General features: G+C 44.4%; 2 protein-coding genes across 5 annotated transcripts; one reads left to right on the forward strand and one right to left on the reverse strand.

Annotated features, from left to right (window-relative positions):
- The first annotated feature begins 31,676 nt into the window (after positions 1 to 31,676).
- On the forward strand, positions 31,677 to 104,633 carry SGK1 (serum/glucocorticoid regulated kinase 1). Of its 4 annotated transcripts, XM_077925971.1 has the most exons (14): positions 31,677 to 31,797; positions 63,455 to 63,670; positions 79,987 to 80,062; positions 98,220 to 98,295; positions 99,094 to 99,169; positions 99,525 to 99,629; positions 100,033 to 100,116; positions 100,233 to 100,364; positions 100,740 to 100,852; positions 101,246 to 101,369; positions 101,778 to 101,873; positions 102,355 to 102,510; positions 102,631 to 102,720; positions 103,244 to 104,633. In XM_077925971.1, exons 1-14 carry the CDS (start codon positions 31,729 to 31,731, stop codon positions 103,409 to 103,411), a joined length of 1,581 nt encoding a protein of 526 aa, XP_077782097.1. In that variant the 5' UTR covers positions 31,677 to 31,728; the 3' UTR covers positions 103,412 to 104,633. The 4 variants fall into 4 exon arrangements, with proteins under 4 accessions (XP_077782097.1, XP_028579312.2, XP_028579313.2 ...); XM_028723479.2 differs by lacking the exons at positions 31,677 to 31,797; positions 63,455 to 63,670; positions 79,987 to 80,062 and adding an exon at positions 91,771 to 92,100; XM_028723480.2 differs by lacking the exons at positions 31,677 to 31,797; positions 63,455 to 63,670; positions 79,987 to 80,062 and adding an exon at positions 95,634 to 95,807.
- A 6,488-nt stretch (positions 104,634 to 111,121) lies between these two features.
- LOC144327169 (general transcription factor II-I repeat domain-containing protein 2B-like) lies at positions 111,122 to 112,435 on the reverse strand. The gene has a single exon (XM_077925336.1). It carries the CDS (start codon positions 112,433 to 112,435, stop codon positions 111,122 to 111,124), a length of 1,314 nt encoding a protein of 437 aa, XP_077781462.1.
- Positions 112,436 to 117,037: the final 4,602 nt, after the last annotated feature.

Below are 117,037 nucleotides of genomic sequence, written 5' to 3' on the forward strand. Positions count from 1 at the left end.
TTGCTTGAGGGTAATTATCTGAGAGAGGAGTTAGAGTTGGATGCAGAAAAATAATGGATGGATAGTCGCCATGTGGTAGGAAATCAGCCGATACTGAGAGATACTCCTTACAATTGAGTATCTCTCTCTCTCTTCTGCTGCTCTCTCTCTCGCACTGATTTCTGGAACATCTTGTGAGGTTTTTTCTTAGCCTAACCACACCTAAGAGCTGCATACTTTTCACACCTTAACACATGCAGGTCTAAGATTGCCAATCAGCCAGATAAAACATAAATGTAGGCCTATCCAACATGTTCCACTTTCACTCAGATTAATCTGAATCAAACAAAGATCAACTCAGTTACATATCACACTATTCATGAAAGTTGCTCACACTCTGCCTTTTTAGCTAGTGTGGAAAAGAGTTTCATTTTACAGTTTATTGTCAGTGACTGCTCCCCTCTTAGGTGGAAAGTGGTTCACATATTTTATAAATTAATGTTAAAGGTTAGTCAAGCACCAAGGATGCCTTTCTTTGTGCACACATCAAATTCTTAGCAGGAATTTAAAAGTAGGTTTAAAAGCCATAAATACAGGTTGAAATTGTGTACCTTCTTTGTTGTTGTTTAGTCATGCCCGACTCTTTGTGACCCCATGGACCAGAGCACGCCAGGCCCTCCTGTCTTCCACTGCCTCCCACAGTTTGGTCAAACTCATGTTTGTAGCTTCAAGAACATTGTCCAACCATCTTGTCCTTTGTCGTCCCCATCTCCTTGTGCTCTACATCTTTCCCAACATCAGGGTCTTTTCCAGGGAGTCTTCTCTTCTCCTGAGGTGGCCAAAGTACTGGAGCCTCAGCTTCAGGATCTGTCCTTCCAGTGAGCACTCAGGGCTGATTTCCTTCAGAATGGATAAGTTTGATCTTCTTGCAGTCCATAGGACTCCAGCACCATAATTCAAAAGCATCAGTTCTTTGGCGATCAGCCTTCTTTATGGTCCAGCTCTCACTTCCATACATCACTACTGGGAAAACCATGGCTTTAACTATACGGACCTTTGTTGGCAAGGTGATGTCTCTGCTTAGGTTTGTCATCGCCTTTCTTCCAAGAAGCAGGCGTCTTTTACCTAGGGCTAAGCCTCACTGAACACAAATGGACATACTTCTAAGTACATATGTACAGGGTTACGATGTTCAGTAAAAAGAGTAAGAGATGCTTCATACAAAGGTGGTGTGAGAAGAAACTGAGTGAAAGGCAAAAAAGTAGATTGGAATGGCATATACTGTACAGTTGAAAGACACAACTGGATGGCTTAAGAGAGCCTGCCAGTTTTAATTATAAGCAAATACCAACATTATAAATAACATTATAAAAAATCATGTCTGACCACAGAAGTTTTGCCTTGGGAAATTCGTTTGTGGCCTAAAAGTTGCTGCTGTCGATTGGCCATCTCATATATTGAAAAGAAGCTTTGAAAACTGCACAATATCTAATTTCATTTGTATTATTGACCTGTGTTCCAAAATCTCATTACATTACAAAACTGAAAAAAAGCTGCGTACAGGTTTTAACAGAGACTTATTTGCTTTTAAGGATTATTTATAACCAAATAATTAAGAAATGCATGGATTTGAACAATAGGCATGATCCTCTTCATAAATCTGATACAAGAAAAGAATGTCCATGAAGAATATTTCATACATAATCACCAAAAAGCAGTTATTTAAAACTGACAGGGAATTTGGAGAAGGAAAAAATAAAGAAAGGGAACACTCTGGCATAGCCTACACCCCAGCTGCCAAGTTAGGAATGCCCTGCTATTAATTTGCGACCTGGCATTTACAAAATAACTTTATAGTTCTTGCTTTGTAATATTGGCATGACAAATAATTGCTGCATATGTCTGTACAGTTCCTTTTCCAACTGTGTGACAGGAAAGCAGTCTTGATGTTGTTAATTAAGGGATCCTTGTTATAAAACAGTGTGCATTACAAATAACAATAAGGACGCATCTTCCACACATGAAAAAGTGTGTTATGAACCCATAAAGAATAATGAATAGAATTTTGCACTCTCAGATTCCCACCTGCTCTTTTTTTTTTTTTTAAAGTTTCTAGCCCTCATGCCCACAGAAAAAGCTTTTAAAATATGTGGGTCATCTGCCTGTCCACGTGACCTCTGTACATGGGATGAGGGGCAAGCGCCATCTTGTTCTTTGCCTCAGGTAGCAAAACAGTTGGAAATGAGGAGGGGAGGCACTCCCTGAAGGCCAATTCACTCATTCCTGATGCAAGAGATGCAGCACATTTACACACAGTACATGCCAGGCATAGGCAAACTCCGGCCCTCCAGATGTTTGGGACTACAATTTCCATCATCCCTGACCACTGGTTCTGTTGGCTAGGGATGATGGGAATTGTAGTCCCAAACATCTGGAGGGCCGGAGTTTGCCTATGCCTGGTATATGCCATAATGTGTGAGGCAAAACTGCACATTTTAACCACATATTTGTAGCTGTAGGTGTTTGCATATGGCCTTATCCCCTTCTTTTCTACCTCCTCTTAAGTAACAGTGAGTCCAACAACTGGGAAGGTAGTGCAGCAGCTCTATCCCACCTAGCAAGCCTCTTCTGGGTCAGGCACTTCATGAACACAAGATGAATACATGGCATGCCCACCCAAGTAATATACACAGTATATATTAGTCCACCTAATATACATAGTAGCTTTAAAATGTATGGAGTGCTATGGGCACCATGTAGAGACTGGGGGAAGTGGGAAGGTTGAGGAAAGGAATGGAGGAATTTGTGTAAAGTTCAACAGGCCTCGGGGACAAGCAGATCAAGTGAAGTGCCTCTTAGGAAGGCCTTGAGGAGCATCACTTCAACATTGCTCCTGGAGGTAGACTTGAATTACTAAGAGGCCAAGGTAGCAGGGAAAATACCTTTCACGTGGCGTCCCACAAACAGTATCTTTGAATGCACAGATGCTGCTCATCAAGTATTGAAAGCAAAACAGTCCTATAGATGCTGTTGCCAGAGGCAGTGTGTGTGTATGTGACGGCTACCCTGCTGAGTCAGTATAGGAAAAGAGTGAAACCCCAATTCTAGTTAATGGTCTGTGTCTCTCATTTCATTTCAAAGTAATGAGAACTCTGCGAGCTGGACAGCTCTCCCCTAATGTGCTGTTGGAAGGACTTTGCTGTAGCGCTGCTAGCCATTCCAGATCACTGGTGCATCACTTGTGGTATGTAGTTAGAAGAAGCAGAAAAAGCGAAAGACATTCTGTGATAGGTTTTATAGTTATGGCTGTTACAAGTGTGTACCTGGACATATAAGGTGACACAGTAAGAGGCACTCAAAATACAAATGCTGTTACTTGCTTAAGTTTACTTACTACGATGGCTGTCAATAACAGACACGTTAATTGCTTAATCTATGGATTTTACAGAGCCTTCCTATACCTCAATTATGCAGGGGGCAGGCAGATAAACCGCCACAATATTGGTGCATAATCCAGTATATCCTTTAACAGGGGTGGGGAACTTTAAGCTCGGGGCCTGAAAATAGTTCTCCATGCATGCCTCTTTATTTCATCCTTGGTTCAATGTTATTTGCTTTATTTAGGACGTTTAATTAACAGGCATAAAATTATTCGCATTTCAAGTAGTGGACATGAAACTATCCACAGAAAAGGGGACAATGAAACCATCCAATTTTTATCCATAGATGTGGAAGAACTTTTTTATAACAAGTGAGCATTGACACTGACCCTTTAATACTGAAAACATGGGGAACTCCATCAAGGGGGCTTGATCTCACCACTCATCAGCTGCTAATGGGCATGGCTTGTGAGTAATGACCATGTGGGTGAAATTGCAACCCCTGCTGGGCCAAATCAAGCCTCTGATCCAGAGGTTCCCAAACCTTGCACTACACAAACTTCAGATATAAAGCCTTCTGAGTAGCAGAAGCTTAATGGTCTCGCATTGGAACTCGTGGTTGAAACAACTAATTAAATTTATCAGTTGTGGCAAAATAAGAGCTAATATCTTCAGCACTTAGCAAGACTAATTTTAATCAGAGAACCTTTATGTAACTGGCTCTTAGGTATTTACCATGGGAGTCACAGGGGAAGAGTCTAAAGGTGATAATTGAAAGGGATTCTGTGGAAAGATATTACATTATTCCCCAGTGTTTGAGCTCTGTTAGACAAACTGTCTCTTTTGAACTGCCATGGAAGTGGGGATTTGGCAAACTGTCTTGATTAATACATGCAAGGGTTTTGGTGTTTTTTTGGTCAATGTAGATATTTCTGTTTTCTAAACATTTTAAATCAAAGTACTATTGTTCAATCTTTTTTCATAGTTTTAAAGTAATAAATCAAAATAAATATTTGGAGCAAGTGAATACAGTACGAGATGTCGTTTCATGGTGCATATAATGTAGAAGGTTTCTGGGTAAATTTTAGAGGCCAGAAAAAGAAAATTAGTCTTGCAAACATAAGGGGCGGAATTCAGCTAATGAGTCCTGTTAGCAGAAGCCTTCTGCAATGGGGCTTTTCCTTCCCTCCTCCCCCTTTATACCCCCTCTCCAAATTGCCTCCAGTGTGAGTTAACAGAACTCCCGGAACAGATCCTTCTTTCTGGCAAGCCCAAATGCTTGCTGTGACAGAACAAAAGCCTTAGTGCAACATTGAATTCCTCTGAAAGATCTTAGCTTTCTTTCACAATTTAGATAATTTTTGGCTCCACCAGTGGTAATTCTGAAGCTACTGGTGGTAACCATTGCATATAGCTCTTAGCAAAATAAATAGGTAAAAATCCAGATCCTAAATCCTTTTACATAGAAATAAACATAATGCTTTCAGGGTCATGGTATACAGTGCTCTGTAAGAATCTGTGGATCAGCTGGCCGTTGACTGCCTGGTGGTGATCAACCAATCTGTGCAATCTGCACCAGATTATGGATCAATTGGGTATCAGTCTACACCAGTGCAATAACTAGGGCATTCAAATTCCAGTGTAAGGTTGTTGTGTCACTGTATTCTGCACAAGCTCTTGAACAATGTCAGCATAGGTTCTACCCACCCACATCTCACTTCCTGCAGTCCACACACCAAGCTCTCTTCCTGCTTCCTGCTATGTGCCATAGCAGTAACTGATGGTGCAGGCATAGCCTAACTACTAGTTATTGTTGATATGACTCAATGTCACAGACTAACTGTGTTTGGCTTTCTCCCAGTCTAGTACTTGTGATCATGTACAATGCAAGCATCATCTTGTAGCAGTTCAAGAGTTGTTATTCATCCCAAACCATTCTGATAGTCAAGGCTATAGCCAATAGTTATGCTATTACGTTTTAATGCTGTTTTGCTAAAGTTTTATGCTGATTCTGTGTGCTTTTATGCTGTAGGTACAGACAGTGCTGGGTACTGTAATTGTAATTGTAGTGTATTTGTTTATTTCATTGGTTTTTGTAGAAATGTGCAAAGAAATAGAATAAAGAGCTCACTACAAAGTTGCACTGTCAAACTCAAGGGGACTTACTTCTGAGTACACATGCACAGGGTTGAACTATATTTTGAAGTAGTGACTTTTCATTGGTATTGTTTATTGCCCCACAGTAGTTACAACTATAGGTTGGGGAAACTGCAGTTTTGATCAGCAATCACAATTGGGCACCAGCCACTTTAGATTATATATATAGGAGAGCCAGTGTGGTGTGGTGGTTAAGAGCGGTAGACTCGTAATCTGGTGAACTGGGTTCGCGTCTCCACTCCTCCACATGCAGCTGCTGGGTGACCTTGGGCCAGTCACACTTCTCTGAAGTCTCTCAGCCCCACTCACCTCACAGAGTGTTTGTTGTGGGGGAGGAAAGGAAAGAAGAATGTTAGCCACTTTGAGACTCCTTCGGGTAGTGATAAAGTGGGTTATCAATTCCAAACTCCTCCTCTTCTTCTATATAGTTGAACATGAATTTTTTGTTCTTATAGCTGAACTATTTTGATTTGGCTAGAATCCCTAAGTCCAGAGGCAAGGATAAGCTAGCAGGAGCAATTCAAGATGAGATTACAGATGCTTCCAAAGGAGCTTTGTAGCAATTGTGTATTATCTCGTTCTAATGTACAAATTCTAAAAATTCTATTTCAGTTATTGTCTCTGGATTTGGGAGCATTACTGCTTGCTGAGGTCTCCAGGGAAGAACAGGCGATAAACTTCAAGAATTAAAAAGAAAGAAGCCCAGCTTTTGTCCTCACCAACTTTGGCGAGGAAAGTGGAATAAACGGAAAAGTGAATTTGGCTGCATTTGCACAGCATACCAAGCTAAGCCATGGCTTAGTGTGAATGCGCAAATGTGCTGACTTTCAAGGAGGAGATTGAAGCCATTTTGCTCCTCCATGGGTTTTTTAAGACAGCATAGCATAGCAGCTAAACCAAGGTTTGCCTTAATGTCTCATCCACCCATCCATGATATGTGAACCGTTCCACTGCCTTTTACATGCACACACAATCTAGACTGCCTGAGCAGGGAAGAAGGAAGTAGCCAAAAAGGTGAGCTCAGGGCAAAAGAGGCAGCCAAAAGAGTAGGGTAAAAGAGGAGATGCAGTTCAATAGCACGTGCTTTGCATGCAAAAGATGGAAGGTTCAGTTCTTGGTATCTGCAGATAAGGCTGGGAAAGACTGTTAAGTATAATTGTTTAATTGGCACTGAAATGGAGAGTGCCTGTATATATTGCTGAAAAGGCTTAACAGGGAAATTCCGCTGGAGTATACTTAGAACTCTCCGAGCTCCTTAATGGGTTGATAATAAACTGTTGTTCTTTAGTAGCTAACATGTGAGTGATTAACCTTGCATCACATGAGAGCTATTAAATTGCAAATTTGCCATCTTGGAAAGGTGGTGGCCGAGTCTTTTGTTCTCAGCCTCTGTGGGAGTAAAGATGTGCACCAGGCAAAATGGAGGCTGTAAGGTGAGAAACCTTTGCTTGCAGGTCTGTTTGGAATAACCTTTTATTTCTAAGAAGGTGAACCTGTCCTGGACTTGTACACAGTATCGTATGGAATTATTTGGATGTATCTTTGATGTTTTTGTTCCGTTTTGAAGAAAGTTCCGCAAGTAAAGTTTTCAACAATCTAATGGGTCTGGACAGTGTTTCATTCCAAAAGGAGTCAGTTTTAATGCATCCGGTTGTTTCAAGCTGCACAGTATGAATATCTGCAATAAGGACTGGTACTTGAAACACTGAAAATCTGCTGCCCCTCAGCATCAATGGTAGTAATATAGATGGGCTAATGGTTTGACAGGCTGTGTGGGTTACTGATTATGTGTTTGCACTTTCAGTTTTATGCCTCCAAACCCTATTTCATTGTTTCCCATCCACAGTAGTAGATGGTGCTGGCTGGGACGTATTTGTGTCATGTGTTGTCCTTACCCCTCAGTTGGACATCCCAGTCTACCATAAATTATGGAAACCTGAGTTCTGCTGTGAGCGTACATGTCTTTTTCCAGAAGTGTAGGTGCACAGTGAACCACCAAGACCTGCCAGTTTCAGTTTATTGCCAGTTTTATGAGAGAGCAAGAGGACAGGGGATGTTGAAGTTAATGGCAGTGGGGCAAATAATGCAGAAAAGCAATGTTACGTGCTACTGACCCAACCAGGCAGTACAGCTGCACCAGTCAGTTCACACTGTAAAGGGCTGCAATGCAACTGTAGTAAATGTTTTCAGCATTTTTGGAGAAGGAGAGGAGGATGGCAGAAACACAGCAATTAAACTGTTCAGAAGGAACATAATGGGGAAACAAGCGCTAGAGTGGAGGTCATCTGTTAAAACTGCTCTGGCTAAACCATCAGAAAATAAAAGAAGGAACTTATTTTTATCATGCAGCACATTGCCTCTATAATCCCCACAATGTGTTCTCTAAATAGAACACGTTTCAAGAAAGAAAGAAAAACCCATCTGGTTAATATGCTTGTCCAATATTCTACAGACATTGAATATATAAAGCTGGGCGGTCTGGTGAGCCAGTGTCTGAATATGTCATTAGTGCAAACTTGCTTTAAGTGCTTGGGGGTGCTTAGCTCAAACGTCTATATGCAATCCCATTCTTATGTAATGCATAGACGTTCTGCTGACATATGATACCACTTTACCCAAGCTCACCCTCCCCTGCCTGTCTCTGCGCTGATCAAATGATTCTCACAGTCTCAACACTTCTGTTCATGTGTTCCAAGCAATCTTCCATGGGAACAACAGCTTTTTACAGTAAGCCCCGAGTATATGTGTTAATAATCAGGCTGGCTACATCCATCTGGACATGCTGTAAGCCACAGCTGGCAAAGCAAAATTCACAGCGTGCGTGCTCCATCTTGCTTTTGCATTGACGTGTCCCAACATCTACGGTGTTTTTCATAAGCAGTTCACTGCTTCCTGCTGGAATAGTCATGAATCCATTATTGCAGCTACTGCAGGAGTGGGAACATGAAATGGAACACATTTACATTCTGCTCTTATAACGTAAAGGAACTAAATATAGAACAATTTATTGATTATTCTTTCTTCTGCCACAACTTGTACAGCAGTGAGTGTTGATTGTCTGACTGTCTGTCCATCAACCGTCCCCTCTTGAACTGCTTTGCAGAGAGATATATGGGGGGTGGAAGGCATGGAGAGAGGTGAAAGCAATAGGATGCATTTGGCAAACCTGCAACCTGCCATGTGAGAGAGATACATCCATCTCAAAACCAACTTTTCCTAGGAATTTAATAGAAAATAACCAAGTTTTTCCTTTCCTTATGGAGCCAGCTAGGAATACCTTGGTAGCATCAGTAGCTTTTATGCTAAGGCTGTGTACATACCATAGATTTAAAGCAGATTATTTCCCCTCAAGAATCCTGGGAATTGTAGTTTGATAAGCATGCTAGAAATTTCACTTCTCTGAGGGGTAAACTATAGCCCCAGGATTTTGCAGGGGAAGTAATGTGCTTAAAATGTGTTTTAGATTTACATTGTGTGCACAGACTAACACCCACACTCATCTCATAGTGAGGCTGCAATCCTAAACACATAGGTCTACACAATGAGTAAAGCTGCAGTCCTAACGCCATCTAACTAGGAGTAAGCCCTGCTGAATTCAGTAGGACTTACTTCTGAGTAGACATGGTTAGTACTGCACTGTAAATGTCATTGAGCACAGTGAGAAAACATGCATAAGATTGGACTGCCAGTTGAAGCAGGAGAGCACACATTGTTCAAAGAACTAAAAACTCAGAGAAAAGCAGAGGTTTGTGAGACACCAGGCGTTGTAGTAAGGGAAGGGATAGTCTCACATGGGCTCTCCATGGTCCTTTAAAAAGTGTGTCACATAAGTACACCTGTGTGGTACTAGAGAGGATGATTTTTGATTTTTTATGTCTATAACACTTTCTAAAATGGTAAAGGCAAGTGTGGTGTTTGATTTATTAAGGGTTTTTTTAAAAAATAAAATATTTTCATCATGCAGGGTGGCTTACAATAACTTTAAAGAGATGACAAAACCTGTCTAAAATTTAGTGTTTATTATAGAACTTTACAGTGGTACCTCTGGTTACAAACGCTTCAGGTTACGAGCTCCGCTAACCTGGAAGTAGCTGCTCCTGATTGCGAACTTTGCCCCAGGATGTGAACGGAAATCGCACGCCAGAGGTCCCATTAGCAAAAGCGCGCCTCAGGATAAGAATGGTTTCAGCTTAAGAATGGACCTCCAGAACGAATTACGTTCATAACCAGAGGTGCCACTGTACTGTGCTTTGGGATTGGGTGACAATCTTGCATTTTGCTTTTCGGTGCACCTGTTGAAAAATTAGGAGATCCAGGTAAGGTCAGGGAACTCCTCTTTCATATTTCTCTATTTCTCAACACATTTGCTTATTTTCTTTGGTGCTGCCTCTAGACCTTCATGTGACAAATGGCTTGCCAGGGGAGAAGGCATGTCATTCCAGCTTCAGAGAACATACCGTATGCATATCTCAGCAGGCTAACTCCAGTCTGGCACAACCACCCTCCTTTTTCTGATGACTGTAGGGATTCCTCACGCAGGTGTTAGTAGCTGGGTCCCAAGGAGGTCATTTCCCCCATCATGCTGTGCTAGTCTCACTTGGCTTGCAGCTATGTCAGGTATTCCAGATATCTGCTTGTCTTTGGTGCTGAAAGAAATGTGAGACAACAAGGGTACATGTAATTCTGCCCTCTCATTTTCTTGGTAGACATGACTATTTGTAAATCACAGAAAACGCCGAGAATATTCCACAGATTGACTGTTTTTAGACCAAGCAAAACACAGCTGATTTTTTTTTCTTGTTTTTTTTTAAAAAAGAAAAATGTTAATTTTGAGGAGTGGTTTTGATAGCCAAATTTAAAACTTGAATAGCATATATATATATATCACGAGTCAGATGGTATAAATCATCCAGCTGTTGATTCACATCAAAAGCTTTTGAGGACAAGAAATAATTTGTTGGTTCTATGTTCATAAAATTAAGGTTCCATTAGGTCTCTCAAGTATTCAGACTACCACATTAGGAGACCACTGTTAGATTGAAATAAGGAACTTGTCTCCAATTATTGCTTCCAGCTATGTAGCAGTTGTGTCCCCCATTGTCATAAGAAGTCTTTACTTAATATAGTTCAGTGATTATCCAACATAAAAGGAGTGTTACACAGTACTCCTCTGTAGAACTTACATCTGTATGGTATTAATAAACAAACTGATCAGTCTGTGAGACTGCACCATTATAAGCAGATCCTTTTTAAGCCTTGGAGATTAAAAAATATATTGGAAACAAATGAACAAAAAAACAACAACAGTGCTACATGATTGCATTTATCTTATATTATTTATGCATCATGCCACTCAACCTGAACTAATGCTGAAACAAAATAAAGAAAACACTTCTAAGATTACACTAATTTTATGCATATGAAATTGTCAGATGTCAACAAAGGCATTAGCAAACTTTCCAGGTGCATGTCAAATCAAGCTGGACAAAATCTGAACTAGAGGACTATGAAATGCCTTCCTATGAAACTCACATCTTTGAAATTCAAAAACTGCAAAACTCAAAATGTGTTTCATTATGGCAGGGAACCTTATGGTTGCGGGTGTTAAAGAGACTGAATAAACCAAGGGCACCAAGACCATATAGTAAGGTGATGTGTAACTGGAGGTAAGCAAGAAGGAATGAGCTGCAGGCTGCCTGCCTCACACTATGAAACCTTTTATGGGCTTTCCCCCCTCAATTCAGAGCTTTTGTGAAAATGTGTCTCTCTTTTTTAAAAGAAAATTAAATGGTAGCACTTGCAATGAGTTGGTTGTAGAAGCTCTTGTGAATGGACTTTTCCTTGGTACACCCTGAAACTCTTAAGCTGTGTACACACACCATACATTTAAAGCGCGTGCACACACACACACACACACACACACACACACATCAAAGAATCCTGGGAACTATAGTTTACCCTTCACAGAGCTACAATTCCTGGTGACCTTAACTATAGCTCCTATGATTCTTAGGGAGGGAAAGGAATGTGCTTTAAATGTATGGTGTGAACACAGCCTTACTTGGATACAGCAATGACACCTCCACAATCATGAGGGGTAGAAATATTTTAATGCACAAAGATTCATACCAAGCACCAGAGTTTTCCCCAGTGCCATATCTGCATTCATGGAATCTCAGATGACAAATTGCCTATTCACAACACCCTTCTTGTTTTCCATGGATTTTGAACTCTACCCACCCAAGATAATGACTGTGCTATTGTTTACACTGACACGATAAAAACCAGAGAGGAGTAAAGTCCCGAATAGTTCTTGAGTTCCTTTTCCTTGCTTTCAGCTTACTTCTGCATCATGTAAGCACATCGGAAAGAAAATCCAGGGATGAGGTGATCTTGGAATAAAGGTCAGTGTTACCCCAAATGTTTTCCAAAGAGTCAAAGCCATGTATAGAGAAGTAATCATAACTGGAAAAACAATATTGGAATGCTAAACCCTACTCCCTTTTCACTGATTCCCATTCCAAATTGTACCCCTATTCCCGAATGCTTCTTCTGCCCACAATAATCAAATGCATGCTTCTCTTGTGCAGTGGTACCTCAGGTTACAAGCACCTTTGGTTACAGACACTTCAGGTTACAGACTCTGCTAACCCGGAAGTAGTACCTCTGGTTAAGAACTTTACCTCAGGATGAGAACAGAAATTGTGCGGCAGCGCGGCGGCGGGAGGCCCCATTAGCTAAAGTGGTACCTCAGGTTAAGAATGGTTTCATCTTAAGAACGGACCTCCGGAACGAATTAAGTTCGTAACCAGAGGTACTACTGTAGTTTCTTCTCCTGTCCTCCTACTCTTCCTTGGAAACAGAGCAATGTTGTAACAGTCCTTCAGGAAAGTCTACTTTGTAAGCCAGCCAGTTGTGAAAATCGAGAAGGGCATGGCTTCAGTTAAGCAGAGGCTAGGCTGTGGGTGCTGTTTATTCTGATTTGTTTGTGACAGAGGGTGGTGAGTAGATGACCTTGCATCAAACCCAAGTATTACCCTACACTTTCTATTCTCCCACCACTTTCTGTATCACAAAATGTCTGATATTTTGGGGAAGTGGGGTTTGTGGTGCAAGAGCTCCCGATAAATTATAATTTCACCACCTGAATATGCTGGCATGTGACTGAATCTCACCTGAAGATAGGGACAGTCTGGAAATCCCCTTTCTGTGCAGAGTTCTACCAGTCAAATTCTCTTACCCTGCCTAAAGGCCTCTGCAGTGGCTGGAGTTTGTTTTCCATACGATGTGGTTCAATTCCTCCCGAGCCCGCTGTCAGTTTTCATATAGCACAATGGCAGTGAATCATCTGCAGTGTGTTTGAAATGCAAATTCTAACCTGGCATTGCTGTGACTTGCTCAGTGAATCACCCTGTCTTATAATTACCCAATGCAAATTTGAATGCAGGGCAATGAGTTCTTCTCTTAGGACCAAGGCAGCAGTTCAATCAGGGATGCACAGATGTAAATGAGGTCTAAATTTAGTTAAAGGTCCCAGGGGTAGCCCTTGTGCTGCTTCCGCTGGATTTATACCCTGCATCTTTCCACTCCTTTGTGTTTAATTACACACACACACACACACACACACACATTCTGCCTTTTGGAAACCAATTTGCCTTAAAAAAAATTGGTGCCAAAGAAGGATAGAACTTTTTTTATGTATGCAACAACAGCAGCAAGAATACTGATTGCAAAGTATTGGAAGACACAAGATTTACCCACACTGGAAGAGTGGCAGACGAAGGTGATCGAATATATGGAATTGGCAGAAATGACTGGCAGAATCCAAGACCAGGGAGAAGAGTTGGTGGATGAAGATTGGAAGAAATTTAAAGACTATTTGCAGAAATACTGTAAAATTAATGAATGTTAAAATGATGTTTGATTGAAAATAAGTGGTATTGGCTACAAGATTAATAAGAACATGTAAATACGGATGGATGATGGATGATGGATGAAAATATACAGTTATAATAAGTTAAGAGATAGAGTAAAGATAAATGAAAGAGGGTAAGGATTTGCTGAAATGTTTTGTAAACGGGAATACAAAAAGGGGAGGTGTGAGGAGGTCAAGGAAACAAGTAAATGAACCCAAAGATATTGAAAAATGGATATTTTTTCTTTGTAAACTTCTTTTTTCAGCTACCTGTTTTTTGTATTTTGTATTTATTTTATTCTTTTTCCTATGTATGTTTTTTAGTTTGTTAATTGTTGTTATAATCTTAGTTTGTTAATTGTTGTTATAATTTTCTTTACAGTATTTTGTAAACTCATGCTTTCTTTTTGTAAAACTTGAATAAATATCTTTTTTTTAAAAAAATGACAACAATTTCAAAGCAACCATTATTTTTAAAAGAACATCAGCCCGGCCTGCCTACTTCTGCTTCCAGCTCCACCCACCACTGGCATGTGGTCCTCAAAAGATGGCACAGAACATAGGTGGCCCTTGAGATGACAAGGGGTCCCCACTCCTGACATGGCAGGTTATCTTCCAATACATGAGTAAAGTTAACCCGCAAAAGAAATCCATAGCAAAAATATACCAAATGAAAACATACCCACTGGGTGAAAACCAACAAAATACAATACACTATGAACTTAAGTGTCCCTTTGATACCTAAATCATGGGCAGTGGTCACCTCAAAATGCTCTTGACATTTTCATGAGCTGTGATCTGTTTTCTCTTGAATTTCAGGAAATGTTTATCCTTGCATTTCAGAGAGATAAAAACAAGGTTCCTGTTCACTTGGACTTCACATTCAACTTAGTGCTTTCTCTCATGATCCCAAAGAACCTCAGAGGTGTTCTGGATGCCTTTTGCAAAGTAATAATCATTGCACTTCACACGCCTCTCTAATCAGAATGAAGGAATCATCCTCTTGAAAGGTTCCCCCAGGGTACTTGTATGATGAAGATATGTCTGCATGCACACACATATCCATACCCCTGCTTTATTTTTAGATTGTGTTTATAGTGGAAGGTTCAAAAACCTAGAGGCTGAGGGCTTGAAAAAAGCACTGTATGTCCAAGCTATCACGTGCAAGGTCCACAGAGGTTGAAAAATGAGCAGTCAGGATCAATCAAATGCACACAGGTGAACTAGATAGCATTAGGGAATGATCGCAGTATGACAATGCATTCTAGATGCTTTACTTTCTGCTGTTAGCAAAACGCAAAACATATTTAGGCTGGAGAATTACCAGTCTGCTTTGCTACTTCATTTCTTCCAATTGGGCAGTTTCAAATACTTTCGTAACGTTCAGTGCTTGTCAGATGGAAATGTGGCAAGGCTTGTTTTCTATTATGTGAAAGAGCATCTTCATAATGGACCACTGAAGAAGCGCTAGTTATGTTCATAAATCAAACCTAGTCACGTCCGTAGGGGTCCTGGAGCTCTGCATTTGAAATGTATGGGACAGAGGACTGAGAGTTTACTACTCATAAATCGTAGAGCAGCAGATGGCATAGCTGTGGGCTAGAGATGTTAATTCAGAAGCAGGGATTTTAACTGTTCCACATTCATTTTATTCATTGTGGCTCACCATGCCTGGATTAATACCAGAGCCATAAAGAATTGTAGGATTGCAAAGGTATAGAGTTCAGCTATGCCTCAGATGGCCAAAGTTTGCATTCTGAGGAATTGCTCCATTTCCAAAGTGGTGGTCCGAAGACTAGAAGTCAATTTTCCCCTTTAAGGTTTGGCTTAGTCTACACTATAGTTGCACTAAAAGGTAAAGGTAAAGGACCCCTGACAGTTAAGTCCAGTCACAAATGACTCTGGGGTTGCAGCACACATCTCGCTTTACAGGCCAAAGGAGCTGACATTTGTCCACAGACAGTTTTTCTGGGTCATGTGGTCAGCATGACTAAGCCACTTCTGGCAAAACCAGAGCAGTGCACGGAAACGCCATTTACCTTCCCGCCGGAACGGTACCTATCTACTTGCACTTTGATGTGTTTTCGAACTGCTAGGTTGGCAGGAGCAGGCACTGAGCAACGGGAGCTCACTCCGTTGCGGGGATTCGAACCTCCAACCTTCCGATCGGCAAGCCAAGGCTCGGTGGTTTACACCAAAATGCTGCAATAAAGGCTTACTGGGTAAGAGAACTGCGAATTTGAGCATTGTGAGCTCATATTCCAAGAGAGAGTCAGAAGAACAAATGCACTTCCCCAAAAATCCTCTCAAGAGGCAGGTTGGTAATGTGCTTACCAGTGTGAGCACAAGGTAACAATTTAACATGAAATGTTCATGCTGACTATGTCTCATTGCTGAGGCATTCTTATAGACCAGTTGACCATCCATATAATTGCTAGAGAACAATTCCTGTGAGAGGAGCACCTTTACCAAAACATCCCTAATGGAGTAATCAATATAAACCATGGAGGAATCAGTGGACTGGAAGAAATCATTGTATTCTCCCCAGTGCCCTAAGGCACAACTCTCCAAATGCAGAGGTAGTAATCTCTGAATGCCAGATGGCAAGAAGAAGAATGGACTGTTGCTTTCATGTGGTGCTGATTTGCTTCCAAGAGGCAACTGGTTAGTCACTATTTGATACAGAACGTTGGACTGGTTCAGGGGTGGCCATGCTGCTCACCAGATGTTGTTGGACACCAGCTACCATCAGCACCAGCCAATATGGCAAATGGTCAGGGAAGATGGGAGTTGTAAGCCAGCAACATCTGGAAATGCTTGATTTTGTTTGTTTGTAGTGGTGCATTTACTAGTTGCAAAATGCTGGAAGAATTCTAAAGATCTAGCAAAGGAAGCATGGTGTAAGGAAGTATGAAAATTGACAGTATTGACAGCAATAATTACCTATAAGTATAAAAAGAGATAGTCTTTATACCTTGATTATTTCAACTTGCATTATACAGTCACCCCTTACAGTGCCATATCTTAAATATGACCCTGCAATTGACTCAATGAGGAAGCTCAGTCAAGCCTTGGAGACTAATGGAGCAGAAATGCCTTAAGCAACAGACAAGCCTATCGATTCCCTCATGCATCTTTATAATGATTGTCTGTCATAAGTTATCAATATAATGAGCCCCTAAATGCCTTTCCTTTGACTTTAATGTCACAGGTCACCAAGGGTTACAGATGACCTTTCACAAAGGAGATGTCACGAAAGATTGGTAAATTGCTGCATGCAAGGCTTCTTGTTTTCCCTAAAAGGGTTTAGATTTGTCACTATTCCAGTCTGAATATGCAGGTCAGGAAAATGAGCTATCCCCTTTTAGGGAAATATAAAGACCCAACTTCAATTTACACTGTCCCCCTGGATTCCGTTCAGTGTCAGATCCTAATCGAAAGGACCCTCTTGAGTCTTTGGAAGCAGAATGGCAGGAAGGAGCTGTCTGACCCCAGGTCTATAATGAAGTAAAAATCCATGCCTATACATGACATTTCCCTTCCTGTTCTATTAAGTTAGCTCACTAATTAAAATATGGTACCTTCCTTTTCAGCATGTGTAAGTCAATTCCCAAACATCACTCAAAATATAGCAACAATCAAAATCTACTTGGAGAGCAGCCGATCAGAAGAAGAATAGCAGAACCAACAGTCAGCACAATTGAACCCCAGTTGAGACAATAAAACTGTGCCAGAGTTTTCTCAGAAGAGAAAGGAATTCTTCACTTAAAATAAAAAGACTTCAGAGGCCCTAAAAGCACAAGCACACAACTGTGCTGTTCATAATTTCCACCTACCAGACACACCACTATATTTGAAAGGGAAGGCATTATTACAGCTATTATAAATCTCATTTTGTATAACCTGAGAGGTGAATAAATTGTGCAACCCTGGAAGCCTTTTCTGTAAATGACAAAAGCATGTGGCAGTACCCCTTTTCGGCCCAGTGCTGCCAGCTGCATCATGCATGTGCTATAATCCATTTTGTCTACTAGCCCTGCCTATTTCTACTGGAAACAGGGAATGAATGTGTCCGAAGACACCCGGTGCGTCTTTTACAGCCATGTAGCCATAGATATCGCTTTATTGCTCAATGAATATTTATCAATATTGCAGTTAGTTATATCCCACTTTGGAGGATACAAATCCTTCCATGGCAGCTTAAAAGTAACATTAAAATACTTGTTGGTGCTACTGCTGTTTTTTAAAATAAATAAATAAATAAATATCAACATATAAAAAGACTTGATGGTGGGTAGAGTGGCCATGTGACCTACTTTACAGAGGATAGTCCTCTGTTCCATGGGCTATCTGGTCCAAAGAGAAAGAATCATAAGAAAGGTGAGCAGCGGCCTTGAAGTTGCTCATCAGCAGTTAATTCCTAGGCAGCAGACTGAGCAGGCACACAGGCCACCGAGCTAGAGTCTTCCCCACAATGGTGAGATGTATTTCTACATTTTGATGCCAATTTGTGTCCTCTTTTTTGGTGGTGCCACAGAACATTGGTGTCATAAGAGCTTGTTGTGGCTGGAGGGCAGGTATAGAGAGCAGATAGTACAGCTAGTGCAGTGCCTGAAATAACAGTAGTACAGTGGTACCTCTGGTTACATACTTAATTCGTTCCGGAGGTCCATTCCTAACCTGAAACTGTTCTTAACCTGAACTGTTCTTAACCTTAACTTTAGCTAACGGGGCCTCCCACTGCTGCCATGCCGACGGAGCACGATTTCTGTTCTCATCCTGAAGCAAAGTTCTTAACGTGAGGTACTATTTCTGGGTTAGCGGAGTCTGTAACCTGAAGCGTATGTAACCTGAAGCATATGTAACCTGAGGTACAGTAGTAGTAGTAGTAGTAGTAGTAGTAGTAGTAATACCCCACCCATCTGGCTGGGCCACCCCAGCCACTTTAGGTGGCTTATAACACATATAAAAACATAATAAAATGTCAGACAATAAAAAATTCCCAATACAGGGCTGCCTTCTAAAGATGTCTTCGAAAAGTTGTGTAGTTCTTTAGCTCCTTCGCATCTGATGGGAGGGCATTCCACAGGGTGGGCGCCACTGCTGAGAAGGTCCTCTGCCTTTTCCCCTATAACTTCTCTTTTCGTAGTGTGGGAACTGCCAGAAGACCCTTAGAGGTGGACCTCAGTGTCCCTGCCTCCATTGCTCTTCTTGGGCCCTTCCCACAGGACAGTTTTATTAGATGGTCCTGTGTGAGAGGGCCTGTGAAATTTGCTGGCATATTGAGGTGCTACACTCAATATGCCAGCAAATTTGGAAAACTCAGCAGTGGCCAGAGGATTGGAGAAGATCAGTCTACATCCCAATCCCCAAGAAGGGCAGTGTCAAAGAATGCTCTAACTACCACACAATTGCACTCATTTCACACGCTAGCAAGGTTATGCTTAAAATTCTACAAGGCAGGCTTAAGCAGTATGTGGACCGAGAACTCCCAGAAGTACAAGCTGGATTTCGAAGGGGCAGAGGAACCAGAGACCAAATTGCAAACATGCGCTGGATTATGGAGAAAGCTAGAGAGTTCCAGAAAGACATCTACTTCTGCTTCATTGACTATGCAAAATCCTTTGACTGTGTCGACCACAGCAAACTATGGCAAGTTCTTAAAGAAATGGGAGTGCCTGATCACCTCATCTGTCTCCTGAGAAATCTCTATGTGGGACAAGAAGCTACAGTTAGAACTGGATATGGAACAACTGATTGGTTCAAAATTGGGAAAGGAGTACGGCAAGGCTGTATATTGTCTCCCTGCTTATTTAACTTATATGCAGAATTCATCATGCGAAAGGCTGGGCTGGATGAATCCCAAGCCAGAATTAAGATCGCCAGAAGAAATATCAACAACCTCAGATATGCAGATGATACAACCTTGATGGCAGAAAGTGAAGAGGAATTAAAGAACCTTTTTATGAGGGTGAAAGAGGAGAGCACAAAATATGGTCTGAAGCTCAACATCAAAAAAACGAAGATCAGGGCCATGCTGGAGGAGACTCTTGAGAGTCCCATGGACTGCAAGAAGATCAAACGCATCCATTCTTAAGGAATGGATAGCCCTGAGTGCTCACTGGAAGGACAGATCGTGAAGCTGAGGCTCCAATACTTTGGCCACCTCATGAGAAGAGAAGACTCCCTGGAAAAGACCCTGATGTTGGGAAAGATTGAGGGCACAAGGAGAAGGGGACGACAGAGGACAAGATGGTTGGACAGTGTTCTCGAAGCCACAAACATGAGTCTGACCAAACTGCGGGAGGCAGTGGAAGACAGGAGTGCCTGGTGTGCTCTGGTCCATGGGGTCACGAAGAGTCGGACACGACTAAACGACTAAACAACAACAAACAAGGTGTGAGAGGGAGCAGGCGCTAAGGTGTTCTGTCACTAGGATCCTTCCTGTTATTGGAACAAAATGGCTATCTACCTAGTAGAGAGCTTTGCACTAATGAGAGCTATCTATGAATAAGCGCAGGTGGAAATATTGTAGGAAGAAGGTTATCGCCATGGTAACTACTTAAAACTACTTGAAATGCCCATGCATTATCTCATGCATGAAAGTGAGTTGTCTGGGGGCACAGCAAATGACATTTTAATAAGCACCAGTATAAGTGCGTCCACTGAGTATAATACCGTTTTCAGATATGGCTTGTATTGCATTGCATTGCAATACAGGATGTACTAACAGATCAAACAGGATTTCCCAATTGTAACTTCTAGTTGGCCAGATTTGAAACTTCAAGATCAGCAACCTATTCCTACTTTTACACTAATACTCTGCAGATGTAGTGGACCATCAACTCATTATCTGTGACCCAGATGTTAAAAATAAAGAGGAACATTACTTTTGTGGAAACCAACTGATATTTTTCCAAGAGACAATCATACAATTTTTTAAAGGCCCACAAACCTTGCAATAAAAGATTTGGATAGTCTAAGGTATTTTCTCTCTTATTTATGATATATATTCCTCTCCCAAATCAACTCCTTTCAACTTTCACCAGACAACACCTCAAGTGTTGTCTGGTGAAATGTCAGCAGTTCATACTATTGCCAAATTAGAGGTCTTATAGCATTATCATTACAATCAAACAGTGTATAAATGTTGTGAAATGAATGAATGAACGAATGAACGAACGAACGAACGAATGAATGAATGAATGAATGAATGAATGTTTTCTTGCAAACAGGGAATGCATGCAAGGAACATTTTGCGTCTGAGATATTATGATAGTTGTATTTTCAGAAAAGGAAGAAAACAACAAGAAAATTATGTTTATTCTGTGCTCTAATGTTCCATATTCTGGTGATTGGCTATCTGAAGAAAGTGCTGTGAAGGCAAGATTGATGGCAGACAGATCAATGGTGTCCCTGTGCAGTTCGCTGTGATTTTCTTCTGATTCTCCTGCATCCTATATATCTCTTCATTTCCCCAGTTTTGCTCCCCGTGCGGAACCTGTCCAACTTTTGCTGACATCACTACCTTAGGCCTCACTTTCCTTGTCCTGCTTCCGGTCTATCCAAACTTGCAGTGGCTCTTGCACACTCAGACATACATTATTACACCCCTAGCTCCAGTCTGCCCATTTGAGGAAGCCCTGTGTTTATCTGATCTCATTCCAAAAATGCTGCACTGGGAGAAAGCAATCATAGACCTTTTTTTCAACTCAGATCTCACACTCTAAAGCCTTAAATTATATTCCTTGCCATTGTGGGGACCATCCCATTTCACAGAAGCTGCTTTCACCTTGCTTAACTCTGTCAGGAAAGGTAGCATTTTAAAATGACTCACTGTGACTAAAGACAAACAATAATTTGAAAGAAAGATGAAAGTAGTTTGAGTGAGACATCTCTCCCCCCTCTCAAATTCCTTTTGTCCCACAACCTGTTTGCCAGAAGTGAAACTATGCACAGCACCAACAGTGAGTCTCTTTAAACCTTTCAGGTTTTTTTGAAACGCTATTGTCATTCTCCAGACTTACACATTTCAAGATTCAGAACCAGTCCACACGGACTCATTTCTGTGAAAGTGAAAGACATCCGATGGTGGTAGAGAGACTTCAATAAAAGAACATTGGCTTGAAAGGGAAAACAATGGAAAAGTGCATGGCCCAGAAATGCAAATTTTAAAACTATCGAAATTTGATGTATCCCATGGCATTTCACAAGGATTTGGCAAATGTGGAGAAAGCATTTAAAACATGAAATGTCTATTTATCTTTTGCTCTTCTGCCTTCATCTGTTGTACATGAGAGCATTTCCACTCTCCGTTTTTGTACTGTGGGAGTCACACAGTACAAACACCAGTTCTGCAAAGGTTTGCAAAGGCTCTGTGGGGAAACATTTGGTAATTAAAATGGAAAGATATACAGCACCAAAGATGTGCACAGTATGAATACACAGCAGAAGCCTCTGATAGGAAAGTCATTTTTTTTCTGCTGGAACAATTATGCCACAATCAAAGCTTTGCTACAAATGAAATTGCAATTCCCTAATTGCAAATCTGAAACAATTAGTGACTTTCACTTTACTGCAGGAAAAATGGACTTTAGCATAAATGCTAAGGCAGGAAAACGGAGCAGCTCATTGAGAACGAAATAACATTGTCAAGTCTCACATAGCCATTTCACCCCCCCCCCCTAAGAAATGTGACCTGAGCCATTCAGATTAGAGAAGCTGGTTGTCAGCCAGGAATATAGCTCAGTTCTTATAGGTGAACATCATCCATTGTTGTGTATAGCGGGGGTGCGGGGGTGGGAAGACTCTGGACTGTTTCTTCCTTAGCCAATAATGGGAACCTCACATGTACAAAGCGCTTGGGAAGACAATCTATTAAACATAGTCCATTTCTCCTTTTGGAACTCAACAATTTATGCTTGCCAAGCCAGGTTTTCAGCAAAGGATGCCCAGGGTTTGCACATAAGCCATCACCAATGAATGAAGCATTGCCAGCATCATCTCATCTCACCTTGTCTTTCAAAGCAGTCACTACAGGCATTTGTTCTCTTCAACAGACTCTTCAAGTGCTATTGCCTGATAGGAGGGAAGTTTGCATGGTCTCCCACCCCAGATCATCCTTCGCATGTGAGTGAAACATCTTTATGCTGGAATTTGAGAGGACCCCCCAGTAAAGCAAGGACAACAATGTTGTTTTCCAGCCCTTCATATCACAGATAGTTCCTAAGAGTTGTGTGTGATAATAAAGGGTCAAATGATTTCTTCTGGGTAGGCCAATCCTCTCAATATGCATAAAAGATACTTTATGATGAGCATACAGTATTCCCATAAACTATGTGATCTAGCCATATTTTACTGTGCCTGTGCATCGTGGGTGGGAAACATTGCGTGTGAATAAATCTGGGATTTATTCAATGCATTTGCCTCCATCTGGAATCACTATTCCATTTGTATTATGTTCCAGAAGATGCCAGCTAGCTGATCACCATCACTTACTCAATTGTATTCACACCTCTTCAGTTGTGAATCTTTGTTACCAGTCTGTGTTATTCTTGCAATTTTGCTTCTCTTCCTCTGAGACAAATGTTTCTTAAAGCATTTTTGCCCACTTTGGAATAATTTATGAGTAGTTCCCTCCCCCCCCCCCCGATTCCCTGCATGTTCTTATTTAAATGATAATTGGAGAATGCTTGCAGTGTTGATGACACTGAAAAACCATTTTTTAAAAAACCAATAAATTTTTAATCTGTGCGAATATGCCTCTAATTTGGGGAAAACCCAAACTATCTCCCACATGGATATTTACTGAAGTTCCAGTTACTGATGTGAAATTTTTGTGAAAATTCATTTATGAGTGTCTCAGTTCCCATAGATAAAGTCTCACCACTGGGTTTACAAACCCAGAACTAATTTATTATTCTTTCGTCTATCTCTTGCCCTCCTCATAGACTGTCCCCTTTCTGTCTTCACTGCCTCCCATTCCTCAGACTGTAAGCCTTTTCTGGTGTGTATTACTTGTATTTTCTCTATCCATATTTGTTCCCACTCCTCTAGCAGTGCGCTGGGACATTTCTCCAATGCTCTTTTGCCCCGCCTTTTATGCAGCACAAAGTTATAGGTATAGAAATACTGACACCATACTTAAATCAAATTGTCCCTAATATATTTTTGAATCGTTGTTCATTTGTTGTTCAGTTGACAAGTTCTGAGTCACTTTGGACACAATTTTGTGGGGAAATGGCATAGAAGTTAACACATGATGAAGAAGATGTCCAAAGGAGGGCATCGACCAAGATGATGAAAATCATGGAAACCAAGTCTCATAAAAGGATTGGCTGAAAGAGCTAAGTATGTTTACCCTGGAGAAGAGAAGATTAAGGAGAGGCATGATAGTAGTCTTCAAATACCTGAATGGCTGCAATGTAGATGATGGTATTGTTCTCTGTTGCTCCAGAGAGCAGGGTTAGACCCAATGGGTGGCAACGGCAGGAAAGCAAATTTTAGCTAAACATGAGAAACTTCCTAACAGTGGGGCCTTTTTGACAGTGGAGCAGAATGCATTGGAAAGTAGTCGGTTCTCCTCTCTTGGATGTGTTTCAGCAAAGGGTAGACACGCATCTGTTAGAGATGCTCTAGCTGAATCTTGCACTGTAGACCCAGTATTCAGCAAGGGCTAATAATAAAATAATAATAATAATAATAATAATAATAATAATAATAATAATAAATTTTATTTATATCCCACCCACCCCAGCCGAAGCCGGGCTCAGAGCGGCTAAGAACAGTAAAATGATAAAACATTTTAAAATCATTTCATTATAAAATTAATTCAAATCAGATTAATGGCAACCATTGGGCTAGAGTTCTGTGAGGATTGCCAAAGGAGGGAGTCAGGCTGTGCCCTGGCCAAAGGCCTGGTGGAACAGCTCTGTCTTGCAGGCCCTGCGGAAAGATGTCAAGTCCCGCAGGTACATTCAAAGCACATTCTTTCTCTCAAAGAATTATGGGCACCGTAGTTCAGCCCCCACAGGGTTATGGTTCCCACCAACCCTTAACAAACAGGGGAAATGTGCTTCAAATGTCCTTTAAGGGAACAGCGTATACCCTCACAACTCCATAATTCTATAGAGGTACTGTCATCTGTTCGTCATCTGTTTGAGGGTTAAGCTCCGGCTCTGAAAACAGATGCTGAGGTTAAGCCCTGGAGAGCACAGCCATAAATTAAGCCTGGAGATATATTTGTCCCTTTCAGCATGAGATGTTCAACAATGTTAGATCACCCCCCCCCCAGCTTCTCTGACCCTGCTACCTGTAACCAGACTATAAATGGATTTGGTTTGATTTCCTAGCTCTCATGTGGAAGACGATTAGCATCTAGATCAGTAACTATTATCCTGCCATAACAATAAAATGCTGCCTTATAATGCTGCCTTGCTTCCTATCTCCTCAGTTACAGCCACCTGTTCTTTGGGGGGTTTTTTTATACCCACCTGTGATTTGTTATCCACAATGAAAATCTCATTGATGCTCAACTGCGCAACACAGACTGATGGTGTACTCACAGTAGTAAACAAATGCAGTTGAACTGTGGAAGGCTGAACTGAGAGAGAACTCATTTAACATCAGAATTGATAGCCCACAACCTGTATAAGGTAGGATCTAGTAATCTAATAGAACTGCTGTTGAATGAAGTTCCTTGTGTGAATGGATCTCAGAAACAAAAAGAAAAAGAGTTCAGGAGAGTGGGAGGGGGGGGGGAGATTAATAAACTTTCTGAATAAATATCCCCTCCTGCTTTTACGTTTATCCCCGGCTGATCAGTCTAGATAGAGCAAAGAAATGTAATTAGCAGCCTGAGATAATAATGACCTTTCATTACCTTGCCTCTCTAAGCAAGGCCATAGAGGATGTATTCAGACATAATTAGAACAGCACAGCCCCCTGAGTTCCAGAGAAGCTTAATCTAGTCTTCTTCCTAGGATGCACTTGGCATTCTGCGCTTCAACATAAAATCCACATTTGGTGCCCATATAGAAGCCAAACTCATGCAATTGGTACGGCAGCTACAGATCGTGGGGGCGGCTCGATTCAAATCATTTATCCCAAGAGCAGCATTTGAGCAGATGGTAAAAAATAGTATGGCAACCAGAATGGTGGCAACCTCCAATGTCAGAGCCAAATTGCTGGGGATGTCATGCAGGGAGAGCGTTGTTGCTCTCTGAATCTGCTTGTGGGCTTCCCGTAGGTGGCTGGCTGGCTGGCTGGCTACTGTGAGAACAGGATGCTCGACTACATGGGCCTTTGGACTGAAGATGCAGGACTTTTCTTATGTTTTTCATTGATATAATGCAAACTAAAACAAAGGGGGTTATAGGTTCAAAGGGTGCAAAAAGGATAGGCACATAGGAGCTGGACTTAGTGCTGGCTCCAGGCTTGGAGGAAACTTTAGGCAATATGGCCTCTGGGCCACTCCTCCTCCTTGCTGATGTCCCCTCTGCCCCTTTGCTTGTCCTCTCCCTTTGTACTGTATCCACACAGCCAGGAGAAGGCAAGCAGAGGTTATTCCCCCCTCCTTCTTGCTCCTCTCCCTGTTCACTTGCTTAGAGGAGGTGCACAGCGACAGCAACGAGGAGGAACTGCGAGGCTGAAGAGCACCAGCAGTTGACAGCAGGCCTCCTGCTGGGGTGAGAGCAAAGGAAGGTGCCATAGATGTCAGCCTCTGTTGCTAGCCATGGCCAGACCTCCTAGCTCCTTGCAGTCCCCTTGTAGCTTCTGGGAATCCAACAAGTTGCTTACAGCATGAGAGTCTCTTCTCCCACGTATTGCATGATGCAGACCTGATTTCTACTAAAACTGGGACAGTTGAAGAATCGGACGTCTTCAGGTGTGGAGAGATAGGATCAATGGCTCCCTACATCATCTTGCCATGTTGTGCAAGGGCTTTGTCCTTTCCCCCTTTCGTAAGTAAGGAACAAAGCTCTGCTGGAGCTCTTGCACAACATGGCAAGGTGATCTCTGACCCCACTTCACACGGCAGGAAGGCTGCAGTCAAAACAGCGCCATTGGCGCTTCCGTTTGCTGCCCCCCCCTTTCCAGACATAAAGAAGCAGGTGCTGGCAATCACAGTGAGGTGACTCTTGGCATTCATTGGCATCTTCCTGAGTTTGGGGGTGGAGAGCATGCACAAACATTATCTGAGATTGTTGGCCTTCCTGTATAAATGGCAACATGCAACAAGTCTCAACATTTACTGCAATGTACACATCTGCTCAATGTTCAGCGTGGGTGAATGAGTGGGTGCGTCAATGCAGATCGCTACGTTGCACACACGCTGCACAATTTTAGATCAAGATGAAGCTCTGGAGAGAAGCCCTAGATCCCCTCTGGGCAAAGTTCATGTTTCATCATCACTACAGAAGCAGGAAAAACCAGAGTCCTGAGGCTGCTCCACAACAACCCAGATTTTGCACATGGCAGCCCTTTCCTCTGCTAACCCCTCCAGACACAAAGCAGCCTCCAAGGCTTACAACTCTGGAAATTCCCTCCTGTTCCCCTTCCTCTTTGCTGAGAGTGCTGGAGGAGTTGTCATTTCAAAATGGCACCACACCTCTGTTTACTTCTGCCTGCCAACTTGATATGTTAAGTGACGCTTTCCAGAAATTTGTCAACATTGAAAGGGATGGGTGTTAAGAAGACACGCTTGCAAAATCACGGGAACGGCAGGGAACACCAGCAGGGAATGGCACAGTTTAATGGTCATGCTTCTAAGCTCTTTCATGCAAGCGCGTGTGCACGCGCGCGCACACACACACTCTGCAATGAAGACCCAAAAACAATATTATGGGTATATTATGTTTTTGTGTATACATATATATTATGTATATTGTGATAAGGCAATCACAAAAGGGGGTATGTGCAAGCATGGGGACTGACTTGCCACCCCAGTCCTGACACAGTGCCATCCAAGTACCTATCATAGCTATCCAGCCATAAAGGCCAGCTGAGGGCAATGAGTTTTCAGCCTCCATTGACTCTAGCTGCTGTTCAATAAAGTCTTCCCCATCCCACAACCTCTTGAGCTGGCTGGCAAAAAAAGAGGTTGGGGGGGTGAGCATGCCTTCACCCTGCAGGTGACTTGAGGTGCTCACCAAACTTAGCCAGTGGAGGCTGGTCCACCAGGGTGAATGCCACCTGCTCCTGCCTACTTTTTTTTATTTACAAGCAGCCCAAGTGATGGCACCACCCATTAACTTCCTCCTTGCTAGTGTCAGTATTGCTCTTATAGAATTTAGCAGGCAGGAGGATTGGGATGAAACTTTTGTCTGTCATTGGCTCTGGCTCCAGATGCACTTGCTGTCGGTCTCTCTGCCTTCTGCCCTGCAAGACCCAATGGGCACCAGGCACCACCGGTGATGTCCTTTGCCAAGAACGCACAGGTGCTGTTGTAAGAATATTCTTACTGCTCCTCCATTGTAGAATTTCCAGGTGGGCAGAATGAGAGAGTGAATGGGGGAGGCTTTGGTGGAGACTTATGAACATTTTCTGATGATCTGCTTAGATATGTACAGGTTGAGCAGGTATGAGGAAAGCACATGTGTCAGCAGTGCTCGTTCCAATGCAGCATCAGCAATCCTGGAAACCAAAACCAGCTTGCCAGCTAAACTGCATCTCTAAATTCTTCTGCTTTCAACTTCTTTGCATACATCACCATCAAAAATGGCTCCCATGCCTTTTTCTAACCCATGCTACAGAATGTGAAAAAACTGTGTTTCCCCACAATTTCTCAACTCTTTAATATTTAGGAGTCCCAATGATTGACCGTTCACAGTCATTACAATTTTCCCTTTTGTACTTGCTTTGTTTTTTCTTTTGAAAATAGGGTTCCCCGCTTGCACAGGTTGGAAGCACTTTCTGCTAAGCCACTATTGGATACAATTTCTATATTTATTATATTCAAAATAGGCCCAGCAGGATATAAATTGATCCCCCTATACACATTGCAACAAAAACTTCCCTATAGTGTGCAAACTACACTGGGAGGGAGGAGAGCTTATTTTCAGATATTTTCAGATAAATTATTACCCTCTCTATATATGTGCATTTGTATCCTACATTTCTTCCAAGGAGATCAAGTTGACTTAGTTTCTCCTCCTGCTGCCAGTTTTATCCTCATAACAATCCTGTGAGGTAGGTTGGACTGAGGAATGGTGACCATGATGTCTTCTTGGCAGAAGCCCTATTCAAGCATTTCCGTACATGTAATGCTCTCTCCCCACTCCCCCATGTATTTCCAATTTCATGAAGGGAAAAGAGCAGGAGTTAGCCCCACCCTTCTGTGGTGTCACCATCAAGGGCTTTATTGCTCTCTATGTTGGGGACTGAACTTCTCCAATGAAACACAAGAGTTTATAATGTTGTTTTATGCCAAGTCAGAAAGTGGCTTTCCAAGATTTCAGGCAGGTGACATTCCTCAACTACCTGGAGATGTTGGAGATTGAACTATGGACCTTCTGAACACAAAGTGAGTGCTCTGCCACTGAGCTACAGCCCTTCCTCACTGAACTATGGTCTTCCTTCCTTGAGTCTGTCTCAGCTCCCCACATGATTTAGAACTCTGAAGCATTAGGAGGAACATCTGAATAGGACAATTGGGTGATTTCACATGTATCTCTTGTTTGTTTTTTAAACAAAATATAGTGGAGCTTCTGTTGATGAAGTGATATTCTTCAGGTATCTGAAGAAGTGTGCATGCACACGAAAGCTCATACCAAGAACTAACTTAGTTGGTCTTTAAGGTGCTACTGCAAGGAATTTTTTTTGTTTTGACTATGGCAGACCAACACGGCTACCCATCTGTAACTGATAAAACCAGGTTTGGTTGGGTTTCAGAAATGGGGGGGGGGGGACAAAAGATCAAAGCAAGAGGAAGCAGGTCAACAGCCATGGTGAGAGGCATGAACAAGGGGCATGATCAATAGGGTGTTAAATGAGGTATTAATTTTCTCAGGAACAGAGTGTGAAGTGAAAATTTATACTCCAGGCATGGGTCAATAGCAATTTGTCTAGTCAACTGTCAAAAGCAACAATTGCCTGCAGAAGACCAAACAAGGAAGATTGTGCAAAGAGGAAGAAGACTGGGGTTTTCTTCATTTCCAAATAGTTCATGTCCTACATATAATTGACATGTGTGTTCAGGCAAGCTGCCAAAAAATTATTTGTAGACTTTGGTGGACTTCTTTGCAAGGTCAGCATTAGGACAGGTCCTGCAACAAAGAACAAAGCTACACTTACCATTCACTTTATTTCAATGTGAAAATCACTTGAATCACTGTACTGGTCTGGATATACCCTATTCAATGTGATGTGTGGAATTTTCCTAACCTTTCTGGTGACGCTTTCCCTCCAAGTCACTTCAGAATCGGTGTCTTCCAGTGGTGACATAGCTGGCTTGGCTGGCTAATAAAGTGTGGTAGTGTGTAACAAAATATAGGGAAGAAATAAAAAGTAAGAATAAGTTTAACATGCTTTTGTTGAAGAGGGGGATTGTTGTGGCATGTAGAGCAGATACTCATAAAACAGTAAGAAATGATAACCACCACATCCATGAAATATCACTAAAGATATGTGGTATACAATTAATATGCTAATAGGAGCACTGAATCTGTCCGGGAAACAAGCAGAAGGAGTAAATAAATTCTTCTAGAGAGGTACAGAATTATGTTAAGCTACAGGGGGGAAATAACTGCAAGTGGCAGATCAAAGCTTTGTCTGACTCAGAACACATTAGAGATCTCAAAAATAACTGAAATTTTAAAAATTTTTAAAAAACCCTGAAATTTTATGGGGGCAGGGGAGTAGTTAATTGTGCAGTTTGGTCTTAAGCACATATACTCAGAAATACATCCCACTGGCTTCAAACAGATGTGCTACTAAGTGTGCATGTTATTGCAGATTTGAGATAGGAGATATAAGCTGTGTGCACACCAAACCTTTAAAGCACATTTATAGAATTAACACACACACGAAATAATTATGGGAATTGTAGTTTACCCATCACACACCTACAGTTCCTAGAACTGTTAACCACAGTTCCCAAAATTATTTGCGAAATTATTTGATCATTGATCATTTCGTATATACTCTGCTTTGAGGTAGGGGTGGGTGGATGTTTACAATCAAGCGGTATATATATTTTTCTGAAATAAATAACATATTCCAGGACTGCCTTAATGTTGAAAAGGAACTTGCGGGCTTGTGAGAAGTTAAGCCCAGCAGAAACACATCAGAAACACATTAAGCATGTCTCTCCTGGTTCCTATCCCTGCAGAAAATGTGGAGGGGGCGGTGTATGATCATATTTTTCTTAGAGCATCCTATAGAAAAATATGATCATACCCCTAGTAGTTTGCTCCCCTGCATTTTATCTTGCCACCAAAAATCAAGCAGGCAAGAGCAAAACACCACCACTCTACCATCCTTTGAAAATTTAGATACGGTTTTGTTGTTGTTTCAAATTAATGTCGTCTATTGTGCTTACAAGGCTGGCATGTTCTCGTCGAAGATAGTCTCCTTCGCCTGTCTGTATTGAGGCGGCTCTGTTGTAATGCGAGAGCTGCCAGTATCATTTTCCCCTGGGGGAAACAGATTGCCTTGTGCTCCTTCTGTGCCCTGAGCTCTCTCTCTCCCCCCCCCCCCCCCGCCATCCTTTGCACTTATTTCTGCTCCGCTGCCGCTTCCTGTGCATCTCTCTCTCCCCCCACTCCACCCCGCTGCTGCTGTTGAACTGCATCTCCCTCTGGAACTTGCACAAACCATCTCTCTCCTCCCAAACAGCAGTGAATCACACCATCACCTGAAGAAGAGCAATCGCCTGCCTGCCTGCCTGCCTGCCTGTCTGCTTTTGCTTAGGAGGCTTTCAGGAACCACACCGCGTAAAGCGAAGCCAGGTCCACCATCCCCCCTCCCCTGCATCTCATCCCCAGCTGATTGGCTAACTGTCTCTGGATTCTATAGCGGCTCCTTTGATGTGCATGTATATGGAACGTTCTTTTTAAGCACAACTGGGGAGGGGGGAGAGCTAGTCAGCAACAGCTGCTGCCGAGGCTGCAGTAGCCAGTGCAGCAGAATGAATGTGTGAGAGGGGATAAGTCGCCTGAGCCCAGCCTGTGCTTCTCCTGCCCTGCTCTGTCTTCATTCACCGGCTCCAGGAGGGACGCTGAGCGAAACAGATGCGCTGCTAGCGAAAGGGAGTCCTGCCCTGGATCTATTGCTGTGTGTCCGCCTCCCTCGAGGAAAATGGTCAACAAAGACATGAATGGATTCCCAGTCAAGAAGTGTTCCGCTTTTCAGTTCTTTAAAAAGAGGGTAAGGATGCTCTCTGAGCACATGTTGGGTTTTGTTTTTTTTTAAATTGATGTGATCATTTACTGTGATGCCAAAAGAGAGAGAGACGCGGGAGCATTAGGAGCGTGTTTGTGTGTGTGTTTAAGAGCGACCCGCCAGTATGGATAGCATGCAAAACTATGGTCATTTTTATTAACAGTGGCGTAATTGTACCAATTTCAAACAGAAAGTGCATTTTGGGGCGATGATTGTGGCATTACGTAAATGCTGTTTGGTGAGGAATGTGTTGCTACTACTCACAGACCTCTGTCTAGCACCCAGAACAAGGCACTATCTGGAGGAAGATACCTAAAGAAAGAGGTGTGTGCATTAGCAATGAAGGACCAGAGGTATAGTGAGAGAGCCAAGGGGTTTTGATTCTTGTTTCAAAGGTTATTGACCACAATAGCTAAAAGGAACTTCCATGTATAGGAGCAGTATATCTCTGAATACCAAATGCTGGGGACTAACAACAGGAGAGAACTGTTGTGCTCTATCCAGGGGTATCTAGCTGTCCATTGATGGAAACAAAGCACTAGGCTAGATAAACCATTGAGCTAACCTAGAGGGACTTTTCTGATATTCTGAAGTTGTCTAATTAACTATTAACTCTCTTTGGCAAATCTGTTTGTTTTTTTCTCTTCCCTCTCAATTTCCCATCTTGGGGTGGTGGGGTGGTGGAAATGCTCTGTGACCTACTTTAATTCCTCTTTCTGTAAAATGGGGGCATATGCCCTGAAATGTAGAATTATAAAGGTGAGATCTGACAGGTGAAAATATAGGAAAGCATTATGCACATTAATATAATACAATAATATGTGGCTATAACGATGAGAACTGAGTGCCAGTAGGATCCCAGTTCTCCAGTTCTCCCACTCTGTGTCTCCCTCTCTCTTGTCCACTTCACCTGCTGGCTCCAGCCCATTCATTCACACCTAGCAAAGTGCTGCATTATATCACCTCCATTCATTGCTTTGTGCTGAGATGTTTGCAGGTTCAGCAAAACTATGGCACCGCCTATAATCTACCCAGTAACCCACAGCCGACCAAATAGCAATAAGAGCAGAGGCAGAGAAGAAGCATCAGGCAGGCACTTGCTGTGTAAGACAATGACAGCATCCCTAGCTCCACTAAAATACTTGGGTTCTTCTTAGCCTGCTTACTTGATTCAGTGTGTCCAAATAATTGCAATTAGTGTTTCATGAGATGAAAGGCTGCATATTGCAATGTATGTGGAAATCTCTGTGTGTATACATGCAGTTATGTTCCCATATAGTTCCTTAGTAGTTAACAGCACCCACCATCATTCAGGGATCCGATATTCCACCGAATTTTGCTAATACAGCAGGATCATTTTCCCCTTATGGTGGCAACACAGGAATTCTGAACAAACAAGACAAAAGCAAGTCTGTGTTTTTCAAGCCAACACAGGTGGATAAGCTTCTACCTAGTTCCTTCTTGTAAGGATTGCTTTTGTTTTTCTGAATGATTAGGGCTGGGGATTCTCTTTAATGAGGCGGAGTAGTAAAACAAGGCAGACAGTTCCGTTCATTCATTCACCCATTCCCATTCACCTCCCGCCTGCCTTATATGGAGGAAGCTGTCACTTCATTTAGCCCACCAGTCAAACTCGGAGAACCTCTGCTCAGACACCCGTGCCCAGCTCCTCTTCATTTCCATGGCATAAATTAGGACCTCTGAATGATGTCAAGAGCAACAGCCTCCATGCATCAGATAGAAAACTGAAGACATCTCCCCAGCAAGGAAGGACCATAACTCATTGCTAGAGCATCTGCATGCAGAAGGTCCCAGGTTCAGTTTCCAGCATATCCATGTAGGGCTGAAACAAACCCCAGCCTGAATCTCAAAGAGTCACTGCCAATGAGTTAGATGGACCAAAGGTCCAACTTAGAAGACAGCTTCCTATAAAGCTGGTATGGCAGTATTTGTCCTCACTGTGGCCATGAGCCCTGTTCAGGCGTTCATAATATGGCTTAACACACAAGGAGGGGAGAGCATCCATGAGCATGCCAGCTCTGCCCCATCTGCATTGCTCCCTGCACATTCAAGGATGGCTGTCTGCATTGGGGAAGCCTCCCAAGCTTCTGCACATTCTGTAATCTGGGTTTTCCAAGGTTCTTAAATTCATAGTAACCTTCTGTGGACTTGAATTGGTGGAGGGCGATGAGGATGGGGGTGGAGCTAATGCACTTGCACGTGCCCTGAGCTCCTCACATGTTCATTTAAGCCACATTGTGAACATAGACTAGGTTTGCAATCTGTCCCTAAGGATGCAATCTTAAATTCACTTACTTCTGGATTCATATACAGGATGGTGTTGTAAGTCCCATTAAGTTCAATGGTGTTTCAGGCCTATGATCTCTTACTCCCAGGTAAAAGATGATAGAATTGAAGCCCTGGTTGAGAGTAAAGTCCCACTGAAACTGGGCTTTACCTTTGAGTAACTGTGCATAGGACTGGGCTTCAGGATAGAGATTGCAGGCAGAAAACCTAATGCAAGTGGTATATTTTTGACAAATTGCTTTGAGACATTTTGATCCCTCACTATCCTGAGTTCTTCCTGTGATCCAAAGCTACTGTGAACTATTTGCCACAGAATCCCTGATGTTTTAGACCTTGAGTGACTATTTCTAATCAATATCTGATTGATGTCAACTTGGAAAGGTTATTCAGCTCTTGTGTTTTATTTGTACAACCGTACCTTGTGTTACATTCATTCTAAATTCATTGCAGAATTTTCTCCAAATAGAATTTAACCACCACCAAGGAATTTTTCTACCTTCAGCTTCTACCAAAAATCAGACAGGAAAATCACGTTATGATTATTTGCCTGCTATGCTTTCCCAATGTTGAACTCATTTATGTGTGTTCTACCTAAAAGTGTGTGTGAATAGGTAACCACAGGTAAGACTCACCAACAGACTCATGAAATCCAGAGCCCCTTTTGGATGTCCAGATTTCAAGGATCTGCTGAAAAAGACTTTACCCTACCCTTGATTATAGCATCTCAGGGGTTGGGGGATGATTTTCATTGGAAACATGACAGTGAGCGAAAGGGCAAAGTCCCACAGCTCACCCACCAAAGTCTCAATATTGGTCAGGAGGATGTTGTGGCTATTTACATTTTTTAAAAAGAAAGAAAAAATGGGCATGTTCAGTTTGGCCCTTAGCCATTGGCATAATACATAAGCCAACATATTTGGGAAATATGGAAAGAAATTTGATCTTTAAAGTTGCTGGAGATTTGGGTGTCATGCTGAATGAACTTGTATGAATTGAGCAGGTTGGACTGCCATCTGTCATGGATGCTTTAATTGAGATTCCTGCATTGCAGAGGGTTGGACTAGATGACCCTCGGGGTCCCTTCCAACTCTACAATTCTGTGATTCCAGGCAACATGAGAACCTTTCTAAATTTTCATAGAATCATAGAGTTGGAATAGACCACAAGGGCCATCGAGTCCAACCCCCTGCCAAGCATATGGTTGTCAAGCCTCTGCTTAAAGACCTCCAAAGAAGGAGACTCCACCATACTCCTTGGCAGCAAATTCCACTTTGTTGCCTGCTTCCTTGGTGATCTAAGCAGACCCACAACAATACAGTGGTACCTCGGGTTACATATGTGTCAGGGGCTCAGGGGCAGAGCCAAAGGGGAAAGAGGAGTTGGAGAGCGAAGGGGAAGGATCTGAGGGGAGCTTAGGAGGGTATGACAGTGACCCGAGAGATTCCATGAGTCTCTCCAGCGAATCAGAAGATTCTCAGAAAGAGGCGCCCAGGGTCAGGGCAAGGGGGGCCAGCGGTGAGTCCCCAAGCGGCAGCTGGAGATCAGGGCCAGCTTCCCTGCCAGAGCGTAGCGGGGGGGGGGGGGGGAAGAAGCCCACAGATCAGAACCAGCGTCTTCTCCAGCAGGGAGAGAGAGTGAGTCAGAACTGACCACGCCTCCGTCAGAGAGTGGAGGGGCGGAGCGGAGGTCAGCTCCAGCCAGCCCCCCCGAAGGAGGAAGCAGTGACAGGAGAAGTGTAGCCGTTAGGAGGAAAGTGGCCGGCTGGGCGCGCGCGCCAAGTTCAAATGTGCAGGCGCGCGGGTCAGCAGAAAATCCGGATTGGGAGCCAGGTCCCAAAGCCCGCCGGAGACAGGGGGAGGAGTCAGAGAAATCCGCCTCCGAAGAGTCCAGGAAAGGTGGGACCCCAGGGGGCAGGAGGACCCAGAGGAGAAAAGAGCAGAGGAAGAGGTGGAGCAAAGCTCGGGTGTTAAACTGGTGTAGGGGAGGGGAAGAGTCAGACGGAGCTTCGACGGTCTAGAGTTACAGACGTAGGGATGCGCGCCACGGATGTAAAACCAACAATGAACTTCAATAAAGACTTTTGTATATAAAGAGACACTGGCGTTGGTCCTCTGTGAGCTGGGACCTGAGGCACCCCTGACAATATGCTTCAGGTTACATATGCTTCAGGTTACAGACTCCGCTAACCCAGAAATAGTACCTTGGGTTAAGAACTTTGCTTCAGGATGAGAACAGAAATTGTGCTCTGGCGGCGCGGCAGTAGCGGGAAGCCCCATTAATTAAAGTGGTCTTCAGGTTAAGAATAGTTTCAGGTTAAGAATGGACCTCCGGAACGAATCAAGTACTTAACCGGAGGTACCACTGTACTCTGTAAAAGTGCCTGCCAATGAACTTTATAACCAGTGCTTTTTTCTTTAAAAAATAATGTTTAGAGGTACTCTCATTTTCCTACTCATATTGAAATACTGCCCCTCAATGAGGCCAAACTTAGATGTTTAGGGGTATGCGTACCCCTGCGCCCCCCCCCCCGAAAAAAGCACTGGCTATAATTAAGAAAATTTTATTTTGATGAACTGGATCCTGAAACCACACAAAAACCAAAAATCGTTATTTTGAGCCACAAAATCCCAAACTGGGAGTACTTTGCTTATGACTTGAGATTCTTCTGATGTTACATGCACTGCTGCAGTAGCCCACCAGTGTAGTCATTCTAATGCTGCCCATATAGGAGGCAGTAACCTGTTTTAAATGTTATAGTGATTGTATGAAACTTCACACTGTTAAGGATTATACCCAATGCTAGCCCTACTCAGAATTAACCCATTGAAATCAATGGCCATGATTTAACACCATTAATTCCCAGTGGGTCTGCTTAGAGTAGGACCTGGTTGGCTGCAGTCTAATGTTTATTACCAATACTCCTGAGGGAACACAGCCTGCCAATTCCTGACCGAAATCAAGCATTTAATTTTTCAGTCATAGAAGAAACGGACTAAGACAGCAAAAGTGTCCTCAGTAAGCAGACTGGAATTCTTGTTTCTTAAGGAGACAAACGTGTGCTTGTTCTTGTCTCTTGAAACCGTATTCATAAGAGAACAAAAGCAATAACACACAATTCATAATTTATATGCGCCCTGAAGCAATAACCTGGAATGCATTCCATATCTTTCCAGCATTGTGGGGTTGCCCTCTCTTTCAAGTGTGTGTCTTAAAACATGGTGCAAACAGAGGCATGAGGGGGGTTTCCTTTAGGAGTTACCTGTTTCAGCATGCAAATGGCCCCCCTTCTGAAGGTCTGGAAAATTATGCAATGCCAGGAAGTGGGTGTTTTAGACAAGCTATTTTTGTTTCTATTTTATTATAGTAAGGTAGGGATTTTCCTATAATTTCTTGCAGATATAATTTCTTAAGTTTTTGAGAAAAATCACACATGCGTTTAGAGCTTAGACTGGTAGTGTGTGTATCATTTCCTAGCTGTTTTCAGTAGAGGAGAAAATAATTACTATTTGATACAGAGTGGCATCATTCTGGTGCATCAGTAGCCTAATCTACAAAGACCAAGGAAATAACCTCTTAAACTGCTCCAGGCCGTGTGTGTTTCTCCTTGCTGAGGTATAATTCCCCCTTGGTTGGATTCACGCTGTCACACGCTGTCTCTTGACATTTCCGAACATTTTGGGGTCATCAGAATAGAAATATTTGAGTTTGCTAGATGGAGGTCAGAGGAGTGATGATTCATGCTTAGAAACTTTTAAGTGATAGTTATTAGAAACATTGGTCCCGCTCAACGAGAAATCAGATGTCATCCCCATTTAAATCTACATGCCTTCTTTGACATTACCGCAGCAATTGTGCCTGGGAGGAAAGCTTGATCTTACATTGCACGCCACCCCAATCACCAAGCAAGGATAGATTTCAAGGGTTCCAGGCACTTACCTAGAGATCTGTGGTGTCTTTATGATGTATGGTTTATTTACATATATATACCACCAGAGCCTATGATGGAGGGGTTCATAGCATTAACACCCAAGAGAGTCTTGCTTCTCCCATAGCCCAGCCTTGGGTTTCAGCAGACATCAGGCGTGGTTCTGTCTCCCAGAAGCCCAGCTTGCAGCTTGCCAACTTCTAGCTCACACACACAACTCCCAGTTCTGGCCTTTGTCTTTCTAATTACCAGTGAGCTGAGGATAGGAGCACCCTTCTTCCTCTTCTTCTTCTTCTTCTTTGATCACTCATAGCCAAGTAAGATTGCCTTCCATGAACATGGTCTTAACAGTGAGTCCATAAGTGACTGTGGAGGCCAATTCTGGATCCACACATCCTTCCACAGTAGGGACATAGGTTTCCAGGCAGGAGTTGATCACGGTGAGGGTTTGTCAAAGGTGCTTTCCTCTTAGCACATGTTTCCCTTTCATCCTGAGTTTGATTGTCTTCAAAGTCCATGACACCTTTGGTAAAGACTGTTCACCAATTGGAGCGCTCGCAGGCCAGTGTTTCCCAGTTGTCTTACACAATATATTTTTAGATTTGCTTTGAGAGATTCTTTAAACCTCTTTTGTTGATCACCAGCATTAAACTTTCCATTTTTAAGTTTGGAATAGAGTAGTTGCATCCAAACAACATGACCACACACAGCCAATTCTTTTGTTACCTTAATGACCCATACTTAGAGATACTTGTCTGGCTATTTCAACAATTTGAATCTTTGCTTAGATTTTAGCATTTGCTGGATCCCAGAATTAGAAGGGGGATCAGGCATACAGCCTACCCTGGGGAAAAACCACCGAAGGACAAGATTGTAAGTCCAGATACTGTTCCAAGGGCCGCCCTAATGTTGACATCCATGCTTGCTCCACCATCCTGCCCTCTGCACATTCAGTAGAAGGTATGAAGGGGCAGGCAATGCACATTCCATTTTTCTTCATATTAGTAATATAATTTTCAAAAACAAAACAAAACAGAGTACTTTGTAGACTGGACTGGCAATTAGGGTTGCCATATTTTTAAAGTTTTGCCCAAAGTTGTTGAGCTTTTTGGGCAAAATCACAAAAAGAAATGCCATTTTCGAGCTATTTTTATGGAAAAACAGCCAAAACGGCACTGCTGATGTGGGCTGCCATGCGTTCAGATTTTCCCAGACATTTTCCCGATATCCGCCTGGACACTGCTGCCGACAGCAGTATTCCGTATATGTCTGGGACAATCCAGATGTATGGCAACCCGGCTGGCGATAGCCTAAGAGGATCTGATCAGTAAACCATGGGGCGGGGAATATTGAAAAGCATTTTCTATGTCTCCTGGGATGTAGAGGTTACACATCTTCCTATGCCTGCATATTTATATATGCCGAAATTGCTGCCAGATGGCTTTAATAAGAGCTGTTTCAAAGTGCACCGTTTTATTCTCCCCACTCTCTCTTTGATGCTCATTCCCTTCAAAAAAAAAGTTTATTGCTCAGCTTCTTAAGAGAGATCATCTTCAGCTTTCATGAAATAACATGGTGTGACATCTGATCAAATGGGATGAAGGAAAGAGAGCAGGGAGAAAGAAACATTTTGCAAGCACCAAAATGTCCGTCTTACTAAGCACAGTGGCAGATAAAGCAGCAACCTCGGCTTTTCCCAATTTTATTAAGGGGAAGCTATTTGTCCGTTGAGAAAGGCCAAAAAGATAAATAAATGATGAATGGGAACAAGAATGTAACACTCTCCAAAAGGCAGCGAGAGAATCCAAGGAATGACTCTTCTTTGTTTATTTATACTCGGGTGGATTTAGGGTTCATTAATCAAAAGCCTGAGAAAAAGATTAAAGTCTTGTCAACTGGCTTATCCTAGGAAATGTTCAGTAATTAGCAACTTGGGCCAAGCTATGAAGACAAGTCAGCCCAAGACAAGATGGCGCCTGTCGCCTGCTCACTCCATGTTCAGAAGCTGACTGGACTGGCAACTGAATCAATGCTGGCAATAGGGCCGCGGCTTCCATCACACTGGAGAAAAGCAGGATTAGTTTAGGAGGCACAGAGAGGCTATGTGGCACACACAGCTCTGTCTTCCAACAGAGGATAATAGCTAGTAAGCTCAGGAAAAATGGCTGCTCCCCCCCCCCCAATCTTTGGGAAGGGCTGTAGCTCCACAGAAGAGCATCTATCTTGCATGTAGATGGTCCCAAATTCAATGCCCAGCATCTCTGGGAAGGGCTAGGTGGAGGAATTGTCCTTAAACTGTGGGGAGCTGCTGCCAGTCAATGCAGACATTACTGAGCCAGATGGAACAATGGTTTGTCTTGCTTTAAGGCACCTTCCTATGTTCCTAACTGCTTAGGAGTTAGGCTACCACCTCACTCACTCTGGCTAATGGTAGGGCTGGACTTGTAAGGACAAAAGAGACATTTCCTGCTTCATGCTTTCATCCATTTCTCAAAACATGTAAAAAGTGATATTCTGTGTTTTGGCAAATGCACTCACATCAGAATCAAGAGTGACCAGTTTCTGAAGTGAATATGCCCTGGACTTCAAGCCTACTTGGGCCATGCACTCCTATATATGTTCTTTGTCCTAATCCAACACAGGTAATGTTCATTGTGGTGAGGTGGTAGACTCCGCACGTGCTCAAAGGCACTTCCTTATTACAATTGCATCATCATAAAATACAAATGCACTGACTGGCAGGATCACACCTAGCCTGGCAGGGGCCAGCCAGACTGGACTGCCAAGGGCTGAGAAGCAAGACATGCAGGTGATGGCCATTCTCTCTCATTAGCTCCAGCATCTGGAATTCAGAGGTCTACTGCTACATGGAGGATCTGTTTAGCTTTCCTGGCTACTATTTGCTGATAGACACATCCTTCATTTGTCTAACCCATGGTTGGCTAACTTCTGGCCCACTCGATGTTGTCGAGTGCCAGCTCCCATTAACCTTGGCCAGCATGGCCAATGGTCAGGGACAATGGGGAAGGGGAGAGGGCAGCAATATCTATTAGGGTACTGATTGGCACATTTTAGGTCTGATCTCCTGCACTGAAAACAATTTATGTAATTAGCATGCAAGTGAGATGGGGTAAAATACTTTGCTTGCTCAAGGGGGGTAAGCTGCTGAGGAGGAGAGTGCATAATTATTTGCCTGTTTTCTAATTGCATATTAAGAGCTCTATAACAGTATTTAAGTCCCTTAAAAAGAAACATTTAGAGCTGACTGTATGTGGTTAAGTAGCATTTGTGGTATAATTCATGGGAAATATGCTTTATTCTCTGCTTCTTGCAACATTACTTTTGCAGAGCCAGGAATAGATCCAAGAAACCACTGCAAACTAGACTCTTTAGGATGATAATGGCTTTTCCCTCGGGAGACGGAAGGGGAAATCTTGAAAATGCCAGCTAGATCTGGGACAGTTGCCTATTTTTTAAAACTGTCTAATGCTTTTTTAAAAAAAAAGGTGGAGGCATTCTTTTTTCCCTTTCTTCAACTGTTAGTAAGTAGCATTTAAAACAGATTTCAACAAAATAAGACTCTGGTGGGCTGCAACCCAAATAAGAAGCAAATGTCTTTCCCGTCATACTTTTCTTCCCTTGATACTGGGCAACTGAATCACTGAAGTTTAATTGCATCTAGTAAAAAAAATACAGGTGCTCAGCTTCTCTTTGGAACAGACTTAGAATGTTTTTATCTCGTGCATTCAGCAGAGCAGACCCCCTCTGAGCATCCCATGTGCTAAGCAGATGGGGAAGAGGACAAGGTGAAATGAGAGAAATACTTCTGAGAAGATGACAATGCACAAAATTGGACATTTTCATGAAAGTTTTTTATTATTATTATAAAAAAGGCTGCTCCTAAGGCCATGCAATGGTTTGCTTGAGCAAATCAAAAGAAGGAAAGAGAATGTCCAGTGCTTCTCAGACTCTCAGGTGAAACCTCAGTTTGGTAGGGGCTAAGTAGGGTATATACAAGTTTATGAACTTTCATAATCCACGTGTAAATTTGAGAAGGATGAGCCCAACCAGCACCTTTTTTTAAAATTACTACTGCAACAGCAATCCAAGAAAATATCCTTGATCACGAAGTACATAAATTATTTGTGGCCACAAAGATATCTCTTGGTGCTCTCACAAACTAAAACCACGAGGGAGATGGTCTTGAAACATTTGTGAGGTAGCAATATAAGCATGAAAAGGACAAAGGCAATCAGGCAAAGGGAAAAGGGAAATTGTGAGGATGAAGAGATCTCCATATCTCCTCCATATCACTTCTCTGACTAAACATCAGGATGAACTTTCTGACAGTAAGAGCTGTTTGACAATGGAACAGACTCCCACGAGAGGTGGTGGGCTCTCCTTCTTTGGAGGTTTTTAAGCAGATGTTGGATGGCCATCTGTCATGAATGCTTTAGTTAAGATTCTTCCATTTCAGCAGGTTAGACTAGATGACCCTTGGTTCCTTCCAACTCTACAATTCTATGATTCTGTTATTCAACCCTTTGCCTCTGCTGGATCTCTTCTGCGGTGTGGTACCTCTGTATCCATATGTATCCGTGTGTAGTAGATGTGGTGCAGTACTGAGAGGAGAAAGGCAGAGAATAAAATCTATGGGATCTCCTTTCTAACATCATACATAGAGGAGACTTGAAGTGTCGGACATGCCAACTCTCCACATTTTTCAGTCCCTCTTCTGTAATGTCTATGACAGATCTGCTGCTTGATCCAGACCAGGATTCCAAAGTGCTCTGGGCTAATGATAAATTAGTCCACTTCAGGACTCACAGAAAATTCTGGAAGGGAAAGCACGAGTCTGCACGTTAAATATGAGCAAGGAAAGTACTCTAAAATAAACCAGTTCATCTAATAAGTATAGCCTTATTGCTGTCTCTGGCCTCTAAACACAACATCTGTAGATGCCTCTCACTCTGTTTTTGGAACATACAGCAAAAGTGTGAAAGGAGGCTTCATCCAGAAAAGAAGATCTGATTGGCATTAGATAGCTTTGGACATTTTAACATTACCTTGCTCTTCATACCATTCATGCCATTTGAATGACTGCAGACAAGAGGAATGATATGATATTCCCATCCCTCTCCTGTGCGTGTTGGATGTGCCTCTCTGAACATGTCTATATCTGTGCTCAGGGAAGGACAGGGAATTTGGAATGCAGTTCTTGGAAGCTGCTCATCTGCTGAGTATGATGACAGTTCTGCTATCATAACTCATCTCAACAGCCGTAACATCACTTACTGTAGGCTGCCCTCCTTAGACGATCCCAGCTGGCGCTAGACCAGTGCAAAGTCAGAAACTATGAGCACGTCTGGCGAGAAGAGAACAATACAGGAGTCTTGATCTCCTCGGTAGCTGATGCAGGAGGTTGCCAAATAGGCCATTGCATTGCTTTGGCAGACAAACCAGCTGCATAAGAGCTCCTGGGGAAATGAAATGAATGTCATAGTTTTGTCACACTGTGAAATCGACGAATGTCATCTGCAGGGAGTGAGTGTCAGTGCCTATTAAAACCATGATACTGAAACTGCACAGTTTCCTCAGGGGCTTAGAGAGAGCCCTTCTGGATCAGACCAAAGGCCCATCTAGTCCAGCATTCTTTTCTCACAGTAACTAACTAGATTCATGTGCAAGCCGCACATGAGCGCATAGCTGTCTTCCGTTCATGATCCCCAGCTACCGGTATCTAGAGGCATATTGACTCTGATATTGGAGGTGGTGCACAGCCATCATGATGAGTAGCCATTGATATCCTTTCACTTCTTCAAAGATACTGCCTGGACACTGGCTTTCGCATTCTGCAGTGTACCACTTTCCCCTCCCACTGATATACCTTTCCCCTATCAGACTGGGAGATTAGACATTTGCCTTCCCCTTGTGGAATGCAGAATGACCAACATTTCCAAAGCTCTATCCACAGGGCAGCTCACATATCCCCTTCATCTGGCAATTCTGCCCAAAGGAAGACATTCAAGAATTTGAATTGTCCTCACTCCCAGATGCAATTAAGCCCTAAGTACATGACTGAAACACTATATATCCCTCCCCTACCAACTGAAGGTAACCTTCATGCATTTGATGAACAAGGATACTCCGGCATAATGCATTATTGCTTGTTTTTAAAGTGCCCTAAAATTTTAAAGTTATTGTTCCCACTGCAAGAGACCAGCAGAACTACCCTCGGGCTTGATAGCCTTCCCGTTAACCTTGCTTCACCCTTCAGTCAGCAAACAGGTTGAAAGGGAAATGGGATGCTATATTTAGTTTCTCCTGTCCTCCCCTTGATTGGTTCTGTTTGCACCACCTTACCAGGGCAACACATAAGTAGCCCTGGCTGTTGCATAAGCATTTATTTGGATTAGGAGTGCAGCATTCTTCCCTCTCCTCATAGCTAATTCATCAGCTCAGACACCTTCTGACTGACATGAAGCATGTCTAAGGTCCATTGATTTCAACAGGAGAGACTGAAGGCTGTGCTCAACACTGCCATTGAAATCTGCCAGACCTCAAAGTGCTTTGATTTGGGCCGGATCGGTTTGTTGGTGTTAGGACAGAGTTTCAGAGTGAGACAGATCGCATTTACTTCTACTGGAGACATTCATGAATAAATACTCAGAGATATCGGCTCGCCTTTGATGATGCCTCAGATCAAAGGGAATCCATAAAGAGCATCTCATGAATGCCAACGAGTATCTGGAGGGTGAGTGTGTTGGAGAGAAGTAGGAGCCAGACGAGCTCCGAGGCAAGGATTCCCTAATGAATCTTTTCAGGAAGTTATGAGCATCTTTGAGTCTGAATGCAGAAATATCTGATTGCTGCTCCTCCACCTTGCTGGAAGTGTGCAAACAAACATGAGATCCCACAAGGAGTCTCTCTTCCCTCCCTTTCCTTCACTTGATCTCTGGCAGTGACACTGTTTCTAAAGCTATCAATATGCTTGAAAGTCCTCGCTATTTCTTCCTATAAACATAAACCTCCCTAATGACGCTTGCCTGAATAAATTGGCTCAGGTGCCTGCTTTCATCTGGATCAAGTCATTTTCAATCGCACCCAAGCCCAATTCAAAGGGAAACGGAAAGCAGCTTATGTAACTACCCCCCCCCCAGTCTTTCTCTGGCTGGGAAGCCTTCTAAATAGCATTGGATTTCACTTTTAGGACTGCTCCATGTTCACTTTCTTTGGTGTCAAGCATCTCTCCAGGTGTGTTTTTCTAAAGATTTATTCTTTAACCAGAGATGGCCACTAATCAGTAGGTTCGCGTGTTTGTTCAGCAATCTTGTCCCCACAGGAATGTGAAGCGAATGCATAGTTCTCCCTCAGGGCCGGTGCAAGGATAACATCGTTCCCTTTGGTGCTCATCCCCAGGCAAGAGCTCAGATTTATTGCTACAAGGATATTTAGTTTCATGGCAATTTTAAAGAAACTCGGGATCCTGATGTTTACATTCTTTCCCTCAACGTAAGGGGTTCAGTCTGTCCACTGTTTATATACTTCCCCAGTCTGCACTCTAGTCTGGTTTATTATTCCGACTTTTTCTCAGCAAAACCTTACTCCACTTCCCTTATTGCTGTATTTACACAGTGGTGCAGTATTTGCTATGGCAGTGCTCCTGTTTGTACACATACGAAGTTCCCTGGCACAGAGCCATGCCTCTGGCCAGCAGGGGCTTTCCAAGGACTCAGGCAGAGGGCCTTCAGATTGAAAATGCCAACAAAAGAGAGGCCCAAAAGAGGAGGACACAGATTTGCATAAAGTTGGCATATGGCATTCAAAGGAGCCAACTCCTAGGGGCTGAGGTCCCTTTGGGCTCCCCAATAAAAATTTGAGGGGGCTGGGCCCCCCGAAAGTGAATGGACATTGCCATTCAAATGGTGTGCATGCACTGTGTCATGTGATCAACTATGCAGGGTGGGGCTTACACACACACCCCCACAATATTTTATTCAAGTTGGCACCCCTGTGCCCATTCATTTGTATAGATGCACATTGGAAAGAATTGCTGTAATTCTAATAGAAATACACACCATAGAGGAGTGGCTTCTCCAGTCCAGAATGAAGCCCCGACTCAATACGAACCATATCAGATAGCAGAGAAGCACAAGATGGGGAGATTCCCCTGAGCGGATCCCCTATAGTCCTCTTGCAAAACACTGAGAGCTATTAGAAGTGACTGAAATCTAACAGGAGCTTCCTCTACACCTCTACAAATCTGATTCAGTGCTGCAATAATCCCTATGCACCCTTCCTTGAAATGGGCCTCATATAAATTGTCCATTAAGGCATACATAGTCAGGCGCTCCAAGTGTCCCTATTTTCCCGGGACGTCCCAGATTTACAGAAGCCATCCCAGTTTCTGATTAGATCCCAGAATGTCCCACTTTTCCTTAGGACATTCCTATGGAGAAATGTTGGAGGGTATGGAGTTTTCCAACCCCTGCGCCATCTGAGCAGGCCTGTATAGGGAAGGGTTTTTTATGTTTAATGTTTTATTATATTTTTATATGTATTAGAAGCCACCCAGAGTGGCAACCCTGTCAGATGGGTGGGGTATAAATAGTAAAATTATTATTATTATTATTATTATTATTATTATTATTATTATTATTATTATGTGATAGGGCATTCCTATTTTCATCAGAGAAAAGTTGGAGGGTATGAATAGGATGAAGCTGAGTGGCTGCAAACAGAGTAAGGTGATTAAATGAGCCCTTTGACATTGGTGGGATTTAAGTAGCCTACCTGTGTGCAGGATTGCACTCCAGATCATGCATCTTCTATAATTTCAGTTTCCACTCTTCCAAGCTTTAGGATCCAGTGTAGGAAGTGGAGCTGTAAGCATGCATGAAAAGTCTCTCCACAGCCACTGAAGTGTTTGAAGAGCAATATTCTGTCACCCTAAATGCATCCCTCAAGAGTAGGGGCACTATAATTTAGACAGTGCCTGTCTAAAACCTTGCAGAAAAGAAGCGGCAGAGTCCTCAGGAGGAACATAGGTATCTCAGCTCATTATTATTATTTTGAACCTGCTGTTTATCTCATAGTTTGTACGTTTTGTCTTGACAGTGGCTCATCTGTGAGTAATGTCACTGGTTATTTCCCCCCCGGGGTCCAAGTTGGATGGCTGCACTTTTAATAACTAGGTTTGCAGCTTTGATTTATTGTGTTGTTGAATAATTCCTTTAATGCTTTTAGTGCTGGTTCCTCCTTGAGTCTCTAGTTTATACACTCCATCCTTCCTCTAATCCTCTCAGGGGAGAAATATTTCTCTATTTTGGCTTTCTCTCTGGCAGGTGGATTTGCTCATCTTGTCCACCTTTTACTTTGGCTTGCAACCAGATTACTGAAGCAGCAAAAATGGCCTCAAGGATACCATTTATTGAAATTAACTTCTGAGCTGCCTGTGGATTATTGGCTGCTATCATCTCTCGGCCTGGCTTCCACTTTTGGACTGCCTGCCTGAGGTGGTCAGAGGCAATGGTCTGTGGTGATTTAACAATGTTAAATGACAGCCATTTTGGAAGTTTAAGTTAATTTGCAAGGTTCGAGGAAACAAAGTAACACCATTCTAACTGTGTTTTTGGTTGGGAGATAGCTGGCCCTGCAGATGTTGTTGGATTACAACACTCATCATACATGTAAACTGTCCATGCTGGCTCAGGCTGATGGGAGTGCGAGTCCAACAAGCTCTGGAGGGTCACATATTCCCCATCCCTAAGGCAAGTCATTAGCAGCACAATCCTACTCATGTCTACTAAGAAGCAAGTCCCATTGAGTTCAATAGGGTTTACTCTGAGGTACAGGGGTACACGGTCACAGCCTTCATTTGTATATTTCACTGCCAACACCAAAGTGACTGACAGAGTGGTTGGCCAAGTTGATTGAGAGGATATTGGCAAGCCAGCTGCAATCAACCCTGACAGACCCCCCAAGTCTCCCTATTTTCCAGGGACGTCCCAGATTTACAGAAGCCATCCCGGTTTCTGGTTTGATCCAAGAATGTCCTGCTTTTCCTTAGGATGTCCCTATGGAGAAATGTTGGAGGGTATGGAGTTTTCCGACCCCTGTGCCATCTGAGCAGCCCTGTATAGGGAAGGGTTTTTTTAATGTTTAATGTTTTATTATGTTTTTATATATGTTAGAACCCATTCAGATGGGTGGGGTATAAATAGTAATATTATTATTATTATTATTATTATTATTATTATTATTATTATTAGATATCTCTATTTTCATCAGAGAAATATTGGAAGGTATACCCTGAACGAAACAGGCTTTCTTGACTGATTTCAGTCTGGCTTCAGATCTCTTTACAGCACTTAAACAAACTTGGTCACACTGTTTGATGATCGTCTTTCAAAGAATGACAGAGATAGTGCTACCCTCCAGTGTCCTCCTGGGGTGACTCTAGCATCCTGTTCTAGTTGGGCCTTTGGTCTGATCCAGAAGGGCTCTCTTTATGTATTCTAAGCCCCTGTGATGCAATTCTGCAGAGAGCCTTAGCACCGCTGTTCACTGTTATTTTATATTATTTCTTAGTTTCAGAAATTGTTTTATTATGATCGTGGCATTTTGTTATCATCATTGTTGTGAACCACCCTCTGCTCCATAGTGGAGGAAGACCAGGCTATAAATCCATCAGATAAATAAGTAACTAAACAACAGCAGCAATGCAGATTGTTTACAAATCCCTGGTTGCGCTTTGTACGATTGCCACAGGTAAAAAATGTACTTCTAAGGGGAAGTGCACTCTCATCAGGATGAGCAATCGCAACAGGAAAAACAGACCTCAGACAGGGCTTGATGGTGTGTTGATAAAGACAAGTCCATCCTGGTATGTGTGTTTTTCATGTACCCACTTGCAAAATTATATGTTATCTAGCATCTGTTATTAGCCTTTATGCATTGCCTGCCTTCTTGTCTCTCTCCTGTCTGTGAATCACTTAGTTTTTAAGGAAATCTGAGCCACTTCTGTTCAGTCTGGGTCACATTGACCCAAACTCTGATGCTTTCAAATGAAGCTGTATGGACGCCAAAATGAAATCCCAGATGCTCTCCTACCTGGAGGGCTTTTCGCTTTAGATGATAACCCTCCCTTATGTAATGCATATTTTTAGTCTTATTAAAGCTGTACCCTGTCTGCATGCCAGGGGAAGTTGTTTACCAGGAAAGGTCTTTGGAATCCTCTCACATATATTCATATACAAACAACTGGGCATGTGGAATAAGGAAATGAAAGCAAGCCACTTCAGACATAGATTTCCTAGTGCTCAAGCAGCTATGAGGAAGCCTCCAGCCCTGAGACTCCAACTGGTGAATCACTGTTGCTGGCTTCACTTCATCATCTGTTTCCAAAACAAGGATTTGTGTTGCAGTGGTCCTAGCAAAGGATTTTTGCAAATCTATTAGAATTATTATTATTTTTTAAAAAAACAAAACCTAAGGCAGGCAATATGTTTCTTACAGTTTGTAACCATGTGCTTGGAAGAATAGCAGGCTGAGAAAAGATACAATGCAGTATAAATGTCTGAAATATTTTTGCTGTTGTCACTGCCTGTTTGATGTTTATGGATGATGACATGATACTCTTGTCCATTATGCTACTGTGGAATCATGTGCTCTTGTGCTAGCAAAGGATGGAGAGCTTGTGTAGAATTCAGCCTTGCCCAGTCAAGCCTTGTTGTCTCCATCTGTCTCTCTCTGACCCTGGGGAGCAGAAGAACCTTCCTTAGACTGAGCCAGACCATTGGTCCATCTAGATTAGTATTATCTACACTAACTAGCAACAGTTCTCCACAGTGTCAGTTTTCTCAGCTCTGCCTGCAGAAGCCAGGGAACAAACCTTGGAATGCAAAGCATGTGCTCTACAGCATAGCAATTCAGACCTGGACTTGCATTGTCTTGTTCAGTGCTGGATCGACTATAGTCTGAAAGGTAAAGGGACCCCTGACCATTAGGTCAAGTCGTGACCAACTCTGGGGTTGCAGCGCTCGTCTCGCTTTATTGGCCGAGGGAGCCGTCGTACAGCTTCCGGGTCATGTGGCCAGCAGGACTAAGCCACTTCTGGTGAACTAGAGCAGCACACGGAAACGCCGGAGCGGTGCCTATTTATCTACTTGCACTTTGACGTGCTTTCAAACTGCTAAGTTGGCAGGAGCAGGGACCGAGCAACGGGAGCTCACCGCATCACGGGGATTCAAACCGCCGACCTTCTATTGGCAAGTCCTAGGCTCTGTGGTTTAACCAACAGCGCCACCCGCGTCCCTTCTCTGACTATAGTCTACTAGTGAACAATTGGATGGATTTCAGTCTGCCACTGAACATACATTGATTTTTGCAGAGAACGTTGGGCTAGCTATCAATCTGAATTTGCCATATTCTTGTGACCTTTGGCCAGAGGTTTTCAACCTTTTCGAGTCCACGGCTCCACCAGCTACATTCTTTCTGCGACACCCCTGTGGGGCTTGGTTACATCACCCCTTGCCTGCAGAGCTGGCAGCTTCTCACCCTTTTTCAAATACTCTCTCTTGTGGAGTGTCCCTTGACCTCCTCTCCCCTCCCCTCTCCAGGCAGCCTCTTCTGCTGCCCCTGGTCTCTGAGCTGCCTCCCTGCCCCAAAGAGAAGTGCCTCCTCACAAGGGCCTGGGAAGAGAATGCCCCCAGTCTATGTGACCCAATGGAGACTGGCCAAAGTGAATGTGAGGCCAGCTTTGGAGGCAGGTGTGGCAGCAGTGGGTGCTGTCAGGCCTGCATGGTGGGAAGGCTTCTCTTCAGCACTGGGCATTCAGCTCCCAGGCAGGCTTTGCACACAGCAAGCACAAGAAATGCCACCACAGTGCCTGCCTGCTCACTTGTCTGTCCATTCCCAACAGCAAGGGCTGGTGGACTGGCTCACTGGGCTCCCTCACCCACTTGCTTGCTTACTCTGATGCTGCCTCAGTTATTGGCAACCAGCACCCCATGGCCAGCCCCAGAGGCACCATTCTCCTGCTGAGCTTGTAGCCAGGGCCGCTGCAACTAACAGCTATGCAAGCCTTTGGGAGGCAGAGATGCGAGAGGGAATCAGAGGAGGGAGGAAAGGAAAGAGGGACAGAGGCCAGTGTTGCTTGCGGTACCCCTGACCATCATTCAAGGCCACAGCACACTGGTTGAAAACCACTGCCTTAAGCAATTGTGCATGCTTAGGATCTGTTTCGATTAGTAATCCCTTTACTGTTAAGGGATCCCAAGCCCGTGTTCTTGAGCTGTCAATGTGAAACACAGTGATGGACCATGGTGATTATTTTGGTAATAAAAAATAAAAAATAGACTTGCAGCACAATCCCATACATTTCTTCTCTAACCCCCTGCATTGGAACTTACTCCAAGGTAGGATTATAGTCTGAAAGACCCCTGGGCTAAGCTCATGGCAGACTTGTACAATTTCTCACCCTCCAAGTTGAAGTCAGTCCTGCACTGTGGCCTCCCAAACAATCTCAATGCTTTCTTGGTTCCTTGCAGGCTGCAAAAACAGGTGGTTTCTTGAGCTCTTTGTGAGCCCTACATGGTTGCATTCGGCTTGGTGGGCCATGAGTTGTGCAAGTCTGGCTTCTGGCCTGTCTGTACTGCCATTCTATGAAATAAGCTATAATCAGAATGATTTGGGTGACACAGGATCCATTCATTGTGCCTGCATTGTGTCTAGCACAAAAGCATTTAAAAAAAAGAAAAAAGCTTCTATCAGGAGGATATTTTGCTTGTGTCATGTACAATACAGCGTTTGGCACCCGATACCCGTAATGCACACTGAGAGCATCAAAACAGACAGTGATTCTATTGAAAAGCAAGCATTCCGTTGCCTAAGATTGAGTCAACAACCCCACCGCAACCACCACTTGTGCTTGATTTCTTAGTTTATTTATTCATTTGTTTAGACAAGAACCATTTGGGGAACAATGTGAAGGCACTTATGACAAATAAGCAGATCAGTAGGGAGCTTTATAAGTCCCCTGGTACTTAAAGGATGCAGCTCTATATGTTCTACAGTGATATACATGATTCTTCCCTCCTCAACCTTATCTTCACAACAACCCTGTAAGGTAGATTAGTCTGGAAGAGAATTACTGCCCCAAGGTCGTCAGCTGCGCTTCCTGGCAGAGTGGGGACCAGAATCCAAGCTTCCCCAAGGCCACTGAAACACTATGCAACTCTTTCTTTTACTGAAGAGGGACTTCCCAGCACAACAAAACACATGAGTGTACCCCAAATGCACTTCAACCTAGAAACTTCCCTCTTTAAAGTAACTAAGTATAATACAGCGAACGCTTGGGTTGCAAACGTGATCCGTTACGGAGGCACATTCGCAACCCGCAGCATTCGCAACCCACAGTGCTGCATGTGCGCACATGCAGGTCACGATTCAGCGCTTCTGCGCATGCACAAAGCGCAATTTAGTGTTTCTACGCATGCACGAGTGCCGAAACCCGGAAGTAACCTGTTCCAATACTTCCAGGTTCGGAGCGGTGCGCAACCCGAAACAGGCAACCTGAAGGGTCTGTAACCCGAGGTATGACTATATGCTTAATCGCCTCCATATGCTTAGAGGTGCATGATACCTTGGATATAATTCTGACACTCCATTCCCCCCCCCAATGTTTTCATGCATATGGTGTTTCTGGCATTGTGCTGGTTGTATAAGCTGATGTCTCTGCATATGAGGCCTATGGCCCCAATGTGCATGAGTGCAGTGGCTTAAAAAAGAGTGTGGACATGGCACAGGAAGAACAGTCTGTATTTTAGGGAGAGGGGGGAACCCTGCAGCTGTGGAGCCTACACCACCCACCAGCCAAGGGTGGTTAAATACCCTTTGGCAGAAGACCAATGTTCTTCAACGCTGGGTTGGTGGAAGTGGTTGCTTTCCCTCTGATCTAACATGGCATCCTATCTTGATTTAAGAAGACATCACTGCTGCTGCTTTGTCCCTTTGGCATTCTCCTGGGTGTAGCTTTAGGAAAGGTTCAGACATGTACTTCTTATATTTATATCTCACCTTTCTCCAGTGTGCTCATGGCAGCACACATGGTTCTTCCTTGTCCTTTCTCTTTTATCAGAACAATCCTGTGAAGTAGATTGGGCTGAGAGAGAGAGAGAGAGAGGCTCAAGGTCACCCAATGTGTTTTGGGGATGTGAAGCTGAGTCTCCCCACTTCTAGCCTGACAGCCTAACCAACAGGCAGCAAATGTGGTACCCACTGCAGTACCTCCAGATGTTGGGCTACAGCTCCAATAATCCCTAGTCATCACAGTCAACAGTAGGGGTGATGGATGTTGCAGTCCAACAGCATCTGGAGGGTACCACTTTGGCTATCCCTGACTTAACCACTACACCACACTTTCCTTTCCTCTGCTAAAACCAGTGTTGGATTACTGGCCCTGTACACTGAACCTCCCATTCAGCAGAAGCTGTCAGCACTTTCACCAGTGAAAGAAATAGGCTGTGCTGGACTGTGGAACAGGAAAGGGGGTCAAAATAGTTTTGAGAAATGTTGAAATAATTCTGTCTCAAGACCAAAACTGCCACAGTGACCTCTGTCATTTAGTTTCATGCCATTTGCACACTCTTAGATCATTTCAAAGAGTGAACAAAATATTTAGGTGACTCATTTCCCACCTGAAATAATAGGTGCATTAAGCAAAATGACACACTGCGCAGTTTGGAATGAAACAGTAGCTGGTTGTTATCTGGCAAACTTGTTTTCTCACCGTATTACTTTTCCAGTGAGGCAAAACAGAACTAAATACCGAAGTCAAACCAGGGAGCAGCAATATAAACTGCCATTCTGGCATTAATCAGCCTGCTTAATTAACCAACTGTACACAGCTCGGACAATGTATCTTTCATGCGGACAATCTGTTCCAGGGCCATATAAAGTGGATTTCCTGAAGGTTGCCCCTAAGGTTCCTGGGAGATTATTTCCATGGGCTCTGCATACAATGTGCACCTTACATTTGCAAAAGTGGTCCGAGGTGCAATGAGATAATGCTGCAGGAAGGAGAGAGCAGATCAGATGGACTGCAGCTAGACCAGGAGGGGACGAGGAAACATTTGATATTGCTGAGACACAGAATACATGCAAACACATCAGCAGGCCTAGATCTCAAACACAGTATAAGTTACTATCTGGAGGGGGAAATGAATATTCATTCAGGGAAGAGTGGCTGCAGAGTAAGAAGTGGATGATTGAGAGCTTCGGAAAACAAATGGGTTGAGACAAAGAAACATGAAGCAGTGGTGAGACTTTGTCAGCCTGCAATTCAATTTGACACTAGCATTCCAGGGACATCAAGAAAGCAGGATCTCCAGCCTTGATTGACCAAGAAAACAAATTGTTAAGTGGCTATGAACTGGGTGTCAAAGCATCCAGCAGGATTTGCATGTCTGGGAATGTGCCAAGATTCACCCTAATCTGACTTTCTAAAGTGAAAGCTGAGCTTTCGCTTTCATTTCAAAAATAATCTGTTTTGAGAGTCGAGGCCGGCCAAAGTACATTTTGTTTCACTGTTGCAAAAAGAGCACAAATATCTGAGCTGGAGGGAGTTCTTCTGCGGTCAAGGGATGGGACTTTGGAATCTTGCTCAGCCCAGGCACCAAGACTGTGTTCCCTGGAACAGAAGAGCTCTGATCCTCAAAGTCCCAGCCGCCTGCTGGATCCCTGACATAATATTCAGGCTTTGTTGCACATTTTATGACTAGGATCTCGTCCACACTTCCACATGCCATGCCTAGAAAGCTTGGACCCAAGTGGTTTATCCCTTGGACCGCTTCTTTCTGAGCTAAAACTTGTTATTTAGTGATAGATCAGAACAAGTGACAATTTGGGGGGGGGGGAGCTTGAATTGCCAGTTTTCTCCCTAAGCCTGGAGTCAAGACATCTTTAACTGGAGGCAACCATGGAAGAGAGAGAGAGAGAGAGAGATGTGAGCACGCCATGGGAAAACTCTGCTTTCTTCAAAGCCCTGTCCAGATGTTCTCAGGATGCCTTGTAGAAAAGGGGGGGGGGGGGACAGGCCATGCCTGCTCATGATTATTAGCCCAGGCCTTACCCCAGAAGTAGCCAAAAAGCTGCGCTCCAGCTGTCCTTGTATTATACTCCTAACACTCCTCACCATTAGCCACGCTGGCTGGGGCTGATGTCCCAATCTGGAGGGTCCCACATTAGCTACGCCTCCCCTACCTCATAGGCAAGAGTCTATAGCAGAACTTTCCAAACTTCTCATGTTGGTGACACACTTTTTAGACATGCATCATTTCATGACACCGTACAGTGGTACCTCAGGTTAAGTACTTAATTCGTTCCAGAGGTCCATACTTAACCTGAAACTGTTCTTAACCTGAAGCACCACTTTAGCTAATGGGGCCTCCTGCTGCTGCTGTGCCACTGGAGCACAATTTATGTTCTCATTCTGAAGCAAAGTTCTTAACCTGAAGCACTATTTCTGGGTTAGTGGAGTCTGTAACCTGAAGCGTATGTAACCTGAGGTACCACTGGAATTAAGTTTTCCTAGCAAACCAGAGATTGAACTAACCCCTTTCCAGCCCTGGAGGAGTGCACGGAACATTCGCACGACACATGCAGCCAACACACTAACGTGCCTCAACACACAGCTTGGAAAGCTCTGGCCTACATTTTATGAGCATGTGCAGTCTGCAAGGTCTTAGGCTCTTTAAATTTTATTGATGCACTTCCTCTGAACTTATGTATCCCACTTCCGAGTACACACATGTTCTGACAAATGTCTGAACAGTGCTGTTGACTGCCCCTGCCCTCAAATACAATCTTATGCTCCTTTCTCCAAGATGTGTTGTGCATAACATTATTTTTTACACCTTTACATAGCACTCAGTAGTTGTATATGAGGATTCCTCAAGTGCTTTGAGAGGGGGAAACTGCATTGGTTGACCTTTGGAACTCACTGCCACCAATAATAGGATTGCCCAGTAGTGTAACTGAGTTTCAAAAAGGATGAGACAGACTCCTGGAAAGTCAGAATACAATTAAAAATATCTCAGGGACTCCATCATAATGCTTAAGCCTTCGGATACTGCTAATAAATATATAGAATCCAGAAGTCCGGTTAATCTTCTGAAAGGGACTTGCTTAGCAATCCTATGCATGTTTGCTTGGAAATAGGTCATACAGAGTCCAGTAGAGTTTACTCTAAAGTAAGCATGCATAAAGGCAAAGTCAGTGTGCAGCCTTCAGAACATACGCATAGCAATCGCTTTGACTGGCTGATCAATTGTTTTCACTGACAGCAGTTGAAACATTGCAATATTGTTCTCTCATGGGAAACATTGCTTGTGGTTACTGTGAATGAGGTGGATTTATGAATTAAGGCTGACTGAGTTCCCAAGTGTGCTGAACTGACAGATGCCACTGCAAATGCCTGAAAAGCTATATCTGTATGCTGTTATATAACACAAAAAGCTGTGAACGGTGGAAAATAATAATCCTGTAATGACTCACCAAATCTTGCCCAATTGCACATTTGGCATTTTTCTAAGGAATTAACGGGATGCGATATCATGTTTTCAGAAAGTTTTTGTTTAGTAAAAAGCTCCAAGAAGCCTGAGAAAATAGCCCAACATTCTACAAATACATTAATACCTTTTAGCAAAATGAAAGGCCTATTTGCAAAAGGTGTCAATGGCACAGCTGCCTTGGGAGCAAATGAGTGTTTGTGCTTGTCACAATTCCAATGTGGATTAGGATTAATAACCGGCTTCTCTCCAACCCAGCCAGGTTGCAGATCAGATATTTACCTTATAAGCACTCCTCACCTGAACCATATCTGAACTATCTGTACTTGGATCACTTGGCATAGTTCTGGCCTTGCTCTTTTAAAGAAATACATATATATTGTTTCTGGATCTCTGCCCGAACAGTAATGCTTCAAAAACAAATTTTTGGCATGGCAGGATGGCATTGACATCAAACTCAAGAAGTACAAAGTATTTCCAGGGATAGTTTTTCAGCTTGGCGAACTGGGGTTGCAGCTTCCTGAAAGAAAACCCAGAACCAGAGTCCACTCTTTCTCCACTCCCGACACCCGTATATAGTCATCAGTCAATTAGAGGTGTGTGTTGTCTTCTCTGTCTAAAAAGAGAGATGGAAGCACTTCTTTCCAGACTCATTAAAAATGGGAAGACAGGGAAGGAGGGAAAAGGAAAGAGAAAACTCTTCCAAATGGATTAAGAATGGCAAACCAAGAGAGGATGGTTACACCAGGTATGGGGAACTTTCTGGCCCTCCAGATGTTGCTGAACTACAACTGCCATTGTCCCTAGTCATTGGTTGTGCTTGCTGATGGGAGTTGCAGTTCAGCAACATCTGACGGGCCAAAGGTTCCCTACACCTGAAAGAAGGTGAGAGAGCTTTCTGTTGTATGTATTGACCGGATGCAAAAGAGGGCAGGACTCCTACATAGTTGTGTAGAGGAGGGAATTTTCAATCCTACTGCTAAAGGTACAGGAGCTCTGGTCTCTAAAAAGAATCTGGCCACCCTGAATACAAACTGCAAAGGAGGAGGATGGGGAGGAAACCAGAAGTAGTTGGCTCTGTCCACTGCTACCTCTGGTTCCACCTACAATTAGTTGTCCTGCTCCCCACTCCACGAGCTCCAACTAGCACCAGTCACTACTGGCTGAACTTTTCACAGATCCACTTAACTTATGTTTTCAATATGGCATACTGGTTCTACGTCAATGAAATCAGACGTTGCTAGGACTTCCTTAGAGGGAAATGGGTAGCTTATTGCCACCACCGTTATGACTCTCATGAGAGCCAACCCATTATTTTCCAGTTGCCATGTGTCCTCTTTTTCCAGGACATGTCCTCTTTTTCATGGGTAGAGCGATCCATGGTTAAAAGTAGAAGTCGGCAAATGTGCCCTCTTTTTTGCTGTTCAAAACATGGCAACCCTACATCAGAGGACTTCCAGTCGCTGTTTCAGGAGTAAAGTAACAGTATTCTCCCATGTGACCCACAAGCAAAATCAGCTCTTGGCATTGATGCAACAGAGTAAAAAGCCAGTCAGTTCTTTGTCTTTTGAGCTTTTTTCTTCTCCTTCAACATTTGAAATGCTTTGGGACCAATCTCAATATTAAATTATCCACTTTTTCCACTGTGTGTTCCAGTAATAATAGGTGCTTATTTTGCTGAATTGTTTAAAATAACTATAGCACAAGGTAGGGTTCATTTCTAAAAGCTGACGGGGTTGCTAACAAGGATACCAAGCACTCATTATCTCTGCTGACTAAAATGCAAGAGCTTTAAAAGCCTGCTCAGCTTCCAGGAACTTTCTGCCAAATCCAGCCTTCAGTTAATTGACCTCAGGAACTTTTTTTCTGTGGGTTATGGGGTTCATTTGGAGCAGCACACAGGACTGAAACCTAAACTGCTTCTATTAAGCTAACAAACCACATCGGGCTTGGCTGGACACATGTGAACCTGAACCTTGCCTAACCAAACATGATCAAATGGGGTTTAGCTGGTTCCAGCCGTAGAGTAGATGAATTAACATGGGCTGGATGTGATGGACATTTCTGCAGAGTCTTAAGAGCAACAGTAAGTGTTTGTGCTTATTTTCTAAAGTCACCAAGCTTTCCATTCATCTTGGCCTCCTTTAATCTGCCCAGCTGCAATAAAGATGTTCTTGGTCATTTTATTAGGAACACAGGAAGTTGCCTTACAGTGAGTCAGGCCAATGGTCCATCCAGCTCAGTATTGTTTACACTGACAGTGGGACTCTCAGTTTTCAGACAAGGTGACATTCTCAGACCTACTAGGACATGCAAGGCATCAAACCTGGGACCTTCTGCATGGAAAGCAGATGCTTTGCCATTGAGCTATGGCCCTTCATTGCTTCAAGGACTCAACACACCTGCTAAAACTAGTTAACAATTCCACTCCCATCAGAAACCCTAGAAAGCTCCAGCCAGTCAATGTAGACAATACTGAGCTAGATGTACCAATAGTATCACTTGGTATAAGGCAAGTCATTTCTGCCCCTAGGTTTGGCTATAATACTATAGGGGAGTCAGTTGGACACAGGAAATATTTGTAGGGGGTACTTGTCAGGTGTGGAAAGGCTTAAGCCTCCTCCATGGCAGATGTCTCTGTCCACATCTTGTCAGAAGTACAACTGGATCCATTATTTTCACTCTGCTCCCCTGCAGTACTTAAATCATCTTCAGCTTTTGGTAGCAGATCTGCGCTTTAAAAATAAAATAAAATTCAGCAGCAGCACTCAACAGGAAGCGTTGTGGCTGCAAGGCAGCAGCCAGCACCTCTTGTAAGTTGCTAGGCTATTGCTTGGGAGACCAGGTGGTTGAAATCTCTCTTGGATCCAGTGGCTCAATTGTAACAGTAAACACAGAGATGCAAATCCAAGCTGGTCCCTAGAGATTGCAATAATGCTTCCACCCACATACTAGTTAACCACTAAACCTCAGTCATTGCCATTGAATCTGCCACTGTCCACAGCCATTTGACATCCTAGTGGTGCTACAACCACAACTCACTCTCCTGGATGTGCCTACCTGGATGTGGTAGACTCTCTCCCCCACTGGAGTCAGAGAGGTGCCATCTTATATTTCCAAAAAATACAATTCCTGGTGTCAGTTAGAGGTGAGTGACTGGCTGCTGCACTGCTGGAATGGAGGAACTGAATCAAGTGGTGGCAGTGAGGGCCACTAGTGAGGCAAGGTGAAGCAGGTGGCAGGATCCACAGGGGCAGCAGATCTGACCTCCAAGGAATGTATCCCTCACTGCAGCATTCTCCTTGGAGGCCAATCTTCCTCCTCCCCCATTTCACTTCTACAGTGTCTTCTTGATGAATAGAAGGCACTGCGAATCTCTCCCTCTCCTGCTCCTGATGTAGATCTTTATTTCCCCCTTGTTCCTGATGTTCACTCACCCCTTCTTCTCTGGCTGGGGGAGGCACCATGTTGTGGTTCGCCTCAGGGGCCAAGATGTCCTTTGACTATCCCTGGTGGCCCTACAGTAAATGCCTGTTCTGGTGGCCCTTGCCTGGACACATGTGCCCTGTATGCTGTCCAAGGATGCTGGGCCTGACAAAAGCACTGTATTTATTTATAAGAGTTATTTATATCCCTCTTTTCAGCTCTCTGAAGGGCCTCCATGACTGCTTCCATTGCCCACTGGATCACTCATCGCATCCCAGCTTATCCCACTTAGCTAAGGAAGCCAGGAGTTATTCTCTGACTCATCTCATCATAGTTTCCTCATGGTTTTGTAGTAAGCCAGGAACAAAGGGTGTATAGCTGCTGGGCTTAGGGAAGCAGTTATACTGAAGTGAGGAGCTCAAATGTACATTGTCCTGACTTGGCTTAACTTCTGATGGTCAAATTTGAGAAGCTCTAATTCTAAATAATTCACATACTTTTTCTTGACTTGGCTTGACTTCTGATGGTCAAATTTGAGAAGTTCTCATTCTAAATAATTCACATCTTTCTACCGATGCCAAAACCCATAGTGAAAACATATTAAGAGTATGGCTAGTAAATGTTTGCAGGAGAAAGTTTCCACCGGCTTTTGATGCAGATGTAATAAAGTTTAGATCCACTCCATCCATGCAAAACCAAATAGACATAGATACACCTAATGCAGTGTCTTTGATAGCATGACTGAGCTGAAAAAGAAACTGTCTGTTTGTCCAAGAAAATATAATGTTTCTTGTCAAGCCCTGGTAAATAGGTCAAAACACACACTGATGATTTCACATCTATGATGTGCTAAATAATCTCAGGCTATATGATCTTTGGCAAAATGAATGCCATGAAGACCTGCCAAACTAAAATAAGTGAATTAAATTTAAAAATCTTGAAACGAAAAGCTTTTTTTTAATATATATATTTAAAAAAACAGTCTGGCAAAAAACCAAGACTAAAAAGAACAGACCATGTACCCTATTAAGGAATGTGGGAATTATAAAAACAGAAGAAGACAGATCAAAAACACATTTGGTTTTCGCATCATGGAAAAATGATTTCACTCGGCATTTTGCCCTGTGTGTGTGTGAGTGTGTGTGTTTTAAATCTTGTGCTTTGTTGGAAAAGCACAGACATTATATGAATCATGGACCCATCTGCAGGGGTTCTGGACTGTTGAAGGACACAAAAGGATGGAGACCTCAAAGAAACATCAAAGGAGTTACAATTTAAACTAATCAACAGAAACTAGTAGTCCTGGAGAGGGTGAAAGACACAGGCAGAGGAAACATAGGAAAATGACAGGCATATTCCCCCTTCCCCAGAAGATGAGTCTATTTATTTGTTTTTGTGTCCATAGAGAGGTATGTTTGTGTGATTTCCCCACAAACCAACACAACAGCACAAAATTCAGACTTAGCAACTCATCAGAGTCATTGTGTTTGTTTACCTCTGTCCTTGGTTACCAGATGCCAGGCTGCACTCTCACTGCTATGGCAGGAATGATGATTCATGAAACGGTTAATTTCCCCATTCAGAGCACGAGCCTGGATCTAATACAGAACATGCAAACAAACCACCCCAAATTCTATGCTGGGTTACACCACACACAACACAGGAAGCAGCAACAGATCTTTGAGCCATCCTGTGTTACTGTAACTGCAATCATTCAATGCGTTTCTCATTCATCAGCCGAGCAACCCTGTCAGAGAGGGTAAAGTTACTCCCACTTGACAGATACAGTCGACGGTGCACTATGTTCTGTTTTGTTTTTAGTTCAGGGGCTTTTTAAATAGTTGAATGGAGAGGGTCTTCTGAATCAGAAAGATAACAGAAACCTGACTGCTGCTATTTTGGAAGCAGGTTCAGTCACATATGGGCAAATTCAGCTTGCATAGATATAGATCTTGCACAACAAACCCACTTCCCCAAAAGACCCACAGTTGTTTTATGAGAAACAAAGTGTTTCTCTTATTGCATTAATATCCCACCTTTTCCTCCAAGGATATAATGGACTGACTGGGTGCACAGGAATGGTGGGAGGCACCATCCAGGGAACCCCCTCGGAGATTCCCCAGGGGAAGAAGGCACAGAGCCAGGGGATTGGTGATGGGACAGCAATGAGTGGACAGAGGGAAAAGACTGGGAGGAGGAGGTGTTGAAAGCTGAAGAGGTAAAAGGGTTTAGTGAGCAGGAAGAGTCTGTGGCAGGGAGTAGTCCAAAATCAGAGGCAGAAGCAGAGGCTGGACAGGAGTGTGGCCAAGAGGAAAACTGCTGAAGAAGCCAGGGAGTCTCCCCCTCCTGCTGTGACCAGCTCGCCTCCCCCCTGGTCTCCCAGAACACAAAGATTAGTGAAGAGGGCAGAGCAAAGAAAGACAAGATGAAGTTAATAGTAGTAGTAATATTTATACCCCACCCATCTGGCTGGGTTTCCCCAGCCATTCTGGGCATCTCCCAACAGAATATTAAAAACTTCCCTAAACAGGGCTGCCTTCTAAAAGTCAGGTAGTTTTTTATTTCCTTGACATCTGATGGGAGGGAGTTCCACAGGGCAGGTGCCACTACCGAGAAGGCCCTCTGCCTGGTTCCCTGGTTCCTGCTTGGGAAGGATCTGGGGAGAAAAAGACTTAGGGAACTGTGGGAAGGTGAGAACCTTCAGTCTTCTCAACTGCCTCCTTGGGGCAAGGTCTACTGAGAAGAGTTACTGTGCTCATTCAGCCTGAACTTCCCTTGTAAGTTTGTGACTGCCATTTGTTCCTCTGGGGAAAATGAAGCACTGCAACTTTTGATTTATTTGGTAGGGATAAAGCAGATTTGGAGTGAAGGTAACATTGGTTCAAGGGCCTGCAGGTTGCAAAATTCGAATGTGAATGAGATGAGATGTCTTGAAAATGCAATATAGTTTTTAAACTGGAACACCCTATGCGTGGGATCTCAGAACAAAAAGCTACAGCAAAAAGGCAGAGAGGAGACCAAGGATGCAGAACAGGCGTAATCTGACCATCACTGCTGCCAGGGGTGCGCTATCAACAGAATGGGAAGTAATGAGACCATTTAAGATAGCAGTTGAACATAAAAGTTGTTACTCTGTGAGCAGAGTGAGACTAAAATGTTTTGAACTCGTTTAACACTTGCAGTATGTCTATTCTTAATGCATGAAGTTTCTGTAGTGTTCTGGGTAGGGTGGATTTGTGCATTCTCCCTCAAACAGACTTTCAGACTGTTTTTTTAATATAGATCTTTTCTTCTGAGCCCAGTCCAAATGTTAGTCATCGCCATCTGATTATCCACATGTGCTTTGCATTAAACAGCCTGTGTCAGAAAATCCGCAGGGCAGATGTTAAACGGAGGATTTGTTTTATGTTTACAGGTACGAAGATGGATTAAGAGCCCTATGGTGAGCATGGAAAAACATCAGGCCAGCAGCCTCAAATACCCGGGGTCCACTGTGATGCATATACCTCAAGGGGAGCCTGACATTGAGGCTCCGTTATGTCAGATGTGCTTCAGTGATCACGCTTTTCCAAGAGGGATTGTCCCACAGGACACAGAATCTTGTTCCTGGGAAGACCACAGAAGCTGCAAAGTAAGCAAGATTCTTCCTCGCTTCTCACGCCACGTGCAGCTCTCCGCTGTGATAAGAACATATTACGCCTAGCTTTCTATGGGGAAAGGGCTGCAATTCATACATTCAAGGGTGAAATGGGGGTCCCTCTGAAGTGGTATGAGCTATAAGAGATGTGAGCTAAAAGCCCCATCTAGCTTGCTTTTGTGCACGTGTTGACTTTGCACAGACGCAGGGGGCTGTTAGGTGAGTGGAAAACAGCTAGTACAACCCATCTTGCCCTTCCCTCCTCCCTCCTTTGTATCACCCCTGATTTGATTCAAGGGGGTTGGGAGCCCACCTGAACAGTGGAGGCTGTGCCCTGTGGAGCTGCAGTGACAAGGAGGAAATCACTTGGAATCAGGCCAAGGGATCTTGCTCCAGTAGCAGCTCCACTTGTGCAAGATCCCTCCGCTCAACGTTTGACAGTTCCCTCTTTCCACAGAAAACCCATGTGACAGAGCCTTCACTATTTGGAGCCTTCTTCTGGGGAGGGTTTTTTGGGGGGAGGCTTGAGTCTTCAGGAGAATGAGGAACAGGAAGATTGGTTGAGCAAGTTGCCTTCCATCTGCACAATGTAAGAACCTAAGGGCCCTACTGAGTCAGGTCAACTGGAAGTCCACAAGGAGGACCTGAGTGGTCCAGAGCTCTCCTCACTTATGACTTGCAGCAACTGGTATACAGTGGTACCTCGGGTTAAGTACTTAATTCATTCTGGAGGTCCATTCTTAACCTGAAACTGTTCTTAACCTGAAGCACCACTTTAGCTAATGGGGCCTCCTGCTGCTGCCACGCCACCATAGCCCGATTTCTGTTCTTATCCTGAAGCAAAGTTCTTAACCTGAAGCACTATTTCTGGGTTAGCAGAGTGTGTAACCTGAAGCGTATGTAACCTGAAGCATCTGCAACCCGAGGTACCACTGTACAGAGGCATACGACTTGAGAGTGGAGGGAGAACACCATGACTAGTAGCTATTGATATCTGTATCTCTTCCATGGATTTGTCTAATAAGAACATTGACTATACAACGCATGCTGCCGAGCTCCATGCAATGCCCTCTGTATCACCATCCATTATCGAAATAGTAAGTGTAGAACACTGTCCATTTGTTGGATTAGTTTGGAAGGGATCATACTTCAGTGGTAGAGTACTTATCTGTCATAGAGAAGACCTTGTGTTCAATCCCTAGCATCAGTAGCAGCCAGTGCAGTGGATCAGAGCCCTCTTGAAGCCAATGTCCGTACAGCTTAGCTGGACTGGGCAGGGCAGTGGTAAGGTCAAGGCTCCTCTGACACAGCAGTGGCATTGTCCTTGGCTGATGTGAATAGTGTCTGAGGTCCAGGAGAGCTGCTGCCAGGCAGAGTAGACAATACTGAACTGGATTGACAAATATCATGACCTGGTTTAAGGCAGCTTCCAATGTTTCTAATGGAGAGAACTGAAGACGCCCATCACCCACTCTTATTTTGTTGCTTCCATGGGGTCATTTTCCTGGCAATTTTGTCGTATGTCATGGGGCCTTATGGCAATCCTCCATCATAGACAGTTGTGCCCCCTGTGTTTGGCAGAGCCAGCCAAATGGTTTCCATCATAAAACTGGTCTAAATATTCAGAAAAAGCATATGGCACAGGCAGCCCTCACAGCACCATTAATTGTTAACACTGACTTGGTGAACTGACTGGGAGTGCTTGATTGATAGTAAGGTCCTGCTGGAGGCCATTGGAAGACCCACTTTCCCATGTGCTTATTTATTATATTTATATATTGCCTTTCCTCCAAGGAGCAAAAGGCAATGTACATAGTGACAGACATACCCCATTTATCCTCACAACCACCCAGGAAGGAAGGAAGGAAGGAAGGAAGGTTAGGATGAGAGAGAGTGGACTGGCCCAACTTTGCCCAGTCAGTTTCATAGCTGAGTGGGAATTTGAACCTGGCTCTCAGCAGTCTTAGTCCAACATTCTAACCACAGCACCACATAAACGGCTCTGAGGGTTTTTTTTAAAAGGAAATGTGGCATTCAGTATAATAACCTTAACAAATCCCTGTTTAATAAGAAGCTAGCAGGCAATATGCTGCAGCAGAAGCAGCCCCAGCAAAAAGAAGATTCCAATATAGCAAACCTAGCCAGATTATTAAAATTGCATCTGCTTCTGCACTGTGGATTTGGGCAGCCAAACAAATCCAGGTTTCTCAGAAAGCAAAATTCACATTGTGGACCATTCAAGCCACAGAAGGGTTACAAATCTCCTGGTTTTGTTATGAGAGGAGTTTTTAAAAAGGTACTTGAAAACAGCAATAGCTCCACATTAGAAAAAGAAACAGCAATAGGTGAATAAAAATGTTGGCCATAATAAAAAAAAATCTAATTATCCTTCAGAAGCTGAGTTCCAGTGATGACTTTCTCCTAAAATATGAAGTTTGGACCAAATAATTAAAGAAATAAAAGACCCTTGTGTAAATTATTATGCTAGCTCTAAGACTCAGGCATGTCGGAGCCTGCTGCACAAAAAAGGCCTCAGTAGCTGATTTCCATTACATTTGCACATTCATATGGAAAAGATTTAGCTGAATGGAGATTTTCTTCACCCCTCTTTCCTTTTGCTAAAGGCAGGGTAGAGATGTAGAGATGTTTCCTCAGCAGGAAAAAAGCACAAAGAGGAGATGCCATTCCACAATCTTGACACAGTTTGAAAAGGTCACTTAAAAGCGCACCATGCGCACATAGCAGGATATGCACATAGGACAGCCCAGAGGATTTGCTCATGAAAGATTAGCAGGCAGGGAGCCTTTGATATCCAAGGACTAGTATTTCGACATTTAAGGATTTGTATGGCAGCTGCTGCCATTGAAGCACAATCCTGCACCAAAGCAGCAAGTGCAGACTCAAGAAAAGCAAGCATGTCGGTGCAACTAATGTCGTGGCTCTTCTGCACCAAATGGGCACCTTTCAGGGCGGGAGGGAGGGATGGCCCTGATCACCAAAACCACAGTGTGTGTGAAGGGGCAAGGGAAAGGCACAACTGGATGGGAAAGTTAAACAATCAGCCTTGCCCATATGTTTGGAAAAGCACCCACACTATCCAGTGGTGTAGGATTGCATCATGGGGAAAGTGGCTTCTGGGTGCATTCGTCAGGAGGGCCTCCCTGAGATCTGCTGTGCTGGCAAATCCATTCTTGAGAAGTGGGGGACATGAAGGATGGCCGAATGAGATCATAACAGAGGATTCAGTGAGGGCCCTGTAGGATTGGTCCTCTGTCGTTTTCATCACTTACTATGAATATTGGCATACATTAGTGTCCATGTAAGTGTACACTAAGTGCATGTTAAATTGTCCTGAAGTTCCTGGTTGTCTTGTAAGTAGGGTTGCCATGTGTCCTCTTTTTCCAGGACACACCCTCTTTTTCAGGGGTAAAATTTGAGACAAATTGCGTTTATTTGCTATGAATGGCTGTCATAGCGTCCTCTTTTTTGCTTTTCAAAATATGGCAACCTTACTTGTAAGACAAAGTATAAATTCGAAATAAATGCAAGTGTTGGGGCTGTGTTTGAATAGGCAGCATTGCAGGGATCAAACTTGCAGCTTCAATGACTCTGATCTCTTGCCATCGGCTACAGAACAATCGTGTTTCAAGTCCAGCCCATCTGGAGTGCATTGTTGGATAGGAAGGGTCACAAGACCAGCATTTCTGGCACAGATAATTCACCTCCCTGAATTAAAATCGCTTTGCCTTCTCTGATACATCATCCTTGCTTTTGCTTTCATGTGCAGTTTTTAACCCTCAAGCGCTGAACTGGGAATGTGGGAGGTGCTCAAACAGACACACCTCTGACTAGGTTAAAAGGATTGTGATTTTTTTCTATTTTATTCCATGTGAACATTGCCAATTAAAGCATGTGCTGCCTCACTCGACGCTTGTAACCTTAGCTTTCAAAACAAAGCCAAGCACACATTACATAACAAGGGCAACTGAAAATAACCTAGCTTTAAAAGAGCTGGCACAACAAGTTTGATTACCAGTTTTGCTTTTAGATGAATATTCTCTCTCTCTCTCTCTCTCTCTCTCTCTCAAAACTGGCTGCGCAACTCTTGGATTAACATGGAAAACACATAAGCCCTTCAATAAGATTTTCTCTGGCATAGTTGTGCTGTATTGATTTATTGATTTGCTTTGTCGCCCACCACAGAAATATTAGTAAATGCAGAGCAGTTTTAAATTATGTTGGCAGGAGAAAAAACAAAATCAAGTGTGGTGTGTTTTAGTTCTGTTTTTAGATGAATTGACCTAAAGACTTCAAAAATAATGAATTCCAAATATTTTTCTGATACATCAAACATTTCTCTTACCCAATAAACAAGATAAATCTGTTATCGTCTGTCAAAAATGACTCTAATAGTACAACCCTGTTCATGTTTGCTAGAAAGTAAGTCCCGCTATGTTGATTTGTTCCCTAGTAAGGATGATTAGGATTGCAACTTTAATTGGTGCAACTTATTAACACCTGTAAGGTGCAGCAGCAGCAGCAGGTGAGGAGTCAGTGCAGCAGCAGTGCCCTCTCAGTGGCAGTGCTGTCAATATTGGGACAGAGATGTGGGGGGTAAGGCCAAAAATGCCATGTTGGGTGATCTTGATAATGCCCTCACCCCTTCCCTGCCCCAGTGAATGTAGCATGACTGCTGTGGAGAGGGTATTGCTGCTGCTCCAACTCTCTACTCATGTGCCACTGTTTGGTAAGGTGTCGTTTAAAAGCAGCATTCGTAAGTACCCAATCATATTTTTGGACTTAGCCCAAAGTTGCCTATAGATGAATGTTGGACCAAATGCTTCCTTGTTGCCCCAGATCTGTCAGCTATGTGGTCCAAAGCTATCTGTGGTGTCTCAGGCTGGGACTTCCGAAAAGTTGAGCCTATGTCTGTTGGGCAACTCAGTCACTTTCAAGAGAAACATGGGCCTCTTGTGGGTCCAATGGAGACTGACATAGCTGATGACCTTACATACAAACAGCATTTCAGGTACTGAGGGGTAGGGACTGGACATGTAGCCTGCCTTGCACCTTCCAAGCTAGACATGGGGCCCTCGGGAGCAGCAGTGGATGACGTGGCACGGAGACACTTCTCACCTGGCCTTCATTTGGTTGCATCACTGCTGCCAACCCAGAGGCAGAGGGGAAGGGGGGAGGCAGTGGTGCAGGTGGTATGGTGCTAATGCAGGGGTCAGCAACCTTTTTCAGCTGTGGGCTGGTCCACCATCCCTCAGACCATGTGGTGGGCCAGATTATATTTGGGGGGGGGGGGGGATGAACTAATTCCTATACCCCACAAATAACCCAGAGATGAATTTTAATTAAAAGCACACATTCTACTCATGTAAAAACATGCTGATTCCCGGACCGTCCATGGGTTGGATTGAGAAGGCGACTGGGCCGCATCCGGCCCACGGGCCTTAGGTTGCCTACCCCTGTGCTAATGCATTGGCAGACCGGAGTAGCGCATCCCTTTTTGCTGCCTGAGGTGACATGAGGCACCATCCCCACTACTGCTATTCCACCAAAGCCTTGCTTACTGGGATTGACCAGCAGTGGCAGCTTCCAATGAGACCTCATAATAGTTCTGAGAGATCTAGCCAGAAGCTGCCACTTTTCCTCACTTTTCCAGCAGTGGCAGGGGCGGGTGGGGCACTTCCCCATGCCTGAGGTGGCTGCCTCACTCCACCTCATGGGTAGGCCAGAGGCAATACTGGATTGGCTCTACTGGTATGCATTTGCAGCATGCCAGCCTCACCTCTCCCTCTCTGAGCAGAGGCCAGGTGAGCAGTCAGCTGTGCCCCACACCAGTATCTACTGCTGCGCAGGAGCAGTGAATGATACTGGCCCTTCAACCAGCATTGAAGTCAGCTCCAAGTGCCCATCTGATCAGCTTCTGTATCAGAAATGGAGGAGATGGCAGCTTGCCCTTTGCTTCAGGCACCAAGAGATCTTGAACTGGCCCTGTATACAGATGCCTGTAACTGTGGCCTGATTGCCCTTTTGTGAGGTTGAAAAGCTGCTTCAGGCAGAGGCCACTGAGAGCAAGGGAGGAGTCATGAGGCCATCCACTGTTTTTCCTGCTCTCGGTTGTCCCCTCTCAAAGTGGCTCTAAGAAAGGTTAAGGGGGGGGACTGCACTATGTAAGCATTCGCATGAAATCACACAGTGGATGGACAAATGTAGCTCAGAAGTACGAAAGCAGCAGCTTCTGAAGCCATCTTCTGATCTTTGTCCACTTTATCTTCATACGGTTGGCATGACGAGTGACCTAGTAGAGCGTATGGAGGCACTCACTAATAAAATTTTTGACTATTTATACACATGTCATCCAGTCTTAAAACCCAAAAGCAGATTTTAAAAATAACTAAATCTGCATTTGGGAGCAATTAGATCATGGGTATTTCAGCATCCCTCATTTTAAAATCCAACAGCTGGTTTGCAAAGTGTTTGGTTTATGTGAATTAGCAAAAACCAAAATCATCCCTTAAATTGTGAGCCAAAATTCTGAAATGGAAGCCATAGCTCTGGCCCATTTCCTAAACAGTCACTTCTCAATGACTAGGTTGACTGGCAATATAAATATTGCATTACAGTGGTACCTCGGGTTAAGAACGTAATTCGTTCCGGAGGTCCGTTCTTAATCTGAAACTGTTCTTAACCTGAGGTACCACTTTAGCTAATGGGGACTCCTGCTGCCGCCACGCCACCGCCATGTGATTTCTGTTCTCATCCTGAAGCAAAGTTCTTAACCCGAGGTACTATTTCTGGGTTAGCGGAGTCTGTAACCTGAAGCGTCTGTAACCCGAGGTACCACTGTACTGTGATTTCAGTGGAATCTACTGATACAGACTGCAATCTAATATCACTACTCTGTAGTAGCTTGTTGGATTTGAGTGACTCTTCCAGAATACGAGCCTGTTTACAAAAATAAAGAAATGTCCTAGCACATTATTTGATTTGATCAAATACGGATCAAATATTCATACCTTTCAAGCAGTGATTCAGAGGCTGAAATGAAAAGAGGCATTCTCTGATATCTTAGTCCTGGCCCATGAGGTTCTGAAAAACTAAGAACCAGCATTTTAAATTTAACTCAGAGGCCCAATGCCCAGCTGGCACAAGAACAGCTAAATATGCTCTTGGCTGCTAATGTGGCAACCTGCGTTAGTTGCAACATGTGACTCATCTTCAAGGGCCGCCCCATGCAGAATGCATGGCAGTAGTCAGTCCTTGGTGCAACAAAGCGCACAGATAACTGTTGAGAGGTCTTGGCTATCCAGCAAGTGACATATCTGAGATATCAGATATAATTGATTTTTAAAAAGAGTTTTTGGCCATTGCTTCTCGAAAAGCATCAGTGGATCCATTAGGCTGCCCAAGCTAAGTACCTACTTGGACAGAGCAGCAAATAAAGTACAGAGATAGCAGGTATATTACTATGCCCAGTCTTTCTGCCATTCTAGTGCCTTATCATTCTTAAGAAGAAGATAAGGAGTTTTTATTGCAAAATCTGAGTAGTTTGGAGAGAGGATCTTCTGTGAGAGCAGGATGTTTGTTCTGATTATTAAATTGAAATACCATATCTGCTTCCATGGTTTCGTAATGGTTTGATATAGGGTTATTACGAAAGTTATTTAGATGCGTCAGAAGAACTGAACACAAAGAGTTTTCAAATGAGGCATGGGGAAGGAGAGCCAGCAAATGGGCAGGCTAAAATTATATGTAATTCCAATGAACACCATCAAACTGTGTGGCACGCAGCTGGTGCTCCTCCTCTTTCCCCCTCTCCTCCCCTTCCCCAATGCTTGATGACAGAACAAATGTAATTCCAAGGAAAGCTGGCAAATCTTTAGTATGACTCAGATCTGAGACATGATAGGTCAGGCGCCTGCTATGCAAATCAGCAGTGACTGCACTCAAGTATTATTAAATCCCACTTGAATCTGTTCAAGGGTTCTGAGGCATCATAGGCACAAGCAAATACCACTGGTATGGGTTGGATTGCTGCCTCTTCCCAAGTGGAAAAGTAAAGAGGGCAGCACTAATCTGGAGAGGCAAATTTAAGCACGTGGGAATTAAGGGAAGTCCATTCCTAAACCCTGAATCTGAATTTGTATGGGGCCCTCAATGAGTGATTGTTTAATATCCCAGGGTGGTACACAGCGTTAGTCATAGTAAAAGCAGAGCCATTGAAATCAATGGAGTTGGGCAAGGGCATTGATATCAGTGGCTCTTCTCTGTGTGAGGCTTAGCTGGGCATCACCCATGCCTTTTATTGTGGGTTAATCACATCAGAACAAGACACACACACACACACACACAGTGTTTGAAACTAATGGAGGAGAAAGCTTCTAATTAAGGTAACAAGGGACCTTTGCTGATTTTGATTTACATCTAGCTAAATATGATAATGAAAGTTGTTGGCCATCAGGACGGAAACTAAGAGATAGTATAGCACTATTGTTTCTATTGCCCATGTTTGACTCAAACATCAATTCCTGACCAGGGTCTCAGGAGAAGGGGGGTGGCATTCTTCAGCTGCTGCTCTTCTCCAACAGTAACAGATCTATCCAAGAAACCCAGTGTTTGTGACACATGGGGTGTAGGAAAGGGGGCAGTCTGGGCAGACCGCCCCAGGTGCCCTCACTGAGGGGGGTGACATTAGGCGCGCCACCCACCCGTGACTCCCAAGCCTACTCCAAGCCGTCGGGGTAAGGTAGGAGCTGCGCCGCTTTGCCGGCGGCATTCCCCCCTTCCCCCTTTGTTTTGACAGCTTGGGGGGGGCTTGGGAGTCGCAGGCAGGCGGTGCGCCGAATGTCCGCCATGGGTGGCTCGTTCTGTCCCCAGCTGCAGGGCCCGCACACTGCTCCGGGCAACTGAGCAGCTATCCCGTGCCTGGCAGGGCACCCTCCGCGCCATGCCCCCCTCGAGAGAGCGCCAGCCCTGGGCAGCGCGGGCATATGCTCTGCCACTGGTGACACATTCATGATTTGAAAAGCGAGGTCTATGTTATGCTCAACACACAGCAATTTAAATGACCATTCTCTGTTCACAAAATTGTGCCCTTGGCCAGGTTCTTAATAATTTAATTATTAAGCATGAACAAAAGAAACATGTTAGGAAGCATTAGTTTGAAGGAGGGAGTGCTTTTCATGTGCCTCTTATTGTATCAGAAATGTGTTTTTGAGTTGCACAAGCCAATTCTTTTTGACATTTAATGTCAAAATGTCAACATGCCAAAGTTACATGAGATTGTGATCTGTTTTCTGTCGAGAGGTTTTCAGAAATGAAGAGTCACTGGTATGGCATTCTAGTTAAGTTGTGCAAGGACTGGAAGGGTGCAGCACTGAATTCCACTCCATGACACTTCACATGCTACTGCTGTTGAGGATCAATTTGAGCTGATCAGCATATTATAGGACCAGTCATTGCAGAGTAAATAAATACAGAATGCAGACAAGAACTTTCGGTAGTGTGTAACAAAGTGCCAGGGCCCTCAGGCAATGATCCTTGGACCTTGGTGTAAGAATAAACATCCTAGAAGTGTCCCTGCATTCATCTGTGAAATTCTGGAGGCTGTAAGGAGTTATACCCATACTAGTACTATTACAGATTTGGGATACTAGAGTTTGGGGGTACAAAAGCACCCATAATTCTAAAAAGTTAGTGAATGTTAGAAATTACTGAATGCTAGAAATTACTAAATGCTTGGGGTCTTCCGGGGGGGGGGGGGGAGGAGTGAGAGACAGCTTAGCAGTGTAAAAATGCAGGCTAAGCTTGTTTTTCAGGGTATAGCCTGCGTTGTCATTAAACATGACAAAGGTGTTGATAGCCATCAAATGAAGATGCTTGAGTCTATGGTAATGTGAATATGATGTCACACATAAAAAATGTGGTCCTTCTAAAGAGAGAGAGAGAGGTCTGGAGAAGGGGGGCAAGCAGAAGGAGGGGGTGTTGCATTTTGGCAACGTGTTCTGGGAGGAAGGAGGGGAACAAAAGAGAGAACTCCATGCAGTACTGACTGGAGGATGCTGCCAAGAGAGAGCAGGGACCAAGACTGGCTGTTTCTTTGGACCCAAGCTTGCTGAAGCTATGAAAGGAGTAATGAGGGATACTCTTGGGGTGTAATGTTCTTCACCCCCTCCACTGAAGGTTTTAGGTGTAGATATGTGAAAAATAAACCATATTTCTTAAAGACACTACTTTCCACTGTGCCTCGATTTTCCCAGCAGAAACACAACCCTGGGTGAGCACCTGGAACCCCCTGAAATCTTGCTACCACTTCACAGATATTGGGGTGGCCTGCAACAATACAGAGCATCATTTACAGAAGCCAAATATCCTAAGCCTAACAGAAAGATTGTTCAAAAGCTTTTCCTGGCCACTGCATGCTTAAATCTCATTAGCCAGAGAAATGTTGAACAATGCCACTCTGCAAATATATGGCTAGAATAAGGCTCCACATTGTTCTTCTGACTCATGAGATGTAGATTCTCTTAACTCCATTCAAACTTTTTCACACTCCTGGATTTTTCGAAGACTAAAGTGTTACGTTTTGGGAAGGCAACTGACAATGGAGTACTTCTATGTAATATGGTGGAAAACTGAGTGATATCATGCCGCCGATCATTAAGTACTTCTGTCATTCGTCAATCACTATGCAAATTGTGGAGCGATGCTAAAGCTAGCCCAAGGCCATCAGAGAGCCTGCAGGAAACAGAGAGCCTGCAGCAGCACTTTCATTGCTGGACCCCACCCCCTGTACACCCGCAGAACGCTCTGCAGCAGAATGCTCTCTGGTGGGGTTCCAAAATGGGGTACATTGGGGCAGCCAAGGCTTTGCAGGATCCAAAGTCCCCTTATTTCCTTGACTCCTGTCCAAAGTAGTTCCTAAATTATGCCAGCCCTGGCGTGGTGCAGTCAGCACACAGCTTCGTCTATATGGGCTTAATTGGGCTTAGCGAGACCTGCAGCTCAGAATGACCTTTGAATGTGACCTTAACTTTTTCAGCCCTAGCAAGTAACTTTTAGAAACTTTTCCACAGGTTTGATTAGCACATGCAACAGCTGAGCAAAAGCTCCTGTGCTGTTTTATCTCTACACCTGCCTGGGGCCTGCTGCCTATACACTTGCATGGACATTGTCCTTTTCAAATGGAAGTCATTTAACTCAAGGAAGTTATCTCAGTGGAAAATCCCAGTGCATGTGAACTCACTAAGGAGACTCCCACTTTGCAATAGTCTCATCTTTGCCAGGATTTTTGAAAAGATAACATAGTTTACCCATCAGTGATTGCCCCACTGTACTCAAAATGAAATGTCTGGGCAAATAAAAACATCTTAACATGTTGCCAAAAAGAGTCCCGTGTCAGCACCAGTCTTTTACCTTTGGGAGGTCATTCCAAAACTGGGCAACAATCACTGCAAATGCCCTCAGTGAATCCATAAAACATATTTTCTACAGACGGAACTCAGAGAATGGCTCATCAGATGACCTTAATGCAAACATTATGTACAAACAATCTGAACAGTTAGCTTTATGATAGTACTCAGGATGTGATTAAAGACTTATCTATACAAGAACTAGCGCTGACTCAATATGATAGGTCATTTCAACTCATTCAGAGACTCCGTAACCAGTATTACTTGGTCACTAAGAACATCAAGAGAGCCCTGCTGGACCAGGCCAAACACCCATCTAGACCAGCATCCTGTGCTGACAGTAGTCAACCAGATGTAGCTCAGTTGGTTACAGCTTGGTGCTGATAACGCTAAGTTTTGCAGGTTTGAGCCCCATATGGGACAGCTGCATATTCCTGCACTGCAAGGGGTTGAATTAGATCAGAGCTTTCCAAATCCTCAGGGTCCAATCCAACTCTACAATTCTATGATTCTAGCCTATGGGAAGGCTGCAGGCAGGATCTGAATACAATAGCATTTTCCCCACCTATGATTCCCAGCGACTGACATTCAGAAGCATGCTACTTAACCAAGCAGAAATCCCTACAAAAACATTTCCCCCTCCAGTCAGGGCCCAGGGCTTGTACCTACATGGTTGACCAAAAATTGTCCTTCAGATGTCTATTCCTCAGTCTGTAGTGTAGGGGTGGGGAACCTGTGGCCTTCCCGTTGTTGCTAAACTCCCAATTTCCATCAGTCCCAGCCAGCATGGGAGCTGGAACCCAACAACATCCAAAGAGCCACAGGATCCCCATTTCACAACAGCAGCAACAACAACAACCTCTTCCATCTATTAAGGACGCATATTTGGAAGCTGGGCTGAAAATGTTCCTGGCAGCATCTGATGCTGATGGCTAAACATGTTGGCATCCCTGAATAGGCTGCAGCCATGTAGAAATGTGGTGCTGGCTTCTAATAATATCAGGGTGGGGGTTTCTTCCCCTGAGAAAGTACCACTATGGTCACACACAATGCAGGTAGAGTAAAATCAGGTTTTGGTAGACATGCTGTGGAAAAGATTTCAGACATTGGGTGGTGTTGTGGCACACACTCTCACATACCCATGTCCCTCACTCCCTTGGTCAGTGTTCAGCCATTACATGGTTGGCACTGGCCCTCCTGGTTAAGTATGTGGGTTGAAGCATGAGATCGGAAGTGATGGTGCATAATTTCCAAGTCTTCTTCAAAGAGTGGTTCTTTGAGGCCCAGAGAACTGAGAATGCCTCTGCTTTTCTACCCAGGAGATGTGGAAACTTATGTGAGATAGGAGAAACAGGAAGTGTGAGACAGCTGCACTTCCTGTTATCTCTGCAGCAACATCATCCATGAAGCCGCTCTCAGCTGCAGCTGTCTGAAAGAGGCTGAAGATGTTAAGGTTTTCTACTGGCTTTTCATTATCTATCAAAGATTTATTATTATGTCACCAGCTGTGGTATTCATTTGTTTGTTTATTTAGAAGATTTATATTCTGCCTTTCAAATTATTATCAAGGTGATTTACAAGCAACAGATAATAGTACCATTATCCCCAAACCCAGAAAAAATATATGCACAGAGACACGGAAACTCAGCAGCCCTTGGTCTTCCAGTCTGGGATTACCCAATTCCCCCCACCTTTTTTTTACCTGAGGCAAATGACAGGACAGTACTCACCATTCTACATACAGAAACCAACCAAACTGGCAACTGAATCTTACTTCAGATTCAGTGGGGGTTAGAATTCAATGGTGTGCTGTTACAAATGTTCTATCAGACAAATATTGCAGAACTATTTCCCCCACATGCTCTTCTGAGGGGTTCATAAGCCAATTAGGGGAGCATGGGGTGGGGAAAAGTGGGGAGCCCATTGCACTAGTGGAAGCCCTTATGTGAGCAGAACCAGTTAGTTCAATCCGGCCCTAAGGATGGCACATCTGAAGGCAGCAGGCTAACTTTGATGCCACAGAGCAGCTCTGTCCTCAAACACCTCACAACTGCTCCCTATCCCTCAGCATCTGTTGCCCAAGGTGCCCTGTTCACACTGCCTAAAGGTAGGGCCAGTCCTGCTTCCAGTTGATGGATTGGGCCAGAGCACATTTTCCTTCTGTTCTTAAAGTCAGCCTGACAAAGCCCAAGATCCTGGGTCACGACACTGCCAGCACCCCACACATCTGCACTGATGACCATGTGCTTGAGATGTACATGATTTTGTCTCCCTGAGCTCCACCATAACTCATAACCTCTCCATTGATGTTGAGTTGTACAATAGTATTGGCAAGGCAGCTATGGCAATGACTCACCTCTCTGAAAGGCTATGGGAGAATGTGATGCTAATGACCAATACCAAGATGAAGGTCTACCAGGCTGGTGTGTTGAGCATGCTGCTTTATGGTAGCGTGATGTGGGCAACTTACAACCACCAGGAGCAATGCCTCAATGCCTTCCACATGCCCTGTGTCCGAAAGGTTTAGGGCATCACATGGCAGGACAGAGTCACACTCCTGTCTCAAAGACACTGGTTGTAAGCTTCTTTGGGGAAGCTTCTGGCAGCAAAATGCCCTATAATTTTAAATCCAATATAAAATATAAGTACTGGTATGGAACTTGTAAGAATTTTCCATGAGTCACTGTATTCTGCCAAACATTTCTTATTCCTTAGGTAAGAATCATTAAGGCCGATCAAATGAAAGCTTAAGCTCCCGTGTTCTATTTTTGTGGGTCAAAGTGCAACATACCTGGGAAACTGGAGACTCCGAGTTCAGTGTGTAATGATACGATAGACTGCACAGGGCTTTTTTTCTCCTGATCGCCCATTGTCTTAACTGGTGTTTTAAAATATTTGACTACTTTCAGTAGTTATCTGCCAAAGCTTAAGTGTGCCAAACAATCAAAGAGACGAAAAGACCCAGCCATTCCTATTAAGCAATTTGTCTGATTGTCCAAATTGACTTAGTCTAAGCAATATCAAGAGAAATCTAAGCAGGTACATTGGGAAATGCCATTTGAGTGCACGAAGAAGGCATGCAGAAAGCTCATGTTTTCTGGAGCAAAACTTTTCAAGGAACAAAAATCGAAAGAGCAATAAATGCAACTAATGGACAAGTTCAAGAGGACAAGACTTCCAGCCAGTTCATATGGTCTTCAGTTATTCGGATGGAAGAAAAGCATTCCCTGGTCATTTTCTTGTTTGGGGGCAGAATGTGGTGGGGGAAGAGTTAGCATTCGTGAATCAATGCCTTTTTTCAACCTAGTCATAAGTAGACCACTGGACAAAATATTTCCTCACTATTTATGAAATTAATGTACTGTCCACAGAAAGAGTGGTGATGCTGAGAGTGTTTGGTTTCATGTCTTGAAAGCACATAAATATGCTTCCCATCTGGAGGTTGATTGATATATATTGATATCAATATATATTGATATAAACAATATTTATGTCCAATTTTACACCATTGTAATTTAACAGTACTTTTCGTCCATGTGCTTTCCTAGCCTTGGTATTTAGAAGATGTCAGTATATCTAGATCTAGATCTAGATCTATCTTCCACAAATTTGCATATAATCTGACACAGGGAATTTCCAGATGCAGGTAAATAGGTTTAGGTCCCCCCCCAAAACTCTTAAGTTTTGTGTGTGTATACACTTGTCTCTGGGAACCAGACTACACTGTCCCAACTCTTCAGAGCAGAGTGCAGGTACACCTTCTGAGGGCGTCGGATAAACTCTACTTCACCACCACACAGCAGCAATACTCGTGGGGAAAGAAGGGGCTTCTCTGCCCTCAGTCATCACTGTGGTGGGGTGGGGGATGTGACCTACTTTATACTCCTCTATTTGAAGACCATCCAAAGCTAGTCCTTTTGTTTGAATAGCTGTTTGGTCCAAGTCTGACTTAATGATAAGGAGCCACAAGAAGTGAGAGCAGAGGCCTTGAGGTTGCCCATCAGTTGTTAGCACCTGGGTTGCAGATTAAGCAGGCACACATTTTCCTAGCCTTCCCTGCCATGGCAAGATTTACCAGATTGCTATTTAAATTGTATAAATCATTTCTACATTTGCATTTATACATAGAAGGAGCATATGCACACTTAATGCAAATCTGTGTCCCTGTTGTGATCCTATTTTTGGTGATGTGTATAATGACCAGGACGCGGGTGGCGCTGTGGGTAAAACCTCAGCGCCTAGGACTTACCGATCGCATGGTCGGCGGTTTGAATCCCCATGGCGGGGTGCGCTCCCGTTGCTCGGTCCCAGCGCCTGCCAACCTAGCAGTTCGAAAGCACCCCCGGGTGCAAGTAGATAAATAGGGACCGCTTACTAGCGGGAAGGTAAACGGCGTTCCGTGTGCTGCGCTGGCTCACCAGAGCAGCTTTGTCACGCTAGCCACGTGACCCGGAAGTGTCTGCGGACAGCGCTGGCTCCCGGCCTCTAGAGAGAGATGAGCGCACAACCCTAGAGTCTATCAAGACTGGCCCGTACGGGCAGGGGTACCTTTACCTTTTTTTATAATGACCACAACTAAGTCTTTCGTTTACACTTTTCCTCCCTGAACAACTAACGAGAATTTTCCTTTGCCAGAAGGAGACCAGCTGGGTATGGGCAGGCAGTCTGACTGACAGGGCTGAGATAAGATTCTCCCTCAACACTGTGTAAAGAAATCTCATAAACTTTACATAGAAACTATATCACAAAATAGAGAGTCCACACTTCAATGCACAGCTGTATACAATACACCTGTATACAATACACCTGTGTATTTAAAAGGTTTCTTTGGAGTAGAAAAATGTTTCAGATGATTCAAGATAACGTTTTGTTCCTTCTGCTTTATAGGTGAAAGAACTTTACAGTAAAGAAGATCTGTTGGCTCAACCTGATCAGAGAACTTTCTGGACTAATGATGACTCAGGTAAGGATTTAACAAGTAAAGGCATATTCTTCAGGATGCTGCAGTCAGTATTGATATTGCACTGTTTTGAAACCTGTGCAGTAATAGGCATACACTGCATCCCAAACTAACATATTTTCTTCTTCTTTTTAAGTGTGGTGGAAGGTTTGAGCCTGCAAAAGAGGGTTTGCATTGAGGGTTACACTACTTCAGAATAATGATGGAAGAAAATCCCTACTGGATCAAAGAAAGGGTGTCTCTAGTGCAGGATCCAGTTTCCCACAGTGGCCAACCAAATGCCTACGGCAAACTCTGCCAATCTGAGGCCTCTTTCCACGTGCTCCCCAGTAATTGATACTCAGAGGCAGACTGCTTTAATATTGGAAGCAGTGCCCAGCCACCATGACTATGAGCCATTGATAGCTTTATTCTCTGTAAATTTGTCTAGCCTCCTTTTAAGTTGGTGGCCATGCATTTTGTGGAAGAAAATTCCATACCTTAACATGCACTATGACCATTTGTATCACCTATATTCTGTCCAGCCCCATGAACCCATTAGGTTTTGGGCCCAGGATCTGAGTCTCACTTAGATATTTAGCAGAACAGTTGCCTGGATGAATGGTCTGGTGGTTATGCAACCAATGGCAGGGTGCTTAACCTAAGCCAATAATATTTAAGGAAATCTGAAACTGAAATCTGCATAGGAGAGTGACTGGGAACACTGCTTAAAGGGAATCTCTCGGACTGATAAGGCACAATAAGGCTACTGCTAACTTAAGCAATCCGAGAAGAGTTGCTGTTTAATTGCCCATTTAGTTTATCATGTTCTAACCCTATTATGGCATTTTTACAAAAGTGCAGTAATCGACTTGAGGGCTCCAGCATTTGTTACTGTTCAGTTGATAGGCGCCAAAGTAGGTCAGTTCTAAATGAACTGTATCTAATTGAAATGGTCAAGTTCACTTTAAGTCCTTAAGGCTTTGTTCACATGAGATAACTTCAGTCCTTTTTCTCCCTCTTTAGTCTGTCCCCCAGATAGATTGCTTTACATAGGGCACCTGATTGGTGGTGGTGGTAGAGTAATTCCTAGGGGGGGGGGTGGATTGGATCACAGCAGAGCAATATATTCATGTGGGAAAGGGTTGACGCTAAAGTCTTCTTCCCTAGCTGTAGGATGACTTTCCCCAGATCAGGGGAGGGGATTTTTTTTTCCAACTCGAGGACTATATTTCTTTCTGTGCAACCTTCTGGGGCCACATACCAGTGGTGGTTGGCAAGGCCAGAAACAAGTCAGTGAAGCAACTAATGTTCATTTTAATTGGTACAATAGGCATGTTTCTGCATACAGTGGTACCTCTGGTTGTGAATGGGATCCGTTCCGGAGGCCCGTTCGCAACATGAAAAGAGAGCAACCTGAAGCGCCGTATCTGTGCAGGTGCGTGGCGTGATTTGGTACTTGTGCACATGCGCGAAACACGATTGGCGAAACCTGGAAGTAACCCTTTCCGGTATTTCCAGGTCGCTGTGGGACATAACCTGAAAGAACGTAACATGAACCAAATGTAACATGAGGTATGACTGTACTTTCACACACCACTCTCTAATCTATATCCAGGCAATGGCATGCCAGGAAAAAATGCTCAAGGGGGGTGCATGGCAGGACCAGCGAGGGGCTGTGAAGAGAGGAGGTGTGAGGCCTGGTCCTGAGGACCAGACAAAGAGGCCTAGGCAATCACCTAGAGCAGGCATCCCCAAACTCGGCCCTCCTGCTGTTTTGGAACTACAATTCCCATCATCCCTGACCACTGGTCCTGTTAGCTAGTGATAATGGGAGTTGTGGTCCCAAAACATCTGGAGGGTCGAGTTTGGAGATGCCTAACCTAGAGGGATTACAGGCATCTTCATGGCGCCATGTCTATGACGTAACAAAATATGCACAGATTTGGATATATGTGTCTTCACCTTTACTCCTGGGATGCAGCTGTTTGACTAAGGTCAAACACCAGGATCTGGAGGGTTCAGGATTCAGACTGAACCACTGATCGTGTGTGTGTGTGTGTGTGTGTGTGTGTGTGTGTGTGTGTGTTTAATATCCTATTCAACCTCAGTAAGTCAGGTCATACTGCATCTGTGATTGTATAGGTTGCCAGATAGCCTTGGATTATCAGCTTCAGCTTCTGTTTTTTCTGGCTGCTCCATGGCTCCAGTTGAGTGTTTGCTCCCTTCGGCTCCTTGATAATATTTCCATTTTAGTGCTTCCAGCTTGACTTTGAAGTTAACCTGTCCGCTGAATCATCCAGGGGACACGCTTGTCCCTGAACCTTTGGCAGACAGTTTCACTCCTCAGGGTGTCTTTTCCACTGGAATGGCTGGAATGCAACTTTCAGGTGGAGAGTGTTTGGATTTCTGTGTAAAGCAGCAAATAGCTGGAGAATGGTCCTGGGAGGATTTGCTGTCAGTCTAGTACTTGTAATTTTCCACAGGCATGTTCTGTATTCTGCATGCATCTGTCACATGAACTGGCAGAGTCCCTGACATTGTCTGCAAGTTCCCTGTGACTGACTGCTGTTGAAAGTTTTTATTTTATAGCATTGATGCATTCCCCGCCACATCTGAAAAGTTGCACCAGAAACGGCCATAGTTTGGTGGTAGGTCATATACTTAGAATGCAGATGATCCCAGATTCAATCCCTTGTGTCTCCAGTTAGGGGAAGTTGTGCCAGGCAGTGTAGACAAGATGACACTGCACTAACTAGGCCAGTGATCCGGCTTACTGCAAGGCAATTTCCTCTGTTCCTACGTGATGGTCAGAATTGTCTTTGGCAATCCCAATATCCAGCCCCACCCCCAGACAATATCTAAACTCCAGAGCTATTTTCACTGAAGGCTTGTCCTGCTGCCTCTGCAGGACTCTGCATTTTAGTTGGCAAATCAACTGGAAAGATGCTTCATAGGCAGGATTATTTCCAGTACACAAAACTCTTGGCTTCATCGAGAGCCAATATATTTTTAGGCGGAGACAAATGATCATAGATGCATAGAATAATATAACCATGAGGCTCAAAGGAACTCCTTTGAATAGGAACTTGTCCAAAGCCCGGAGAGGAACAAGGAAAAAATATAGTTGTGCCATGCGAGAGATAGTTTCCTTGACATCTGGTGGATTTAACAACTGCCGTTACTGATTGAAGGCCAAACTAGGCATGACATTAATAGTGCAAATGCAAAAATGTGTGAATGCCATCAATGGTCAGGAATCAGGATTTTTGTTGTTGTTATGTAAAGAGTAGGTAAAGGTAAAGGTACTCCTGCCCGTACGGGCCAGTCTTGACAGACTCTGGGGTTGTGCGCCCATCTCACTCAAGAGGCCGGGGGACAGCGCTGTCCGGAGACACTTCTGGGTCACGTGGCCAGCGTGACAAAGCTGCATCTGGCGAGCCAGAGCAGCACACAGAAACGCCGTTTACCTTCCTGCTGGTAAGCGGTCCCTATTTATCTACTTGCACCCGGGGGTGCTTTCGAACTGCTAGGTTGGCAGGCGCTGGCACCCCGCCGCGGGGATTCAAACTGCCGACCTTTCGATCGGCAAGCCCTGGGCGCTGAGGCTTTTACCCACAGCGCCACCCGCGTCCTGTATGTAAAGAGTAGCAGAGAGGAAACTTAAGCAGCCTCAGGTCCATGGAAAGTGCAGAGGAGAAGTTCAACTCTTTATCTTTCTTTCACAATCTTGTCAAGATTGCTTCTCCAAAGCTGCTTTTTGCATTTTAAGGGAATCCTCCAATGGTGCCTCTTCTTTTTCTTTTTCTTTTTTTGCTTCTGCATTCAGTTTGTGCCATGCAGTGTAATCTTGATGACATTAGGTTATCCATCTGGGTGGGTGTAGGTGTGTTGGGTTACTCTTCCACCTTACAGTCCTGAGATTCTAAATACCACTCAGCAGTAAATGTTTGTTTTTGCGCCAGGTTGCAGGATGATCAGTGTAGTACTTAGGCAAATGAAAATCAAACGGCACGGTAATAATGAGATCCTCAAATAGTGGAAATCAATTTAGCTAACTGATAGTGGAAATCAATTTGCCATCCTTTTCATTTTGACTATCACATCCTGAGAAATATGATTGCAGGGAGATAATTGCCGTAGGAAGCCAGGCCCTTATGTGCATAGAACATAGGAGCATGTAATTACTTGCTGAGAATTAAATAGCAGCGTGAATGATGCAGTGAATAATAATCTAAGACTTAACAACAGCATACCAAAAGCATGGCTACTAGGCTATAATGGTAACGACAAGCACAGGATGTTTTTCTGGCATACATCTCTTTGTCCAAAAAGACAAGATTTGTGTTGCCTTGTTTAAAATGGCAATGTCACTGGAAATTTCCCCTCCTTCTCTTTCTCTCTCTCTTTTAACTCTGCCCCTTCACTGTGTCAGCTGTGTAATCGGGGTTGGGAGCATGGCACATGTGGAGGAGGTGCTGATGCCCAACAAAGGGCAGACCCTGTCCCAGAGCTGCTTTCTGTTGGAGAGTAAAGACTCCATATGCGGTGGTGAGGATTCTCCTATACAGTTGGACAAATGAGTTTTGTTGGGACTGTGGCATAGGAGGAAAGCTTTGCCTCCTGCCTTATCACTTATCATGGTCCCTGCTTGAGTTAAAGAAAGAGATAAGCAACTTCTACTGACACATTTAGCATCTCATGCAGTTTGGCCTTGTGTTGATTAACGAGGTGCCGTGTACTCAAGTAATCATTAAATATAATTAAACATGCAGATTTCCAAATGTGGGACCTTTTGAGATAAGGAAGGAAAGGACAGGAAGGAAAGGAAACTTTACAATTTAATGAGCAAAAGCTCGTCAGCATTGCTTAAAGCAAAATGGCTAACTAGTAGACTTCCAGATGTTCTGGATTTCAGTTCCCACCATCCCTGTCCATTGACTAAGCCAGGCATCCCCAGACTCGGACCTCCAGATGTTTTGGGACTACAACTCCCATCATCCCTGACCACTGCTCCTGTTAGCTAGGGATGATGGGAGTTGTAGTCACAAAACATCTGGAGGGCCAAGTTTGGGGATGCCTGGACTAAGCCAAGCTGGAATCCAGCAACATCTGGAGAGTCACAGAAAAGCCACTCCTGTTTGAAACCAGGTGTCCATCTTTATCAAATTCTTCATTCCACCAAAACACAGTAAATACTCTTAGCAGAAATATGTTTGGCCTAGAGCACCACAGCTTGATCACAGACACTCCAGTAATGTCCGATTCCAGCTGCTCTCAGCACCTTCCAGCAGGCCAGTGGTCAGGAATTATAGTAGTTGTGATCCAGCAACATTCGGAGGGTCACAGGTTCCCCACTTGGCTACTGATGGAACATTTGAGAATTTCCTTAATTTGGTTCTTTCTATTTTCTGTGGAGCTTCTTTCAGTGCAGGCTACACTGTTGCAGCAGCACATGGAATATGCATTGCCTTCTTCAGTTACAAGAATTAAAGATGCGTGGCGATAACATTGCCAGTGATTTAATAACGGCACTTATCCTATCCTTGTCCTATGGCTGTAGTACTGCTGCGGTTACATTTTCCCACCAACCAGCTTGTCTTCAACGGATCTGTGCTAATTGATGTGTGCACAGCTATTATGCGTGTGTGTTGATCCTTCTTAATAAACACTGACTAAGGTATGAATGGAAGCAATTGATGGGGGGGGGGGAATTGCTCCAGGTGCAGCCAAGGTAATTGGCCCAGAGAACTGTGACCGTGTGGTTGCAACATCCAAAGGCAAACATTCCTCAAATAACTGGGTCAACACTTCAGGCATTGCCTGACTGCAAATCTTTCGTCAGGATGACCTCAGACCAGCTCAAGCACAGTGGGCCTACGCATACTTTTCAAGTGGGAGCATGGTTTGACATACACATACATAATAAGCGTTTGTTAACAACAAAGTGGGGATCACCACAGTAGTTACAAAGGCTTATGTGAATGCTTATGGGGGTAATTTCAGATGAGATCTGAGTGCTTTAGAAAGGGACTTAAGCAATCTCGCTTTCAGATAAGGCTCAACACGTTTTTTCTGTGTTTGCTTTACAAGCCTCTTGCAAGCAGCAGAAGCATGGCTTCAAGACTGGCTACATAAACAAATTAACTCCTTTGAAGCTATGACGTATTTCTTGCATTTTAAACCTGGGGCCCCATCTCAGAAACAGCTATCCACTTTTCACAGATACTTACACCAGGAATAACAACTTTCAGGATGAATTCAGTGAGGAATTTAGAGATAGGCTACAACCATCTTTAAACACACACACTGCTAAACTGTTGCTAAACTACATGTCCTATCAACCCTGAGCATTGGCCACGGCCTTTTCGGTAGTGGCGCCCGCCCTGTGGAACGCCCTCCCACCAGATGTCAAAGAGAAGAACAACTACCAGACTTTTAGAAGACATCTGAAGGCAGCCCTCTTTACGGAAGCTTTTAATGTTTAACAGACTACTGTATTTTAATACTTTGTTGGAAGCCACTCAGAGTGGCTGGGGAGGCCCAGCCAGATGGGCGGGGTATAAATAATAAATAATTAGCTACCAGCATGAGTTTGACCAAACTGCGGGAGGCAGTGGAAGACAGGAGTGCCTGGCGTGCTCTGGTCCATGGGGTCACGAAGAGTCGGACACAACTAAATGAATAAACAACAACATTGTTGTTGTTGTTGTTGTTGAGGCTGATGAATTTCTCCACCTCTGGCTGAAAGGGTCCTACTATAGGTTGTGCATTCGCTCAGGGGACATGTACCTAAGGGCACATGTCTTCTGTCATCTAATCTATTTTCCCCTTTGGGTCCCCACAGATTCCCTTGGCTCCTGATGCTCAGCAGAATCATGAGGGTCTGTGTGCCTGCCCAGCTCCCAGGCCTTCGTTTTGGCTGGGCTTTTGTCCCACTTAAAAGGCTCTGAGACAGAGGTGGTAATGGAACAACTCTCTGTCAGGCAGATGGATAGATGAGATTAGCGTCCAGTTGCACATCATTAGAGCGTCCTGCTTGAGTAATGGAATAGGTTGAATGTTCTAGCGTATGTCATTATGAGTATTGTATTTATGTCATTTATTAAATGTTCATATCCTACCTTTTGAGCCATAGACCCACAAAAATCAGGAAACAAAAAGAGAGAGTAAAAAACTAGAATTCAGAAAGTATTAAAACTGCAATACAGCACAGCACAAAATGCTACAGTACACCCTGTATGTTGCACCAGGTATGACATAAGGGCTACTTCGGTGTTTGAATGTGGAGTTTCCTATACAATGTAAATTAAGGTGGGGCAATATTCCTTCTCCATGCTATTCCAATGAAGCCTAGCAATGGGGACTCCCTGTCTTGATCTAATCAACTACAAGGCAGACAGTCCCTATCTCTCGCCTTTATTTTCTGGGGGAGGGGAGGAACAGGCCCATATACCTAGACTTCCATTATGCTCTGTTCTCAAATACAAGCACCACACATTTCAGAGTCTACAGACACTTCTTATATATCGTTCATGAGACTGTTCACAATACCCTGATCGGCAATCACTAATCGGCAATGAATCAGAAAGTCCAATGTAACACAGAGAAAACCTCTTTGCTAGAGCCAGTTGCAAACCACATGGGCATTCCAGACCATTGTTTCCTCATGTCCATTAATAACTTTTGACAGGGAGAGAAGCTTGCAAGTGTGGGTTTTCAAATGCAGGTCCAATTGAGACTGGCACTGATCCCCATTTCCCTTCTGAGTCTTCCATTGTTCTGCAAAAGATTCCTGCATTGCAGGGGGTTGGGCTAGATGATCCCTTATGGTCCCTTCCAACTCTACAATCCTATGATTTACAAAATTCTCCACTTGGAAGCCCCCTAAGGGCTGGGTCATGCAGGCAGCAAACAGACCATCACCTCTGGGAGTGCACCAGGTCACCACCAGGTCACAATTCTCTGATAGCTGCAGCTAGTTTAACAACCAACAATTAGGGAATATTGGAGCAATACTGAAAGTATCAGATACTTTTTAACTACAGGTCACGCCAGCTAAGAGATGCTGTAATTTTCCGTGTTGGGGAATTACTTTCTCCTAGTTCAGAGGCTCATCACTTTATGATCCTGCACTTCCAATCCCCTGGCATTAAAGCTTCTGATTGACAGTGCCATAAACCCACGATATGGCCAGCAGCAAACTGAAATACTGTAAAATAGGTAGCAAATTTATCTTTGGCAAAATATGGCACTCAAATCAAATCCATAGAAGCTTTCCCAGCCAATATCAATCTCCTTGCTGGAGAAGTGTCCAGCAGTCTTTCGGCAGCCTCCTGCTATTGCAATAATTAAATCGATTATTATTAAATCTATTAAATGTGTCCTATTTATTGTCAACAGCTTACATGTACACTGCCAGATCCATTCTGCAGCTTAGGCAAAGCAGTAAAAGCGAGGCCAACAGTCTCAGTACGCTAAACAGGACTAGGAACCACAAACCACCCAGACTGAGTTAGTTGAGATTAATTCTTCCCATTGAAATCAATGGAACTTCACTTAGTTGTGTGACAGATTTGTCACATTTATTTCAATGGGGTCAAAGCGCAGCTAAATTATTCTGCATCCAAACCTTGTTAGTTTGAGGCCATAACTTGCAAGTAGGCCCACTGATTCCAGGGGGGATTTATTTACACACACACACACACACACACAAACATAGCCTAAGCCAAAGGGCACTTAATGTGGAAACAAATTGCTTTCTGATCAGTGGGACTTGTTTACATGTAACAGGGTCTGATCCAACAGAAACAAGAACAAAATCATAACTAAGATCCCTTGAGAGCAAATGTTTGGGACATTAGTCATGACTCTCTTTAAGTTGCTGGTGTCCTGGCATACTTATCTGGAAGCAATACATTCTTCTGGAATTAATGGGTCTTACTTCTATGTAAACATTTTCAGATTGGGGATCTACTGGTGTAAACTCAGCGCTTTGGCTTAAATGGATATTTGGCTTGCAGAAGCCCGATTTGTGACATGACACAGACAGACCAGTTGGATGAAGCTGTGTGTAGATACATCTATTCTAGGTGCTTTGTAACAACAAAAACCACCACCACCACCACAGACACACCTCATAGTGATTTGCTGGGGCTAGCAAGAGCTTGCACCTCTGCCAGTGGTACATTTAGGTACCTGTCTTTGCATCTACTTGGGGGGTTACTGAGTCTAACCACAATACTGGCAAATCACCATTACCAGTTAAGACATCCTTAATTACTACATTGTCTCCTGTAAGCACCTGTCATTGTTACCACCCATCGATCTATGCAATCCTACGCATATTTTACTCAGAAGTAAGTCTTGCTGTGTTTTACAAAGCTTATCCCCCAATAAGTGTGGTTAGAACTGGAACATTACAGAAAATCAAGCCATCAAAAATAACCTGGAAATGTGGTCTTGCATGCAAAAGCTCTTAGTCTAATCACTGTACAGCACTGATCCTGCTGGCCTATTTGGTCAGCACAGAGGTTCAATGCAACACCGTGTTAGGCAGGTGCCCCTGGTTTCAACCCCAGACATTTCTATGAAATAATAGTGGGGCTGGGAGAAACATTAGCGAGCCACTGCTGGTCCGTGATGGGCCACTGGTAAAACTCAGCATGACTTGGGTTCATGTGATTACCCTGAGGAAGGCACACAGCTAATGCAAACCATCGCTACGCTGATCCACGCGCCATATTGCAAGGCCAGTGAGGATGCTGAAGTCTCGAGAATAAATTGCTGTGCGCCTCCTTCCTTTGTAGCTTTATTTGGGGACGGAGGGAGGAGCACTTCCTGTGCTTCTGGGTCAGTTAGTCCCAGCAGCAGCCTGGGAAGCTTCCGGATGCAGACATGTCCAAACTGTGCTTCAGGTCGTCGTGCAAAACGAGGACCTGAACCACCCCTCATCTCAGGTACACAGCCTGCCAACTGCAGGTGCCAAGAGTTTCAAAGTGCCTTTGATCTGCCGGCCGTAGCCTTCGTTCAGATAACAGCAAGGCTGCCGCGTTCTCGAATCGTAAGGGGGCAGGAGCTTTAAAACGAGGGGCGCGTCCGTCCCTTCCAAATGGGGACACGGCGTGGTTTCCTCGCTGCAGGGAGTCCACGGTTGGAGCTAATTAAAGCGCCCTTCCCCCTCCTCCACCACGAAAAAGGGAAGTGAGCTCGAGCGCCCCCTAGTCGCCGATTCCACACTTAAACTACAGGAGCTTAGGGACGACCGCCCCGTCGGAGCCTATTAACCCTTTGCTTTCTCTCTCTCTCCTGTGAGTTTGTGGAGAAGAGACGTCAGAGGGATGCAGGCGAGGCGCAGGCGGCGGGGAAAGCCCTCCCTGCAATAGCTGTCGCTTTCCTTTTCGGAAGCGCTTAGGTGCCAGGATCTGCGGGAGGGGGGTGGGGGCGCCGGCTCCAGCCTCCACACGCCCCTCCGTTGGCCGGGCTGGGAGGAAAAGGCTGCCAGTCTCCGCGCAGCTTGCCTCCTTTCCTGCGCAAGCGACATGTGTGCAGCAGGAGCCCGGCTGTCTCCCGCCGCTGCTATATAGAGGAAAAGGGGGGAAGTGGAGCGGACGGCTGGGCGGGCGAGAAGGGAAGCGGAGAGGAACTCGGCCGGACGCCGCCTGATGCTGCCGTCGCCGTCCAGCGCAAATCTGACGCGGGGATAAAGCAGAAGAGGCAGGCGGGCAGGAGGGCGATGTCTCCCCTTTGCCTTTGGCCTGCCCCCTCCTCAAGCCTTCAAGCTTCCAGTAAGACGATACCCAGCCCCCACCTACCCAACTCCTCAACCCATTTCAGCTCAAGTGGCCCGTGCATCTGGGGGATCGCCTGCCTGATTCTTCCTACAATGATCCACGACGGTTAAAAAAGCAAAACAAAAGACCAGATTGCCTCCACACCCCCCATCCCCATCCTTGAACCCTTAGCCAGCGTTCCCAGACCACATCAGAGGTGGGGAACACAAGAAAGCCAGCGTGGGGAAGTGGTTCGAGTGTCGGACTTGGGTTCAAATCCCCACTGGGCCGTGGAGGTCACTGAGTGACCTTCGGGCCAGTCACTGCCTCTCAGCCTAACCTGCCTCGCAGGGTTGTTGTAGAGCGGGCCAAGACAGAACCATGTACCACATTTGGAGCAGAGGTGGGGTATATAGTCCATCTAGTCCAGTGTTTCTGTCCTCACAGTGGCCAACAAGATACCAGTGGGAAACCCTGCAAACTGGGATGTTGCTGGGCTGCAAATCTGTCTTGATGGTTTTTAACATCGCATGTGAATAGTTTGCTGTGAAGGGCTGGCAAAAGATCTTAATGATAACAAGAATGGCAAATGTTCAGGAGCCCGGCTGCCTTTACTCCTCGTCCTATTCTTCTTCTTTCTTCTTCCCATAATCTTATGGCCACTGGCTAGGGCTGGAAAGAACTGATGTCCAACCATACCTGGAGGGCACAGACAGGGACATTAAAGAAGTCACGCGGGCATTTCTGGATCGCAGACGCAGGCTCCTCCTCCCTCTGTGTTTTCTTCCCTCCTTCCTTCCCAAATTGTGTTTTGATTCAAGTCTCCTGCTGCATCAATTAAAAGAGACCGGCATTTCTAGTTGCCGCGCTGGGTGTGTGTTTGTGTGTGGGCATGTTTCTGTGTGTGTGTGTGTGTACACATACGGTATATATATAATAAGCAAGTGTTGACTTCAATCAGTCTCAGGGTTTATGTTGCAACAACGTGGCTCTTGTTGAACTTTAGTTCTCTGGTATGTAAATCACCTTTAATACGAGGTTCATAAACTGGGCAGCCAGATCAGCTCGTTTCCTTTATTTCATCGCCCGCCTCCCTGCAAGCTGACGGAGAGCCGGACGGCCCAAAGAAGGAGACGCTTTTTGGTTGGGAATTACAATACAACAAAGCCCGAGGATTTAGAACAGGGTTGCCGAAACGGCGGCTCCTGGCACTTGTGGTGGGATCTTGAGGAGGCAGAGAGGAAGAGACAAACACCATGAGAGGGAAAGAAGAAAAGTCTTCGCTGAAAGGTTGGTCGAATTAACATTATATATTAATTTTTCCGCGGTGGGAAACTTTCACAACAACTTCTGACCTAGGGAAGGAAGAGAGCGCTTGAATCTCGAGTTGAAATGGACACTCTTAGATTGTCCCTCCCTTTAAAATACTCCTATCAGATGCGGCTGGAGATAAGGGCTTGAGGCTCAATTGTTTTTTGGGTGCGCTGATAAGATTAGCTCCGAGGCAATCTCATCTGAAAGAGCAGGAGGAGGGGGAGTGGATGGACAGAGCTGTGTAAAAACCATGGTTTTGTATGCTAGAGGCTTAAGTCTTACGGGAAAACTGCCTGTAGGTCATTCCTTGGCAAATCCATAGGAATGTTGCCTTGAACTCGCTTTGCTTGTGCGGGCTTCCCTGAAAGGTGGCTTGTCAAAGAGGACGAAGGAGTGGAACAATGGCTTGGATGTCTCAGTGCAACTTAAATGTTGGGGGGAGGTGGTTTTTGCGGAGTGGGGGCAGGTATTACAGCAGGGCTTCTTTCCAAGTGCATCCTTCCAAGGATGTAGTGAATACCATAGGATGTGTTCTCCCAAGGCCATTCGTGCATCAAAGCTCGGTATTGGCTGGCAGACCTCAGAAGCTCTCCAGGGATTCTGACAATTCCTCCCCCAAACCCAACCCTACCGAGAGATGCTGCGGGGACTGAATCTGGGACCTTCTGAAGGCTCACCAGGGCAGCTGGCTTGCTTCACCCAGCCACCTGCCACAGGACTGGTGTTGTGGGAGCACAAATGATGCTGAAGAAGGCGATGTGGTGCCTTGGCTGGCTCAGTGACATTAGATGAGAAGCATCGTGGTTCATGCTGGGAATGCAGAATCTGGCTCCGGGTTCGATTCTTGGCATTTCCTGCAAATGTAAGAAGCGCCCTTCCACGTCCGGTCACTGGACTAGATCTAGCCCGCCATCCTTTTCCCAGACTGGGGGAGCAGACGCCTATGCAAAGCCCCCCCCCCCGGGGGCAAGCAGGGCCTGATGAGGACAGCAGCGATTCCCAGCAACTGGTATCCGGAGGCGTGGCTAACAACCGCTAGTGAAATGGCCAAAACACCATCCCAGTTGGCAGATATTTCCGGTTAAGCAGATCACATGGGCAAATTGACTGGGGGTCCCAAGCGGAGACCATGAGTCTGACCATATATATATATATATATATATATATATATATATATATATATATGTGTGTGTGTGTGTGTGTGTGTGTGTGTGTGTGTGTGTGTATACACACACACACGCATATATATATATATATATATATATATATATATATATATAAACACACATATACATACACACACACACACACACACACTCTATAGCAGCTTCCTGTGTGGTCAAGCAGGCGAAAAGTGGCCAAGCCGGGGGGGGGGCACACAGAGGAGACTCTTCGGCATCATGTGCCACCTGATCGCTAGAGCAGCATAAGTGAATGAAGCCGCGAATGAATGGGGCTCCAAGGCTGAGTCTTGAAGCGGCTGCGGAGGAGCAGTTTCGCCGGGTTCAGGCAAGGAGGAGCCAAAGCGGGGACTTGAGCGCATGCGCGTTGCGGGAAGTCCCGAGGCGCCGCCACCCCTTCGAGCTGCTGGCTATGCGAGGCTTGTAAAGTTTGCGAGAGAGGCTGTGCGGGGGGGGGGGGGGGGCTCCCGGAAGCTGCCCTGCCGCTACTGGCGGAGGAAAAGGCCGCGGGGACATATGTGTAATGGAAAGGAGCAGAGGAAGTTGTAGATCATGGTTGAGTTCCCCGGGGGGATCTCTTTATTGTTATTATTATTGTTAATAATCAAAGCTGCGGTGTTATAAAGGAGGCTAAAGCAAGACTGGTGTCCCCCTCCCCCCGTACGGCTTTTTCCTACAGCCCCGAATTCTGGAAGGATTCGAGTCGAAAGGTTTTGTATGTGTTTTAAAAAAATAAAATCAACGGATTAGGCAAAATGCAACTTCTGCAATCTTGCGTCAGCAAAGTCAACTGGCAGCCCGTGGGAGTCGCACAGGCCCGAGGCGCTTCCGCCCAGCCCTTTTGTTGGGGTGTTAATTCTAGATCCGGCGTGGAAGAGCCCTACCCGCCTACCCCGTTTCCAACTCGTGCTTTCTGCTTAGGATTTTTGGGTTCTGCAAACCATCCGCCCCAGCTTTGAAACAGGACAGTCGGGGAAAAGCATGTTGTCGTGGGCGCGCAGAGGCGCGCGCAGGAAATCGTGCGCGAGCCGGAGGAGCTAAGAAGGAGGAAGGACGGAGGCGGGGCTTATGCAGAAAGTCCAATAAAAATTAAATCCGCTGAAAACTTAGCGGCGTTCGGGGACCAAAAAATAGTGGATTCCAGGGATCCAGTTGGTATCAATCAATTTAGTGTGTTCGATCCCCGAGAGTAATCTAGTCCAACCCCCTGCAGTGCAGCAATCTCAACACGTGGTTCCTCATCCAGTTTGAAATAGTATCGAACCCTGCTTAGCTTTAGCAAATGTGCTTGCAGTTTTATTGCTGCACCAAAGTCCCCTTGGACTGGTGGGTGGGCGGGCTTCCTCCCGAGTCATCCTGCCTGGATTGCACTTGCAGGCCTGTCCGTTCGCTGAGGCTCTTGCATCGCAGATATTACATTTAAGTGATAGGAAAAGAGAAAGGAGAAGGTGGTGACTTTTTAATATATTGCAGGGGAACGATGGGAAGGCTACTACTTAAAAAAGAATAATGAGCTAAATAAGCAGGCGAGCTCTTGATCAGAAGCTTGCCTCTCTCCCAGTGCCCAAAGGTGTATTATTATTATTATTATTATTATTATTATTATTATTATTATTATTATTATTATATTATTATTATTATTATTTTGCGGGGGGGAATCTTGAATTGATTCGTGTTGCATTTATCAGTGGGGTGGAATGTAACAACAATCGGGTCGGAAGGCGATGCCCCCCTCTCGCCGCGACGTGGCAGGTGGTCTCAGTCCCAAGCTCTCCGCTCGCTCTCCGCGCCCCGTTCCCCTCCCCGCAATATGTTATGACTGCCGTCCGTTGCGTGCCGCCGCCGGTGCTTCAGGTCGCCGGTGGGCGGCGTCCCGGCCAACTCCATTCATAAACACGCCTCACGTGTTCCGCAACGCTGCTGCGGAGACGGGCATAAATAAATAAACGGGCCATCCGGGCACAAAGTGTTCTCAAACAATTGTGCAAATGAAGAAAAAGAAATCGTTGCAGCCTGAGTCAGCTCCCACCCCCTTCCTCTTTCTCTCCCCGTTGCTTTTGTAAATGTGGAGATTTCCATCATCTCATTCCATGAGATGGCATTTCTCTTTCGTTTTTAAACATTATTATTACGCACGCACACGCGCCCAATATTTTTAAGGCGCTTTCAGCAATATCCCAGCCAATCGGTTTCTGGGGTCTCGCCTGGAAGGGGCGCTTGTTTATGGGATTGAGGAAGCAGCAGCAGGAAACAAGAGTGTGTCCCCCCCGCCCGAAGTCACTCCCTGCGAAAAGGCCATTGCTTATCGGCCTTCACCCCAGACGTCAGAAGTTCTCCTTTAGATCCTCTCTGGGGGGCTCTCTCCGGTTCCCTTTGCTTCACATACTTGGAGCTGGGGGTGGGGAGGCTGCCATAAACTTAACATCTGCAGATGTGAGACGGAGAAGGAACCGCCGGTGTTGCAGAGAACGGAAAAAACCAGGGCTTCTGGCCGGGATCTGGGTAAGGAAGTCCTGCGCAGCGCCGGGGACCTTTACAGCTCTGCTTGCGTCTCTCTCCCTTTCTTGCGTTCGGGCTGCTTGACTGACAGCCGCCCCCGGACGCCTCCCTTCGGCCCAGGATTCCTTTGGAGCCGCGTGGTTGGAGCCTCCCGGCGCTTGCCAGCCAAGGCAGCCCTTGGACAGCCCCGTCCCGCCGCTCTCTGGCGATTAATAAATACCATCTGGTAAAAGCAGGAACCGTGTGACTCCAGCGGTTTCTGTTTCGCAGTCTGAACGACAGTGGAGTTGCTTTGAGGTGGTTTTATAAAGAAAAGGGCAGAGGAGGGAAGGGAGGGTGGAAACAGACAGAAGAAGTTCAGAGACTCCTCAAAAGCAGCCCTGTCTGCTCTCTGAGGCTCAGATCCCCAAGGCGTATTTTCTCAAGAGTAGGAAAAGTTTCTGCCTGCCTTGATGGAGGAATCCAGAGACACAGGACCTTCCGACCCAATGGGATTCCTGCTTTGCTCTCATTGCCTTAGATTAAGGAGATTTCTTCCTATGTAGGTGTGCCATAAATAGCTAATGTTGGAGGGAATGCCGCCGGATTAATGTTAAGGAGGAGGGCAGGGCTGAACGTCTAAGGATGCCCCGGCCTGACTGGGAGTCACAGCTCTCGGGAAACCCCGATGTCTAATTCCGTGTGTGTGTGTTTGTGTGTGTGTGTGGATTAGCTGTGGTTGTCCACTGATTCACAGAACATCTAAATATGTTCAAGGACACCCTCGGTTACTGCTTTATATAATAACTGTACAGATACTTTTTATATAAAAAAGTAAGTTTCTGGGGGCTAAGTAAGGTCGCGAAGGACATCGCTCTCGGTGTGGATTTAACCATAATAGATTAAAAATGGAAATTCCACGTCCAGGGGCTGTACCTTCCGATTATCAGGTTGGGAGGGGGGAACGACCTGGAGATGGCTCTCCCAATCCCCCCCCCCCGCCCTCGGCGCCTCTTGTGGGAGACAGGGCTGAGTGTCGCAACGGAAATGCCTTTGTTCTTATCTCTGGAACAAATCGATCCTTGGATGAGGTCCATCTCGGACCTGGGGGTGTCTGAAAAAAACCAAGGCTATCCTATCCCGCGGCGGGCCTCTCTGTGGAAGTGTAAAGAGTGGCAAAAATGGGACTTCCTTTGCGCGTTATGCTGGCCTTGAGGAACAAGGCAGGTACATTTAAAGGACACACACACAAGAAAGGCTGCTGGCCAAGCCTAATTGGTGCTAACTTTCGAGGGGCAGCGACCTCCTGGGCACATCTCTTTAACTCACACGGGTGGACGAGTGCGGGGAGGGGGCCCCACAAGGACGCAGCAAGTGCCCTGAGCGCCTTGGCACGGCAAAGAGCGGAGTTCTAATTCTGCCGTGCAATAAACCAGTACATAAAAATAAGGCTGGCATCTCTCTCCAAGACAAAAAAAAATTCCTTCCAGTAGCACCTTAAAGACCAACTAAGTTAGTTCTTGGTATGAGCTTTCGTGTGCATGCACACTTCTTCAGATACACTCTTTGCAACCCCAGACCTTTGTTGCATTGTCTTTGCCTCTCTAGAACTGCTGCCAATTAATCCCACTGCAATTTGCTGAGGGTGAAAAAGGATAAAGGGGGCTGGGGGCTGGTGCGTGGTAGCTGGCGGGCTTCTTCCTCTCCAGCCGGCTTGCGAGACTCCTTTCTAACGTCAAGGGAGGGGAACATGTCATGGGGAAGGGAAGGGCCGGGCGCCAGGCCTGCATGTCTCCCGGCAGCTCCGGGCGCCTGGGGCGGGGGGAGAGCGAGACTCTTCCTCATTGTTCCCCTCTGGCTCCGCCCCTCCTTCCTCTTCGCCTGGGCTGTCGCCGAGGCCGCGCCTATATAAAGCCCCGGGGCGAGCGGCGGAGCGGCAGACGCGAGCTGACTCAACAGGGTGAACGATCTTGACACTGCGCGCTTTACCCCCGCTGCTAATTCCCTAACTCGGAAGCAGAGCGAGCAAGCAAGCAAGCAGCTAGGTGCCTGGAAGGGCGCTCGCGCATCCACTCTTATACCTCGCGCATCTGCTTGGATTATTATTCTTCCCAACACTGAGAAACCTAGAAAGTCCGCGATGACGGTCAAAGCCGAAGCTTCGGGATCCACGCTAACTTATTCCAAGATGAGAGGGATGGTGGCAATACTGATCGGTGAGTGGGAACGACGAGGAGGAGATAGCGATAGAGAAAAAGAGCATAGAACAGCGTGCGCCCTCCCGATTGTAACCGTGTTGTAGAAGCGAGGCTCTCTTGTTGCATTCAAGGGATGGAGAGGGCGCGTGTGTGTGCGTTAATTAATTAAATAAAGGAAAGGAAAGAAGATGGGGAATTAATCTGTAACAACCCTCTTCTCTCTTGTGATTGTTTGCAGCTTTCATGAAACAGAGACGAATGGGGCTGAATGACTTCATTCAGAAGATAGCCACCAACTCCTACGCATGCAAACAGTAAGTATTTTTTGTGGGCTGTGTTTTTTTCTTACTCTCTTCTGCAGAAATTGCCTGGGAAATGCGTGGAAATTCGTTCTAAAATTTAACAGAGAATGAGAAATTATATAACTCCTTTCAGTGAGAGATTGCTGAAATTATTATTTTTTTGCAGTTTTTTTGTTAAATTATTTTTTTTTACAGTATCATGCATGCTTACGCAGATGTAAATTTCAGAAATTTCAGTGGGACTTATACTCCTAAGTATACTTACTAGAAAGTAACTTGTGACACCTGTGTGGTAGAAGCGGGTGTCATTAAAGCTATATGCACTTGGGAATAAATATGCACTTGGGAATAAATCTTCTTGGACTCACTTTTGAGTAGATACACCTTATGCCAAAAAAGAAAATAAGGCCAGCGGTAGAGTAGATGCTGTAAAAAATTAGCAGGAAACAGAATAAAATTTTCTAGATTTTAAAATATCACAAGTTCTGAATTAATTGCATTCAGCTAAGTTTTACTGTTTGGCTGAAGAATAGAAAACTGGAGAAAGGCACCTAGTTTAGATTTCCTGATCCCTCATTCCCTCCTCTGACCTTTAATTACAGAGGAAACTTAAGTCTCTTTGCTCAGAATGGTTTGTTCCTGTCTCCGGTTTCATCTTAGCCTGAAACCTAGTAAGCCAGTTGTTTTTAGCAGCCTGCCAACCTGAAACTTTCCAGCTAGAATGTTACCATGCCCCCTAGTGGTGAAATGTTTTTAATGTTCTGTACCTTGTTCAGCTGTACTAATTATCCTGCCTTTAATCTCTTTCAGCCCTGAAGTTCAATCTATTTTGAAGATCTCCCAGCCTCAAGAGCCTGAACTTATGAATGCCAATCCTTCTCCTCCAGTAAGTAGCTTCTGTTATGCACAGCCTATCCTGAGACTTTAATGTGACAGTAATAGCAACAGGTTTTAAAGATAGATGTTCTGTCCGTTGGTAATCTGGCATGGGTTTTTCCATTCAGGACACATTGTAGTGATGCAACTTGGAAAGAAGTGTTTTGCAATAAAGATTTAGCATTTCCCTCTAGAGCAGATAAAACTCTTATTTTTAACTTGACATACTCTTTCAAGCATATTATTTCCCCCCATAGAAGAATGCAATACAATTTACTGTGTTTTTAAAAAAGTAATAATCTACACCCAAGTATTTCAGTACAAATGTTTGATTTTTTTTTCTTTTTCTTCTTTGTTCACTGCAGCCCAGTCCATCCCAGCAGATCAACCTTGGCCCTTCTTCTAACCCACATGCTAAACCATCAGATTTCCATTTCCTGAAGGTCATTGGAAAAGGCAGCTTTGGGAAGGTAAGCATACATATTCATTTGGTCAATGGGCCTGTAATATTAAGGGTTTCAAAATACTTGGGAGTGCCAGGGGGATTTAATAAGAAGCAAACTGGTGACTATGAAGGGGTGTGAGGTGGAGTATTCTTGAAAAGCAAGGTTCCATTAAAATTTATGTAAGAAAATTTGCTATATGGATCATACGGCACAAAGGGGAACTGAAGGCTATATTGTCCCATTCCCTGCCTTAAGGTAGTGGCACCCACCAATTATGTGGCATTTTACTGCCAGTCCATTGAGTTGTGCAGGGTTGCTCTATAGCTGTGCCTCATGATAGCAGAAAGGACATAGCTGAGTTGTGACTTGATAGTTCCCTTGCATCATGATCACACCTAAACAAAGGGGGTGTCTTGGTTTATTTCAGGTTCTTCTTGCAAGGCACAAGGCAGAAGAGCACTTCTATGCAGTAAAAGTCCTCCAGAAGAAAGCAATCCTAAAAAAGAAAGAGGTACGTAACTGAATTATACCCATTTCACGAGAAATGCCAATCGGCAAACGAATTATAATAGTCCTACTGTTCTGCTGCTCAGTCAGTGAATGATTTCCTACTTCCCTTCCTCTTAGGAGAAACACATAATGTCTGAACGCAACGTCCTACTGAAGAACGTGAAGCACCCTTTCCTGGTGGGACTCCACTTCTCCTTCCAGACTGCAGACAAGCTGTATTTTGTCCTAGACTACATCAATGGTGGAGAGGTAAGCAGAAAGAATGTACAGAACCATAAGGGGGGGGGGGGCGTCCAAAGATACACAGGGCTTGATCCAAAGATTATTCAAACTCCTTCTTGCTGAAAACAAAGCCAGCCCTGCCATGTGTACAAATAAGGCAGTGCTTTCTTCCTATTAAGTATGAGGAGGAGTTTTGGGGAGGGGTTACTAGATTCAGGGTCTCCTGCTTGCCAGCCTCTCACAGCAGGAAGCAGCCAGCGGATTACTAGGCCATTTCCTACCATTGTTCTCTCTAGCTATATATATATATAGAGAGAGAGAGAGCGCTTAATTAAATGCATTGTTTTTAGTGGTTCTGGGATCGCTAACAGATTTCTCCCCCTCCTTCCTTGTCTCCTGCAGTTGTTCTACCATCTCCAGAGGGAGCGTTGCTTCCTGGAGCCCAGAGCTCGTTTTTATGCTGCTGAAATCGCCAGTGCACTGGGTTACCTGCATTCATTGAATATTGTTTACCGGTAAGCAGAGCAGATGGTTTGCACACGTGCATGGTTTCTGTGAAAACTGTGGGAAGTAGGCTGTAATGTGTAATAAGGGGAGGTCGGGAACCTTGTGGAACCAAGACACTGACCCTGGGCACTGGGATCAGTGCAGCGCAAAATTTTTAGATTCGCTTCCAGGTTATGGGTTAGAACCAGTAAATAGATGCTTCTCATGCACACAGATTAAATCCTGTTGGTAAATGACCTTTAGAAAGTGCTTGGGGGCTATCCATCAAACCCGTTTGTTTTCAAAGGGACAACCCCCCCCTTCAAAAAAAATAATAAACCTGATAAAATCCCATTGCTTATAATAAACATAAGAGTTGAGAGCCATTGGCTCACCTGTGTATTTTCCTTCCTTTGCCCTAGGGACTTGAAGCCAGAGAACATTTTGCTGGATTCTCAAGGCCACATTGTCTTGACTGACTTTGGACTCTGCAAAGAGAACATAGAACACAATGGCACAACTTCCACATTTTGTGGCACTCCTGAGGTAGGTCTGGGTTCTGCTTTTTTTATCCACATGGCAGTGATGTATGTGCCCAAAGTGTGCAGAGGGAAGAGGAATTTCCCAGATGGGACAAAAGGACATGTTGTGTTGTTTAGGTGAAGTAGTCAGACAGGCTTTGATTGATGAGCCCTGCTGACAAAGCTGCAGCGGGTGGGGGAGGGAGAGAAAGGCCAGAGGTTACAAATGCAAGCCTTTAAGGGCAAAAAGAAAAAGTTATCTAGGGACTCCTGCAGAACAAAGTATTACAGATGTAAAGATTGGTGTGGTCATCTATCCACAAGTGCAGTCCCCACTCAATCAGGTCACTAAGGTTATTTCTAAGTGGAGCATTTAAAAGAATGCAGACTGGCTACTTTATTCTAATGTTTCCTATCTTTTTGTTTTCAATAGTACCTTGCCCCCGAAGTCCTTCACAAGCAACCCTATGACCGGACTGTTGACTGGTGGTGCCTTGGGGCTGTTTTGTACGAGATGCTTTATGGACTGGTAAGCAAAAATAGTGAGCAACTGGCTAATTGCAAACACAGACCAGTCATGTTTCCATCTGCAGTAGTTACCAGCATAAGAAAGAGCTGAATCTTGGTTCCACTGAATTTATAAATGTTGTGAACTTCAGTTGGAACCAATATTTTGCATGTGGATCTCTTACATGGTGCACATATTTGTGGCCATAGGTCAGTGATGGATCATCTGCTTTGCATGCAGAAGGTCTTGGGTTCAATCCCTGCCTGGGAATCATTCCCTACTTGAGAAACCCTGGAGAGCCATGTAGCCAATACTGACTTAGATGGACCATTGGTCTGACCCGATATAAGCAGTTGCCTTATGCTCCTTGGGTGGGTGGGACATGAGAAGGGCCATTCCAGTGCTTTAAGAATGGGTATCAAACTAAGTGTATTGTGATACAGGCAGTGCAGTAAGTTAGACTCTTGGGACTAAAAATCTGTTTCCTCTTCTCTCTCTCCAGCCTCCTTTCTATAGCAGAAACACAGCAGAAATGTATGACAACATCTTGAACAAACCTCTGCAGCTGAAGCCAAATATTACCAACTCTGCGAGACACCTTTTGGAAGGTCTTCTGCAAAAGGACAGGACCAAGAGGCTGGGTGCAAAGGAGGACTTTGTAAGTATAATCCTGCGAGTTGTGAGGGGTGGGTGGGGGAGTTTCGGAAGTTGGCTAGACGATAACAGTCTTTTCCAATTACTCTTGCCTGAACTGATCTGATTTCCATTTCCTCAACAGATGGAGATTAAGAACCACATCTTCTTCTCCCTAATTAACTGGGATGATCTCATTAATAAGAAGATTACACCCCCTTTCAACCCAAATGTGGTAAGTGTTGTCTTCTAATTAGGGGAGAGACTTTTCTATTTATACTGGGGTACCCAGGGGTTGAAGATAAAAATAATGACAGGCTAGTTTTTAGCAGGTTCTAGTGTGTTCTCAATGTGAAGCAATCGGGCAGGTGTCTTAATTTTTAAATGCCGCCTTGAGTTTATACATAAGTGGATGGAATTGCCTCATGCAGTTCAGGTATGAGGTGAGGCAATTGGGTCAGGTGAACTCTATGAGCTTGGAGGTGCATGTTGACCTGTGAGACCGCTGCAGCCAATCCAGATCAGTCTCCAGTCCAACACCCACCCACCCCATTAGATTTCTATTTTTGTTTGGAATGAGTTCAGGGGGGTGATCCCGTTTTGTTTTTTGTAATTGCCTTCCCATGAAGTGCCTAGATTGGTTTTACTTTAAAGAAACACACACAAGAAAACACATAGGCCCCACTCCCAGTTAAGGAAAGATCTGAACATTTCTTCCCAGTCCGACATTAACAACAGAACCTTCTTTGTTTTCTCAGAGTGGCCCCAATGACCTGCGGCACTTTGACCCTGAGTTTACAGATGAGCCTGTCCCGAACTCCATTGGCCAGTCTTCAGACAGCATCCTCATCACTGCCAGCGTCAAGGAAGCTGCTGAAGCATTTCTGGGCTTCTCCTATGCCCCTCCCATGGATTCTTTCTTGTGAATTTCTATTATAGTGATCTGTTTGTACTTTTTCTTTTTTTTCCATTTAATAATGACCCTTCTGTTGGCCTTCTGTGTGAGCTGCCAGTTTGTCTGGTCACCTTCAAAAAGGAGAGAGAATTTTTTTTTTGCACATCTTCTCACTGTGTGGCAGCTTTGCAGCCTTAATTTCAACTGCGTTTTTATTTTATTTTTCTGGAAGCTTTTGTTGTCGTCGTTCCTGCCGTTCATTTGGAAGAGCACATTCTAACTACTTTTAAATGAACTTGCAAAAACATTTCAACTTCCAGTTCTTCCCACCCACCAAAGTGGTGCTATCGCCTTTAGAAGGAAAGAAGGAAGAAGCTACTGCTGCCATAGACTGCCATAGATTGTAAGCTTAAGAACAACATCCTGTGTGCATCCCCCCTTTCCCCCCTTTTTTTTGAGAGTTTGTTCTGAAAAGCCTAGCTTGAAGATCTTTCTGGATACGATGGGGATGATTTTACGAAAACGTGCCTTTTTCCCCCCTGAGATCTTGTGAGCTCCAAAGCTTTTCCTGTCACAAGAGTGTTTCCTGATTCACACGTGTGTTTCTTTTGTGTGTATGTGCGAGTTTGCTATGAGGACAATGGTGTCAGTGTGGTATGCACATTTTTCAAATGGACTTTGTTCAGAAGCATCAGTGCAACACTTGCAGGACTCTACAATGGGGGGCATTGCTTGTTCCTTCCATATTTGGAAGACAATAAATTAATATGTGTAGATAGATGATTTTTTTAAAGAAAAAAAATGTAAAAATTAATGATGATGGGCTTCAATGACTTAGTACCCATAATGCTTGAAGAAAGCATTGCTGCTATGGAAAAATATATATAAATATAAATATATATATATATATATAAATATTTCTATTTTTAGAATGGGTTTCTAGGGACCAAAATGCCCCAGCTGCAGTCTATCAAAGCTGTTGGTTTATTTCATTATTTTTTTGTTCATCTGTAAAACTGGGCATTATTTATGGTTTGTATTTTTTTTCATTCCTGGTTGTACGTATTTGTAAAAAGACTTGTACAGTTGGTTGCAATAGTAGATGTATATTTAAAAAGGAAAAAAAAACCTTTAAAGGCTTATAATGTATACCACTATTATAATGTACTTTACATGGTTATTATACAATATGTATAATTTTTGTGACCAAACCCATTGGTTTGCAGTAAAATCTTGGACAATATTTCTATAAATGCTGTCAGTTCTTCCTTTTATAAGATCAAGACATCATTTCTTCTGAACCACCTTTTCATTAGCATTTTCCTTCACAAGACAAATGCATATGTTTTTAAACATCCAAGGGTCAAAAACTACTATAGAAAGAGTATAGTCTTTTCAATATTGTACAGTTGGGCTATTTGATAAAATGCTTGCCAGTGAGAAGATCAATGACTTAAGAAAAGTCCTACTGGATCAGGCCAAAGGCTCATGTAGTTCAGTGTCCTGTTCTCACAGGGGCCAACTGGCTGGTGAGAAACCCCTCAAGCAGTCCAGCATGTCCACCAACCCAGCTAAGCCTTGGTAATAGGCTAGTGAAAACTCCCATCACAGAAACCTGCTTTGCCCAAAATTTGTTGATGCTATCACAGCCATCCGACCTCCTTTGGCCTGACACTTTTTCTGATTGCCAGCTGTCAAATCAACTTAGTGGATAGGCATTCTCAGGCTGCCAGTAGCACATGCATGCTGGGGCCAGCAGACTAAAGGAGTGATTTTCCAGAGAAGTATCTAGAAACTTGTGTAGATGCTGTGCAAAATCAAAACCCCACTACTGTGTTCCCTGGTGGTTGAACCCACTTGTTCATGTTACTGCGGTAACAGTATTCTTACTACAAGTACAAATCTGGAAGTTGGAGCTGGAATCATGAACCACAGGGCCGCCTGGGTCTAAAGCAGTTTGCTCCTCACCTGTCACACTGCACATAGTGCTAAACATGCCTGTTGCATCATGTATTTAGATTAGCAAAAGGACCTGGTGATTCAAACAAGTGAGTCATCTCACATCTCTGCTAGAGGGGATGGTGTGCACAACTCCCTGCCCACCTTCCACCCACTGTTAACCAACCTGATCTGAGAGAAAATGCACACCCTATAGCAAGGAACCTTGCTTTGAATGTGTGCCTGTGCTTCTGCAATGGGTGGTACCCAACTCCAAGTAGACCCCCTGAAATTCATGGATGTGACTAAGCTCTGCCTATTAATTTTAATGTGCCTACTAATTTTGACTCATAGCTGAGCACCACCTAATATTTAAGGGCAATCTCTGCTTTTTAAAAAAAACTGTCTAAAGAGACTGGGGGGCTGGGATGATTTGCAGAGCAGATGTGGAAAATGCCAAATCTTTCATTCCTTTTTCTTTGCTCTTTCACAAAAGGCATATTTCACCCCAGTGCAGAGTGGTTGGTCAGATGTGCATCCTCTATTATCTGGGCATGAAATGACCAGCAGATGTGCAGAATATTCAGTCCCCACTCCTGGCTCTTGGGAGGCTCCAAAAGTATCACCACATGGGAGATGGGAGCGAGCCAGGTCCCCACTCCCCTTTGGGAAGGGATTATAGCTCAATGACAGAACATGTGCTTTGCACAAGTTCCCAAATTCAGTTCCCAGCATCCTCAGTTAAAAAGACAGAGCAGGGCTGGGGGAGAACAACAACTGGAATCCAGAAAAGATGCTACCGCTCTCTGAAAGCAAGCCTGAGCTATGGGGTTAGTATATAGAGCAATTGCCTCCTGTGTCCTTATAGGAAGGCAGCTTCTATTTTCTCTCAGATCACCAACCCCCTCATCCTGTGAACATCTCACTGAGCATCTTTTCAACCTTATTTTTCAGCCAGAAGATCTAAAAACTTGCCCCCCCCCCCCGTTTATTTTGTTTTTTTCCACAAACTGAACCACACCAGATTCCTTACCTGGCACCAAATGTGGTATATGATGTTGTGACTGCAGGAATTCAGAATACACACAGCTCTGCTTCTCTTGTATAAATTCATGACTTGCAAATGCTTATATGAAGTGAAATTAATTTGCCACAGAAGGAAGAGCTAATGTGGCCATCAGCCATGTCTCGCAGCCGAGTTCAGTCAGCTCAGCTGTGAGAGGTGGCTGATAGCCAATTTAAGGTCTTGCTTTGAAGCCAAATTATTTCCATAGCAGCAAATGGCCTTGTTTTTGCACCTGCATGCCTGATGTAAGAGGAATGTAGTGGACTTGTTATATGCAATGATTCTGTTGACCATACCGGCAATAAAAGACTTGTTTTATCACTGCAGTATAGGTGCAATACAGTTTTACACTAGGGTGAAAAGTACATGCACAAGCGGCTGTGCTAATTGCCAGCATGGATAAACAAACCATCCAGGCTCTGTCTCATTTACTGGAAGAGGGCTTGTCTGTGCTTGCCGAAAACATAGTTCCCCAATCCCCCTGGGTTGGCCTTCCGAGGGGAATTGATAAAGCAGAATTTCAGAGCCTGGAAAAGCACACAGAGCTGAAAGAGGAAGTGGGAAAGAGTGTGACTCTTCCAGTTTCCTCCCTCAGCTCTACAGTGGTACCCCGCAAGACGAACGCCTCGCGAGACGAAAAACTCGCAAAACGAAAGGTTTTTTCGTTTTCGAGTTGCCTCGCAAGACGAATTTCCCTATGGGCTTGCTTCGCAAAACAAAGCTTGCCCCGGGGACAGCGGGTCTTCTCTTTTGAAGCAAGGGGCGGCGGGGAGATCGCTTCTCCCCACCGCCCCTTGCTTCAAAAGAGGTCTGCCTCCGGACCTCTTTTGAAGCAAGGGGCTGCGGGGAGATCGCTTCTCCCGGTGCTCCGAAGCGGGGTGGGGGGGCGGGAACACCTGCCCCAGCCACCCCGCTTCGGAACGCTGCTGCGAAGCCGGGCGGGGGGCGGGAACACCTGCCCCAGCCACCCCGCTTCGGAACGCTGCTCCGAAGCGGGGTGGGGGGGCGGGAACACCTGCCCCAGCCGCCGGGCTTCGTAGCGCTGCTGCAAAGCCGGGCGGGGGGCAGGAACACCTGCCCCAGCCACCCCGCTTCGGAACGCTGCTCCGAAGCGGGGGGGGGGGCGGGAACACCTGCCCCAGCCACCCCGCTTCGGAACGCTGCTCCGAAGCGGGGGGGGGGGGGGGACACCTGCCTCAGCCGCCGGGCTTCGGAACGCTGCTCCGAAGCGGGGTGGGGGGGCGGGAACACCTGCCCCAGCCGCCGGGCTTCGTAGCGCTGCTGCAAAGCCGGGCGGGGGGCAGGAACACCTGCCCCAGCCACCCCGCTTCGGAACGCTGCTCCGAAGCCGGGCGGGGGGCGGGAACACCTGCCCCAGCCACCCCGCTTCGGAACGCTGCTCCGAAGCGGGGTGGGGGGGGCGGGAACACCTGCCCCAGCCGCCGGGCTTCGTAGCGCTGCTGCGAAGCCGGGCGGGGGGGGGGGGCGGGAACACCTTCTGAAGGCGGGCGGGGGGCGAAAGTCTTTGTCCCCCCTGCCTGCCTTCCCAGGGGCTTTTAAATCGCCCCGGACAGCGGAGAAGTCCTCCGCTGTCCCGGGGCGATTTTAAAATGCCGCCCGCCAGCATTTTAAGATTGCCCGGACAGCAGAGAAGTCCTCCGCTGTCCCAGGGTTTTTTAAAATGCTGGGGGTGGGAAGAAAAGCCCTTGTCCCCCCCCCCAGCCTTCAGAAGAGGTCCGGGGACAGTCTGTCCCCGGACCTGGTCTGAAGGCGGTTTCCCTAGGAACGCATTAATTGATTTTCAATGCATTCCTATGGGAAACCGTGCATCGCAAGACGAAAAAACCGCAAGACGAAGAGACTTGCGGAACGAATTAATTTCGTCTTGCGAGGCACCACTGTATTTACTTTTAAAGGGAGAAAAGGGTAATCACCCTCCCCACTTCATGACCAAGGAAACTTAGAGGCTTCATGGGCATCAGAGGAAGTCTTGAGAGTGCCATGGTGCCCACAGTGCCACATTGGCAAGCCCTGCATTCACCAAGTAGAAATGTTCTAGGAATCACAAACTGCATTCCATAGCTTTTATGGTCTGAAGATTGCAGTGCACATATATTTATCACTCTGCTTCTTTTGCGTACATTCAAGCTCCAGTTGAATGATCACAGACTGTACTTTTTGCATCCCACTGCCCTTTAACTCCAGTGTTTACTCCCCCCCCCCCTTACACCCATGTGTATATATGCCTGCCAACTGCAGCTTACACTTCATGCATTTGATGAAGCGGGTCTTAATGCACTAAAGCTTTATCCCACATTAAATTTGTCAGCCTTTAAATTGTCACAAGGCTCCTTGTTTTTGCTGCAAGAGAACTAGCACACTTATCTTTCTGGATTTTTCCCATCAGTACATTGACTATACTTTTGGCCTCTATAGCAAACAGTAGCAAGTGATAGGACAACGTTACCTGTTAGCATAAGTGCCGAGAGACCAAAGAAGGCTCAGAACACCCAGTTAACACTTGCCAGAGTTTTATTAGAGTCATGCTCTCTATAGAAAACTTTGGACTACTAGCAGAATTTTCTACTGAACTATTTTGTTTTTAGAGTGAAATTTAGATGAACGATGCCACCATGTGGGCTGAAAAAGACATGCGGTCCGGGTTCTTGCTCAGTAAGAATAAATCAGTTTGCATATTTTAATTACAGCAATAATTCAAATAGTTATTATTAATAATATTTACTTACTTACTTACTTGATTTGTATACCGGCCTTCATCCAAAGATCCCAGGGTGGTTCACAACAGGAAAATATAAAATGAGAACACAAAATACACAATAAAGCAAAAACAAATCAATAACCCCCCTCCCACAAACACATTTAAAAAGCCATAGAATGTTAATCGGCTGAATGTGCCTAATTGAAGAGAAACATTTTCACTTGGCGCCTAAAGATATGTAATGAAGGTGCCAGGCAAACCTCCCTGGGGAGAGCATTCCACACACAGGGAGCCACCACAGGAAAAGCCCTGTTCTTGAGTTGACACACAACGAAGGGCTTCAGACGATGATTGCAGGGTCTGGGTCAGTCCATATGGCTAAATATTGTGAAAGCTAAACTAATAATACAAAGCTTTGAAATAAGTCCATAAATGTACAAAATCTATGCAGATACAGAAAGTGAGGTGTTGTTCATTTCTAAGAAAGCAAAAGGCTGTGAGATAATCTCAGCATACTCATGTGATGGCTTATTTGGCTATTAGAAAAACTGACATTGACAGCAATTTCTTTTACCCAAATCAAAATCTTTAAAACCTGGTGAAAAAGGAAATCACTTAATCACAATTAACACGTGTCCAGATAATTCCTGCCCACCCAGAAACCTCATTGGGGTAAAAGGAACTTACTTCCACATAGGTCTACAGCCCTAGACATTCCACTGGAAGGTAAGAGTAAAATGCAACCTTTGCGTCTATTGGCACAGCCTCCTATGGAAGGAGAACGCCTGACACTAACCGGTGCCTGTTATGCCCTCTTGGTACAATGCTTTCAGCTATCATTCCTAAATACAGCCTGCATTGCAGGTTTAACTGCTCTGCTTATCTTCTCAGTACATCTAGTCACTTTTTCAATGGCATGAGACCATTTGTGAGGTGCTTTATAGCAGAAAAGATGACAGTTCTGGTATCCAAAAGAGTATTCATCACCTTCTGAATGCCAGTCAACGCACAATCTCCAGATAACTTCATGCTCTCCAAAAGGTCTGTTTCAGTGTCAAAGCCTCTTATGTTTAGCAATCATTAACAGGTGTCACTGAGCAATGTAACCATCTACCTGCCTGCCTTCTCCTCTGCAGATTATACCTTGCGTCTGATGAATGCAATGAACGGGAGAGAGATTGAACTCAACAGAACCCTCCCTGCACTCAAAGAAGCTCAAAGAGCCCTTTGTCAGTCGGGATGGGAGGAGCCTGAGGCCAAAGTATTTGAAGCAAGGCGGTTAGTAGACCCAATCTTTATTGAAGTACTGTTGCAACAGCGTTTCCCCTCCCCTTCCACGTCTGTGAGAGGCAGGTGAGAGAACCCAGAACAAAAGATAGGCCCTGCTTTTATATCCTTCGGTGGTGATCTTACATTTCCCATGTCCACCCCGTTTGTGCCAGGCCTACATCATGTACATGTAAGAAAGTATGCCATGGGTTACCTGGGGCTTTGCGGGTGGGTGGTGGGGTTAGGTGGAGTGTGGGGAGATTGTTCCCTCTGGGCATGTCAAAAGGTAAGTATAGTCTAGGTCAGGGGTCTGCAACCTTTAAGACAAAAAGAGCCACTTGGACCCGTTTCCGAAGAAAAAACAACAACTGGGAGCCGCAAAACCATTGCGACATTTAAAACAAATATAACACTGCATATATTGTTTCCTACCTTAATGCTATATATACAGGATCGTGCAGTCAGCTGTCAATCTCAAGAAAAAAAGGACAAATTAATAGCTAATTAAAATATTTAATTTACAACCAGGTAACCAGGTTAATGGGACTTTTGCTCCTGAACCTCAGTGCTCAGTGTCTGCACATCAGGGCTGTAAGACGTCACCTTCATTTTCACACAGGTTTGCAAGCTGTCATCTGTGAGGCATGATCGATGTTTGTTTTTAATATAGTTCATGTTGGAGAAGACCTGCTCACATACATATGTGGAACCAAAGATCGACAGGACTCCAAATGCATACTTTTTCATGTTTATATAAGTGTTGGGGATGGCATTCCATGTTTCGAATATAAGTTTGTCCTGTTGGGAAGGTTTTCAATATCACTCCATTTATGATTCTGAGCCAGAATGGCCTTCTGACGGGCAACATCCTCAAGAGAAGCCGTCAAGCATTTGAACTTGGACACCCATATATCTTTGTCGGCTATATCAGCCAGTTCCAGCTCAAGATCAGGTTGACTTACACCTGCAAATGCAGTCATATTCAATAGGGATGGATCGATCGCCAGGGGAGTGACAGGGAAGGATAATGTGTTTTTTTCCTCTCTGAACCTACAGAATCGTTTCCCAAACGAGCTTTGCATTGCGGTGATTGCAGATTTGAAATATTCCAAATTTACCGTATCATGACTTTGTTTGAACTCTCTCAAAGAGGGAAAGTGAGACAGTGTACCTCTCTGGAAATCTTTGACAAACACTGTCAACTTGCGCTCAAATGCCACAACCTCCTCCAGCATGTGCAGGGCTGTGCCTCCTTTCCCCTGAAGGGTTGTATTTAGCGTGTTTAGGTGGGCTGTCATGTCTACCATAAAATGTAATTTTTCCAGCCACTCTGGCTGTTCCAGCTCAGCAAAGGTAAGCTCTTTGCTGGCCAGGAAGGTTTTTACTTCTTCCAAACATGTGAAAAAGCGTTTTAGCACCTCGCCTCTGGACAACCACCGGACCTTGTTGTGGAGCAGGAGGTCAGAATATGTGCTTTCCACCTCATCCAATAGCAAACGAAACTGGCGGTGGTTTAAACCCTTTGCCATTATCTTATTAACAATCTGAATGACCACATCCATCACTTTTGTGCATTCGGGGGGAAATGTTTGAGCACACAATGCCTCTTGGTGCAGGATGCAATGAAATGACAGCAGCGTTCTACCCAGTGCCTTCTGCAGTAGAGCCACAAAGCCCTTCTGTGCTCCTCTCATGCTCGGTGCCCCATCAGTAGCCACTGAGACCAGGTGGTTGGTGTTAATTTTCTTAGCACTTAAAAAGTCCAGGACAGCCTTACAGATATCCTCACCCCTTGTTTGGTCTTTTAGTGGTATCAGCTCAATCAGTTCTTCCTGTGGCCCAAAAGAGTTCACATATCGGCAGAACAGCGCTATTTGTTCAATATCACCTTTATCTTTGGACTCATCACAGGCGATGGAGTACGCCACAGCTGAATTAATGCCTTGAATTTGCTGTTTGCTAATGTTTTCTGCCATTTTTAGGGTTCTGTCTTTAACAGTCTTCGCAGACAGAGGCATGTCTTTGATTTTCTGCACAATTTCATTTTTGTTTTTGAAGTCCATGTTCCTAAATCTTAATGAATGCTTCTTTTATATACTCTCCATCTGTGAACGGCTTACCGTGCTTGACTATTTCCTGAGCGGCTACAAAACTAGGATATGTTGTGGAATTTGCAGACTTCACCCAATTCTTGAAATTATTTTTGCTCCTATCAACCTTCCTCATAAGTTCTGCAATGGCTTTTGGTCTCTCATCTCCATCTGGATATTTTTCAGCAAAGGCTGTGTGTTTATTCTGGAAATGTCTTGCAATATTTGACTTTTTGTTGTTTGCAAATTTCTCACCACATATTAAGCATACTGGTAAACCAGTCTTGTCAGTTGTTGTTTAGTCGTTTAGTCGTGTCCGACTCTTCGTGACCCCATGGACCAGAGCACGCCAGGCACTCCTGTCTTCCACTGCCTCCCGCAGTTTGGTCAGGCTCATGTTTGTAGCTTCGAGAACACTGTCCAACCATCTCATCCTCTGTCGTCCCCTTCTCCTTGTGCCCTCCATCTTTCCCAACATCAGGGTCTTTTCCAGGGAGTCTTCTCTTCTCATGAGGTGGCCAAAGTATTGGAGCCTCAACTTCACGATCTGTCCTTCCAGTGAGCACTCAGGTCTGATTTCCTTAAGAATGGATGCGTTTGATCTTCTTGCAGTCCATGGGACTCTCAAGAGTCTCCTCCAGCACCATAATTCAAAAGCATCAATTCTTCGGCGATCAGCCTTCTTTATGGTCCAGCTCTCACTTCCATACATCACTACTGGGAAAACCATGGCTTTAACTATACGGACCTTTGTTGGTAAGGTGATGTCTCTACTTTTTAAGATGTTGTCTAGATTTGCCATCGCCTTTCTCCCAAGGAGCAGGCATCTTTTAATTTTGTGACTGCTGTCACCATCTGCAGTGATCATGGAGCCCAAGAAAATAAAATCTCTCACTGCCTCCATTTCTTTCCCTTCTATTTGCCAGGAGGTGATGGGACCAGTGGCCATGATCTTCGTTTTTTTGATGTTGAGCTTCAGACCATATTTTGCGCTCTCCTCTTTCACCCTCATTAAGAGGTTCTTTAATTCCTCCTCACTTTCTGCCATCAAGGTTGTGTCATCTGCATATCTGAGGTTGTTGATATTTCTTCCGGTGATCTTAATTCCGGCTTGGGATTCATCCAGCCCAGCCTTTCGCATGATGAATTCTGCATATAAGTTAAATAAGCAGGGGGACAATATACAGCCTTGTAGTACTCCTTTCCCAATTTTGAACCAATCAGTTGTTCCATATCCAGTTCTAACTGTAGCTTCTTGTCCCACATAGAGATTTCTCAGGAGACAGATGAGGTGATCAGGCACTCCCATTTCTTTAAGAACTTGCCATAGTTTGCTGTGGTCAACACAGTCAAAGGCTTTTGCATAGTCAATGAAGCAGAAGTAGATGTCTTTCTGGAACTCTCTAGCTTTCTCCATAATCCAGCGCATGTTTGCAATTTGGTCTCTGGTTCCTCTGCCTCTTCTAAATCCAGCTTGCACTTCTGGGAGTTCTCGGTCCACATACTGCTTAAGCCTGCCTTGTAGAATTTTAAGCATAACCTTGCTAGCGTGTGAAATAAGTGAAATTGTGCGGTAGTTGGAGCATTCTTTGGCACTTCCCTTCTTTGGGATTGGGATGTAGACTTATCTTCTCCAATCTTCTGGCCACTGCTGAGTTTTCCAAATTTGCTGGCATATTGAGTGTAGCACCTTAACAGCATCATCTTTTAAAATTTTAAATAATTCAGCTGGAATATCATCACTTCCACTGGCCTTGTTATTAGCGATGCTTTCTAAGGCCCATTTGACTTCACTTTCCAGGATGTCTGGCTCAAGGTCAGCAACCACACTACCTGGGGTATACGAGACATCAATTTCTTTCTGGTATAGTTCCTCTGTGTATTCTTGCCACCTCTTCTTGATGTCTTCTGCTTCTGTTAGGTCCTTTCCACTTTTGTCTTTTATTATGGAAATCTTTGTACAAAATGTTCCTTTCGTATCTCCAATTTTCTTGAACAGATCTCTGGTTCTTCCCATTCTATTGTTTTCCTCTATTTCTTTGCATTGCTCGTTTAAGAAGGCCTTCTTGTCTCTCCTTGCTATTTTTTGGAAATCTGCATTCAATTTCCTGTATCTTTCACTATCTCCCTCGCATTTTGCTTGCCTTCTCTCCCCCGCTATTTGTAAGGCCTCGTTGGACAGCCACTTTGCTTTCTTGCATTTCCTTTTCATTGGGATGGTTTTAGTTGCTGCCTCTTGTATAATGTTACGAGCCTCCATCCATAGTTCTTCAGGCACTCTGTCCACCAAATCTAAATCCTTAAACCTGTTCCTCACTTCCACTGTGTATTCATAAGGGATTTGACTTAGATTGTATCTTACCGGCCCAGTGGTTTTTCCTACTTTCTTCAGTTTAAGCTTGAATTTTGCTATAAGAAGCTGATGATCTGAGCCACAGTCAGCTCCAGGTCTTGTTTTTGCTGACTGTATAGAGCTTCTCCATCTTTGGCTGCAGAGAATATAATCAATCTGATTTCGATGCTACCCATCTGGTGATGTCCATGTGTAGAGTCGTCTCTTGTGTTGTTGGAAAAGCGTGTTTGTGATGACCAGCTTGTTCTCTTGACAGAACTCTATTAGCCTTTGCCCTGCTTCGTTTTGAACTCCAAGGCCAAACTTGCCAGTTGTTCCTTTTATCTCTTGATTCCCTACTTTAGCATTCCAATCCCCTATTATGAGCAGAACATCCTTCTTTGGTGTCATTTCTATAAGGTCTTGTAAGTCTTCATAGAATTGGTCAATTTCAGTTTCTTCAGCACCAGTAGTTGGTGCATAAACTTGGATTACTGTGATGTTAAAAGGTCTGCCTTGGATTCTTGTCTTGTCAGTAGAGAAGGCAAATGATTCTGTCCATGTATCATTAAACATTCTGTTTTCTTCAGAAATTTTTCTTTTCTTGCCTTTATCCATGGCTGGCCTACCGGGGGTCCAAAAGAGGGGCGTAATTAGAAATCAGAGGGCCCCATAGCAAAATTTGCTATGCCCAATAATCAATGCCCCAAAATGCCATAGAAAATTAATCAGGGCCCCAGTGTACCATAAATCATAATCAGTGCCTGATGTAAATAATAATTAATAATGAGGGCCCAATGTCATCCTCGTCATTATAAAAATAACTTTTTGACACTTTTTTATTATTTTTTTGTTTGACCCCTCAGAATTACTCCTCATAGAAATAAACGTTAAATTAACAAGTTACTTTTTTTTGAGTGTGTGTTCTTCACTCCCCTTCAAAACAGTGACCAGCTTACATGCCCCCTTTCAATGCAGCCTGCTTACAAAGGCGGGACGACAAAGACCAGCAAGAAGCTGTTGCATAACGTTCCCCAAGGAAAGCGTTAGCTATTCACCAAACTTTCCCCGGCTTAAGTTTAAAAAGGGGCTTCAAGCAACTAAAAAGGGGCTTCAGGCAACTAACTCCCATGTGGAATTGCGGCCTATTATGGTAAGATGGCGGCCGCCTCAGAAGACCATGTGGGCCGCTCCCGCGACTCCCACGTGCGCCCACAAAGATGGCGCCGACGATTTTCCCTTATCGATGCCCTTTAAAGAAATGGATGCCGCAGCTTCAACCCACGCCTAGAGGAGGTGGGCGGCAGCTGTATCCCGGCAACCGGGCAAACAATACGGCAGGAAAAGCAAGCGAACCTGGAGAGCAGAAATGCGAGGACAACAATGCAATTCAAGTCAAAGGCTAAGGTAAAAGAAGGCTAAGGAACGGGTGAAGGCAGCTCGAGGCTGGCGCTCTATGAGTGTCTCCTTAGAGAGGGAGAAAAGCGGGGGGGGGGAGGAAAGCAGCGAGGACGGCAGAGAAGGACTGCCGGGAGTGGAATCCCACACACCGCGAGGGGAAGGAAGGGAGAGGGTGCGAGCTGAGGGCAGGGGCGCTCCCCTCGGTTACTTTACCCCTCTTGCGCCTTGAGTACACTCGCAACGCTCCTCGTGGTATGGTTATTCAGCTGCCCACTCCTCCTGTGACTGCACGGGAACAAAGGAAAATGCGCCTCCTCCCCTTGCCTCCGCCCCGGAGCCGTGGCAAAGGCGTTAAAGAGCCGCATGCGGCTCCGGAGCCGTGGGTTGCCGACCCCTGGTCTAGGTGACTGAGTGAACACGCCAACCCTTTCTTTTCCCAAGTGCACAGAAGAAAGGATGACTGGTGGCTGATATTTAACCATAGAATTTCAAGATTTCACAGTTGCAGCAGATAGTCCATGGATGATTGGATACAGAGTAGGCCTTCATCCTCCCAAGAAACAGAGTTTACATAAGGAAGTGACAATTACAGAGAAAGGTTGCAATTTCCATTTAGATATTCATTGAACACAAAGTAACAAGCATAAAGTAACACATACAATTTGAAACCTCCTGAGACCTTCAGAAAATGTTTCGTAACTACATACAATGTTTTGACACCCGGAATAAAGTTTTCATTTGTTACATAGCACATGCAGTTGCTTCTTTCTTTATTGGATGAGGCACTATGGTTATTTGGGATTTTCTGCCGTCTTGCAGGATAGACATAGTTCTTACAGTTG

This window comes from Podarcis muralis, chromosome 3 (genome assembly GCF_964188315.1).
Source record: "Podarcis muralis chromosome 3, rPodMur119.hap1.1, whole genome shotgun sequence".
In the NCBI taxonomy this organism is placed as follows: Eukaryota; Metazoa; Chordata; class Lepidosauria; order Squamata; family Lacertidae; genus Podarcis; species Podarcis muralis.

Coding starts and splice junctions, on each gene's coding strand:
- SGK1 (XM_077925971.1), top strand. CDS start 31,729: ATGGTCAACAAAGACATGAATGGATTCCCAGTCAAGAAGTGTTCCGCT. Junction 99,630..100,032: donor GAAAAGGCAGCTTTGGGAAG/GTAAGCATACAT, acceptor GGTTTATTTCAG/GTTCTTCTTGCAAGGCACAA. Junction 102,721..103,243: donor CCCCTTTCAACCCAAATGTG/GTAAGTGTTGTC, acceptor TTGTTTTCTCAG/AGTGGCCCCAATGACCTGCG.
- LOC144327169 (XM_077925336.1), bottom strand. CDS start 112,435: ATGGACTTCAAAAACAAAAATGAAATTGTGCAGAAAATCAAAGACATG.